The following is a 144,179-nucleotide window of genomic DNA, read 5'->3' as shown; positions in this document are numbered from 1 at the left end:
AATTATTATTTTTATAGACATGCTTAGTTATATAAGCAACCGATGGTCTAAAAATACTAATACAGGTAAAGATATATATATTTTGGTACAGTTTAGTACAGGTTAGGATATATTTATAGCTACGTCAGTGCTCTGTATAATTTCATACTAAATACATGCTAAGAATCTATATGATTATTGTATTGCACAATCAAAGAGATTCAAATCATATGGTTAAAGAGCGGACATTGTCACGATTTCATATAAGGACCTACAATCCCGTTTCATGCTCACTTTATTTATATTTCAAAACAAAACTAAAATGACTCCAAAGGCGGACGGTGTATGACAAAAATCACTATTTGACCCAAGTGGCTCCCAATTTTACTTAGAATTATATATTAAGCACAAAAGTACATCATTATTTATACCCTATTATAAGTAACTAACTATATTGAAAACAAAATTTCACAGTAGATTTCCACGAAGCGAAGGAAAATACCTTCGAATAAAGATTTTATTTGTTGTTTCTTAGAAAACTAATAAGTAATAACGAGCAAAACAGATATTTGAGATAAGATTGAAAAGTAAACAGCCATTAAAGTTTAATTGGTACACGTCGATCATAAATGAAGATACTTCGAATAGAAAATGTTCCAAAGAAATTAGTCAAGTCATTGAACTTGAAAAAATCAAAATGGTTATTTCCATTATATTGATTTTTTAATACAGTTGAATAAGTATAACCGACGAAATGAAAATACAGGCTTATGTTTCAAGATGTTCTGGTAAAACTTCTATAAAAGTTCCAAGTGAGCATAGTCCACCTGATAGTTTCGCAACTGCCTCCCATGGATATCTGGAATCAACTCCAGATAGCTTTGGAGTTCTGAGACCGGCCATTCGGGTGCTATCTTCGATTCCTTTGTTAAATCTTATGGTATTAGTATCTTTCTTCAGACCAGAACAAGGCATTTTTTAATGAGAAATTTGCTTTAAAAAAAAAATTGCATATCTACGGGTGACAGTGACCATTTACCATCAGGTGGACTGCATGCTCTTCTTTGAGAAGTCGGGTAAAAGGGGGTTTCATAGAATAAAATGTTAAAAAAAATATTTCCTGCAACCCTTTATATTCATGACTGTTAGGCAGAGATTTTCCAATAACTGGAGAAGCCTAGAGTGTACTTCAGGCCGCTGTTCCAATCCACATAAATGGAAACACAACAATGCTAATAATTATTAACGAAGACGAATCACTCGACGCTGATAAACACATAATAAATCAATTCCATTCTAATTAAATTTGAATATTTAATCATAGCGTATTTCTCGGCTGTTCGTCAATTGTTTTATCGAACGCTGTTCAATTATTCTGACGTGAAAATGGCTTACGCACAATCCATTTTGGTCTTTGTTCGTGTATCTGCAATGTTTCTTTCTTGGAATAAAACAAATTGATCATTTATGTCATATCTACACAGGTGTAAGAAGAGAGCGCTACGTGGTTTGACTATTATTACTGCAATACTAGAATGTGGTAGAACCCCTGTGGTTCGACTCCGGCGGCACCGGCGGCACCACCGCCCCGCCTACTTCTGCCTCATAACAGCAATGTTAAGCGATGCTGTGTTCTGGTTTGAAGGGTGCCGTAAGGGAGATATACTTTTCTGAGGCATTCCAGCTTGATCCTCAGGGGTAGCGGCGTAACTGGGATGGATTACAGATGTCCATGGCCGACAGTAACCACTTACCATCACTGATTGCATGCTCGTCTGCTACTCCTATATTATGATAGAAAAACTATTTCTGGATAGCAGTAGTGGAACTGTGGTCTGATTAGGCGCGTTTTCATGGGCACGACGCTGATACGGCCCCGGCAACGACATCAGTGGTCGGATAATTCTAATAAATTGTCGCTTTACGTTGTCTCACGACCTCATTACTACAACTAAGTGTCGTTGCGGGCGACAAACTGTCAGCGGCAAGGCCGGCAACGGTATATTGGTACCTACTACTTAGTACTCGGGGATAGTGACACATTAATTTGGAGGCGGTAATGAGAAGTCTGAAAATTACTTGATTAAACCCTAAAGAATCTTAGGGCTTACAGCCCAATTGCGGGATTGTGTCGTAAACATGTCTATCTCTTATGTCATAAAGCTATTTCCAAATTTTCGAATTCTGTTTCATTCATTAAAAGGTTAAGTAAGCACGTAATCATTTTAGGCGTTCGAAAAATAATTGTTCTGCAAAATCTGATCTTGTTTATACTTATATCATTAAACGTTCGTACTTTGTTTTCAAAACGTTTACACGATAATTGGGCGATCGTGGTTAATGCGTACGGTGCTTATAGAGCGAGATTGAACAAATAAGATTATCTATATTCGATTAGCTCCGAACAAATCAGGTGCGCATTGTGCCGGCTTTGTCTTCATTGTTCGCTTAACAAATCTAAGGTAATTTTCACTATCTAATGTTACTACGCTAATTAATGTCTGCCTGAATGTCGACATCATTAAAGCTCCAACTTTGTTCAAGTTTCTTGGTTTTCTAAATTAGAATTGTTCTTTTAGATTGGTACATTGTTAATAGAGCTGAACGAAATATTGAAGTTCAAAACTAATATTTTTAGGTATCCAATTAGTAAAAATTTTCATCATTCGTAAGTAATTGAGTTTTGTCGGACAACTATACTAATAATGCTAGTACATTTTTATCAAGTAAAATATACCATACTATTTCAATGTCTTTATTTTCTCGATGACAGATCGACACCCATGTAATTTTGTGTTTTTTACGTTAAAATGTCATACAGATATTACTGTACTTCATAGGCAGGTAGTGATGTGCTACACATAATGATTACTATAGGAGCTACGAGTATAACGATAAACTTAACACGATAACAGACCCGTTTCTTTTTTACAAAATATAAGAAACTAAACTACTGACGGATACTTTTGTACAAATTTATTAACTACTAGCTGTTGCCCACGACTTCGACCGCGTTTCCGTCGTTTTTCGTAAAAAAAGTAGCCTATGTCCTTCCTCACGGTTCAGTGGTTTTGATGTAACAGACAGATTAACTTTCGTATTTTCGTTGGGAAATGTAATATGTCAATCTACAATATTGTTGAAAGATATCGCAATACGGAACCGCACAATATTATTTAATAAATTTAATTTAATAATAGCTGTGCCCGCGACTCTGTCAGCGTGTAACTCCTTGTGTGTTATTAAGTTAATATATTGGTAATATTGTTAATATATTGGTACTTAAGCCTCATGTGATCACGATCACATGAGGCTTAAGTACCTATAGAAAGAAAATACCTCATATATTTCCCAACGAAAATACGAAAGTTAATCTGTTTGTTACATCAAAACCACTGAACCGTGAGGAAGGACATAGGCTATTTTTTTTACGAAACACGACGGAAACGTGGACGAAGTCGCGGCCAACAGCTAGTAAGAAATAATTGTAGTGAAGGTCCCTTGGGCGTGAACCACAGATGGTCCTACCTTCAAACAATATATGTATGGGTTCCCTTTGATACGATTATTGCTACAAACTAATCAGGTTCATTGTGCGGACGGGCTTTGTTAGTTGTTAGCCGGTTAAACAAATCTAAAGCTAGTTTCGGGCGGACCGATTGTTGATACGTTCAATCAGATTGCTAATGGAATAGGGCGAGCAAACATTCCCTCGGTTTGATTGGTTCATGTTTAACGATGTTAAGGGTCTCAGGTAGCATGTAAGTATTCAAGTTTCGTCCGACTCGAACGGAAAAAGAAAAAAATACTGTTATAATTTGATATTGGAAAATAACTATACACAATTACATTTGAGACTGTATGGTTACCGACTCGAAGAAATATAGACAAGTCTTTAGAAATAGAATAATTATAAAGCTAGTTTTCTTTTGTTGTCACGGGAGTAACTTTCAAAAGGCAAGCCGAGACAGGGACACTAGGTTATGTGGGATTTTATCCATAAAAACCCTCCGATTTACTCCAGCACTACAAGGAGAACTCTGGGAACTCCAACAAAACACAACCGGAGGCCTCCAAGCACGGTGCCTCTATTGGGTGACTATTTACGCTCACCACACCGTTACATGGTCGTTGGCTGATCGATTGTAGCTTCCACTCTTAACATCTGCTACTTCGAAAGCTCCCTTTGAATCTCCGTGTCCAACTGGCTGGGGATGTCGTCGCAACCGGAGTCTACTTGGCGCGTTGCCCCGTCGGGCTCTGCCCAGGTGAGCTTGACACTCACCACACCATCTGGTGTTCACGACGGTATGCGACCACACATACCGCCGTCCATCCCGGGGTCGCTGGCCGGGCGGTTCGAGCTCCCACTCTTGCCGTCCGCAACCCCGGAAGCCCCCTTTTAGTCGCCTCTTACGACAGGCAGGAGATACCGTAGCCCTATTCTGGTCCCGGAACTACAGGGACAATGGTTGTTATGCCTAGATGTGTGTTTAGGAAACAGTGATCTATTTTCGTACTCGGCCATTCGTTAAATTGAGAGTGCATACGCCGTAGTGTTCACGTCGGCTCGTCAATTATTTTTCCATTTTCACGTAATGCGTCGGTACAGTCGAGTGCAGAATTATTTTGATTTTTTTTCATATTTATAGAAACAGCACACAGACTAGATATGAAGCGATAAGAAGAAAAATGTTTGATTTCAAATATAACCTGAATCAAATGAATACAAGTTACTATCGTTAAGGATTTCATCGTTAGACATTATATAATATAGAGGTTCATAGAAGTTTGATTTTATTGTAATAAAACCTTGTTTTATTGATTTGGCCTAAGTAGTAAGTTTAGAGTTTGGGCGAACTTCCCAATAGCTTTTTTTAAGTTGTGGCAGCAACTATAAATATAAACATAAATAATGTTATCGTGTATTGTTGAAATTGTCCATTTTCAAAATTATATTTCGTATAAAACCCTCTTACTCAAATAATATATGGAAATAACTGTATTTTAATGTTATTACTGATAGACACTTCAATTTCTTTTACTTGTATGGAGTGTACTCAACACGTACCTGGCTGAAATCAACGTATCCATCGTACTGTAACCAATTCGCAGATAGGGATGAGACTGGCGAAATTATCGATATTAATCGATAATCGATTTTTATTGAAAGCCTTAAATATCGAAATAATAATTATATCAAAAACTACAGTACGATTATCTATAAAATATTTATATTATCGTAGAAATACCTTTTTTCGCCCCAAAATTCATAGATAATTAATGTTGATAATCTTTTTTCGTCAGCTCTATCGTATCTAAAATATTTAACATTTTCAATATATATATTATTCTTAAGATTATATCATGCCGGCCATAAATTCAATATCGATATTTGGAATCGATATATTCGAAATTTCGATTGATCAATCCTTCCCTTCGCAGATACCTGTTCGTTATAACGAAGTACACTGAACGTCAATTCGTCAATTATTTCCCATTTTCGCGTTTTGCATAGGTACAGTCGTGTAGCGCTGCGTTATTCAGACAGGCTCTTCTTGTAATTGGAGCATCAATATTCGAATAACCATTTTGCATATTTCAACACGAATGTACTTTGGTAATGGCTTATCTGATTCTACAACATTTTACCAGACGTTTTAATGTATATCCGACATTTATTTCAATTATTGCTTGTGAGTTTTGTGTTGTAAAAAATGTTTATCATAAATAAATACTGAAAGGGTTGTCCATGTTGTTTTGAAAGGTTTTAGCTGATAAAAGTTATGTAACGTTGGACGCGTTCGGATCCAATTTCTGACGGTGACCGTTACTTGCTAAATTTTACGTGATTTCTTTGGAGAGTAATAAGCCTTCGGTCCTTATTATTGTCAGTATCAGTAGGCACTATTGCGATTGGAATATCCATCACTTGTTGGCTAACAACGGCTAAATGCTAAAGTAGGTTCTAACCTCCCCCAGTAGCGAGTAGTAGTAGACCCGAGTCCAGTATTGGGAAATAAAAAAGATAAGAAGCCATTCAATGGACAAAATATTGTAACAGTTTTATTACGACTTAACTCTATCTGTAGAAATAGATATGTTGGTGAAGACCCTTGTCAAACAACAGATAGTTCACCTGTGTCTCATATAAAAGTTAATAACAAGCCAATCGTCTTGGACATAAGAGTTTTACAACTTTCTGGAAGTCTCAGAAGCACTTTGTAAGTACATCTTACCGCATCGAAAGATTTTATGAGTTACGTGACGTGGTCTGCGACTTACACTTACATTATGGATTTCATGTTCTGGAATAAAGGACTTATTCGACGAATAATTAAGTCAAATACATGAATATATATAAAATAGTTCTATTGTAGCCATTCAATAAGAAATCTGTTAAAATAGTTAAATTAATCCGAGGTCTATTAAGAAAATTCTCGGATTAAGTAGGTAGATGTGTAATATTTCTGAAACATGGTGTACGTTGATTGGAAAACATTATTTCATCATAAACTTATATTGGCTTTAAACTCTTTATTATGAAACTCAATAATTCATGGTGAATTTTAGGTTACCTTATTAGACTACTATAATTTCAGAAAATGGAGATAATTTGATTCCTTTACCTACATTACCCATATTAATGTCACATTATATAAATGGGGAGCCTTTTAAAGATAATATCTCAGGAGCTCGTAGAATTATATTACCTGACGTCCATGAAAAAGAGTTTCTCGGGTGGTTCCGGAGCCCATAACTTATGATATGAAACTCGGCAGGAAACTTGTTAAAACTTTTACGCCGAATATGCAACGTACGAACTTAAAATTCCCTTAAATTCCTTCCCTTAAATTAAATTCCCTTAAATTCCTTTAAATTCCCTTAATTTTCCGCACAGTATGAAATAACCGGGTATTAGTATTTAAGTAGTTTAAATTTAGTTTTGAACTTGAATTTGTTGCTAATATTGGGTTCTTTGAAGTTTATACTGCAAGTTCTGTTACGGGAATAGAATTTTATGAATTCTGTTTTTGGTATGACGATGATGCTTTCTGCACTCATAACTTTACCCTACGTTTCCTTGTTTGTGCCATAAACATACACAAAGACAAAAACAGAATTGTTTACACTTAGAACATAAGAAAATTTTAATCGCTTGTATTATGTCTGGCTGAACGAGGATCGAACCCGATACACCATGCCAAATCTATATGATAATCGCTTCATCACACGGGTCTCAAAATCAGCTTTAAAGAGAACGTAACCAGAAACAAGCAATTGTTTTCCAGGAGAGAGAAAAATAAAAGAAGATAATACTTGAGAGTAAGCTAAAAATATATCCATATTAAAGTAATTTGGAGGAGTGCAGTTAAGCGATAGAGCAATTACGAGCAGTTAAGGCAAATAATATTCAGTCTAATAGAATTTATACGTGTGGCTGTTTTGAATAATATGTAGAGTTTTTTTATGGTAAGTGGCTACTACTATCGCCAGATAGGATAAGGTATTCATACCTGAGGTCGGCCACAGATGCGCCGCTACCCCTGAGGACTAAGCTGGAACGACTCGGAAAAGTATGTCTCCCTTACCACACGCTTCAAAACGGAACACAGCAGCACCTAACACTGCTGTTATTAGGCTGAAATAGGTGTGGCGGTGGTGCCGCCGGAGTCGAACCACAAAGAGTTCTACCGCCTTCAAAAAAAGTATTAAAAGAAGTCGATAGAATAACTTTAACACACGATAAAAAAATTGACGATTCACTTTCACGCTGACTGCCACTCATTGTGTAAACGCACATCACTAGCCGGGGAATTTAGAAGTATAAACTTTTTCATAAAAGTCATGTATGACGAGCGCCTGATTTGCATATGAACCGACGTTATAATCCCCAAGTGTAGCATCTGTAATTGCCTTTAGGTAAAACCTGTTCTATTATAATGAAAAATATTACAAACGCACTAGTCGCTCCTACGATTTTTGAAAGTTCAACTTGATTTCTCAGGTCTGCCATCATCAGACCCTGAATTCCTTACAATGGGACCACCTTGGAAATATCTTCTTTCTAACAAAAAAATCAAAATCGGTTCATAAACGACGAAGTTATCCCTGAACAAACATAAAAAAAAACGAATTGAGTCGAATTGAGAAACCTCCTCCTTTTTTTAAAGTCGGTTAAAAAAAATTTAAGGGTGTCATTGTCAACTTGACATCACGCAAACTATTAAGAATGTACTCTTGATAATACTTTTGATAATCCCTTAAAAATAATAATTAGTAGAAAAAGTTCCTTATAGTCATTTTAGCCCCATTTTCCCCCAGTTAATAGAAAATAGTTTTAAAATTGCCCAAGAAAGAGTATTCTGAACAAATTTCATCGCAGGTGATGCAATTTTGTAAGATGAAAGCATCTATTTTCCTAATAGCGAATTTCACAGAGAAGGCATCTTCTCGTTTTCTCGTCTATTCTTTATAAGGAATGGAAAAATATAGAAAAGAGGGAGTGGAAAAATTGCATTCCCTGTATATTATGTTTTAAAAAGTAAACTGCATTTTAGGATACTGAGATATTACAATTATTTTGCGTACCTACATTGTTGTTGTTTAAAACCAGACCTGAAATAAATAATACCTATAAATTTGTTTATAGGTATTATTTATTAATTTATTCTTAAAACACCATTACATCTATCCTTACAGGCTAAACGCCCAATACGATAGAGAGGCCTTATTTTAAACACTTAACTAAATTCTTACCTACACTCCTACTTCATTGAACATAATATGTGAAACACAACTATTGCGAATTCACTGAAGTTACATAAAAATATAATTTCATAATTAGGTAAAATTTACTAAGTGGCAAAAAATGTGCTCTTTTATTAAACAATTATAAATAAATTTTGCTTTATCGACTATACACATTTTTAAATGACTATATATTTCATTGTGGCCAGAGGTGCTTTCACAACAATATAACTTAATATTTTGTTTTTATACGAAATAAGTTTTTCAGTTCTTAGCTATTAAAATTATTATGGCAGCGTGTCTTTTATAAAGTTAGTTTTTAAAATGTCATATTATTTTCATTTACCTATGAAATGTGAATTGTTACATTATAAACTAATGTTTGTGACGAAAGAAGGTACAAACGGCATAAACTTACCATTACGGGCTAGTTATAAAATTTGTATATGACTTCGAAACAGGTATGAACTAATGTGTCTTCATCCACTCGCACGATAAAATTAGCAATATATGTGTATGTGTAAATCAGAAGTAGTCAATCATTATACATTACAATGTTCGGTACATTGTTCAACTTTCAATCGAGGTTGTAAAAAATCATCAATCAAGCGAAACTCGAGATAACCTTTGATTAATTCGCTCATTAAACAGGCCTCGGTTTGTTAAACCAAAAAAAGAAATCTTTCCATGAAAGAGCAAGTCATGATTTCTTATTATAATTGTATAAGGTATAATAGCAATCATATGCAGCGTGGCAAATTTTGCAGCGCAATAGTTCTGCCATACAGGTTTCCTGGATCAGGTAGACATCTAAAGAAATAAGTAAAATATATTTGAGAGTTATATAGAGAATTCCTCGCCCTTTTCAGATTTCTCAATAGATTTCGACTTTCGAAAAAAATTACCCACAACTGTCTGGTAAAAAAGATAGTCAAAATCCATGACTTTTAATTAATTACAAACCTCGTAAAACATTTCTTAAAGTAAACATTTCAGATTCAAACATTTTAGATTCAGATGTGTATCCCTGAAATAAATAAGACTAACAATTACTGCAATTGTATAATACCTACTTCTCCCCTTCCACTATAATAGAAGATTACAATTTAAATTTCTATCTTAAATTACAGTCCGTAATCTTATCTAAGTGTATATTTTAACTTCTTTTCTTAAACTATCCCTGTAACTTTATCTTCTAGGATTTGCATATTTAGTTTTTAAGTTAAACTTATCTCTTTGTAAGTTCAACTGCGATTTCTAGAAATGTAAATTGTGCTGCTATGAATTTAATAGTAAAAAGGCTATTTTGTAAAAGTCTTTTTATGGAATTGGCTTTGATAAAGTGATAATTAATTACTAATACGCACATAACTTTGAAAAATCAGAGGTGCGTGCCTGGGATTTGAACCTCGGACCCCTCGATCAAGAGGCCGAGTTTCTTAACCACTAGGTTATAACTGCTTTGTCCCTGTAGTTCCGAGACTAGAATAGGGCTACGGTATCCCCTGCCTGTCGTAAGAGGCGACTAAAAGGGGGCTTCCGGGGTTGCGGGCGGCAGATTGGGAGGTCGAGCCGTCCGGCAAGCAACTCCGGGAAGGACGGCGGTGTGTGTGGTCGCATGCCGCCGAGGATACCGGACGGTGTGGCGAGTCCTGAAGCTCACCTGGGCGGAACCCGAAGGGGCAACGCGTTCAGAGGACTCCGATTGCGTTCCGTTGGAGATCCCGGAGTCCTCTTGGCAACGGCGAGGTCGGCCACCGGGGGGTTTTAGTGCGGTAAGAATCCCACATAACCCTGTGTCGCTCCCACGGTACGGGGTACCTTTTGAAGGTTTCCCCCTCGATAACAAAAAAAAAGGCTATCACTGCTTACTGATATTAATTGTTGTTACAATATACATTATTTGCCTACTGATTGGCAGTATAATAGGTGTTTTTTATAACGCGTTTCCAGCCACGCGTGTCTTCGACGTCACGCGTGTTCATGTGTGCGACTTAAATTACCTGGCTGCAGTCGCGAACCGTGTAAGTGCATATGAAATGATAGTATGCAAGTAACACGTATGCAGATGACACGCGCGCACGCGCGACAAGAACCCCTTTCCTGTCGCGCGCGCGCATCTCATTGTTATCTAAAAGAGACCTGATGAATGGCTGATGATGAAGAGATGCCTGGCTGTTTTACTAATTATTAGATTATATGATATATAAGTTAGTGACCAACGAGTTCGTTAAAGGTAATTCACTCGACGATCTACAATAAATCTTAAATACCATTAAATAAGAATAAAACAGGTGATACAAATAAATACGTAAAATATTATAACATAGACCTTTATGTCAGATGTTATGGTCTCCTTTCAGACAATTTTAGTAAAACGTACAAAAGCAGAAATAGAAAAAAAACTGTTACAATACTTTTAAAATATTGTACTATTCATCCAAGTACACTTACTAAGTACACTGCGTTGGTTAAATTGCCATATCGTTAGAATAGCAGAGTCGTAACCGCTTAGTTATATAACAAAACTAATTTTCCTACGTGAAAACGTAAGTCAATACCTCGTGGTAAATAGACAATAGACACACGTGTCACACAAAACGTCTTTTAGTGAAAAGAATAATGGTTTTTAACCGCTAATATTTAGAACATGTGAACTGGAAGGTTGATCTTTCCACACAAAAGGTTATGATTGATGCATAGCGTTCGGGAAATGTTGCTTTAATGTCTCAAGTCATTCCTCAGCGTCGGAACACGCATCACAAAGCACTAGACATGAACGTTTTCGGTTTCGTTCGATAGCAGTTATGTAGGCGATATTTGGTTTCATATCGTTAAAAAAAACGCTTTTTGTATCGATATCAGAAGCATAATTTGATATATTAAAGTTAGTTTTAATAATTGCGAAAGATCGACAAAAGATGTCGATTTGAATGATCCATTGCATCGCTTTATCTCTTTCACACTTATGTGAGAACGGAGACGGAGTGAATATTATAAATTATATTCGTTTTTCATTTGGTAACTTATTTTGGCTAAGTTTAGTGAAACGATACGATATCAACGAAAACGGTTTTTTGTTACGGCATGGTGTAACAGAACCACCCTTACAAAGCACGTTTGTGGCGTGAACAATACCTTAACGCCCCGGTTGGCGCTAAGCTCCACGGACGAAGGAAATCTATAAACGACTGCAAGCGCGGATAATCCTTAAAGAGAACTTTATTGACGCTTTATTATGCCTCTCGAATAAAATTTTCCTGGGAATCTGAAATAGTAGATTGATATTACTGTCAGGACATCTATTTTTATTTCTCTATTTCAAACGTATTACGTATCAAGATGTAATAAAGATACTGATTACAAAAGTATAAGTCAAATATGAGTCGGATTACGTTTTAATGGTCTAATTTATGACGTCTATGATATGGATCACGCTCATTCGCGGTTGCGAAGAGACTGCAGCGACTTCTTTTTTTATAATATAGGAGTAGCAGACGTGCATGCAGTCCACCTGGTGGTAAGTGGCTAATGGAGCCCTTGGAAATCTGTAATCAACCCCAGATAGGATTAGATATTCCTAACTGAGGTCGGCCACAGATGCCCCACTACCCCTGAGGACTAAGCTGGAATGCCTCGGAAAAGTATATCTTCGCTGCTGTTATTAGGTAGAAATAAAATTAAAGAAACTTAATTCATTACATGTTTTTAAAGTCTCATTAACTTACAAAGACGTTAAGATCATTTGTGTGAATGAAATTATAAATTGTGTGGTAAGGGAAAAATATTTCCCAGCCATTCCAGCATAATCTTCAGAGGTAGTGGTGGTGGCCGACATCAGGTAATAATCTTATCTGGGGTTGATGACAGATGTCTATGAGCGGCAGTAGCTTACCATCAGGTGCACTGCATGCTCGTCTGCTACTCTTGTATTATAAAAAGTCATTGCGAGTACATTCGAAAACCATAATTATCTTTCCTTCAGTCAGGTTAAAAACCTGTTTGAAATTGTCTATTTATATATCAAACTGACTAAAGTTAATTTGGTTACGTCATAACTTTGCAACAATTAGGCAGCAAACGTTTCGACAAACGCCAAATCCTGATTATTCAGTGAACTTTGAATACGCAAAGTTAAATAGACATTTCAGGCACAGACCCTTTTTAAGTTTCCCAGCGTTCTTTTTTCTTTGCAAGTGAAGAAGCAAATTAACATTTCTCTTGACCTGCCAGGTTTTTAAACGCAGGAAAAAGACGGGTCAGGCTATCATACATTTTCCCTAGCTGACATAGCCAGGAAAAGAATTTTCCGTTATTAAAAATTAAGAAGCTTTCATATCACGCAATTACCTCCTAACAGGGTTGTTTTTCCCAAAAGTATTTTTTGTGTCGCGTTCGTTGTCGAGGAAAATCTTTAATAAATAATATGTTTACGCCTACACTTTTAGTGGAATGGATAGAAGATGGCCTTTGGTTTGTATTAAGGTGTAAAATTTATCTTCAATCAAAGTTACCAACTTTATATTATGCAATCAAGTTACTCTTAGATCGAAAGGAAAATAATTTGTTGACTTGACAAGTTTGTCGTTAGACACTCACGGCAACAGTCGCCGGCGACGAACAGTGACAACCGACGATCGCAGATCATGGACAGTTGCTGTGCCGCAGGCGACAGTCGCCGGCGTGGGTTGGCACTCGTTTATACTAGCACATTGTCGCACGTGCGTAAACACGCTTATATTTTATGCTATTTTTACCTCCGCTCCTAAAAATTTTTTCGCTGGGTAAAGGTTCAAAAAATATTTCACCTTATATTAAATACGACATCACTGACACTTGTTCATTTACGTATAACTCCACCGCTTAAACCCAAAACATTTTGGTCAAACGAATCCAGTTTTCATTTCCATAAGCCATAACCTAAATCCTGATTGCTATATTATACAAGCTGTGCGATATAGTCGATGCAATTCAGATGAACTATTAGCGGCTTGTCACGTGCGCCATTCAATTCGAACATTTGCGCCAGCCAAATAACAAATGGGCGAATTTGCTCGTGGCCGGTAGCGGGCGTTTCGTAGCTTTGACTACAAATACCTATGACTAGTTTTGAAGCAAATTAATAGTTACATACCTAAGCGTTGGTTACATGATCAAAGTTGAAGTTTTGTATTTACTGATTTACGTAATATAGAGACATTTTTCATAGTCCTTCAAACTGCATTGAAGCAGCACGTTGGAGTACGCTCTAGGCGTTTATTGGTTGTGGGAGGCCATGCCCATCTGTGGGACATGGAAAGGTTTACAGCGCTATATTCTATGTATATAAATGAAATAAAACAGTTATAACATCCACATTATTTTTATACTTTTATTCCCAGGATAGGAGTACGTACCGTAGGTGTTATTGACACGTAAAAAGGACAGTACACAAACACCTAGACGCAGAACAAGAAATAAAATTCATCATTTGGTTATCAGGTAAGCTGAGAATAGAACCCGGAACTCTAAGCATGGCAGACCAGTATGTTGAGCGCTGTCTGCACCACGTGGTCGTAAATTAGGTTTGTATGAATCTAAAAAAAATGATCGCACACGAGCGTAAAAATACAATATATAAGATCCAAAATATACTTATCAAAATATACTTATAAACAATCTTCATTGTAATACTTAAATCTGATTTTTAACATAATACAATATTTTCCAATAAATTCCATAATTTATATTCCTCACATTCAACAATTCTTTCCTAAGTACTTCACTCCTACTCTCGAACAAGTACATTTTAAATATTAAAACTTAGTAATGCCACACAACTCAGTCGATCCCAGTAAAAGCTTTTACAAGTCACATTTATCTTGCGTTTTTCTTCCGTATTCCGAATGTAGCGACCGAAAATTTCATCCAAGTTCCACAAGTTTTCCTTGATTGATTACAACAAACTCGTGAAATATTTTATCGGTTTACTAATGTTAAGTGTAAATTGGTGGGATACAAATTTTAATGATTCAATATCCTTACCTTAATTAAAATTTAGCACTGATAGCCTAGTGGTTAAAAAACTCGGCCTCTCGATCGAGGGGTCTGAGTTTCAAATCCCAGGCACGCACCTCTGCTTTTTCTAAATGATGAAACAGGAAAAATGTATTTACATATATGTAGAAGAACTCTAAAAAGTTGAATCTCAAAAAAGTCACATTAATATGCAAGTCAGAAAATATAGACCGTAAAAGTGCATTTACCACAGGACGTACGAACCAGTGGAGACTAAATTCGTATCGTACGAACTAATATCCAATGATCTAAATCCGGAAATACCAAGCAATCATGTCTCACGATGGAATTATATGCGTAGGTGTACGACCTACACAGGATAACCTAAACTGGGTTTTTACATTAACATACTTACTTAAATTAAAAGCAATTACTGTTTATGTCAGCCTAGTAGCGAGTTGATTACAAACTTGGCCTCACAATCGGGAGGTCCGAGGTTTGATTCCCAGGCAGAATCCTCTAATTTTTAAGTAAGCGTACAAATTATTATTCACATGCTTAAACGGTGACGGAACACGGTAGGAAACCTGAACGCCTGAGAGTTTAATAATAATGTGTGAATTCTTCCAAATGCGTTTGGCCAGCGCGGTGGACTAAGTAACTATCACTTGAGAGGAAATGGACAATAATGGGTTGGCGAGATGTCTCCTGATGAAATTAAGTAGTTACGTAGTTGTACGGCCTGTAAGGGAAAACCTAGGTTACTGGGTTTTTACCATAAACATACTCATTCAAATTAAGATCAATTACTGATTAAGTCGATTTTATCCAGTCATTTTTGGTAAATGGAAATGTGTTTTTTCCTTTGGTCATTCGGAAAAAACATATTTCTCCAAGTGACTCATGAGAAGCAAAGCGCATGAGCCATAATACTTTTTTTATTCATAGATGAATCTAACGATAAGGCTGATGGGCTATGTTATAGAAAGTTGTCACCATCGCCTATGGACATTTGCAACATCAGAGGAATCTTTTTGCAACTTTATTGAAGAGCCCAGTGTTACTTGTTATTGATGTAAGTACTATAATTTTATTTTAATCTAAAAAATATTATTTCCGCACAAAGCTGTTTAGTATTTAATAACATAGCTACCATTCTCCGTGTGAATGTCATAAATGGAGATATAAAGATTAAATTTCGGAAAAATATAGGGGAAGTCAGTCTTTCTCCTGAGGCATATACCAGATACAGTAGAGAACATTAAAGTTCAATTGACGTATTCCTGAAAATTATGTAACAATACATACTATTTCAAACTAAATCCATTTTGAAATTATATGGTTTGTAACTATGTAAATTATTTATTCGTACTCGTATTAGTAATATGTAGGCTAATTGAATGTCGCTTTGTGCAAATTAGCCAAACCTCAAAGTCAGTCAAACAGATAGAACCAATATAAGGCATACATAAATGTACGTATACGTTTGTTCAAACTACGATATTAACTCCCGTTATTAATATTCAATCTATCTAAGTTTTGCCTACTGAAGATCAACTTCAGACAATTTCTTAATACTATACAATTTTATTTTTAGATCTTTAGTGGGCAAAAATGGATAGATTAATTATTAACACCGGACGTAAAGCAATCAAGCTCGAGTCTCCGATCACGTCATCCATCAACAGGCGAACGGCACAAATGCAAGCAATTCGGCCCTCTATGTCAAGAAGATAGCTATTCAATGATTACAAAGCGTTTCGAAGCCATACATTCTCACAACACCTTGTCTCCGCATGGAATTGATTGCACCTCTAAATTGTTTGACAAATTGGCAAAACATGTGAAGCATAAATTGTATACACAAATCTCCATTTAGTATATTTCACGAGCTTTTTAATACCGCATTCGTGCTAATAAAGGATCTGTAGTAAAAGAAGTGAATATTGCTGACAAACTTTATTTTTAAAAGTATACATAGATTATCAGTACCCTTAGTATGAGTTTTTACAAAATTGACTGTTTTTGTATTTTTGTACGTATTTGCCCATACGTATCCAATCAGCGCCCCTAGCGGACTGTATCCGAACTGATTGGAAATGAATGGGAAATACGCAAACAAAAACAAAAACAGTCATGTTTGTATAAACGTAAAAACTCATACTAAGGGTACAGACTATTATTTTGATACATCATTCCAACAGGGTCAGTAAAAACCATTACAGGTACAATCCAAAGTGATCCCTCTTTTTTCCTCAATATTAGTAAGTTTTCCACAGTATTTACGGAACTATCACGGCAAAGTTAAGAGACATATCGAAAATAAAATACTCTAACAGAGAAATCATAAAGTAAAGGAAACTTGCAAGCCAATCGGCGTAAATTTATTATATGTTGCCTTGTCAATCCATTATTGCTTCACTTTTGGCATGGGTCCCCTCTCGGTGTAAGAGGATCGTAGTCCATCACTCAGCCTATGTACCGATAGATAGATTTTACGTTTGAAAACTTTCCTATAACAAACTCTCAGTAGTGTAAGTTTCCTTACAATATTTTCCGTTGCCGTAAAAGAAAAGATAATTTACAGGTGGTAGAACTCTTTTGATTCGACGCCGGCGGCACCACTGCCACACCTATCTCTTCCTAATAATAGCAGTGTTAATCGCTGCTGTGTTATGGTTTGAAGGGTGTGGTAAGGGAGACATACTTTTCCGAGGCGTTCCAGCATAGTCCTGAGGGGTAGTGGCGCATCTGTGGCCGGCTTGTATGAGTCTTAGTACCCTTACTATGAGTTTTTACGTTTTTATAAAAATGTCTGTTTTTGTATTTGTTTACGCATTTCATACAACATATTTGCAATCAGTTCTGATACAGTCCGCTGGGGGCGCTGATTGGAAATGTATGGGCAAATAAGTAAACAAATGCAAAAAGAGACTTTTTTGTAAAAACGTAAAATCTCATACTAAGGGTACTTATAGAAATCTAATCTTATCTGGAGTTGATTGAAGATGTTCATGGGCGGCAGTAGCCACTTACCATCAGGTCGACTGCATAAGCGTCTGTTACTCCTATATTATAAAAAAATCTAACACGCACATAACTTTGACAAATCAGAGGAGCGTTTGAAATTCGAACGGCGAACACAGATATGGAGCGTCCGATTTTTAAACCACTAGTCTTTCTGCTTAATTGGTGAAATATTTCCATTGAAATATTTCGGTAACAGAAAGCTCCATTATTCTTTGATCCACAATTATTTCTTTGAGATTATATCGAGGCTTATGAAATTAATAGGTCAGTTAAAGCAACCGAATTACGTGCGTAACGTTGCGTGAATTTCTCCGCTAAATGGGACCGCTGTTCACAATGAACGCAAACGTAGGCTTCAAATTAATTTGTACGAACGAGGTTTTATGTGTGAGGTATTTTTGGGCGTGTTGACATGAAATTTTGTTTCGTTGTTCAAATAAAAAATGATTTCGTGGAGGTTGCGAGCGTGCTTTGTGTTGCCAACCGTTTTGAAATACACACACTACCGCTTACAACGTTACACGTACAATTTTAGAGTCAAATGAAAATGTGAAAAAGAGCTGAGTTATTTAGTACCTAAACATGAGAATTAAAGTCAAAGCTCCTACTATTTAAAAATATAGTCTATGTCACTCCCACAATTAAAATAAGTACAACCATACCACATACGAGTATATAAAAATGCGTCAAGCCGTTTGGGCTGTAGAGCATGCGCAAGAGTGAGACATATATACATTTTAAACATCGAATATGTATATTAATTAACTGGTGCTCCAGATTTTTGCGTTTGCTAGTAGGAATGTATTACAATAATAGTAATGCTCGGGCTAAATATAATTTTAAGACCAATAATTTTTGAACTGACTAAAATGGCTCAATTCTTGGACGAAATTAACAGGCGCAGCTTGCTGATGCATACTCTAATATGCTTACGTGGTTGTGCTTTATTAAGGGTCACGGAACATACAGCACATGTGAATAATTCATTGTATTTTGACATCTTCCAAATAAATTTGTGGCGACATTCCGCAACTCGCCAATAGATGGCGCTACACGTTTCTGAATTGCGCTCTCGAAGTTTTCACAATATATAGAAGCTGTTGAAGCAAGGCCGCTCCCTGAACATGATCACCTAGCCCAGCGTAGGATCTCCCTTTTCTAACTTCCATATATGTGTATAGGATATGAAAAAAGTCTGTGAATAAATCTGAGAGAGTATATATGGCATAAGCATTGCTGTACTCAGCAGTAGTGTGTAGCTGGCTTAACATTCAACTCTATATTCTGAACTCTTTTTTAACTTTACGTGAAATATTGCCATGAGGAGAATTCAAAACGAAGCGATCCTTTTATCATACGTTTGAAGCTTACCTTTTTCAAAATAGTATGCAGACTGAAAACAGTACGAATGTATGTAGAGGATATTCCTAGATAAATGTTAGACTCGTAAAAGCTGAGTCGAATACTGCATATTTTTAGTTCATTCGCTTCGTAGATCAATTTACTATTTGAAGTTTAATAAGTACTGGTATTTTATGAAAATTCGAATTCAAGTGTCTCAAGTTTTAGAGTAAGCGTTGTATGAATAAATTTTACAATACCTTAGAAATATTCTAGTGTACTTATAGCACGGTGGTAGTAATATTTTCGTAATAACGGTGTTTTTTTAAACGACATCAACAAAATCGGCACGTTGTGAAAATTATTCCATTAAATTATGATTTTACACTAATCTTATCGTGGAATTGAAAAGAATTAGATTCTATGAAATGAAACTCCCCTTAAAAAAAAAAACTAGGCGTAGGGTAAGCTACCACTACTGCTTGTCAAAGGCTCTCCCCGCCATCGCTGTTTCGCCGTAACCACGATCCATACAACTGGGTCGAAATATCGGCAATAAAGAAATTAATACCGCGTATCGAGAGCACCCGTTACATACCATAATATTCCTTTATTTCTATCCAGGACCCACCACCGACGAAGTCTATTTCTGGATACAGATTTCCCTAGAAACGGAGATATTTCTTAGACAAGCGCGTGTTAAACACACTATTATCCGTAACCTGATTTAATCGCCTTAGTCGCCACCTACCTTATACCTATTGGTGCTAATCTAGGCCGACACAACACGGCTCCTTCCTTTCATTTATTTTAATTCAATCGAACCCCAAAATTACCTCAGATTTTGCATTAAATACTCAAAATAATTGACAAATTAAGCAACATGCAATTGGAAGGAAGCTAAAATAAAACAGTAGGCCGGTCTAACCCAAACTGGTCATAAGCAGGGCTGGCACCCAATCTATAATATTTAGTTTTATACATGATGTAGTGTATCATCTTGTGGGTAGTTTGTCTCGAGCGCATACGACACGGAATGACAGCGGACTGTGGGGGGGCAGTCATGCTAGACCGTCGGTGAGGACGGGCGTGTTGGTGCGTCATCGAGCTAAATGGGGTTTAAGTGATACTACTATCCCGACGTTGAGTCGGGAAAACTACACATACATAAATGAATACTGAAACACTCAGATACAGTATAGAAATCTAAATTCATTTTTTAGATCAGTTTGATCAGGAATCGAACCTTTTGCGAATCAATCCGGTGGTGATCGCCAAGCTCCGTATATATTATAGAAAAATATTAAAGTAAAGAACTATATTTTCGGTAATATATCGTAGGGCATTCTCCGAAATCGCTTCATGAGCAAAGATTTCAAATAGGTCGTCGAATAAAAGGCCCGTCAGAAAACTTGTCGCCGCCTCAACTTATATTAAAGTGAGTCAAATCAGCTTAAAAAAGACTTCACAGAAATAAGAAACGTATGTATCGAACTATCGACTATATTTTATCCGACTGCGGGGCGTATTGGCACAGTACAAATATCTATATTCTTATACTGTGGTATTGGTTTTCGATCGGACGTATGTACTCGTACGTCTCGTTTTTGATACAGCCTGGAACCCAAACAGGGATTTTTTGAAGTGAAAACTTATTTATTCTTATTTATTATATTATTATTCAGGTTAGGTGCGGAAAGTTTTCACTTTTGCCGGCACTCCCGTTGATTTTTTTTTTATATATGAACTGTCGTATTGTAAATCGAGGGAGTTGGGTATGTTAATTACAATTCTCTTGTTAATACAAAGTAACTAAGTAAGTTTGTAAAGTACCATAATCTTGCAAAGTTTTTATATGAGTGACTATTTTTCTTCTACAAAAGGTGGTGTAATGTCTGTAAGAACCTCGAGGGCCATTTAACTCACCACTACACCAGCTCCGAGCAGGGCTGCACGTCCGAGCCGTATCTCGTACGTCACCAGACTGACTTTGACAGCTACCCTCTCTACTGGCATACGTGAGGCAATGTACATACATATCTATTTAATAGATACACTACAGGTGGCAACCCTGGCCAGAAGTGAACGTTTGGTCGCCTCACCCAGAATCTTAAGGCCGACTGGTTCTAAATCAAATTGTCCATAAACAACTAAGTGTATCAAAATTTTGGTACCAACATCTAGGACGACTGGTTAGTACTCCAAACACAATTTATACGGAAAAGTTGATTTGCCGAATTGGGACCGATTACGTACTTCGTTTGCTGGTTTGTATGAAAAATGTAATGCAGTACATATTTGGTAACATTACGACGATCGTAATAGATGTCATAGAAATATTTTTTTTTCTAAAAAGATGATATCCTAAGCGATCTACCTAAATGTTATTGGTCATATGCATGAGGATTAACGTCGGTTATTACTAATAAATCTATCCATAGTATTGCCTACCAAATTTGACAATTACTAACTTCTGTGTCTATTGTAAAATTTCGATCTTATCGTGTAAAATTTTGATCTTAAAAATTGATGTAATTAAATTTTTAAGACTTAAGATTTTTAAAAATTGATGTAATTAAAATTTTAAGACGTAAACACATTTTTGATGTATAATTGAACCCGGAATTCTCTGCTAACGAGGTTAGCATTGCGACTACTATGACACGTGCCTTGTCAATTCAGTACATATGTATTTACTGTTAATATTTCATATTACTTACAGAAATAGTTAGGCTCTCCACACTCGGTTTAGCTATCGTTCCATCTGCACCTTGGCTACAATTCCGCTTCCACAGTTTCAACACGTCGCTCGACCTTTTCGCCGTACAATGGAATCATCAAATATTGTTTTCAAGTTCCTCAGTACGGAAGTACCTACATACTCGTGCATGCATGTTTTATTGTGTCCGGTTATGAGAACAACACGTACACTTCGTTATACAAGTGCTTGATAAAAGTTTACAATTGAGATTTTTGAGATGTTATTTTTAAGAAACTAATTTTTTTAGAAATATTGCCCCTAGTTTTTCAATAAATATTCACCTTGTTTAAAACACATCGTCAATGAACATAGGTAAATAATGCTTACATCTTAAGTTATAAAAGTCCGTTTAGTTATATTATAATTTTAGAGCATCATAAATTATTTTGTTTCTTTTGAAAGTATATATTTCATTTTAATTAGATAAAATATTATGCTTATTACGCACCTACTTATACAAAGTAATTTTAAAAGGTTAATTTTAAAAAATCTTAAAAAGATACTCCAAAAAATAAACGAAAAGACAGAGAAGTCGTTCTTAGAAATTATGATTAATTCTCCAAAATTGTTGGGAATTTCAACTTGGCCCTTACTTTCATGTTTCGTTCACTCTCGGCCAGCCATGCTTAAAACAAAAGACCGTAAAACAACAAGCGACGCACCCTTAGTAGGGCGAGATTTACCTTTAGGACTCGTCCGACACTCAACTGTAAGTGGAAAGCGAATTTTATAAGAAAAATGTCACTGAGTTTTTTTTAAATCTCTCAGGTATGAAGTTTTCATCACAATGTTTCCCTTCCCCGCTAAGCAAAAAATTTATACTTAATAAGCACTTTAAAAAAATTACCGTGCGCGCCTGGAATTTATTTCTGCCTCATAACAGCAGTGAAGCGCTCCTGTGTTGACGGGTTCCAGTTTAGGGTTAGCAGCGCATCTGTGGTCGATATCAGGTAGGAATATCTAATCCTATCTGGGGCTGATTACAGATTTCCATGGGCGGCAGTGGCTACTGCCGTCCATGGAAATCTGTCGTCTGCTACTCCTATATTATAAAAAAAAACATTAGCCGCGTTTCAGCCACTAGACTATCAGTCCCTATTTAAAAAATAGCTATTATTTGATATATAACATTGTGTTCTAAAATATTGACATCACTGTTGATTGTTTAAGTCTATGTAATATACACCTACTCTATTAGTCATTCTAATATGGGTATTTTTTCGGTAATATTTCCCTATATAATATTTTTTTATATATATAAGAAATATGACCGCTATCGTTATTTTCATTAAGTGGAATGTGCTGGATATATGTATATTACATCAACATTCGATTTATTTATAATTTCTTGTTGGATCTTTCTCTGTAGATCTCTGCTCATTTATGAAAGGAAGGACCCCGTAAACTTTTTATTGCTTCCGAGTCATGGCGCCTTAATTGTTCGGTATGCCAATCTAGTGAATTTATTGTAAATTACCGCCTAATCACAATAAGGAAGTTTGAATCTGTTTCAGTGTTAAGCATTAGATTGTATCTGTAATATTAGTTATTAAAGCTTATAAAATGTTATTATTTAGTTCGTCTTGTAAAATAATACAAATAACAAAATGTTGGTAAGTAGGTAATATTTACAATCTATGTATTTGAAAAACTTTTCTATCTTTTTTGTTTATTTTACCAAAACTAACCTCTCGATACTATGTATTCTGTAATTCGTTTCTTGTTTAAATAAATAGTTTGCATATTAGTTATAAAACTTATAAATCATAAATAACGTTAAATAACTACCCTCAATTTATCACTATTAAGAAGAATTGTCTTTTAATGATATATTTTGTATTAGGAACTTTATAACTATTATACATGGCATAACAAATAATACCATACTTAAAATAAATAACAAATCCTTTAAACCCTTTAAATCAGAACGCATTCAAATTTGCAAAATGAATACGTCGTTCAAATTAGTTTTGAGCGTATTAATAATGTTACATAAAACCGTAATTAAATGAAACAAGCCTGAATATAATATTCAAAAGAGCTTATGATATCAAAACTAATTTAATTCATTTCAACCGTGTGACCTTTTACACGTAATGAAAATAGTTTTGAAATAAATAAATTGAAATTGTAAACAGTGCGGCGAATTTGTTTGTTGTTTCACGAATTTGTTTTTGTTTCTTTATTGTATTTAAATACATAAACACAAACAATTGATATTGTATCCATAGATTAGTAAAGATTACTCGTTCCTAACAAGAAAATGCAGAAAATGCAGTTTTGACAATTGAAATTGTCACTGTCATCTATTTTCGTGTTTGAAAAATATTTAAATAAAAACACTAATATCGTTATTTGTAACAAGTAATTAATTTAAAAAATCAAAAACCCGACTGCACCAAAAAGGCTAAAGTAGAATTTCCAAAAGCAGTGAAATAGGCATTTCATTATTTTTACCCAGAAAGCCAAATACAAAGTTTCATAGTAGGTGTCTGCTTCAAAAACAAAAGATGTCCCAACAATATTATCCTATTTTATCCTCGTAGTGTTCATTTACGCTATATAAAGAACCTATGTGTAAAATTCCAGCACGCTTAAGTTCAGCGGTTTCCCTTTGCGTTGATCTCTGGCACAGCAACTCTCTCATTTAGTCAGACAGTCATCTCGATGTGTATATACGAGTATATATGTACTAGCTGACCCGGCAAACGTTGTGTTGCCATATAAATAAATAAAATGTTAAGGATGAACAACCCTTATCACTTAGGTGTAAAAAAAAAGATAGTGGCCGATACTCAGACCTACCTAATATGTATATAAAATTTGGTGAAAATCGGTGAAGCCGTTTCGGAGGAGTACGGTAACTAACAGGAGAATTTTATATATAAGATATATTATATAATGTATATGTAATCTCCTCTTAATTTCCTTTATTTTGACACCCTACTCGATAGGTTTGGTTAACTTTTTTAAAACGTGTTACTATTTTGCGAAAAAATTCACCATTTACGGTCTATAAAATATATAACTTCAGTAAATCAAAGTTTCGGTCATTATTTTACCTCGTTAGAGGTAGCATTTCATTATTTTTATCCAAAAAGCCTGATACAACATGCCATAGTGTTTGCTTCAAAATTGACGATTGTTCAAATGAACTTTTAACCCTTATTTTACCCTCTACGGGGTTGATTTTTCGGAGGGGGATAAATAAGTGCGTCCTTGTTCCTATCCAAAATACAAAATTTTATAGTAGTTGCTTCAAAATTAAAGGATTTCAAAAAAAACTGTTTTCCCCTATTTTACCCTCTTAAGGGTAGAATTTCCAAAAGGCCTTTCTTAGTACTTATTCAAGCTATATAGAGAACCTGTGTGCAAAATTTCAGAACTGTAAGGTCCTTGGTTTAGGCTGTACGTTGATTTCTGAAAAATGAAAAAGTCATTTAGTTAGTCAGTCAGTCAGTCACCTTACTGTTTTATATATATACAAATATGTTTTTATAATCTCCGTTTAATTTCCTTTCATTTGATACCCTACTCGATAGGTTCGGTTAACTTTTTTTTTTAAATGCCTTACTATTTCGCGCCAAAAATCCGCCATTTTGATTTTTTTTTACTAAAACCTATCTAAGGACACTCGGGTCGTTGAGACAAATATAATGTCACTTTAACTGTTGAAATTCATCTAGCCGTTTGTTAGATCGGATCAAATAAAGAAAGACAAACATACAAGATACGCGCGAAAAACATAACCCTTCATTGGCAGTCGGGTAAAAAGGAAGTATGTAATTCGATAATTTACGAATGAAACGATATGTCTCTTTTTCTTCAATTTCGTGTTTTTGCACACCACTTAACTGCACATGTCGACATTGTTCCACGTAAAATACATGATGACAGCCATTAAATGGCTGACACATTTAGCAGCGGTTTAAGCCATTTAATGGCTTCCTTCAATTACAAGGCCGTGAGATATCTATACTTATCTATGATTTTATCGTTTATTTTCACACATGCTACATTGTATTTATACCCGGTAAAACTTATTTAAAATAAATAAATTGAAATTATAACCAGTGGGGCGGATATGTTTGTTGTTTCTTTGTTGTAGATATATAAACAAAAACAATTCAATGATATTGTTTTATTTATTCCCGGTTGTACTCTAAAAATCACACGTTATTTATACTAAACTAAATTGTTTTTGTGAGTGATTTAACAAACGAGCACGCAGTTCACGTAATGGTTAGATAATATTAAAATGGTAATTTTAATAAACATTGAATTGTATCATTTGGTTCTGTAATTAACTTAATATCTTGTAATTAACATCTGGTTCTGTAATTAACTTCCATTAAGATGAGGGTCCAACTAAAGATTGTAGTCGATCTTGCAGAGATGCATTGCTACTCTTAAAAATTAAGAAACCCTTTAAGCCACGGCGAAGCAGCAGTTGACTCTGCTGTAATAAATTACTAGGTGTTGCGATAGTTTCTCCAAAATCGATATTCATCTAGGTAGGCAGTGAACTCGGGAAACATTCATATAGGTACCGATTAATACGCGCATAACTTTTATTTCGCCACATGGAATCTAGATGTTTCATGTTTTTGACATAAACAGGTAGCAGGAAAGGTCATGCAGGTAAATCCGTATCCAAAAACTATTTCAGTCCTATATTTTTGTTATGCATCCTTTTTGAACATTAGTCGCTTTATATTTGGCGACCTTGCTTATCCTTTACATCGAATATCACTCTACCATGAATATATTGTTCTAGATTCAACGCAATGAAGCGAACTGCAAGAAACAATTTGCGATTCTCAGGGTTCCGTACCCAAAGGGTAAAAACGGAACCCTATTAGTAAGCCTTCGCTGTCTGCCCGTCTGTCACAGGGCTCTATATCTTGAACCGTCATAGATAAGCACTTGAATTTTTTACGCTTGCAAACGCTTGAAGCTGAAGGTTGAAAAAAATGAAAATTTAGAAATTTATTACAAAAAAATGGTTAAGGTTGATAATAACAGATGATAAACAATACATCTGTTATATAATTGAAGTCGCAAGCAATAGGCATGATGACAAATTTTGAAAACCCCTTCTATAACGCATGTACACGACTAACGATTCCGAAATTCGTATTATTTCAGTAATAAGTTAGGAGTGAGTAATCTTTACTAATCTATGACCCATGTGTGCACTATCAGAGCAAATTAAACATTTTTCGCAAAAAGGCAATAACAACTATCTCAATTTGGATGCTTTGCTACATATTAAGGCTTTTGAACTCTATGCCCCCATTTGCGACCCAGTCTCTCCTTTAGAGGTGAATAATTATGAGTTTCTTGCGAGCAAAATAATTATGTTAAAGTAAACATTTTCTTTTTCTAACATTTGCTCAACTAGAGAATTTACTATATTCAAGTACATAAATTCTTGAAATGTTAGTTGAAAAGTAAATTAAAGCAATACTTAAAAATAAAAAGCTCGACACAGTAATCACTGGAAGTTTGCAAAAAACATTTCTGTTTTTTTTTGTTGGATCAAATGTGATGTAGATATGCGTATTAAAAGTTTTAATGAGAGCTTTTAAAAGTGTGTAGAATGTTTGAGGATTTGGTGATATTATAAATCACCTTACGTCATGAATCTTACAATTAAGCTGAGATAATAATCCAGTTGAACAGGGTAGTTGACTGACGTTTAATCCTTCTCATTCTGAGAGAAGACTTGTGCCCAGCAATGGAATCGTAATGAGTTGATAACAACAAAGACGACATAAAAATATTATTTCTAAAAGGCATATAACTCGAAATATCATAAGTGCGTGCCTGACTTATAATCTGCGCCACTCCGACCGGTCTTGTATTTTTACATAATTTTAATAAATTAATAAAATATGTAATTCTGCTGCTCTTCTCAAGTACCAAAACCTGTGTGATTCATCATAAAAGTATCCACTGATTTATATAAGTACTCGTAATGTCATTTGCCAGAATTATTACTTATGACCTCCGCGACCTTTGCTTCAAAGCCAACCGGAGCGGAGCAACCGCAAAAGAAATTTCTTTTTGTGAGATATTTTTTGCGGTTATATGCATGAGAATAGGTAGTATTACGAGTGTATAATTTATTGTTGTGTTTTAGGAGCAGGAAACCTACTCGATACTGCTCATATATGACCGGTCCGAAGTAGATTTTCAAGGTGGTAGAACCCTTTGTGGTTCGACTCCGGCGGCACCACCGCCACACCTATTTCTACCTTATAACAGCAGTGTTAGGCGCTGCTGTGTTCCGGTTTGAAGGGTGTGGTAAGGGAGACAGACTTTTCCGAGGCGTTCCAGCTTAGTCCTCAGGGGTAGCGGCGCATCTGTGGCCGACCTCAGGTAGGAATATCTAATCCTATCTGGGGTTGATTACAGATGTCCATGGGCGGCAGTAGCCACTTACCATCAGGTGGATTGCATGCTCGTCTGCTATCCTTATATTATAAAAAAAAAAAAAAGATTTGCTGCCTCTTCTGCTACCATACAACCCTAACGTCATCCTACAAACACAGCGCTTGATACCTACTGTTGTTATAAAACAAAAATAAGAGTGGCGGTGGTGCCTCCTAACTTGAACCATGTGGGGTTCTACGGCTTTCAAAATCCTATCTACCCACTGTATTAATACGTAAATCAGATCACTTTATTCTATACTCGTCCTAATAAAAGTAATTGTTATTTTCATTTCATTTTCATCATCCTTCAATATGAGTACATCTATAGGTTAAATGTCACAAATTTGAAACTCGCAAAAGGGTTCGCCGGTTAATGAGCGACAAAGTTATAAGAAAGTAAAATAAGAATTCCTTTTTTACCCGTTGAAGTTCATCCTAAACAATTAGTAGTGACAGGCGGAACGAGCCTGTTAAGAAATTAACGAACCCGGGAACTAAATTTGTCGAAGACATCAGATCGATAGAAACGTTTCTGATCTCATCAATCTTACTTTTTTCAGCTTGACGCTAATAAAAATTCATTATGATGTCTCTGCGTTTTGGGAATACGGAATAAAAAAGTATTTTTTATGTTACTTCTAGGCCTGTTTAGCGTAAGACGGAGTTGCGAGCGGCAATGTAACACATATTTTTAGCGTGGAACGAAGTTGCGTGCACCAATGTAACACATATTTTAGTATGAAACAAAATTGTAGGCGCCGATGTAACACATAATCGTACTACTTCCTATTGTCTATTGGTCGTTGGTTTGTAAAAAGTTGTATCAATCAACATATTTTATTTATTCATCATCATCATCATTAGCAACCCATTACTGTCCCACTGTTGGGCACGGGTCATAATAAGAAGGATTAGGCCATAGTCCACCATGCTGGCCAAGTGCGTATTGGTAGACGTTTTCTTTTTTTTTCATTACTTCAATTTATTATTACATTTATTTTATTAATTACTTCAATTAAATATAATTTACGCACGTGTACAAGCTTTTATTTTACGGCTCATTTCATCTGATGACAAGTTCTAGCGGACGACTCCTTCCAGGTCTGCGGTTCTTTTCAGTGACGTAACCATACTAAACCCCGAGGATTAAGATCAATTCTCACCACAGCGTCAAACTATTCCCGGTCCAATCTTGCTCTAGTTAAATATTCTCGTTCAAGAAACTAGAATATGACGAGCAATCGTAGAGCGAGATTAACATGGTTGTATGTGCGGATACAAGGAACTATTAATACTGACACTGGGGCCTTACTTAGCGTATATGTATAATTTGATAACACATCATCATAAGAATCATATATGTATATCGGAGGGAGGGTGGTCGAGTCGAACATCCACCTTAGAATGAGGAAACCTTTTTTTCGTCGATCCATTATCCAGGTGACGCGAACTCACTCTACGCCACTACTTTGAGACTTCCTTTTAGCAAAGCTATAGTTACGTTCATGGTCATCAAAAAATATTATGGCAATATAACTGTACAAAGGTTTTCTATCATAATTACGGTATAATTAACGGCTTAGGTCTATGTCCACCAGGCCGGCTACGTACGGATGAATAGACATTGGAAAATCACCTTAAATACAAGTAATAGGTATCACCTTAAGTACGAATAAATAAAAGCCTTTCTTCTACTACTTCGTTCGCCGACTAAGCGGCGACACTCGACAACTCGATACACTAGCGATGCGCGATTGTTACTTAAAACAATCGAATTATTCGATTGTTATTGTGTTCGATTGTATTCGAATAACTATCGAAAAATCGAAATTATTCGATTGTTGGTCGATTGTTCGATAGTCCGAAGTGTTCGATTGTTCCGTTGACACGGCTCCCGTTTATTTTTTTTTGCTCGCCACGCCCGCTTGTGACACGGTTCCCGTTTTTTTTTTTGCTCGTCATGTTACTTCACGACACGTTTAGGGCAGGTCGATTTTTATTCGAACGTCGATTGTTATTCGATTGTTTTTTGTTACTACGAATAAATCAACAATCGATTGTTGATTCCGTCGATTGTCGATTTATTCGATTGTTTTTTTTAGAACAATCGCCCATCGCTACGATACACGTGGACGACATGAACCACACATGAACTATCGCTACCTACTCTATTAACTGTCTATTTCTATAATATATTTGTTAGGGAAATAATGGTCTCTGATATATAGTAAACAGTTACTAGCAAACTTTACTTTTCAACACAACAAAGCGAATACATTCATTTATAAATGTATTTCTGTTTGCCTATTTCTAGCTAGGCATATGTATTTATTGACAATAAATATTGATTTATATAGACAAATCTAAAAGATAAATAAAAAAGTAGCTGCATAAAATATTATAATATTTTACTAAAAGCAGCTGTATATTCATATCAGTAATAGTAGCTGTATAATATTTCGGTAAAAAAGAATTTCAACAATGGGGAAAATCTCAAAAAAGGCAAACCATTCGGACATCGTCCGATGGTGTTTTGTTTATGTACAAAAATAATTCCGTTAGAATAGCTTTTGATTTAATTAAAACCGCGCTAAAACTAACCGCAAAATAAACTAGATGTTTTATGTTTAATATTATGAAAAACATAAATATTCTTTAGGCCTTTTAAAATAAATTATGAAAAGTAAACGTGGTAGAGCTGAAACACTTTGAAAAACATAGTTATAAAATAGCAGTTTAATATTTATTATGGTTCCAGTTTATATGGAAAAAGTGACGATGAAATATTATCAAATATTAAATTATTTAAAATTCTGATTCATTGTATGTATTTCGAAGGTGGTAGAACCCTTTGTGGTTCGACTCCGGCGGCAACACCGCCACACCTGTTTCTACCTAATAATAGCAGTGTGAGGCGCTGCTGTGTTCCGTTTTGAAGGGTGTGGTAAGGGAGACAGACTTTTCCGAGGCGTTCCAGCTTAGTCCTCACGAGTAGCGGCGCATCCGTGGCCGACCTCAGGTAGGAATATCTAATCCTATCTGGAGTTGATTACAGATGTCCATGGGCGGCAGTAGGTGTCACTTACCATCAGGTGGAATGCATGCTCGTCTGCTACTCCTATATTATAAAAAAAAAAGTATTATGTGTTTTCATTTACATTATTAACAAAATTACCAATATTAACCAATGATAATTACAATACACAATACAAATTAAAGCAATTTATGTAAGTTATTTTGTTTGTATTTTAGTGGTAGAGAGAGGAATTATTAGGGGCGCGGTAGAGGATGGCCCAAGTTCTGTAGTTTTTCTGGAAAGTTTGCTTTTTAGTTTATATTATTAAATTTTGAAGTATTTTATGAGTCTTCCTCTATCTTTTTGTGTGTGATTTTTATCATAAATACCTACAGTTGACATTTTTACTACCAATACCATGATATATATATTAACAATACGTTCGTTAATATTAACATCTATATGTTACTCAACTCAAAATGACTCCTTTAGAACGAAGACAAAGACTATTGTTTACAGAAAATATAAATAATACTAACTTGCTTTGATTAAAGAATACACGAAGATTCTGTTGCAATTATCAAGTGCAAAGAGTTTTAGGAATTCTCTTAATTGTCTGTATGCAATCTTTTAGGTACTCAGGCATAAAAGTTCCAATGGTAACAATCAAATATCGCAATAACCAGCTGTTTATCGCATTATACCCGCCATCAATTGTAAAATAACTTCATGTGAGATTCTAGTCACATTGTCACTTTTATGCATTGTGTTAAACAATCGACAGTTTTCAACATTTCCGTTCGTTCTCATATTTGTGCAACATCGAATATCTTTCGAATAAGTAATTCACGAAGCAAAGCACGGTCTTAAGTTAAAACTATCAAGACTCGAATTCGGGTTTTCCTGCGAGGCTGTGGTGCATCTGTCTCGCTTCCACGCGCGGCTGGAGCAATCTGTTGATGTTGCCTCTCTGTCGCACTTGTGGAGGCTTGCGCGGAAAGAGAATGTGGGTAACGAACGACCTTTTGGCGTTACGGGCAAGCAGTGCGGCCCGTGCGTTCACCGGGAGTGGTACATTCGGTTTCGGCTACACTACATCGTTCGAACCATCTGACAGCCTGAAAAAATTACGTAAATATTACAACATTCACGCATCGATTATGAAACGTTTGTAAACGCTATCGTATTGCGGCACGTCCCATTCACGAATTTTGGAAATAGTGTTAAGACAAACTCAGTGACTAGTGCCGTTCGCGTTTTGTTTGAATTGTGCGATTCTTGTTTAGGACGTGATTTCATTTATTTCAATATTATATTGATACCAACCGTGGAGTTTCTTTGCCGGCCGTCCTTGTGATGTGAGCAATTTCTACAAGATTGGATTGTCACTACCGCTTTGGTAAGTTTGCGTTCTAATACTGTTAATAACACAACTTGTCTTTACTTGAATACTATTTTGTAACCAGAGATTAAAATATTGTCTAAATCTAAGTCTTAAGACTAAAAATAAAAAAATCACATGTGTTAACACAATTTTTACACGTTTTGTAACATATTTTTAAGTACAGATATTGTTGTTAAGTACATTCGTTGCTTAATTTCTAATCTTCAAGGATATGGATTACTTAATTCTTATACGAAGGAAATACGTATTTAGTTTCCTTTTTAAAGAGCCACCAAGACTAACAAAATTTTTAATTGTTTTTGTTTTAAGGAATAGCGATTTTTCTTATTTTCTAATTTAGACACAAATATTATTTTAGTTTTTGTGCAGATTCCTTTGAAGTAGTAATTCGTATAGTTTCTTATAATATGACTTAGTTTCTATGTAGATTAAATAAGTATTAACGAATCTACATTTAGCATGTTTTTCAGACAGGTAAACAACTTTTTAAGTGCTCTGCAAAGTACGCGCGTGTCTTAAAGCTCAAAATTCTGACAGACACTTCAATTTATGTACAGACTCAGACTAGGGTTGCCACCTGTACTATAATATATAGAATCATACTATATTTTAATGAATTGGACTAAATATTGCAGAAAAGTAATAAAGTATGAAAATACTATATTTTTTATTTCTAAGTCAGATGTTGCATTTTCATGGCCCAATAAAAAAATATAAAACATGTAGTCATACAGTCTTAGTATATATCATATTATGAGACAAGTTCCCGGATTGTCCAAAAATACTTAATTATTTTAGTAATATTTCTAAGAAAAATATTTTTTTCTGCCAAAAGTTGGCAACCCTACGTAAGACAGACAGGCATTTAACTTAAGACCTAAGTAACACATAAGCCTTATAGATTGATAGATATGTATGTACGTGTGGTATGAATCAAACTCTGTCACTCACTGGCATTGAAGATCTCGGCTTAAGGTAACTCCGGCGGAAATAAGGCACTTGAAAGTAATGAATTTAATTATATCCGAATACCAGGAAATGTAACAAGGGTAATGGATGTTTGACTACGAGGTTTCTACCGACTTCGTTTATACAGATGTTGAGTACCGGGTCCGTACTCTACATCTGTAGAGATACAAATGTAGAGGTGGTCGCGTTTTTTTTTAATATATCTTTGATATGACATCGAGATTCACCATATTCCTATCTTCGGTACCGAAAGTCGGTGCCGAATTACAAATCTAAAGGTTCACTCTCATACAGTTCTACGTTTTTAGTTTACAGGATAAACTTATGTACGTTATTGAACTATTTATACATTTTTCGCCCAAAAATAAAAATTAGGCAATTTTTTGGTAAGCAGATAAAACGGCTCTATCACTCAAGACTTTGTCACTTAACTTTAGTACGAACCAGCCAATTAGCTTGCCAACTATTTATTTCTATATTAGGTAATCCAACACCGATACATAATTATAATGAAACCACTTTGAAACGACTTTTCTCTAATGATATAAAACGATTCATATATGTCATCCTAAGTATACGTTTATCAATATCTAGTATTAAGACCACCATTTAAGATTTGAACTCAGTACTAACCTAAATAATATATGGTAGTGTCTAGCTTTAAGCGTTTGAAGTACTAATGTACTATATCTATACTATCTAACAGTAATGCGATATATTAGAAATCGGAGACATGCTCTATTTGAGTGTCTATTACCGAAAAGGGATCAATAGAGATCTAGCGACACTACGATTAGTAAAAGTGGTCCTATTTTTATTGGCATGGACGCAATTTCGATATAACACAATTTGGAAACTAAAGAGTCACTTAGTGCTTGGTACGTAACAATATATAAAAATGCGTAATATATCAAATAGAGTTTGTCTGACTGTTTGTTTGTAGACTGAAGGTAGACACCTTTAAAATGTCGTATCTTTAGAATCTCACGTGAAATCTTTTTTATAAATTAAACAAACAACAATTATTAAAAAAAAAGAATTGTAAGTATGTTTGATAAAAATACACACAAACAATAAACAAACAGTTATGTATGTAAAAAGTCTCATAGACAAATTATAAGAACATAAACACTCCTTAATCAAGACTTTTTCTTTTTTACAATTTTATTAATAATGTTCACGCCATTACATGCTTAACTTAATCGACGATCACCAAAATGGCGAACCATTTTCTCTAGCTCATAATTATAATCATCAGCAAAATCAGCAAAATAAGTCGATAAAATTTTATATTCTCAGTTTAGAACGATAAACTGGTCTTTATGTGATTCTTGTGTCTAATATGACTTTCGTGTTACGCGCAAACAACTTCTATCGTAACAACCTGATCTACAACATATTACTTAAGATTGGCCAAGTGCACGTCGAACTCGCACTCTGGGGATTCCGTACCACCAACATTTTCATTTATGTTTATTTTCAGTATTTGTTATCATAGCCGCCATTGAGATGCATTGAGAAAATTTAAATTGTCTAGCTATTACGGTTCAATAGATAAAACGAAAAGCATCAAAAATAGCGGTTTCTTGTATGGCGACCCCCATAAAAGAAACCGCTATTTTTGATGCTTTTTGTTTTCAATATTTTGTTATTTTAGCCACCCTTATGCATACTCTATAAAAATCAATTATGTAAATAAAAAGTATCAATTATGGTCCTGGAGATAGAGCCTTATGACAGACGGATTGGCGGACAGGCAGCGGAGTCGTAGTAATAGGGTTCCGTTTTTACTCTTACGGTACCCTAATGAACCATTCAAAGTATCTGTGTTTCTCGTCCGCGTTTTTAATGATCACAGCATCATTCTAATGTTTAGGTAATCTGCTTATCGTGGTTTTAGTTCGTGTCGTCATATTCGAAACTTAGATAATTACTCGGCTGCCGCCTAACTAGTAATTACTAAGTATTATTAAGGAATACTCCTGAAATTTTCTAACATTTTATGCAATGGGATGTAAAACGAGAATAGAAATAATGAATCTATCCAAATTTAAATAATGGTCGAATTTTAATCTTTGTAGGCAATAAATTGTATTTGTGGTTCATTTATTGGACGTAAAGTTTTATATTAAGTCACATTTAAAATAATTGTAACGGTTCATTTGTTTAGGAGCTACGATATTACAAACACTCACATATGTATATCTGATACGTATGTTAAACTTATTCGTCAGACGTTAAGAAGGCTTATGTTTATCAGTCATGTTGATACGACTCGAAAATAATAGGATATAATTATAGTTTAAAAACTAAAAACCATGTTAAAATCGCACAACGAAATAGTTAATCCTAATCCTGAATGGGATAAAATTGATAAAATCGTGTCTTGTCATTGGTTCTTGATAAGTGTTCAATTTTTTTAATTAATCGGCCCGTTCAAAGTAAGTATATAAGCATACCTACATACATACAGGTCAAGCTAATAAAAGCGAGGTAAAAACATCAACCTCCACGCTCGGGTTAAAATAGGCATAATAATATCAATATACACAAACTAAAAATTCTAATCTATATCTCCGTGACGCATTTTATAAGCTTGATAAGTGTGACTTTAACTATCAATAAAATGTACAACGAACACTGACAATTGTTATCTTCTTATACGATATTCTTTATATAAATATGTGTAGTCAGGTATAGTCGATGTAGATCCGGCTCGGCCGCGCAATTTGCATTTCATTGTAGCTTCGGAATTTTTCTGGTCGACAAAGCTACCTATAGAAATAAATAAACGTGTAGTCTGGCTATATATTTTTCTAAGTTTATATGAATAGTTATTTGCAAACTTATTTGACTGAAGATCATGTCGTGTTTGTCTGTCCAGGTTAATCCTTGAGTAGTGAATCTATTCGGATTGAATTGTGATTTTTTGGTAAAGATGAAATTTAACAGGGAGTAAGATAACGTTAATTTCATTAGAGATAGATTACAAATTTCATGGTTCGACCTAAAAGCTTGCAAATATTTCATAGTGTGAATAAATTCTTGCATTTCTCTAGAAAGCTTGTGAATTCCGGCTGAAAATATCAAGCTTGCAAATATCTAAAGATAATACGCAAAATTTAAAAAAATCCTCCACTAAATAAAGCGAAACCTCACGGACCAGCTTGTATCGAAATAAAAGATAGGTGTTTCATACTTATTCAAGCGGGAATTTTATGCTGGGAATTTACGTTAATCTTCACACGGAACGCTTTTGTTTTTGAAATTATGATTCGAGTGTTTGTTTTGTGTCTACGCAATGAAATAATTAGTTCACTCCGGTATTTTTATTCACAAAAATTTACCGACAAAGAAAACAAGTGTACAGACATTAATCTAGGTCCAGTTTAATCATAATTATACTCGTAGTGTCGTAGTTCATATATAGTGTACATAAAATGTATAGTGTATATAATAAAATACTGATAGATAGAAGAAAAATCATAAATTCGTTATTTGCATATATTCGTCTGTCGGGATTCAACCCGGAACCTTCTTTGTCACAAATGATCTCAACGATTGAATAAATATAGAAATCTAAGAATATTTGCATCAGGGAATGTAATTATGTTCGACCCTTTGTGGTTCGACTCCGGTGGCACCACCGCCACACCTATTTCTGCCTAATAACAGCAGCGTTAGGCGCTGCTGTGTTCCGTTTTAAAGGGTGTGGCAAGGGAGACAGACTTTTCCGAGTCATTCCAGCTTAGTCCTCAGGGGTAGCGGCGCATCTGTGGCCGACCTCAGGACCTCACGACCGAATATCTAATACTATCTGGGGTTGATTACAGATGTCCATGGGCGGCAGTAGCCACTTACCATCAGGCGGACTGCATGCTCGTCTGCTACTCCTATATTATAAATAAAAATATATATGAATATTCTAGTTGGTAAATTTAAAGCCACCTATTTTTTCTGAATTCTTACGTTCACTTCCTACCCTCTTAAATATTTAGAGAACAAAAGTATTTTATGTACGTATACACTTGATGGAAAGTTAACATTCAATTCGTGTAGATATATCTTGCAAAAACAAAACACTACTTTCAAATCGCTAATCCTTATTGGTGCACAGACCATGTTATACCCTTTCCCAGTAGTGAGGAGAAAACTGTGTCCAGGAATATGACAACAAAAATACTTGTAAGTATTTATAGATATTTATTGCTACACCTAAGATATGTCTACAGGTATTCATTAAACCGCAGGTGCCTTCAATGTCATGAGGTCATTCCAAATGAGCGAATTATAATTACTTGACATTGGCTGCAAGAATGTGGGTGTTTTTGGTTTTATCGGATGAGTCACGGATGGGTAACTGTTTCGAGGCCGTCGCCCAGTATCCGCCTAGACACCTCATCCTCGGGTTTGGTTACGCAATTGTGTTGATTTTGACAACGTACGCGTCTTGTAAGCATTCGAATTGTTTGCTTTCGAATTTTTGTACAATAGGCTTTGAGTTTTGGTTGAGTGCCGTCATTTTGTCTTTTTGTAGCAGATTTGTTCTGATTAGATGGTGTAAGAGGGATTATAACTTACATTAGAAACACGTCTGTCATTCAGTTTGCATTTCTGGCGTCTTTTTAATCAATGACATGTGACCAAGTGAGTTATAGAACGGATATGAGGTAAATAGATATTTCAAAGGAAAGAGGTTATTTATTCGTCGCGTATATTTTTATTACAATATTTAATATCCACCATCCATCCAATATAATACCATTATTAATTTAATTTACGAATTATATTTATATTCCCAATACTATTTAGCAAATAGTGACTAAAATAAATACTTATGTTTGCTATTAACATACATATTGACGTATCATTTTATCTTAATATACGAGTAGAACGAACTATTATTATTCATTATATTTTAATATAATAGAACCATATGATTCATGTTTTCATAAAGAAATACTAAATGTTCAAAACCATTTTAGAGATAAAATTCATTTACTTACAAAGTTGAAATTGAATTACTTAGTTCAATATTCCCATTACAGGCGTCTAAAATTGGCGATTATTTCAAATTGAAATACTTATAACGAACGGCCTTAGTTCAAATTAGTTTCAGCCCATCGTAGCCATTTACCATTCAATGTAATAATTGTGGTTATATCTCAAAATTATATCGAAGTTTACACAAATTTCTCATGCTTGGTTATAATAGTATTCGATTTCAATGTTGGTACGTACATAATCGTCGTCATCTTACGTCATTACTGTCCCACCACTGGGCTGGTTATCTCACAGAGTGAGAGAGGTTTAGCCATAGTGTACCGCGCTGGTCAAGTGCAAATTAGTAGATTTTACATATCATTAATTTTTTATTTGAACATCGCTTACGCGCGTAAATTTCTCGAGATGTTTTCCTTCACCGTTATGGTAACTAACAATAATTTTAATACGCATAAAACTTTTAGATACTTTAATAGTATACGATATATATGCACCTACATAATCACAATATTTAAACCTTTATTACCTGCAAATATCTGTTTTATCGTGATTGAAAAGCTGTGAATAAGCACAGAACAGGAAAGTTTGACACAGTTTATGACACTTCAGGTAAAAGGAAATCTACATACTACGAAGTAACTTGAATTAATTTTGTTTACTTATTTTACCTCAAAATACATTAATGCCTGTGATTATTAATATTGCTTCTTGCTAATAATCGTCAAATTTTGACTCATGGTAAGCAAAAAATTTGAATTTTTTGGACCTCTCGGCGTTCATATAAATTTTACATAAGAATTTATTTATACATTCAACATAATAAAAATAATCTGTTAATTTTTTTCTATATAAAATGTACACTTTACATTACATTTTCTTGTTTGCCATTAAATGGATTTCACTGTCATTTTCTAGAAACCTTTCTCATTGTGAAAGGAAAGTCTTGCCTAGCGGTGAAACAATGGTTAATGATGACGTAACAAAAGGATAACAACAATCAGATAATATAACCATCAGGCTTATCAAAGTTATGAAGTGTGCGGCGGAACTATGGTTAGGGTTGCCACGTACCTTACTATTTAGTATTGTACTATATTTCAGTAAATTGAACTATATGTGTAATACAGAAAAATAATAAAGTACTAATACATAGTGCTTTTTATACTGTATTATTTGTACAGGTAAGTAATTCAGATTTCCCTTAAAATCACACAAGTAGTGGTTTCTAATATTTACAAATGGGTCGGCGAAATATAAAATGGTACGAGTATTAATAAAAAATATTACTTTAATCTACAATATAGCGATTGAAATCAAAAGGTAAGAGAAGGTATCCTAAGTCCTATATTTTTACAGTGTTTTTGTTTGAAATATGATTTTCCCACACACAGGTGGCAACCCTAGCAACGGTAGAACTTCATTAGCTGTATGGTATTGCGCGCTGTTGTCCTGGTGGAACTTTATCGAACTTTACTACAACGCACTAACTACTGTTTTGGTTTAGGCTTTTTGTAGTTCGATCCTCTAGTGCGGTAGTACTTTTTGTTTTTTGTAATAAAAGTTCTGTTTCGGATTATTGTCTAGCTTTAAAATAAAATGATTTGTTATATAAATGTATACTTTACGATGTCGCCTATAATCATTTAGGTGTACGAGTATGGGATACTCCATTAAATCTTACATCATCTGAAATCAATAGAAATTACTTTATCACTACCGCCCATTGACAATAATTAATCTATCCAACGTTTTATTAACCAAAGACCAATATTAGCCAATTGCTTCTAAACTAAATGAGTAGAAATTGACAAATTTCGACCGTTAATATGTAAAAAAATTATAGATTAAGAAACAGAAAAGCTCACAATAAATATTACACATATTTATAAAGTAAATAATTACGATCAATACTTATTTAAAAGTATTTGTATTATTAAAAAAAAAAGTAAAATCCGTTTACCTTAAGCAAAAATATAAGTATTGAAATTTATCGCATTCCTCGCTTCAAAATGTACTCGTACCTAAATCAGAGTCTGGATTTTGGCGACAGCTGGTGAGAGCAGGTTGGAATTATTAGTTCCCGAACTACTTTTTCGATTCCATTGCTTTACGAGTTATAAGTTCGGGAGTTTTGGGACCTTTGTGCGTTGGGGTCTTCAAGGTCCTGTTACTGGCTTACGATTATGGTGTAAAACTGTCGTGTTCTATACAATATTTTGACAGGTACGGCTCGTGCTTGCGCGTTTTTATAGTATTAGAGTACGAGTAGCATACGAGCATGCAGTCCTGATGGTAAGTGGCTACTGCCGCCCATTAACATATAATCATTCCCAGACAGAATTAAAATCCTACCCGAGGTCAACCTCAGACGCGTCGCTACGCCTGAGGACTAAGCTGGAACGCTTTGGAAAAGTATGTCTCCCTTACCACACCCTTCAAACCACAACACAGAAGTGTTTTACACTGTTGTTAGGCAGAAATAGATGTGGCGGTGATGCCACCGGAGTCGAACCACAGTTAGTGGTTGTACGGAAGAGATAAATACATTCATTCAGGATATATAGAACGTTATAATTTTCTTTTGATACGAACCGTGTCTAACACGCACGATGTCTAGATATAAATGCACCATTACCCATTCAGTGAATGGTGACTATGACCTTCATTTTTATTCTAAGAGTGAACTAGTTGTTGCAGATTATGACGGCTTAGTAGATTGGTTTAGGTTACTTTTTAAAGCAGGTTTTGTTTAGATACTCGAAGAAGAACTTATGTAAACCTGCTCCCTATACTGTTTATGCGATTGACGTCACTGCCGTCTATGGACAATTGTGAAATAGTGACTAACGTCATATTAAATAGGTTTTAACTGAATCCGATTGCATATACTTTGCTACTTTTGAAGATTAATAGGGTCGCCTCATCTGCAATTTAATAAGCATACGCCTTTCCACAGAAATAAAGAGCTACTTCAAGTTACAAAATAAATAGGTCCAATGACCATATTATGTTATAAACATTAGCGAACATCGTAAATCTTTGGGAAGACTAGCAAGAAAGTCACGCTTCGAAATGTAACGAGTATTACATAAACAATTTAAGCATTGGAATAAGAATTGATGTACTATCTTCATCTTATTTTGTAACAGGAATAAAAGAAAAAAAACCGTTAATTTACTCATCTTCTATAGACATCGGCTTTACAATTCCGTATTTCCTGTTGACCGTTTGTCGTAATCGATTTCGATCTCAATTAAGTCTGACAATCCTCTAATTGAATTGAGGAGACACGGACGTCTGGTAATGAAAAGATGAAATCTAGTTTAAGTCAATAAATGCCGCGAGTTGGAAATGAAGTCAGTCAATACTTTTACCTTGATTTAATACATTTTACAACAGTTTTTTTGCTGAATAATAAAATGTGACGTTTATAAATTTTTTTAATGTACTTTGAAAGGTAGAGCCAGTTTGGTTCGGAGGGAATAGCTACAACTATTTCTTGCGTGAAGCAGTTATGCGTTTCAGGAAGGGTGTCAAGTGTGTGTGACTAAGTTATATGGCTACCGTCTTAATCCTTAAGAGAGAAAACGCGTCTGTGATCGACTTAAGATAGAAAATGTTCTATGTGAAGTTGACCAAAGATGTCCATGGGTGGCAGTGAGCTATTGACATCAGGTGGACTGAAAGCTCGTTTGCAACACCAACCATATTAAATATGAAGCTGGCTATCAAAAATCAGCCGACACGTAATTAGTGACACAAATTACGACAAATTAGGAAACATCGTGCAAAAACTGTATATCATATCACTCAAAATGTTGCTCAATAAATGTTGACCACGTTTATTAGTGTTGCGTGTCCTATTACACCTTATCTCAGCAGATCTTTAACCGACACTAGCTTGATCGAGATGAATTACGCTTGCTCAAGCGGTTCCGCGATTTCACCACGCGACGCCGAAAGTCACGAATAACTCTGGATCCGTCGGAACCAATTAGTCGGTAAATGGGTCTACCACAATAGAATAATATGAAGCGTCCTAATACATCATATTTCTCGTCACGTATTAGGTTACCGTTCCTTTGTTACGTGAGCCACTTTCAGTGAGTGAATAGAACCGAAGGACTCAGATGTGCGTGGAATATGATTAATTATTTCTCACTCATAAATATGGGTTAGGGTGGTAACACACGAGCGACTAGCTAATACACGGGTTACTGTACATGTTGATTGCCGCCAACGATCGCAGCTTGAAGGTAGCGTCCATCGCTGATTGTCATCGGATTTCGCCGCCTGTCGTCAGCGACTTTTGTCGGCATGAGCTGTCGTTCGTTTGTTAGCTCCCTTATGTGTATGGGCGCTTGATTGCGGACGGCTTGAGAAACCTATTTCTTAACTTCGTTTACCGTTAAGGGTTCGTGTAACGCGAGTGAATTGATAATCTACGACACCCTAAACAGGTTAGGGGGCTTGGACGGTTTGCAAATGATCAATTTATGTAACTATTCCTTGAAATTACATAAGCAATTTCTTGTAACATAATCAATAACACGCCATACATATCCTATCATATCTACCTGCCTATCTACTCACTAGTATACCATATATTTGGTCTAAAAGTAAGAGCACAGGTCATTTACTAACTTGTTGACCAAGCCAGTTGGTCTGGACCTAAATTTTATAGACTTTTGAAAAAATATGGAATATATCATGTAAGCACACACAAAACATATTATTTCCTGATATTTTTCTTTACGTTTAAAGAAAAAAAGAAAGAAAGAAATGTAAGCGATAAATACTTTCTATTTCGCTCATAACTTATACGAAAGGATATTATGCGTTAGATTCGAACCTAGACCGAAGTTTACACCAACGAGCTACTTAGGTCCTCTTTCTGTTTATAACCCAGTTGACTTCTTTCAATAAGTAGCAACGCCTTATTTATGGATACTATAGCTACTTAATCGTATTGCACAGTCGTAAAACTTTCAAAACCTTTCCCGTACGCAAGAGGGTCATAACTCAACGATTTGACTAGCGACTGTAGATAGATTTATAGCTCCGATCACAAAGGGTTCGAAAGTCATTCATATCCGAATAGTCTCGTTTTAAGTTTTTGCCTATACGAGGCCTCACGCAATGGTATTGGCCACTCTCCAAGACATCGTGCCAAGGTTCAAAGGTTCAAAGTTTTTTGTCCGGGATACAACGCTATCATTCTTAAGATAAGCAATAAGCCACTCGAAAGCAAAGCTATTTATTTGCGAAAAACATTGCAGTAGACTTTTTAATTCGCTCGCCTTGGATCCCCGCATTTCATTATGCTAAGTCGACCCACACTATCGTCTGAAAGTTCCTAATAAATCTTGCCAATTTAAATTCTATTCTATTTTCTTTGGCCGCGTCCAGACAGTTTTATGTCTGGGATACCGTGTACCGAGTTCGATTCTTTTCCATATTTAAGACTACGTAGGAACGAACTCTCGGTGTCTATTCACACGTACTACGATCATATCACAGTGACAAATATCGGGAGCAGTACGTAAGTATATTTTTTTACAATATTGGAATAGTAAACGAGTTATGGTAAGGAGCTACTGCCATTTATGGACATCTGTAATTGACTGCAGCTTAGAGTCCCTCGAGACTAAGATGGAACGCTTTAGACAAGTCTATCCCTTACCACAACACTTCAAAACGGAATACAGCGTGTAAAACTGCTGTTATGAGGCAGAAATAGTGTGGCGGTGGTGCCTTCGGAGTCAAGCCACAAATGTTTCGGCCATGTTAAAAGCTTGTGGTTATGTTGTGGTTGGGATGTAGTCAGTATTGTCCATACTGTTTATTTGAAATGCCAATTGTAGTCCGTTTGAATGAATCTATGCATTATGATGTGAAACATCTATAGCCACACGTAAAACCGATTACTGGCGTGGCGACGCATGCCGTGGCGTCGCCACGCTATACGATGGTACATATATACAGTCTATATGCAGTAGTGTGTACGGTGTGGCGACGCGTCGCCATGCGCAATCGATTACCGAAGTCACTGATTAAACGAATTAAGTAGTCACGATTTGAAATAAATTCGTAAATTTTTGTATTTAATGAAAATAAATGTTTATTCAATAAATAGTCATCGTTATCTGGAAAAAATCGTAATATTTTATTTTATCATTATGATATATTTAGTTCCTATCACGATATGTTCTTTTCTGCATATTACTTTTACAAAATAATGTCGATGTTTCACATCTGCCAGGCGTCCCGTGACGGCTCACATTTTTTATATGAACCTGTCGTCGTGGTACTTGTGAATAGACGTAGCAAGTAAATAAGACTGAAACGTAACTTTGTCTTACCACATAAAATTCAAAGGAGATTCTTATCTTCAGTATAAATCGTACTTTACAGTAATAAATCTATCAAGCGAATCGGGTGGTACAAAGTTCAGCATAGGTCGTGCAGGTTCCGGGTTGGGTTCTCGACGCAGCCAATATTTAAATGTTATATACATATACGTTCACGGTTTAGTTGATTTTGAGCATATATTTGTATATGTAATGTGTATGTATACATATGTATTTGTATATCTACGTATGACCTACAAGGTTAAGGTAATGTAAAGATTTTTTTTAATATAATCAATCATTCAAAATTCGTCTTGTTTAAATATATGTAATATGTAATGCTATTGTAGCATATCTCATGGGTCCGCCTTTATTCTTCTTATAATACGTCCCCATATACTATGAAAAATGGAAAAAGAATACCGACTGACATTAAATGATTACTACCGCCTGTAAAAACAACAAGGATCCTAGCTGACGTCGACTATATATGCGTTATTACCCTTGGGAATAATAGGATGCCTACAAACAATCCATTCAAAATTTGCATCTAAAATATTATTCTCGATACTAAAAGCACAGTAAAAGGCGCCTTTCCACTAGAGATGGGCGAGGTAGATAAGCCACGGGCTCATGTCAAATCGGCCAATAGGATTGCTTCATTTACATTTGTTTAGCTTAGGTTTGGTAAGTTTGTCCCTGTAGTTCCGGGACTAGAATAGGGCTACGGTAACCCCTGTCTGTCGTAGGAGGCGACTGAAAGGGGGCTTCCGGGGTTGCGGCCGGCAATAGTGGAAGCTCGAACCATCCAGCAAGTGACCCCGGGAAGGACGGCGGTATATGTGGTCGCATACCGTCGTAAAAACTACATGGTGTGGGAGGAGCGAAAACTGCTCCCCCAGGGTAGAGCCCATTGGGCATCGCGCTTAGAGGGCTCCGGTTGTGTTCCGTTGGAGATCCCGGAGTTCTCCAACAAGCGTTGAGGACGGCCACCGGGGGGGGCGGGTGGGGGGGGGTTTAGTGCGGTAAAAATGCCCCATAACCCGGCGTCGCTCCCACGTCGTCACTCTGCGTTTGAACGCCAGACCGAGCAGCCCCGCCTGCTCGCGCTCTAGTGTTTCCTAACCCAGAATTTTCTCTGGCCTTTCGGCCGGTTCTCGCCTACTCGATATTATCGATAGCGGTCCGTGCTTTGTTTATTGCCAATTTATTGGGAATAAACAAAACTCACGTCCCGACGCGTTTGAGCTGGTGGATACCTAACGGTGCCAACGAAACCAGCTAGCGTTGACCCGGTGCGCTTCTCAGACCTCTCGGCCTGAGAGAAACCGGCAGACCCGATCCCACTGCACTTGGGCTATCCCAAGGGTGACGGTAGCAGTTACTTTCCCTTAGGGGTAATTGCATTTCCCTCCCCCTCCCCGTTAGCTCCCTGCCTCGGCAGGGAGGCATCCCAGGTTACCATGGCCTACATGGTAACAGATAGGTTTTTCGAGGCTCTGTCCTCCCTCTTGAGCAAGGAGCTCAATCGCCCATTTGACTCAGTCAAACTCCGCTCCCTTTGCGAGCCCCTGAAATCCGTAACGGATCCCCTGTCCGTTACTGATTCACCCGCATCCCCTGATGCCACCCCGAGACACGAGATGGACTTCGATGCCATCTCGCTCAAACGCCCCGCCTCCTCCGACGAATCGTCGGAGCACACCCTCATCACCGCCCCCTCCTCCGACGACGACCAGGGTTTCACCCCTGTCAAGTCGAGGAAGACCAAGAAACGACCGGTGAAACGCGTCGCTAAGGCGACAAGTGAAACCTCTTCCGAGGCCTCTTTCGAAGCCACCCCAGCCCCAGCGGCCCCCGCTCTGGCCCCCGTGCCAAAAGCCTCCACTCTGGCCCCCGTGCCAAAAACCTCCACCGAGCCCCAGAGCTCAACCCCCGCGGCTAAGCCCGCCAAGCCAGCCACGCGCTGCGAACCGGCACTTGCCAAGTGCAAACCGCCCCCACACATTTTCTTCAGAGATAAGTCGAAATGGTCCGACTTCTCTAAAACCCTAGTGGAAAAACAGATCCACTACACCAAGGCACGTAACCTTCGCGACTCTATTCGCGTTTCATGCCCCACCACCGAGGACTTCAGGAGCCTCATTAGGCTCCTAACTCACCTTCAACTCCCGTACCACACGTACGCTTTAGAAGAGGACCGCAAAATCAAAGCGGTCCTTAGGGGTCTCCCCTACGAGCTTCCCACCGACGAAATCCAAACGGATCTAGTCAACCAAGGGTTCCCCGTGGAAGGTGTACACAAGTTGTACAACCGCAACGGGGTCAAATACCCTCTAGCCCTGGCCATTCTAGCCAAGACCCCGTCCTCCAAGGACATTTTCAAGGAGAAGGAGCTCACAATCTGTGGCCTTTCTGAGATCAAGGTGGAACCACCGAACAAGCGTGGCTACCCTGCCCAGTGCCACCGCTGCCAGCTTTACGGCCATGCAGCGGCGAACTGCACTGCCCCCCCAAGGTGCGTCAAGTGCCTAGAACCCCACGCCACACGTGAGTGCAAGAGAACTCGTGAAGACGAGTCCCCTCCTGCCTGCGTGCTATGCACCACTTCAGGGCACCCGGCTAACTACCGTGGCTGCCCTAAAGCCCCCCGTCCCGCTCAAAAGAAGGTTGCTAAAAAGCAGCCCTCGAAAGCAGGCCCACCTCCGGTCAATTCGACCAATTTCCCGCGGCTAGGGGCCTCCAAAACCCCAACCGCTCCCATGAGTTGGAGGAAAGTCGCACCCGCGACCGCCCCACCAACCCCGGCCCCTAAGGCCACTCCCACTCCCCGTCCCACCCAAGACGCATCGGTAAGGGAACATATCATGTTCCTTAAGGACTGCGTTAAGGGCGTGAACCTCGACGAGATCATACTCGTCTCGCAAAAGATGCGTAACGCCAGCCAGGCGGAGCGCATCGCAATCTACTCTGAACACTTAGCGTTGTTCAAGTCCATTCAATGAGTAACGTTCATACTCAACCCCTTCATCCCGGTCGTCAAAAACCTAAAGGCGTCTCGCTTATCTCCTTCAATGCACGAGGTCTTAAGCCTTGCATTCCCGAACTCAAAGAGTTCGTCCGCAACAGGGATATCGACCTGTTGCTTGTTCAGGAAACTTTCCTCAAGCCCTCCCTTAAAGGCGTAAGTCTCCCCTCTTACGCGCTTGTACGTAATGACAGAGCCGACGACCGTCGTGGCGGAGGCACTGCCATCTACTACAAGAGATCCTTCCATTGCACCCCTCTGGAAACACCCAAGCTCACCAATATGGAAGCCACCATATGCAAATTAGGCATGACAGGACACCCGTCCCTGATCATAGCCTCAATTTACCTCCCCGCCAATAAAGCCCCTCTCCAAAGCGACTTGGAGGCCCTCCTCTCGCTCGGAGACTCTGTCGTACTATTTGGAGATTTCAATTGCAAACATACCGTTTGGAACAGTCGTCTGACTAACACCAACGGTAAGAAACTCTTAACCATTTCCCGCGCACTGGACTTTGATATCTTCTCTCCAACAGCGCCAACCCACTACCCCGATCGGGAAGACCAAGAACCCGACGTGCTGGATTTCGCCCTCCTTAAAGGCGTCGCGCTCAATACAAGAGCGATCGAAACACTGGACGATCTGGGCTCAGACCATCGTCCAGTCTCTCTACAGTTAGGTCCCTATGATCCAACCCCCCATACCTCCTCGAAAACCTTCACTAATTGGGAAGGATACGAGAAATCTCTCACCTCGGCCATAGAGGCCCCCGATTCACCGTATACTATTCCCCCAGACTACCTTGTTAGCTCGGAGAAAATAGACAGTACGGTGAACTCACTCACCCAGCTAGTTCAGACTTCGCTTCATGACAACGCGAAGGTGGTAGAGGTCCCGAACCGAAAACTACCTCGCGAGGTCAGGAAGCTAATCCAAACTAAAAACGCAGCCCTCAGATGGGCCGCCAAGTATCCCACCCCTGTCCTTAGGAGGCGCGCTAACGCCCTCCAAAGGAAAGTCAGATCCCGGCTAGCCGAAATGAGGGACTCCAACTGGAACTCTCTCATGGAGGATATCCAACCTTCTCATAAGGCATTCTACAAAGTCGCTAGACGATTTCGTACCGAAGCCTTCTCAAGCACTCCCCCTCTCACGCGTCCCGACGGCAGCATAGCCTTCGAAGACGCTGAGAAGGCCGAATGCTTCGCAGATAGCATCGCTGCACAGTGCTCCCCCAGCACTCAACCGTGCGACCCTATCCACATTCACAAGGTGGAGGAGGAGGTCCTTAAAAAGATCTCTCTCCCTGTCACCTCTGCTCCCATTAAAATCACTACAGACGAGGTCCGGACCGTCATCCGCGGTTTGAAACCTCGTAAAGCCCCAGGTCCGGATGGTATCTCCAACCTGGCGCTCAAACACTTCCCCGAGCAGGCACTGACCCTTCTGGTCATTATCTTCAATGCCTGCCTCGATCTCAGCTTCTTTCCAACAGCCTGGAAGACAGCAACAGTTATCGGTATTCCCAAGCCTGGGAAACCGAAACATATTCCCTCCAACCACCGCCCCATTAGCCTCCTCAATGCAATGGGCAAGGTTTTCGAACGGGTGATCCTCGTTCACATAAGAGGGCACCTCTTCCCAATAGATGCTCCCCCACTCATCATTCCTCACCAATTTGGCTTTCGCCTCCAGCACTCGTGCCCCCAACAAGTCCACCGCATTGTCGAGTACATCACAAGCGGGTTTTATCCAAGACGTAACAAGACACTAGCAGTCTTCTTCGACGTCGCCAAGGCTTTTGACAAAGTCTGGCATGGAGGACTGGTTTACAAGCTATACCATTCTGGTCTTCCTGATCGCCTAGTCCGCATCGTGGCTTCCTACCTTCAGGACAGAACCTTCCGCTATAGGCACGAAGGTATCCTCTCTACCCCACGCCCCGTAACAGCCGGAGTCCCTCAAGGCTCAGTGCTCGCTCCTACATTATTCATATCGTACTCCAACGATATTCCTATCCCCAAAAATGGGGTGCAGCTCTCACTCTTCGCCGATGACACCGCCCTTTACATCCAAGGGCAAAAGGAGTCATCTGTCCTCGCCAAACTCCAACGCTCGGTCAACGAGCTAGGAGATTGGTTTAGGAAATGGCGCATCGAAGTCAATGCGGAGAAAAGCTCCGCAATGCGCTTCGACCACAAACGCAGGCGCTTAAACAACCTGCCCTCCGTCAAATTACTTGGGGCCCCCATTCCTTGGAGGCCCACAGTAAAATACCTAGGAGTTACCCTTGACCCGGGCCTCACCTTTAGACCCCACGTCTCTAAGGTCACCCATACCGCCCGCTCTTACATGAGCCGCCTCAACGCCATGATTGGCAGACACAGCAAGTTGTCAGCCAGGAATAAGCGAACGCTGTATAAGGTTTGCATTCGACCGGTGTTAACATACGCCTCTCCAGTCTTCGCTCACGCGAATCCCACCATCCTAGACAAACTCCAGGTCATACAAAATCTCTTTTGCCGTCGGGCACTTAATGCCCCCTGGTATGTCAGAAACGCTGACCTCCACCGCGACCTGGAGCTCGCTCCAATACAACAAGTCCTCAGACAATTCTCTGAAGCGTTCTTTGACCGCTCAGAAAACCATTCCAACCCCTTAATCAAGGGTGCAGCGGACTATGCTGCCCCTCTTCCTACCCGTTACAATTGCCGTCGGCCAAGAAATATCTTGACCGACGCTCCTAACAAACTCTCCACCGATGTGGAGAATCTTCTGGCCGCCCACAGGGGCGTACAACTCTCCATAGAGAATCGTCTTCCCGACGATTCTAATCTTATTCATGATACGTTGACACCTTCAGTGTCATCTATCCAGCGGTAGCTCTCTAGGGAGCGCCGCTAGCGCCTCTCGCTCCGCAAACGAGAGGTCGCTATCCGATGTCGGCTGTACGGTCCCCTTGGACGAATGCCTTAAAGGAGTTTTTAGTGGGATGGTCCTCCCTTCAGGAGGACCTTTCAGTCAGCCCCACACGACGCAGGCACCGGCCGTCGCGGCCTGTAAGTGCTTGGACGCATTTTTTGCTCCTCCCTCTCCGTAGAGGGTCAGCCCTTTTTCCACCTACATCCGGGCGCCAAAAAAAAAAAAAAAAAAAACCACGTCGTCGGGTACCTTTTGAAGGTTTCCCCATCGAGAAAGGTTTGGTAAGTTACGTGAGGCGTTTAAGCTGTGTTTTATATGGGCTAAGGCTAAGCTACTGATGCGAGCTAAGGATCGCAATCAGTGTAGCTAAGTATTTTAAAGTACATTTTACTCGCTTAGCTTAACCACGCTTTGTCTTCTGTGATAATAATTATATGGAGATGTAAGCTAAGCATTGGAGCTACGGATGCGAGCTAAGGATCGCAACCTGCGCATTAAAGTATTTTTATAGCACATCATTCTTGCTTACCTTTTTTTTTCTTAACCTTCAAGAGGTACCCGACGACGTGGGAGCGACGCCGGGTTATGTGGGATTTTTACCGCACTAAAACCCGGTGGCCGTCCTCACCGCTTGTTGGAGAACTCCGGGATCTCCGACGGAACATAACCGGAGTCCTCCAAGCGCGATGCCCCGATCAAATTACCTATGCCTATCTTCGACCTCGCAGACCATATCGTTACATTATACATCGTTAGTAGAAAGGCACCCTTAATAATTGCTTAACACTATACAAAATGCCATACGCCACACGATCGCGAAATTACTAGTGTCGCTTTATTGAAGTCGAAGTTTTTTAATTTTGAAATTCCTTACGCAACTTTATAGCACACGTCTGAAATCAGCTCCAATAGTTGACTCGATAAATATTTTTGTCAGAATACATATATCATTTATGGTTAACACAAGGTTGAAAACTGGTATATGAGCATAGTTCAGGCGTAGGAAAACGGAAGAGTTATGACCACTTAGTGCTGTTTCTATCGTGACGGAGTTCTTGTATTGCAATGGAAGTGTGTGGCCGGCTAACTTAAATGAGGCCACCATCTTAATCCTCAAGAATGGCAAAGCTTCTTTAATCGACTTCAGATACAACCTTTGTTCTAAATGGAGTTGGTTACAGATGTTCAAGGACAGCAGTATCCACATGACGTCAGATGGACTGCATGCTCGTATGCTGGTTCAATTATAAAGAAAGTACGTTTATATAAGATCGTGAGTCTGCCTTACATACTTAAACGGAACGAGAGCTCTACAGTTACAAAAACAAGTTGACGCACCCTTAAAAATAAACCAACAATTTCAATTCACAAAGCCTATTGCATAAACATCACAGTTTGAAGTGGCAATACAAACTGATTGCGACCAACTTATAAATTTCCGAGGACACGGCTAAGGGTACCTTTCTACCAGGGATGTGCGAGGTCAAAGCTATGCTAAGCGAGTAAGATTTGCTTAGAAAATACTTAGCTAAAAGAATCGCGATCCTTAGATCATATCCGTAGCTCAAATCCTTAGCTCGCATCTTTTAAGATAAAACATATCACAGCTATCAGAGCTAAATTAAGCGGGTAAAGTGTGCTTTAAATACTTAGCTACACGGTATACTAATATATACCGTATTAGTTCCAATTCGGAGTTCATATCCCTCCCTATAAAAACATATCTAAACTAACAGAGCTTAAATACGCGAATAACGTGCTTTGTAAATACTCAGCTATACGGGTTCCGATGCTTAGCTCACATCCGTAGCTTCCATATAAAAACATGACAATAATAAAGCAATCCTATTCGTGGATTTGACACCCATCCATAGCTCTGCTCTCGTACATCTGCGGTAGAAAGGTAACCTAAAACAAGTATTTTACTGAATGAAGAATTTTCGGAGGTCCTTTTGTATCATTCCATTACAAACAGCCGGCTGAAAACAAAAGACGCTAGCGAATTTCACAAGCAGTTTGTTCGTAAGTGCTCTTGCGCTTTGCAGAATCTCTTGATTCTTTTTATTTTTTATTGTGACTCAAAGGCTCTCCACTCGACTCAGAGGAACCTTGTTCGGAATAATATTTTTGTGGGGCTTATTTGAATAGTGCTCTTCTAGTACTTAGGGTTTTTGAGATACTTACTGATTATTCAGCGTGGAATTTCGAGGTCTTTGGAGTAATTCCGTGCTTTGAAAGGATTAATAAAAATAAATATAACTCATTATGTATTTATAAGCACGCTTACTGAAGTTATTTTACTGTATTAGCTTAAGTTTGCTTTATAAGTAAAATTTTGTTATTTTGTTTAGACAATAAAATTCATTAAACCTAAACTAAATATTAGGTTATATAAATATTAGTATTTCTGAGGTAGAGATTTAAAAAATCTACGAAGTTTAAAATTAAGCTTTTATTGTACCGACAATTAATAATCGCATCGCATAAGGACGAGAAATAAAATATGAAATAAGAAGGGAAAAAATCGATGACTAAGCCCTTATGTGTAGGATAATTTAATTTGTCTTAAGGAATGATCGTAAAGTGCTACACACTGCTATTGCGACACCACTGTATTAACAAACATTTCTGACCTTTATTAGCGTTGGCTACTAAGGTACACAACTACATGGTATTAAAGGTTGTGTTGACACAGACATACTTACGAGTACGCTAGACGCATTCGTAATCGACTTCAGGTCACCTTTTAGGTTTAAAGGTGATAGGGCGACATATTACAGCTGTATACGTAAATGTATTTTGGGTTGAATGTTGTATTAATGTAAGTGACGGCGAGAGGTTATATCTATGTCCTCTACTTTTAAAATATCCTTTTTCACTTTGGGGATGTGTGTGATTATAGTACGAATTTAAAATCGGCTGACAAGAAAGTGCCTGCTCTAAGTGACCTTGATTTACTTTTTTTATGTCAATTGGCAGTATTAACTTCCAATGATTAAATACATTCATAAATAATGCCCCTAGCGGATTGTATCAGAACTGTTTGGAAAAATATAGGAAAAACGCGAACAAATACAATAACAAACATTTTTGTAAAAACGTAAAAACTCATACTAAGGGTATACATACACGTAAGTCAATTACCAGTATTAACTTCTTATCTTTAAATGCGTTTAATGTCTGATCACGACTTTAATTAAATAATTAATAACTATATCTAAGGATATTTTCAAATGCCATATTTAGTACTCTACCTTATTTGAGTACACTTTCAAATCTCAATGAGTTGCAGTAAGAACTTTACGTCAGGTTGATTGCGTACCTTCAACTCCTATACAAAAACTGGAACGGTTACGAAACGCATATCTTAACCTTAACACTGTACAACTGTTACCGCCAGTTACAAAAACTGTTATCACACACGTTACAGAATCCACTTGCGTGTGGGAAAGTTACACTCGATCTTCACAGATTTCTAATTCTAATACCGATAGAACAAATACTTTCTAACTTGTTTGTTTACTTTCACCCAAATTCTGGCCAACGTTTAGTGTCGTAAAAATAATTCGCCGCTATAAATATAATCGGGAAATAATCGCTTTAAATGCTAATTCGCCTTTAGCCACCATTTCTTTCGCGGCGTGGAAATGAAAAGTGAAGATTTGCATATAAATTAATCACACTAGGTCAGTCGGTTTGTTTGGTTTTGAATTTCTACGAACTTTAAATACTCATGGGAGAAATGTTACTTTTCAAATACTGTAGAGTTTTAGGTCGCTGGTTGATCCGAAATATAATTTGGAACCCTTGTGCGCTAGAAACAATAATGTAGGTGAATAAATGTATAAATACCGTAGAACTGTGCGGTGCTCCCTTCGGCGACCGATCGACCGTGATGCACACACACTCGCGACTCTCAAATAGGTCCCCAGGACCCCGTAATAAATATAAATTATATTATACGTCCCGTGACGTAATCCGAATACCGACTGTCCGTACAATGTGTGTTATGACAGAAACGTCAACCTTTTAAATTTTGAATTTACTCCTTTTATTTATAATCAGTATTTCGACCAGTTCTAAATACTGAACAAATACTTTACAAAAAATATTTTTGTAAAGTATTTCAATGAAAAGTAATTTACTAATTGACAAGAAAATTTACTATCATTCGTAGAAAATAGTGTCTACGCATACATACTACTCTACTATCTCACTGTAGTATTGTGCCTACTATAGTAAATTTCAATGTAGTTATTTAATGAATGAGTCATGTAAAATCTTAATTCTTACATATTTTTCAGTTTAATTGCAATATTAAAGTAACTTTCTCTAACCGCACGTAAAGGCTTATTATTTATTGTATAGATTATAAAGATAAAAGCGCCATCTTATATTCATGAATATTTAAAAGCACATACAAGGCACTGCATTCCTAATTAATTTATGGGACCCCTACTTATTATTCTGGCTAGCCACATGGTTTTCAAGGAAAAATATGTGGTAACGAATAGCACTCGTGAATAGATAAACACTTGATAAAGGCCAATTAAGTACATTCTTGTGTAACTGTGAATGACCTACGGTCTTATTAAGGTCTGTATTAAAATATCTTTGAAATGTGTTATCAAATTATATTGTTACTAGCTGTCCCGGCAAACTTTGTACCGCCTCAAAACCTGTTTATCAAATATATTTCATATAAATATAGCCTATGTTACTCGTGGATAATGTAGCTTTCGAATGTAGAAAGAATTTTTAAAATTGGTCCAGTAGTTTTTGAGCCTATTCATTATAATCAAACAAACAAACAAAGTTTTCCTCTTTATAATATTAGTAAAGACATAATAAGTGAAAAATGTCACATTCATATCGTGTTATTTATGATCAATCTATCCTTTTTTTACCTACCAAAAATCGTGATTTTATAAATTTTAGAAAAAAGTCAATCAAACATATCTTGACTTAGTATGAAAATGTCTAGTATTTTTGTCAAAACATTGGATAGATTAACTATTAACAACGGGCATTAAATGGAAATAAGCTTCTCGTTCAAGCGTTTTCAGTGCACTTATGCTATGGCATAGAGCTCCTTAAAAGGGCGCAAAAAGAGCTCGCCTTCAAAGCTGGCGTATTTATTAGCAGTTCTTTTAATTAAGGAAAGAAGTCGACTTAAGAAATTGAGCGCTTGAAATTATGAGATTACGCGGTTAGTCCATTTTATAAAGTGTTAAATGACCTTGTTATGCGTCTGATTAACCAAGAGGTATAGTCCACGCCAAACGGCTAGTCCGCTCTGAAGTTGTTGCGAGCAGGTGTAGTCATACAATTTACTATGGCGACGCGATTCATTTTTATAATCTGAGCGGACTAGCACTTTTACGCGGACTATACCAGATATATTGTAATACCCCTACAGATAGATACCACAATAAAACTACAAGTAACTCAATACTTCGTAATATATTTAACACTCATAAAATGTAAACATAATATACCTATATTGAAGATATATAAATACATAACGACAACTCATTTAATTCCATGAAAACAGATTCCAAAAATTCGCATTGTTTGTACCTATGTCTCATTCTTAAAACACCCTGCAACTTAGAAGGCTTGACGGATTTTAACATATGGGCTGTCGTTGGATTCGTCTGAATTGTGAGAGTGAAATGGGCTATATGAGAGTAATAAACCAATTCTGCAAAACAACCAAAACGTAACTCTTTTAAAAAAAAATAAAGCTATTATTATTAATGAATAACTATTTTATCTATTTCTTTGTCGTATGTATGAGTGACAGCCCTACGCCCCGTGATATGGCGCAACCCACGCTTGCCAATTCAATACAGTCGACATCAGATATCACGCATCACTAGTCATTTTGCCGAGGGCTATGCGCGCTTTTTACTGTTTTTAACTATGACGAGGGCAAAAGTAAAAGTTATCTGTATCTACATCTAAAGTATACGAGTATGCTACCAAAGAACGACAGTCATTTTCGAAGCTTATGATACCTGCTTATTTGTTGTTACTTTAATATTTTTATAGTTATTATAATAACTATAAAATTACCTATAAAATTAAATATTTACCAACACAGTTTCCTAGGTTGTCGTAGCCAAATGGAAAAAATAAAGGGACTCCTTAAAAATGTAATCAACCAATAATACAAATGGTATTTGCATGACAGAACTCGTAATTCAACATATATTTATTTGACCGTTTTTTATTTCTTTGTTGAATAATTGTATCTAACAAACTGCATTACAAATCGGCAGAAAATAATCAGGTTTCATTTTTTAATGTACAAAAAATCCAAGAATATTAGCGTAGATCGCAAAATTTAAAGAGGTAAGACCTCGAACAGGAATTCGCTTAAATACCATTATACAATAACATTGTGTTGAATGCCCATTCACGCTTGGCCGTCTAGCCATGACCATAATCCGTATAACTGGATTAGAACGAACTAAGACACTCAACACAGTTACAATACATTACACTGAAGCGCGTTAATTTAGTCAAAATATAACTATACCTTGTATAACTTGTAATACAAAATTTCTTGAAATTAAATTTGTCAGTTAAATTCAGTAGCAAGTAGTATAAACAATTGCCCAATTTGGATACAAAGGAGTCAACGCCCAAATACTTTAATTTTCGAAATTAGCGATCAAACACACTCATTTGTTATTGATAACTCCACGAAATGAGAAAGTCTTGGGCCCTAGTGAAACTCGTTGACCGAGTGCGCTATTTGTCTATTAACAGTTAATTATCATGTTGCTTTAAAGCTGAAGAAAAAAAATGGTTGCCTGTTAAGTCGGTTTTACGGGCGAAGATTTTACGTGACAACGTCTTTTTCTCGGTAGAATATTTATTGATATGAATATAATTAAATTGCACAATAGGAACAAGGAATTGAATGAAAATAAGAATTGCACAAATTTTAACTATAGAAATATATTTTGTTTACTAAAACATTGTACATGTAAACTTAAACTTAACTAATTCCTATTTGAGTGATTTTGTTGAGGATAGGACGATGATAGGAGAAATATGAAATGAAAGGAAGTGTTTCTGCTGTAATGTGTCTTGCGAAAGTCAAGTCGATAGTTGTTCCTTTTAACGTAGTTGACTTAGAAACGTTTGATACGCAATCAAGATTATACGTATTTTTCATGAAATTAAGAAACGAGTTGTCAGGCTTTACGTTTTGACCTGACAACGTCTTAAATTAGGTTGCGGCTGGGAGTCACTTAATGACGAATCTAAGCACTCCATATTTTCACTACAGACACAGCTGACGATACTTTAACCACACGTGTGAACTTGTATTGTGACGCTTTCTTGTTTTTCCAACGCCAAGAACGTTCGAGAAAGACAAAGACAGAGACACAAGCATGCGCCGATTCAATGCGCCTAATTCTCTAGTGCTGCGCGCGCGGCAGACCGATCATAGTTGAGTGGGAGAGAGACGCAAGGCATTCGGCGGGCCTCTCTCTCGTTCGGTGACTCATCGTAACGTTACCGGGCGTTACACTTTTTCATAAGTGACTCCCAGCCGCAACCTAATTTAAGACGTTGTCACGTCAAAAACATCGCGAACAAATTTCAGCATAATCATCAACGTATCACTGCCTGACTGCTTGGCACGGGTCTCCTCCCAGTAAGAAGATTAGGCCATAGTCCACTTCCTTATCTTCAACTTGCTTTACTAAGCTACTAGACTTCACATACCTTTGAAAACTTTTTAAAGATTTCTCAAGTATGCGGGTTTCCTCGCGATGTTTTCTTCCATCGTTAAAGTAAGTGATAATAAATTTATACCACGCGCAAAACTTTCAAAAATTAGAAGTGTGTGCCTGCGATTTGAAACGCCGATCCGTTGATTTAAATCCCGCATTTTAACCACTAGGCTATCACCATAATATTTACAGTACTTGAAGTGTTCCAATTCTATTTTCATGAAGAACGCTTCAGTGATCGACATACAAGTAGTATTCTTATTTTATTCGCAGTTCGTTAGATATGTTCATGGACATTGAGCAAGTTTAATTTATTTAATTACAATGCGTCGTTAGTTAATTATTTCAAGTTCTTACAAAAATCAGAAACAAGATGTAATTACACAACCGCATCATTATAAGACATGTAATTTTGCAACAAATAAAAACGCAAACATCTGAGGATATCTCAATAGTATTAGTAACAATCATTTCCCAACAGTTTTTTTTCGTGACCTTACACGGTTTACATGTAGACAAATCTGAACGCAACTTGCATACCATAGAAACAATATGAAATAGAAATGACAATCGACAATTTTACTTAAACTACTAAATGTTAACGGCATAAATGTTCATGTACCTACGTCACCTGTACCCTTACCATGAGTTTTCAAAACATCGCACAATTTTACGTTACGTTTACTAAATTAAATTATTCTGTTCCGTTTGCTTCAGTAGACTGAGTAAACGTAACAATAAGTAAGTACTCGAGTCTTTTTGTCTGTTTCACATGTTCGCAAAAAAGAGAGACAAAACATAAAGCGCCATTTTGTCAATTTAGACATTTAATGTTACGTTACTGACACTATGGTTCTGATATAATATGCTAGGGGCGCTGATTGGAACTTGTATGGGCAAATACTTAAACAAATATCAAAACAGTCAAATTCATCAAAATGTAAAAACTCATGGTAAGGTAAATAATCTTAAAGGATCACTTCAGGTCAGTAATAATTTAAACAAAAATTACTGAATAAGTGTTGAGTTACTTTTTCTTCAAAAACATTAATAATTACTTAATAAGTAATAGTCCTTTATATTCCGCTGAATATCACTAACTACATATTTTATTTTTTAGGACCTGGATTCAATCATTAGTAATCTATCTAAATATATATAACTCAAAGGTGACTGACTGACGTAGTGATCTATCAACGCACAGCCCAAACCACTGGACGGATAGGGCTGAAATTTGGCACGCAGGAAGATGTTATGACGTAGGCATCCGCTAAGAAAGGATTTTGATCAATTCTACCCCCAAGTAGATAAAATAGGGGATGAAAATATTACTTTGTAATGCGAGCGAAGCCGCGGGCAAAAGCTCGTATCAAATATAAAGGTTTCGTATTTTAAAGTAATGCATATTATTAAAAAGAAAAGTTTCCGTATATCAATTTCTTTAATTAATTGGTACACACAAAACCTAGTTATTATACTTGTGCTCAAAGTATTTTACCTTATTAAAGATAACAATACGTCATCGCATTTGTTCCCTTGTACAAAAGGCATTGTATAAATTTAATACGGCATTTCTGATTCAAATTCTCTCTATTCTGCATTCCTACGTCTACAATCGAAATACAATGTTGCGAGATCATTATCATGCAATCCACGATCTAGGTACAGTTCGTTCCGACAAGATATTGACGTCATAATGAGTAGAATCTGAAATATGGTACAGATAAAAAGTACCAACGTGTAACATTCGATTAATTTTTTGTCATAATTATTAAGAGTTTGTTAGGATTTGGATAAAATGTGTTATGAAACGTGTAAAGCTAATGTAAGTGCCTATTTCTCCTTAATAAGAGCAATGTTAAGCGCTGCTGTATTCTGGTATGGAAGGTGTAGGAGGGAAATACTTTTCCGAGACGTTTCAACTTAGTCCTCACTGAACTCCTCAGGTAGCAATGCATCTGTGGCCTATCTCAGATCGGAAAATATTAATTTTCTGCGGTAGATTACAGATGTCCATGGGTGACAGTAGCCACTTACCGTCAGGTGGACTGCATACTTATTTACTTCAATATTATAAAGAGCAATGTAGCAATTCAGTTTTGTGATTCCAAAGATGTGGTTACGCAAAAATATTATACAAAGAATATTATTATATATTTCATTTCTAATTTATGAAAATTGCTAATATTAAAAAACCATTTACATATGTACTTTAAATATATTAGCAATATTGTTAATTAGTTAATTACCAGCTACACTTGTTTCAAATTACACATTGATGACGTCACTCATGTGGAACTTTCCCCGAATATAACCATCGTCAATCATCTCATTACACAGATCATCTGATTGGTTTAATCTGATGGTTGTATGGGCGAATATTGACGCCTGGATTATTGTATGAAATTAACGCGTCATTACTTTTAACATTTTGAGTTTAGAATCGGTTAACGGTTAATTTATTGGGTTATTTTATGGAATGTAACTAAATACACTCATTGTTTAGGTTTATGCCTATCATAGTTAATTTATATTATGTGTGTAATGTATTTAGGTTTATTCATATATACTTTATTGTCTATCATTCTACTTGTTCTAAGCATTACTATACCATTCTTTCAATTGCCATAAACTAACTTCCGATTGCCGTTACTAAGTTGTTGAACACAGTCGCGTGGTGGCGTTATATAGGAACTATTCTACAAAAGGTGGCCTTTTTTTTCTTAACGAGGAGGAAACCTTCAAAAGGTACCCGACGACGTGGGAGCGACGCCGGGTTATGTGGGATTTTTACCGCTCTAAAACCCGCCCGGTGGCCGTCCTCACCGCTTGTTGGAGAACTCCGGGATCTACGAAAGGCCTGTATACACAAAAATTGTATTCAAAGCTTTTTTACAAACATTTCCACAGTTCGTAGGTCACATAATTATTGTAGTTTGAAACCCTTTTGGGTGGTCCTGTAGCCGCTATCTATTTCTGTTTAAGCTAAAAAAAATGTCTGGACAGACAGACAATCCACTAGTACTTTTAAAACTCCTTCAAAAATAATAAAAACATAGACCACCAAAAATATTATAAAACGTCTTGGCCAATGGCCACGCCACATTATATTATATGTTGTGCGTCCAAAATTTTTTGCGATATCTTTGGATCATATTACAAGATCTATAAAAAGCTCACCGCGCAAATATTGTTCATGAAGCATGAAACATTTTGTATGATCAGAAATACGCACGGATGCGTCCCTACGCCCTAATATCATAAAAAGTTCCGAATGTACTGTGTATTGAATATCAAATATCTTAGGCGTATCTTATCAACCGTGAAAGGTCGTAAAATGCAAAAATATTGCTTTTAGGTAACAAATATATTTCAGAGTATGTGGCGTTATCTTACAATTGGGATCGTAGAAGACTATGAATACGACATTTTTTATGTATTTGAGCATTCGATGTGGTGCAAATATTTTTTTTAGACTTATTTAGACTAAATATTTTTTATTCTAGATTCTTTTAGACATGTTGACATCGTCATTCTAAGGTCAGAAGACTTCGTTTTGACAATGAAATACACTTTTGTTAAGAGGTCTTTCTGTCCTTTCTAACTGAGGCAGTAAGGGTCATATTTACACTAAAGTCGTCAAAGGTAGTCGTTATCAGCTACAGGTTTTCAAATCAAATCGAATGAAAATGATTGATTTTAATAATTTTGTAAAAGTGATTAATTTTATTGTAAGAGCAGGGGCAATCAATTACAGGTTTCATAGCTAAAGGAAAACATCGCGTGGAAATCGATTTAAGTTTCTTTACAAATGTTTATGGACGGCAATGATTAATATTGATTAGTATAATTCAGCATGAATAAAAACATCATCATCAACCCATTACTGTCCCACTGCTGGGCTCGGGTCTCCTCTCAGAAGGAGAAAGATTAGCCCATAGTCCACCGCGCTGGCCAAGTGCGTATTGGTAGACATACGTTTGACATTTTTTTTTATAAATCTCTCAGGTATGCAGGTTTCCTCACGATGTTTTCCTGCGCCTTTTAGCATGTGATAATTAATTTCTAATACGCACATAACTTTGAAAAATCAGAGGTGCCTGGGACTTGAACCTCGGACCCTTCGATTCCGAGGCCGAGTTTCTTAACCACTAGGCTATCATTGCTTAAATAAAAACATACGAATAGGTAAAACATGGATAAAAGCTAAACAAAAACTAACGAGATTAAACTATAGGTACTATACTATTTGAGTACAGCATACTCGAAACGTATTCAACATTTGTAAAGACGAGGAAGTGCACACAATTGCATTGTAAAAATAAAATCCTCCCCGTAACAAGGGGATTGCAAACCGGACTATGTTTGAAATGTACAAGACACGCTGTGCCTGCGACTTCGTTCGCGTGGGGTCAGCAATTGTACAGCGCCATCGATCAAGATTACGGAGAACATGAAAATTAACCACTCCGCATACACGTCATGCATTGTTAGAAAAACTACTACTGACTTTAAATTGTAAAAACTTTTGATAGAGTACATCGATTTGCATGATATTAAGACGAAATTTTAACTCCAAATACATACTATAAATTTATCATTAATCTATTGAATTCAATTTAGAAGTTTCGGATTGATGCGATTTCAAACACACAGACAAACAGCCAGACGAAAAATCTAAAAATGATTGAAATCCTCCTTACTACTTTATTGTAAATATATTCAATGTACAGACACACGAAGCTTACATTCTTATTATATTATCTAAAGATATGTACATACACTACACAGATACACTTGATATTCCGTTTCAACAATCCATTCTGAAAAGATGTAACATCTCGCGAGATAGCATGTGATTCACGGGCGCTCTTTAGTTCGCTATCTTGAGACTACATGTTAAATTTATGAAGATGATTTTTGAAATGATTGTTACAATGCAAATATATGTGTTTACATCACATACGCGAGATTTGTGGTCAAGATAAGAAGAAATATAAAAAGACTCAATAAATAAGAGAATATCATTGAATGAAAGCGTTATGTTACGTCAAAAAATAAGAGAGTGAATTAAAGCATTATGTTATGTTCGAGATATTGTTAAAAATAAACTTAGAACGTTTTTTTTAATATTTTTTACCCGAATCCAGAAGATAATATTTATTAGAGCGTATGCATGTATGTCTCATTCATTTGCACGCGTTACAGCTCAAATAGCTTGACTGATTTCAACATAGTATGTGACGTGGGATTCGACCAAATCGTTCAGTACCCTTACCATGAGTTTTCAAAACATCGCATAATTTTACGTTACGTTTACTCAATCCATTATTCTGTTCCGTTTGCTTCAGTAGACTGAGTTAACGTAATAATAAGTAAGTGTTCAAGTCTTTTTGTCTGCTTACATGTTCGCAAAAAAGAGAGATAAAACATAAAGCGTCATTTTGTCAATTTAGACATTTAAAGTTACGTTACTGACACTATAGTTCTGATACAATCCGCTAGGGACGCTGATTGGAGTTTGTATGGGCAAATACTTAAACAAATACTAAAACAGTCATATTTGTCAAAACGTAAAAACCCATGGTACATGTTACATTCCTTCCCTTTTAACTTACTTATTAAATATTTTTAACGAGGCGGTATTTCTGTTTTTGTAACAATTTGCTGTTAATTATAGAAAGATAATGTAGTGGACTACAACTCGAGGTAGCTTATTTCTATTTCTAAATAACTTACAAAATGGCTGATCGTCGCTATCTTGTTATTGTCACAAAAAACTTAATTAACTATTTAGTAATTAGTAAGTGGATATATTTTGTATACTTTTGCGTGCACCGTCGTCAAGCCATTGTCGTCCCACTGCTGGGCACGACTCTTCTCAGTATACAACGAATTTAGCCATTATCGACCTGGTTGACCAAGTCCGTATAATTTTGCGCACATACGATAGGTATTTTATCACAATAGAAGGGACCCTTAGTAGCTAACGCCAATACTGTACCGGATAACCATTTCTTTTGAAAAGATATTGGCGATTAAAGTCACCCTTTGCCTCAGGGCGGGAGCGGGTCACAAAAACATATACAGGGTGAATTTTTCAAACGGGTCTTCAGGGCCAAATCCGAAGCTATAAGGATTAGCGAAAAATGCTGAAAGGAGTTAGTGGAATAATTTAGAGGGTGTATTTTTTTTCAAAATGGTGGATTCCTGGCTAAGAAAACAGATATTTTTAAAAACTAATGATGCAGTTTTTGTTTTTATCAAAATCAGCCTCGTAACTCCTTTCAGCATTTTTCGCTAATCTTTATAGTTTCAGATTTGGCCGTGAAGGCCTATTTGAAAAATTCACCCTGTATATAATACAGTACACCTACTCTTTACTTTTCAAGTTTCTGGGCTAAGCTCCCGAAACTCGTAACTCTTGCGTAAGGGGAAATTTATTATAAAAATATGTGAGTATTATCTACTACCTACCGTTCGCAAATGGAAAAAATATTGGACACAAATAGGCTCTTAGAAAAGAATTCACTTTTGTTAAATCGTAAATACGGGGTATAAGAATATATCAATAAGTATAAAAATTGGTTATAGTTTGTAATGGACTCACATTTACATTTACTAGTTATCTTACTCGTCCGAAACGGCTTTACCGATTTTCAACAAATTTTAAATGCATATTCAGTAGGTCTAATAATCGACTACTATCTATTTTTGATACCCCGGAGTAATAAAGGTTGTTCACCCTCAACATTTTTTATTTATATGACAAAACAACGTTTACCGGGTCAGCTAGTAATCTCTACAAAATTATAATGCCTAACATCGCTCTCTACATAAGGATTCCCTGTATTGACGGTGTTAGGGACACACACAAAGACGAATAGACAAATATTCAGATCTTAATTCATTCATTTACACTTTTGGTTAGCCAAAGTTTGAACCTGGAACTTACTGCAAGTCAAACCGGTATGGAGAGCACTTCGCTACTCGGGTCGTCGGTGCCGAAAAAATAAAACTTAATAAAATCTATCCACCACCTATTTACCATTTCAATATTATAGCATAAAACTATTATAATAAAATGGAAAACAGAAGCTTTGAAATCGATGTAGATTTTAATATGTCACAATATAACATGTTAATTTAATTATATTATGCGACAGCGAAACTGGCCGCAAATAAATGATATTCATATGACCCGGATATGATCTCGTAACATTTATTGGAACATCAGTTAATTAATGAGAAGATTACTGTTTCTGCAATTATCATTGACTATAACACCACAATATGGCAAAAATCTTGTATTCAAGAACAAATACTCGTATTTGTTGTTTATTAACGTTCAAAATAATTAATAAATAATAAATTTTGTTTTAGTAACGAAGAAACATTATTGGTATAATAATTCTACTATTAATGTTACTTTTTAAAAATAAAGGTTAAAACATGTTATATAATTGGGAGTTGTTTGTTAATATGCTAATTAATTTGATAAATCGAATACTTTGTATTATTTTTCTAGCTTCGAAAATATCAGTCACATAAAAAAGCTATTACTTTTCTACGTGGTAATAAAATATATTGAAAGTAAATTGTCTAATTTTTCAAACTAAAATCTTTAAAATTAACATACGGAAAAATCTATCTTCGAACATTTTGGCCACGAGTGTCACATATTTCTTAAACACGTATACAACAAATAATGATTTTTTAAATGTATTATGAGGAATACTACATTACCATATGTTTTAACTGTCATATACAAAACTTTCTGTAATATCCTTGTCTCCTAGAACATCTCATTCAATATACGAAATGTCTTATTTTGTGCTTTTTATGTCAATCCGTCAAGGACCCGGGAATATATTGAAATTCTTCTATTTCATTGATAGTGAAGTGTTTGGAAAGGTCTATTCCAAATATATTTCGCTATTTGACGTGAATCTTGAGAAGTCATCTCTTTTATGTATCGTCTGTATTTGTGTAAGTTCATGGTATATCTTTTTACCACGCGTTATTAGCTTGGGTTGTATGCATGTATGTATCTATGTATGTAACGGAATCTTTAAACTCGATTTTACCTACTTTGAACAGTTCGATTAATTTAAAATTTTGAACAATTATCAAGAACTGATGACAATACACTATTTTAATAATTTAATCCTATTCTCCTCATCAGGATCGTCAGGAATCAGGATAAACGATTTTCCATGTGCGATTTTAGCGTGGTTTTTAGTTTTTAAACTATAATTATATAATATTGTGTAAGAACATAATATGGTGACCATCTTAGTCCTCAGGTGTGGCAACGAAACTGTGATTGATTTCAGATTGAACCCCTGTACTAAGTGGCAACATACATTTTTAAAAGCTTTATAGAGAACTCTCAGCTGGGATCATAGATAATATGTAATGCTATTTTCAACTTTTTAAATACAAAATATATTCATCTTATATGTACGTTTCATTTCTAAACGAAAATATAGATGGTTTGTCATAATCCCCTTTTTAGCAGGTACTTATAAAACGTACCCTATATTTATTTTATAACTAACAAAATGAACTGAAACGCAAATTAACACAATGTTTACGTTCACGTTTCATGAATCTGTTTGATGTCTCTACGTAGGGTGTAATTCTGTTAGCTTTAAACCCTACTTTACGTAAAAATAAACAACGCTTTGAAGTGGCAAGAAAAATATTATCTTAAAATGAAAATGGGATGTTGATGAAATTTTACTTTAAATTCTTATGTCAAACATTTATTAGTCACGTGTCCATAGCAATAGTGTAGTTAATATTGGCTTCAATTGAGTCTATCATTATAACTAAAGTAAATAAATTAAATAGTTTCTATAGTCATGACTTTCCTGTAGAAATCCGTATGTTATGTCATTCACAATAGAATTACAATTTAATCGAGGATCGATGGTCGCTCGTACCTGCTTTTGTAGCCTCTTGTTCTCCTGTTTCGGCTATTAGTTGAAGCCGTTTTTTAAATTAGCTTCTCACTACACATGACTAGTCATGTGTAGTGAGAAGCTTTTATAATTATTAAATTATATTGTTCTTGATAATTGTTCAAAATTTTAAGTTAATTGGATCATTCAAAGTGGGTAAAAATGGAGTTCAAAGATTCCGTTACATACATACATACATACAACCCAAGCTAATAAAGGCGTAGTAAAAATGAATTAAATGTAGCGTCGACAAAAAACTTTGATAGAAAATTGGTACAGATTACTGGAAATATATAACTAGAATAACAAATAATAAATAATAACCGTCATGTCATTTTAATTTTGAACTTCCTTGTTTAAAACACTACACTAACCACATAGAATTCACTAAGCGTTTATACGCGTAGTAACAAAGTAAATCTTGACGAGGCGTTGCATTTCATTTCGCCCGCATGTCGTAAACTTGAGAAATATTGCATAGTCTAGATTACGTTTCTGTGCGGCTGAGCCGTAAACAAAGCACTACTTCAGAATAAGTTTCGTTGGCAGTTGTGATTACAAAGGAATAAGCAGGCAATTCATTAGCGGAATTTGGAGAAATAGTACTCTTAAAATGTAAGTATGGTTTGCGAACAGCGTAGGAGTTTGCTCTATGCTTCTCCAAGTTGTGAGCAGAGAGCCTTGTTCAGCAGTAGAACTAAATTCTATAGCTAAAAATAGTAGTAAATAGCACATATCCATATTTTGACTTTAAGAAAACAAATCTTTAAGAAAACAATGTCTTATATTTTATTTCGCCCGCATGTCATAGACTTGAGAAACTCCGCATTCTAGGTTACGTTTCGGTACGGGTGAGCTGTAAACAAAGCATACTACTTCAGTGTAATAGTTTTGTTGGCAGACAGATATGATTTACAAAGGAATCGTCATTATAGATGCTGTAAATCACGAGTGCGCGTCGACTTTATTTGTAGTAAATCGTGTATATGTACGATACGGTAGTGTGTGTCCGGTAATGCTATACGGAGCGGTGCTCACGCACACGTCATCGCTTATACAGTTGTGTGAGCAACAATATATGTGTATGCAACACACGTAAAGCTGACGCGCAAAGCTGATCTCGTGAAATGTAACACCCGTAGCCCGTAGCAGGCAATTTCTTATATTGTTTGGTATCTTTAGAAGTTTGGGAATTGTTTCAAGTTTCATAAAACTATACCTACATGAAATGAGAAATATGAAAAAGGCACAATTATATTATGTTAGTTGTATTTAATATTAATATTTTACTATTATTTAATTGTAATAAAGACCGTTATTCATAAAAAGCTTCTATACAGTGTATATTACATCGTATTGTTTAAATTAAATTTAAAGCCCATCTCACATGCGTTGCTATCCCTGAGGTAAAATGGTCGCCTAAACACTTTATTATTTAACACAATTAAAATTGCTATATTGTTACATACAAAACACAGACCCCATATTTGTGTAGTTTGTACCATACAATATGAGCACTTTATCATTATCGTACATATAGGCGCTATTCCCATTTATCATGTTAATGCCCCACTAAAATTGGGAATCGACCTCAAATATCAATAACGTTGAATGAAACGGGTTTAAACGCGCAAATTGGCAATAAAGCAACAGAGCGAGACATTTTCGAAAACGTTTGAACTCGGCACCCCGCCGGAATTTCCTCTCTATTGTGAGGGTTCTTCCATTAACGCGTACGAAGTCCCATGACAAATCGAGAATCAAAGAACCCGACCGATAGCCATCCGTTCTCGCTTAATGACAGAATGGAATGACTTCGCAGTTTTTGTAACGATGACACTGTGGTATATTAAAGGGTAAATTTACTGCGCGCCGCGGTGACGCTGGAAAATGGACTATCGATGTATCGATTTACTTTAAATCATTCGCGATACTATCGGTGACGTAATCGATAGTATCAATGAGATGGGGCACCTTGATAGTTTATATCGAAAACTATTCTCGTGGTTTCTCTACATCACCGGTGTTTTGGGTTTTTTACAAGTAATGAGAATATTTCTCTTAGAAAACATGAGCTTGTACTTATGAAAGGTGGATAGACGTAGATATGTGTATCTAAAATAATAATAATAAATAAACTGTAACCTTATTTACATGATGACTATTTACAATAGTATTAAAGGATCGCAGTTATTTTTAAATCAACTAAAATATATAACGCTCGTAGATATGCATTATGTAGATGAAAGTTTGTTCGTTTTTACTTTTATTAAAGCAGCTACTTGCCTAATTTTAAATGATGTAAACGATGTATAAAAAACATTATAATTATTATATATACATATGAGCAAAGTAATGTATATAAACAATTAATGGTCATAAGAGAAAATTGTGTTAGCATGACACACTACTTGAGTCAATACAGAGGAATGCGACAAGTATAAAAGTAATATATGAATGCATGGGTAATTTTTCCGGATAGCATTTGTCAGTTACCTTTTAATATAGAGTAAATAATAAGGATATTGATATGGACATCAAGACTTAAGTAAGTAGAGAATTAAAATAAAACAAATTACTACTTAAAAGCCTATATGTCACTCCCACAACTTAAACGAATCCAACGACAGCTCACATGTTAAAATCTGTCAAGTTGTTTGGAGACAGATGGTGCCAAAGATATTCGAATATTATCCTAAGTAGCCGGGTAAATAGATGCCAAACTATTCCGTGGTAAATAATATAATTTTCTAGGTAAGTAGGCAAAATAAAAATATTTTATGTACAATTTTATGTACCTCTGACATAAATGTTTTTACTATAAGTACATAAACAAGAGTATACACAAAAGTTTTATCTTTAGCACAGATATCCAAACAGATTTAAAAGTTATAAAGTATGTGCTTTTTTGTCTATGGTCGACGAGTTTACCGATAATTGAGTATCCATGTGTACTAAGTGCCTTACGCTGAGTGACCATAGACAAAAGGTCTGCGGTCTAACCTCACCCGCGGTAACCTTTGCGTGAATGTACGTAGTACGTCTATATAGTCTGTGGCACACATGCTATCGTCAATTTATGTACGGCCAGTGTTAGTTCAGGAGGAATTGGCGCATGAGTACCGAAAACTATTCCACCTCAATTTTTTTATGCGATCCTCTTTAAATTGTCCTACTGGTGAAATAAATGCATGTTGCCATGGGGCAACCCCGTGCCATATAGTTTAAACTGAAATTGTTTAAACAATTGCAAGGAATTGTTATTTTTCAACCGGACAATTTTTTTTTATATTCTTTATTGAAATACGAATAAAAAAAGTCCTATGACTTTTCACGATAAAGTTAATATTTTTAGAGATATGAATTTTTAAAGGTTCGAAAAATCTCAAATTTGGGTACTTTTGACCCATGAAAAATATATTAAAAAAAAAAAATATATAAATAATATTTTTTTTTTTAATTCTTTATACAATAGTTAATAATATTCTTAATAGAGACTTTTAAAAATTTTATTGTTTATACCTGTTTTATAATTGTTAATTTCACGCGCTCACAAGTATGCGCCGCTTACCTTTAAGTATCGCCGTCTCTCTCTATGATAATAACTATGATAATAACAAAAAAATAATATAAACTGATAAAAAAGTAATTTTATTTACATGTTCCGATTCATGCTTAAATAACTTTCGTAAAATTGATTTCAGAAAAAAAATTATGAGAAACAAATTGTAGACAATTTAATTATTAATAACATTGCTCTCTTTAACAATCTTGATAAAGTTAATAGTTTTTAAGATAAATGATAAATAATGATTCAGGACATAGAGAGGCCGATGCAGCGCATGAGTCAGAGAGAGACGGCGATACTTAAAGGTAAGCGGCGCATACTTGTGAGCGCGTGAAATTAACAATTATAAAACAGGTATAAACAATAAAATTTTTAAAAGTCTCTATTAAGAATATTATTAACTATTGTATAAAGAATTAAAAAAAAAATATTATTTATATATTTTTTTTTTTTAATATATTTTTCATGGGTCAAAAGTACCCAAATTTGAGATTTTTCGAACCTTTAAAAATTCATATCTCTAAAAATATTAACTTTATCGTGAAAAGTCATAGGACTTTTTTTATTCGTATTTCAATAAAGAATATAAAAAAAAATTGTCCGGTTGAAAAATAACAATTCCTTGCAATTGTTTAAACAATTTCAGTTTAAACAATATGGCACGGGGTTGCCCCATGGCAACATGCATTTATATCACCAGTAGGACAATTTAAAGAGGATCGCATAAAAAAATTGAGGTGGAATAGTTTTCGGTACTCATGCGCCAATTCCTCCTGGACTATGTTAATAAATGTTCGTAGATATTGTTTATAGAAGCATAAAGATTTTCTTATTTACTGTCGTGTATGTATGGTTCAATAAATTATATCTGACAATCTGATCGACTTTTATATCTTTTGCCGAACCTGTATCTTTGCCAGTATGTATAATATATGACATATTGTGTAACTATTGACAAGGATAATATGGAGATACTATTTTAGTATTTTCATTTAATATCCACAACAACAAAAAATATTGATTTTGGTTTAGTTTTCTTATTGAATATGTCTGACATCGACAACAATTTCTTCTTTTTTTTATAATATAGGAGTAGCAGACGAGCAAGCAGTCCACCTGATGGTAAGTGGCTACTGCCGCCCATGGACATCTGTAATCAATCCCAGATAGGATTAGATATTCCTTCCTGAGATCGGCCACAGATGCGCCGCTACCCCTGAGGACTAAGCTGGAACGCCTCGGAAAGGTCTGTCTCCTTACCACACCCTTCAAACCGGAACACAGCAGCGCCTAACGCTGCTGTTATTAGGCACAAATAGGTGTGGCGGTGGTGCAGCCGGAGTCGAACCACAAGGGGTTCTACCACCTTCAATACTGCACTATGGTTCTCTTTTAAAATTATTTAACGAATAGTCGTTTTCAGATGACATAATATTATTTGTAAACGTAAAATAATTAAAATATTAGCTATAAATACCAAAAACAATTTCGTTACGCATTTTCAAATAAACATTACGCCACGCCTAGGTGACTAGTAGGGGAGCGATTAGCTCAAGCGACAAACGGGTTTAGGATCACGACCAAGTATGGTATGTGAGCGGCGAGGCGTGGTAGCGAGGTCGTCTAGTGCGAAATGGAAAGTATGGTCACTGAGTGGCCAATAGGCGAGGTTGTCACGGTAATCGTGATCACAATGATCTGAGTAATCTCAGCAGCTTCCTTGCCATGTGGTAGAGCACCTTACTCGCGGATCAAAACGAAAACGTGATATGCGATTTGTTAAAGCAAAAAACAACACTGATAGTAGGTAGGTAGTACTGCTACAGATAATAAATGCGTATCAATTTCACAGGTAAATTTAAATCGTTAAACAAGTTTTTGGTTGTTTTTTAGTGTAGACTTATCTCTAGCTTTAAATATACCTTATGCGTACCTAAATGTTTGATTGACTACTTGATCCTGAGAAAACCCGTGTACTTCTGTAGGTGGTAGATACTGTACTCGTGCACTTCAGTACACGGGTTTTCCAAGGATAAATTATTTAGATACTAAAAAACTAGCATCGGTCCTATCAAAATCCAATCTGTATTTTCAGCCCGTATAGTTTTTCGGTCTACCACGTAGAGGGTTCAGTGTTCGATCTCCAGACAGGCATATTTAAATGATTAATTTAAATATTTCTGTTTGATTTTGTACTCGCCTGTATGTCACTTGAAATACTAAATGTGAGACAAGCGACATAAAGAGTACCTACTTGTTTTTATTTTATTAAATAAATATTGCGAGTACCTACATAGAAATCACGGTATTCGTAAAACAAAAATAGTGAGGAAATCATAAAATCTGCAAATATTCAAACGTTTTTTTGTAAGATCGATCGATCGATCAAATATCCCTATAACTACTATCGAGCGCGACAATTTATTATGCTTACAAACGTTAATAACGTTGATACCAGTTACATTTAACACATCGTAATTCATAAACATTACGTGATCTGTGAGCTTGCGACTAATGTAAAATAAAGATAAAATTACTGCAAACAATTTTTCGCCCACATTCTCACTTAACAAAGCGTATTTAGTCGAGTGCAGTGTAAACACGCATTAAACGAGTTAATGGTGGATTCAAGAAATACTGTTTACTTGACTCTGCACTAGATCAGAGTTTCTCAAACTTGAAGGTACCCCTTGTGTGGTACACATCATATAATATTTGAAAGTAACGCCGAACCCCTTTTCATTTTAAAGTGCTTTACTTAGCTTTAGATAGAACATAGAAGCTATTGACGGATATGACTAATCTATTAATTTAATTCAGGGCTTTTTTCTTGTCGCAAATTCAGCCGATTCCGAGAATTAGGTAAGATGCCGCCGTTACACTTTGTCACGTAGTTCTTAGGGACCGTTTATATCTAAAGACATAGAGTATTCCCCCGTACCACTGGTATTGAAGTATTTATATATACAGTAACACGGACACCCAGACAGTGGTCGTGCCTGTCAAAATATTGTATAGAAAATATGATTTCGTCTGTCATGACCCATACGTGACACGTTAAATGTCTCTAAATATACACAGGACCTTGCCATTATTTGGTGTACTCCAGTACCCTTAGTATGAGTTTTTACGTCTTGACAAAAATGACTGTTTTGGTTTTTCTTTACGTATATCCCATTAATTTCCAATCAGTTCTGATACAATACACTCCCAATCCAAATGTATGGGAAAATACGTAAACAAATACCAAACAGTCATTTTTGTAAAATTTCATACTAAGGGTAGAGGGGGTACATGTATGCCACTTTAAGAATCTGTTGTAGATGAACGAGATAGAGCTTGGTTGCAGACTTATTACTTGTAGCCTGATCTCGTTAACTGTGAACAAAGAAAAATGTTTCAATCTACGGTAACTCGTGTAATAAGTGTTTGTGCTGTTTCAATTACCTTAGTACAAGAGAGAACAGAAATGCAACGCAAATAGCAATGAACTTAAATGTTTAAGTGTAAAACTTTAGAATAATGTAAGAGGATTATTTTGTACATTAATATAAAAGAAGCAATTATAGAAGTAAATAATTAGCATTGTGTAACAAAAGTGGCCATTTTTTGGTGCAATTAGGGACATTAAGATAACCCTGGATATGGTATCACAAAATTTATTTAGTTTTTCACGTTGTTGTTTATACCTAATAATAATATCGAGGAACTTTTAAATTAGTATGTAGAATTGAATGTGTAATTCAGATTCAAATACAAATACGTGATTTAGTTAAAAAGTGAGCATGATATTTAAAAAATCTATTTGAAGTATACGTGATGTTACAAATACAACTACAAATAATGAGGTTACAAATAAAACTTAAGTGATAGAAAACGGTTATATCGGAATGCTACTTAAGTATTTTCACCTCATAAGGAAAGTTGCTCACCGTTAAATTCCACTTTTGTGAAAATTGCATATGACTCATCGATATCCGGTTGATATACTAGAAGGTTATTTATCACATAGCACACGTAGATAGTGTACCCATTACCATTGCAATGTACCTATTCGTCAGCTTTTAGAAATTTAGTGAACTATTGAGTCTATAGTTCTCTGGTTAACCCCGGTACGGGCTGGGTACGGGTCTTCCTCTCAGAGTAAGAAGCATAAGCCGCGTAAAACTGCTAGTCCGCTCTGAATATAGAAATGAATCGCGTCGGCATAGCAAATTGTATGACTACACCTGCTCGCAATAACTTCAGAGCGGACTAGCAGTTTGGCGCGGATTATACTAATTTTCTGTCTTCATGCGAAGTCTACCATTACTTCAAATTGAAAATTCTAAGTCTAAGCGTTTTAACCGTGTAAATTTCCTCACATTGTTTTCCTTCCCAGTTAAAACAAATGATCATTAATTTCTAATACGCTCTTAACTTAGCATAGTAAAAAGGTGTGTGCTTTGCATTGGAACCTATGACATTCAGACTGAGAGATCAACTTTTAAACTACTAGGCTATCACTGTTTTTTTAAAGAAAAGAAGAAGTATTTTTATTCTTCCTACTCAAATATTTCAATTGGAGCTTTTTATATAAAAATTAAAACTTTACATTAAAAATTGCATTTAATTGCATTTCATTTATTTGCACAATAACCAAATGACAAACTTGCTTGTGGTAAATTAGTGTGTTAGCAATTATCATTGTTTGTATTGTTAGTTGACGAAATACGCTAATTGATTGATTAATTGATTTGCCATTTCATTGTGTAAAATTAGGTAGACTCATAATTATTTCAACCACATTAGCAAATCTTTAGATACTTGACTTATATTACTACTTACTCGAGAAATTCAAGAAAAATGTCTCGATAGCATTATGTAATATTAAGTAATTTTTGTCTTTTTTTTTGTATATTATTATCCATTATCTCTTAGTCACATGTTAATATAGTTTATAGCTTGTATTATACCGAATTTGTAAAAAAGTAAGTAACTTTTATTGTAAGATATGTTTTTTTTGTAAGGACGTTAGCGCGTCTGATTTTGATTTCACTTAATTGTAATGTTGTGCAAACCTATAATTTAAGTGCATATTTTAAAACTTTTTCTTATTGTCTTATTAATATTAGATTATTTTTATGTACTTAGTTGGTATGCCTTCTTAAATAAATAAATAAATAAATATACTTACGCGTATTAATATTTTAGCTTACGGCTAGGGTTTAGGGGTCATAGAGAAGAATTTTGATGTTACTTTACACATTTGATAAATGGTTAAATTTATCAATTTGCTTTAGGTTTAGTACATTGTCACATAAAATGAAAAACTTATCTATGTGTGTAGTGCATGTGTGCGTGTGTGTGCACTTGTATGTGTGAATATGAGTGTGATTTTTATTAATGCGTTCTTGACATAGTATTATTTTTGTATTTGTGATTCAGAAACAAAATCTTTCTTAAATTACATTGATATTAGTCAGTAGTAGTTAGTAGTATGTCTTCAGTTAGTCGATGAGAGTTTTATTAAGTAAAACAGATATGTACCAATAGTACAAGTAAGTCAGCGGCGACTAGCGTGATGGGTCACGCTCTAAAAACCTTGTCGTACGCGTAGAAGGCCTTTACTTTGCAATTACTTAGGAACGATTAATTTACCGTAGATTTATATCGATATTACATTACATGCGAGCCTAAGAACCTGTCTAGTTGAACTGATTTATGTGCGGCTCGAGTACAGAGTTACAGAGTCGTAGGAAAATGGCGAATATGGCTGTGATAACAATATAGTCGAGCGATATATTGATTGTAAGAAACTTTATGTATGGATTTTAACATTTGTGCTGAATTCGAAAAGCATTAACTTGTATAGAATCTACTATAGACAATTGTTAAGTATCTAATATTGTTAACTGTTTCATAACTTGTACCAAATGACCTCATCACATTTTCCTACCCATCTATGGAAAGAAAATTAAATAAAAAATTACGTTTTTATCAATTCACAGGACTTAAAGGCCTTTTTCGGTTCGTGTAAATACGTACTACTTGCACCTAAACGTGATTTATGTAATAAATAGATATTTTTAAGTAGAGGTAAAATATACAAGGTTTATATGACCAGACAAAGTAACGTTAATCTCAGGCGGTTATTAAAAGTTTACAGAAATCATTATATACTACAATATATAGCAATTTAAATAACATTTCAAATATGCAACGCGTGCGTAAGATTAATAAAACCATAATCTAGTATGCAAAGATATCAAAATCTTAATCTTTACATAATGGCTTCCGTGCATGTATATTCAAATGAGAATAATAAAGCTTGAATATTTAACAAACTGCAATTAAAGTATTACATGCATACATTTTCTGAAGGCGGTAGAGCTCTTTGTGGTTCGATTCTGGCGGCGCCACCGCCACACCTATTTCTGCCTCATAACAGCAGTGTTAAACGCTGCTGTGTTCTAGTTTGAAGGGTTTGGTGAGGGAGATATAATTTTCCGAGGCGTTCCAGATTAGTCCTCAGGGGTAGCGGCGCATCTGTGGCCGGCCTCATGTAGATTACAGATGTCCATGGGCGGCAGTAGGCACTTACCATCAGGTAGACTGCATGCTCGTCTGCTACTCCTATATAACTCTTATATAAAAAAATAATTGAAAACATAATCTATTTATTACAGCTTCTATTGTGTCTAATATCACGAATCGAGACGTCTGTTATTTATAATATTACATATGAATAATATTAAATCACGTCACGGATTTCGTATAACCTGTTATATTAAATTGTAGAGGATCCGCGACGGAACAAATATTAATTATATGTCACGATTTATATTTGGTTAAATTTATTTCCCAATCTTGAAATAATATGTGCGTATTATTAACTCGTTTTTGTGTTATGTCATATCTGTAAATATTATACTTACGTATACTGATGTTTTACTACTTAGTACTTAGTAGGTATATGTGACAAATAACATGGATTATCATGTAACCGTAGATCAGTTTCGAGTATTAAAGGTAACTTCTTGACTGAAAAGAAAAAGCACAGAAACGAAATGTAAGTCATTTTTTAAAGCGGAAGTAAATGTTTTTCAAGAGTATTTATGTATATGTATGTCTTATTCTTTGGCATGTACTGCAGCCTAAACCCCTGGACAGATTTTAATATTATATAAGGCGTGTTTGGATTTATCTATAGTGGAGGTAACATAATCTATATTTTAAGCATGGGGTTTTTCATTTTTGTAATGCCCTAATCACATTTGAGTACACATTACATTTCAGTTACATCTGATTTGTATCTTCAGACGGATTCTAAAATATGAATATGTATGTATATTTTACTATTTAGTTATTTAATCATGAATGTTCCTACGTCCCGATTCAAAAATTAGGTCCCAAATACGATTGTAAAGTTCCAACTGAATTTGGCATAGATGAGGTTGTTTCGCTAATTGAAACAGGTCGGAAACGTTAATCTGATTAGCTTCCGCTGTCACGTCAGTATTAACATAATTTGCGGTACGACAATTCCAATATGTCGCTATTTTGAAGGATATACCTATACCTTTCACCGGAATATATTACATACGTTTCCTTCCTAAATACTAAGGAAGTATATTAAAATCATATATAGTTGCCGTAACTTGAATTAGACAAATATGACCTTTTTTATCTATATCAGAAAGTTTGTGAGGTGCTCGTGACTGCGAAACAGATGGTTAAAACAAATTTGAAAGGTGGTAGGACCAGTACCCAAAGTTCAACTGGCGAGGTACCTACTACGACCTATTTCTACCGTCCAACTGTGCTTGCGTTTTTGTAAATGGATATGGATGCCGGCTGACCTACATAAAAGGCGACTATCTTAATTCCCAGGAGTAACTACACGTCTGTGATCAGCTTCAGATAAGACCCCTGTTCTATATGGAGTTGTTCGTTATAGATACTTAAGTTATAGATAGACATAGGTGTCGGTGACCAATCATCGTCGGGTGGACTACATACTCGTTTCCTACTTTAATTTTTAAAAATCAAAAATTAAACAACAATGCCTACAAAAATGCATCTACACACATAAATAAAATTGGAGTGTCTGTTTTTAATACTGAAATAACCGCTTTTTACTACATGCATACGGCATATGCATATACCTACATACGGTACATACACCAAAATAACATTTTTTACAATTTTTGTCTGTCTATCTGTCTGTTTGTTCTGGCTAATCTCTGAAATGGCTGGGCCGATTTTGGCGGGACTTTTATTGATACGTAGCTGATGTAATACGGAGTAACTTAGGCTACTTATATTTTAGAACTACTTAGCTGTGCTGTTTCACCCGCGTTAGAATTACTTTTTAACGCCGGTAAAACCGCGGGGTACAGCTAGTTTAAAATAAAATTACTAAAGAAATAATGTATTTCATGCTAGACATTTTCTGTTGCTTTGTAGTTTAATTCCCAGTTCACCGGAGCTACGCCTTCAAGGTTAATAGGATCGAATGGATACCTAATTAAGGAAGTCGATTGGCACCCCACCTGTTTACCGACCTCCGTAATTACGTACACAATTGAAACTTGTGTCGGTAACTCCATTACACCCTTTTGTACGGAGCAACATCTTTCAGAACCAAATATTTACTATGTAAAGATTATTATTACTGAAAGGTTGGTTAATACTGGTTTTAAAGGGGGAGGTGCTACTGCCACTCCTATTTTTGTAGGAAGCAGTTTTTGCGTATCAGTGGAAGGGGGTAGATGCCTGTCGATTTATACGTAAGGCGACCAAAAAACTACTGTGGAATGCAGCATGCACTTCCTATTTAAATCTTGCAAAAAATATAGCAACAATTTTATTGTTTAATTTGAGGTTGTAACAGAAGCAGATATGCTTTATTCCAATTCGCACTCGCTATTTCGATCTTACATAAATACATCAACAATTTTTATGAGTACTTTGAGGTTGTAGTAAAAACAAACATTCTTTATTCCAACTTGATTCTAAAGTGCGGAAACATATCTTTCTTTTTTTATAATAGGAGGAGCAGACGAGCATGCAGTCCACCTGATGGTAAGTGGCTACTGCCGCCCATGGACATCTGTAATCAACCCCAGATAGGATTAGATATTCCTATCTGAGATCGGCCGCAGATGCCGCTACCCCTGAGGACTAAGCTAGAACGCCTCGGAAAAGTCTGTCTCCCTTACCACACCGTTCAAAACGGAACAGCAGCGCCTAACACTGCTGTTATATTCAGAAATTCAGCAACTAACTTCACGTAAGACTCGTTTACTTGAGCGTAATTAAAGCTGAAGTGACATCTATTAACATCAGAATTATTTGATACTTTGTTTGCATTTTAAAAGGTCTTTACCATGACTCCTTGAACAATATAATAATGACTAATCGTGCCGTTAATTTAAATATCTGCCCACAATTGTAGACTACTTCTAACTATTGCATATTAAGTTATAAGTTCGAGTGGGGAAGGTGATCAAGTGGTATTTAAACGAATTCTTCCGTGGATGTTTTCCCGGTGTGAATCAAACCGGTCCTTTAATCACTTGTTTCACTGTAGACAGAGCGATAAAAATGCAAAAACCAACTTGAATTTTAAATGTTTATTTCATCTTATGTGAAGTATAAGTTGTCTGACAATTCGTAATAAGTGTACCTTTTTAACATCTAGTGTGAAACTTTTATAGCAGTGGTAGCTTAGTGGTTGAAATTAGAGTTTCAATCTGGGAGTCCGAGGTTTGAACCTCAAGCACGCACCCCTGATTTTTCAAATTTATGCGTGTATTAGTAATGTTTCTACTTGCCTTAATGACTAAGGAATACATTGTGAGAAAACTACATACCTGAGAAAAAAAATCAGAAAATTATGTGAAATCTACCAGCTACTTGACCAGCGCGGTGGACTACAGCTTAATCCATGGCATGAGAGAAGACCTATACCCAAACCCTTAGCGAAAAAAATCTAAGTCCCCAACAGAGAGGCAGTATTGGGCTAATGACATGTTCTTTCAAAAGTGCTCTTAACAATCTCATGTCTATTTGTAAAGGTTAAATGTTGACAACTGACTAGCCTTACTGACGTGGCACTGGCACGACATTCATACGCATAGTGATCTTTCCATCTCTTAATCACGTCATTAATCATTCACAGACAGAATTGTACGAATGCCAGCTATTCGCTATTCCATTTTTTTTTTTTTTTTTTATAATATAAGGGTAGCAGACGAGCATGCAGTCCACCTGATGGTAAGTGGCTACTGCCGCCCATGGACATCTGTAATCAACCCCAGATAGGATTAGATATTCCTACCTGAGGTCGGCCACAGATGCGCCGCTACCCCTGAGGACTAAGCTGGAACGCCTCGGAAAAGTCTGTCTCCCTTACCACACTCTTCAAACCGGAACACAGCAGCGCCTAACACTGCTGTTATTAGGTAGAAATAGGTGTGGCGGTGGTTCCGCCGGAGTCGAACCACAAAGGGTTCTACCACCTTCAAATTGTAGTCAAAACACTACCTTTATTCCGTAGGTGTTCATACAACTTCAACTGACAATCACGCCTTAATCACATCCGTCTACGTTTAAAGTATCATTATCGAAAACAACAAAATGAAATAACAAACGCAAATAATTATAAAATTATACCAATTAAGTATATATTTTTAAAACACGTTTATATATTATAGCGCTTCTTCTAACAAAAACGTTTTGTTCTAACGTTTTATTTATTATACGTCCATATAATTTTATGATGACAAATGCAAATGCATTGCTCGTATAAAAGACATCAACGCGTCCTCTAAGCATCCATAGGCTGTAACGGCCTCACTGCTTAAATAACGATACGTTGTACAAAAAACCTACTTATATGTGAAATCGATGCTTAAATAACAGGTTATCCTGACAGCACTTTTTGGCATTGCTACAATTATGCATGCGTTTCCGAAGTATTCAACCTGTGCGATCCGAAGGCAGTCGAAAAGATCCGAGGAAGGCCGAACGGAGTGAAAGTGCGACCGAGGGGGGAGGGGGGCAAGGTTGCGAACCGGCTGCACCGACCTCAGACATGCCAAACAAACAGTATTGAGTAATAAGTAATAAGCGTTTCGTTAGTTAGCAATGGTGATGTATGGTACACTTCTTTATTACTCAAGTTTCTCACTACACTCGGTGATTATCTTCTTTGTGTTTGTTTGAAATGTGACTAGAAAAAGGCGTGTCTTTAAGAGATTACGAAACTAAAACTCAAAGCACAAATAATGGTTCAAATATGTTACTATTAAAATAAAATACGGTAAGTAACGTAAGTGTAAAAAATAATTATGTAAATATTTTAAAAACAGAAAAGTAACAGATTACAATCAGCACTAGAGTTTGACTGACATAATTTATGTAAAGTTTTTTTAGATACATTTATATACGTATATGTATCTACTTATATTTGTATCTACGGTAACTATGTACAAAACCCAAACGTTTTATTTGGCAATTCAAATGCTTCAAACATTGTTAAATAAAAGAATTAAAACATTTAAACGTGTTTAATGTACCATTTGGAATGTACAAATCGACATAACAAATGCTGCATTATTGCTTCAAGATAATTTGAACTTAATTTATATGTCTGTTGAATGCAATATAGCATGAAAACAGAATTGCGGTTAGCTGCGATTTTAATCAAGATAATCGAATGAAATAATCCATTCAGTCAACGGCTGCATAACCCGTTTGTTAATAAAACTATTATAAATTTTAACATCTGTATAATATCTGTAATCATGTAATAATCGTATCTTCTTAATGTAAATGTAATAAGTGTAAAATTAAATATTTATAAGTTAAAGAAGTAACATAATTTTGAAACTAGAAAGTTCTTACGAAATATTCAAAAACATGTCTAGTTTATATATATCTCCATTATTTTATTAGAATTTTTAATAATGTGTTTTTTTATTTAAATTGCAAAGTTGATGTTGAACTAAGTTATTCTTAGTTCAAAATATACTATATACTCGTATGTGGGATAGAAAACTTTATATAAAACCATAAAATGTTTTATATCATGCCCTAAGAACAATTACTAATAGTATGACATAAAATGGTTACTTTTTCACAACATAAGCGTCTTTTTCACCAAAATATAATTCGAAACCTTTACATACTCTGTGCTATATGTTACGCGATACTACAAACGTCCTTACAAGTACAGAAGTATCGTTACGTATAAATACGATCGGAGTTACTTAGCCCGATAGCTGATTACGCTCCAATTACGCCGCCTGTCCAGTGGAACGGAGATAGCTGTTTCATATTCCACGACCATTAGCTCGTTTAATATACGTTGCGATACTTCGGTGAATGGGAATGCGTAACACTTTATTAGATTTCCGCATAAAAAATTAGGTATGCATTTTATAAGCAATGAAGAATTTAAGGAATTGGATCCGGATAATTCAAATTATTAATGAAGAAAGTAGTATTTCTTTAATATTGCGTTGTTAGGGTTCCGTACCCAAAGGGTAAAAACGGAACCCTATTACTAAGACTTCGCTGTCTGTCCGTCTGTCCGTCTGTCACAGGGCTCTACCGCTTAAGGGTTCGTACACAAAACTGCGATGCGACGTCGCATCGCAAAAATCTGCGAGCTCCCTCGACGCATCGCAAGAACTTGCGAATTGATTCGCATCGCACAGTGGTTGTTGTTGTTGGTCACCCTGAGAGACGCTACGCCGCACGATATCGCATCGCAGCAATTCGCATCGCAATTTTCTGCGTTGCGAATTCGCATCGCGTCGCATCGCAGTTTTGTGTTCGAGCCCTTAACCGTAATAGATAGACACATGAAATTTTGACAGAGGAGGCATAACGGTGGCAGATATAACAACAAATACTAAAAATAAAATAAAGTTGAATATTAAAGGGGGTCTGCATATAACAAACCGGCATTTTTTCGGCATTTTTCGATCTAACTGTTAAACTGTACTAGGAAGACGGTTGAAATTTTTACAATACGTTTACTACTATAACTGGTATTATAATAAATACAAATAAGAACCATAAAACATATTTTAATATACTTATTTTTAATACTTTGATTACGTATAATCGTCGTCCCATCGTCACCCCAACGCCATCTATTTGTGTGTTATATAACTAAGTATTGTTGAAAATCATAAAATTAATTAAAATAATGAACATTTGGTAGTACGGAAGCCTCCATGTGCGAGTTCGACTCGTACTTGGCGAATTATTTTTATTTTCGTTACTGTTTATGGACTTCTTCTATCACAGTAAATATATTTGTGTTGTATATGAGTACCATGTTACATACAGTTACCTACTATATATTATGTATTTTATACTACCGGATCAGTCGAAAATGGTTGATTGATTATGTTTTGATACATAGAAGTCAAGATTTATTAGAATTAGTTCCGCAAAGTGCTCAATTAAGACTGCTTAAAAACGAAATATGACGTCATTATAATTGTAATTATATTGGTACAACAGAATAGTTATATATAAATGCTCACAATGTGCTTGAACCATAATAATGTCGTAAAAAGTGGAGTAAGGAAGTGTTATTACTGAAGTTCTTCAGAATGATATAAACAAATTGTGTTAATGTGCTTACATCATCAGTTATTATTTGAATTAAATTAAGGAACAAGACCACAACAAAGCTGCGCATTATTCCACAAATGTCTTCCTTATTCGTTCAGCTAATTTCGCCTTATTTAATAAAATTATTCATGAAAAGATTTCTGCAGTGAAGACAACGCTGATTCATTCATTTTTTAAACTGATTTTAAAATGAGACGCAAAGGCAGCGGCTCTTCGCTTCATTGTGTAATTGTGATTTCCAAACTTTCATTCTTGAATGAAAAACTGGATTTTTTATTTGACTTTTTCGTTATTGGGAATATCTATCTGCGTGACACGATAAGTTAAGTATAAGTTGTGAGCGCATCCCGTTTTCCATCAAGGTATTTATAATAATAATGTAGCTTCTAATGAATATAAAAATGTGTCGGACTAAATATGTAGTTATCGATATTTTTATTATTTAAAAAACTCAGCATTCTTTGCTGACCTTATAAAAAATATCTCATATAAGTGGTTTTTACTGTGACTTGATACACAAAAAACCTTAAAATAATAGCCCTGAGGAATGTTAAACGCGTAATCAAAAATAAATATGAAATAAAGTGCCGTTATTTGAAAATTGAATTACAGCTTTATAGCTAATGAAAAACACTAAATCGAAGGCGAAGGTTTACGGAACAGTAAAGAGGTCAATCGACACTAAAAAATAATGTCTTTTCGTCATATCACGATTGATTGAAGAATCGTGCGGGTTTATGACTACATATACACACAATGTGTCATATCGACCTTCACATAGCTGTTACAACGAATAACTTGTAGTGTTGGGAAATCCATTATCAATCTATCGATATTGTCGCCCGTTTAAATTTTAATCTGTTTATTGCTCACGACATATAGTTACACATGCATTTTCGTAAACTGCACCAAATTACATTTATTGTCCGTACTATAGACAGCATTGTTATTATCTATATTCGTTGTTATTTTTCCGTGGTTTATACCTTATAGGTAGTAAATTTCTTTTAATTAAATATCACTTTAAGACAAAATAATTTTAAAAAGAACTATCATAACAAACTTTATCAATACTATCGATAGTATCTTTATTATTGAAACAAAATATGCTATCGATAACATCGATATTATTAACATCGACAGATTAAATCATTTAGGTCACGGTAAGCTATCGATAGATTATCGATTTTCTGCCAACACTACCATAAATTCAATAATGGTCATTCTAATTGCGTCCTTTGCGGTTCAAACCTTTGAGTATGAACGACATTGCCAAATAAAACACACTATTGCGTCTTCCTTTGTGAATGAACAGTGAACTCGTTATAAGTAACTTTATGTTAGAAATATTGAGAATGTTTTGTTAACCAATACTTGTTTGGTTCTTTCAGCCTTCTTAGTAAGGAGTTACGAATAGTTCTATTACTGTACGTTTTGCATAATCATCGAGATTACTAGCTAATATGCTTTTACATATTTCATTTATTTTCGTTAAACGTAAAATTATTTAAATCAAATTGTCAAATGAAAGTCAAATTGTAAATGAAAAAAGTAAAAATAAAAAATAAGTAAATAGTCATAGTTGTGATAACGTATGCACTTAATTTCTTCAACTACTCGTCTGTAGTTCAAGATGAAGATACATTTTAACTAATGTATCATCTAGTAAGCTTAAAAGTGATGACCTAGGCTTTTACTAAATTACTACATAATGTCTACTTTTGACAACTACTAACCAACCTAAAGCCTTGATACGATAGATTATTGTAAACATTAAGTAGTTAAATAAACTAGAAATACGTTAAACAAAAGTTAAAAATAACACTACAACTAGATAAGTTATATTTAATACTGAATTAGAATACTCGTTGTAGTAGTAATCACAAGAAAGGAATGCGACAATCACGTGGGGTAGGCTTGCTATTTCAAGGATATTATCTAGTTTGTTGATCTATAAACATGATCCGGTAGTGTAATATAATGAAATGTCTTTGACAGCTTACGAATTATTAATTACGTTCAAGGCATAGCACTGAGTAAATAAGGTTCTTGACTTGTACAAATACATTTACATGTAATTGCTTGATAATAACGAATATTGACAAATGTTTGTCTAGTTTTATTTGTTGTATTGTTATTGTAATTATATTACTTCTAATGCATTGTAATGTTAACTTTTTCTATATTTATGTAGTCATAGGATTCATTAAAGTACTGTATATGATGACATTATTATTAGAAATTATTTAACACATCTTAAAGGTGTATGAAAGTATTGTGAACAAAACTACAAGCCTGATAGTCAGTGGCGTTATTGCACTGGCCCCCGACCTGACGGGATCCCCGTCCCGGGAAACTGTTAGCTCAAAAGTGACAAAAAATGATGACGAGGACCAAGCAATCACTAAATTACGTATTCGTAAGAGGAAATTTCTTAGGGCCCAATGCAAAGAATTTGCCACGGGTCTCATACGGTATAGTTACGCCATTGCTGATAATTCTCTAAAAATAACTTCTTAAAGGAAAGTGAAGTCTACCAATCCGCACTTGGCCAGCTTGGTGGAATAGAGGCTAAATCCTTTGAGACGCAACCTGTGCCTATAAAAACATATGTTCCACTGGTTACCGTAACATATCGTCGACATTATGTCAGGCGTACAAACAAAGTTTAATAGAGTGAAGTTGATCCAGTTTTCATTGCGTCAAAATAATAAAAAGTTGCAATATTTAAACAAGCGTTACGCAAACCGATTGGCAGTTGGAAACAAGACCAACAGGTAAAAACAAGCTCCATTGTATCTGTAATGACGTGGTTAAACAAGGCCATCTAATTATTTTAACAAAAATGTGGTTTACTTTATTATTAAATGGTTAACGACGCCCCAATTATATTTAACTTTAAAATCTAAACCTATCTAAAGCGACTACATAAGTCGCTTTAGATAGGTGCGTTTTACGATACAGGTAGCTTAATGAGATAAACTATATTGATATAGCTTAAGTTTGTTACAATTCTACTACTTTACAGTACTTTATAAAGAACTCGTTGAATTTTAATTGAAAAGTTGTGCTAAAAACAATGCATTTGAACGTATTCTTCTGATAAGAGTCAAAGTATTGCGTACTTTATTCTGCATTGAAAATATTTCGACACAAAGACCTTCATATATTTTTGCAATATAAAATTATAAACTACGGTACATAGATACTATTGCAAATCAAGAATTTCTAATTAAAGTAAAACTATAGCCTACAATCATTCTACTGAATTAACGATTTTTAAGGTCACCGGGTAATAATATCTAGTGATAGCCTAATGGTTAAGAATCTCGACCTCTCGAACGAAGGGTACGAGGTTCAAATCCCTCATACCTCTGATTTGTATGTGCGTATTAGAAATTAATTATCACTTGTTTTTGACGGTGAAGGGAAACATCGTGAGGAAACCTTGCAAACCTGAGAGATTTATATAAAAAAATCAAAGGTATGTGAAGTATACCAATACGCACTTGGCCAGCGCGGTGGACTATGGCCTAATCCTTCTCATTCTGAGAGGAGACCCGTGCCCAGCAATAGGACAGTAATGGGTCGATGATGACGTATTTTAAGTGGACAGAAAATAGTACCCCAGCAATGCCATATTCAGCCTTGAGAGCTCACTGACCTTTAAAAATTAAGAAATGTTAAATTTCTTCGCATTCGTAACAAAAAGACAATGCTAGGCAATTAGCGTACAACTTTTAAATAAGCAAAATTGAATATTAATAGGCGTGACACGAAAAGCTATGGGCTCCACACATGACAATGCGGCGACCGTGAGAATATTTCATAACCACAGTTAGAGATGGCGATTCTTTCCGAAAAATATCGATTCTGTAATCGATTCGAATAAAGAAGAAGTGTGAAAAACAATTTACAAAAAAATCATCGATCCAAAATTGTCCAAAAATCGATCTTCGATCTTTTTAGGGCCAACACTAGCGAAAAAAATCACTCAGGACCAAATAATCACTGAAATACGTTACCATCAGAAAAAAATGTTCATAACACGTATTTTCGATCAAGTTGGAAAAAATCTAATTTAGATTTTCTAGGATGACTTATCGATTCACTAATTCGATCAATTACAGGAGATCGAATAAGATAATCGATATTTTGGTTCAAAAATCGATTCTCTCGATTAATCGATCTCAGTTTGCCATCCTTATCCACAATGGGGGCAATTTAAATCTGCCGTAGACACGGACTTGCGTTATTTGCATGTAAGAGTATGCTTGTGTAATGTTAATTTCGCAGCAATTAACGTTTAAATACCGTGAGCATCTGCCACCGCAATCTTTGGCGAATCGATAATCGTACATGATAATGAGCGTGTGGGTTGCTTAATATGTAACTAATTGAAATTTATGCAAGGATGGATAACTTTTTTTATAATATGGTAGTAGCAAACACAGCAGCGGCTGACCGCTGCTTTATATGGCAGAAATAGATGAGGCAGTGGGGCCTCCGGAGGCGAACAAAGAGGGTTCTACCACTTTGAAAAAATGTAGCTGACACGGCAAATGTTGTGTTGCCATATAAATAAAAAAATGTTAAGAGCGAACAACCTTTATCACTTAGGGGTATGAAAAATAGATAGTAGCCGATTCTCAAACCTACTGAATATGCATATACAATTTGTTGAAAATCGGTAAAGCCGTTTCGGAGGAGTACGGTAACTAACATTGTTACACGAGAATTTTATATTAAATATTAATTAGGTAAATAAATGCCAAATTTACAACATTCCGAAGTCTCCGTAATGTGTGCGTGATAGTTAACTTTTTAGTAAGTATCTCGAATATTTTTACATGAAGTTATGTTAAATTTAAGTATCAGCTTTGCACATTAAATGTTAACGTAAAATTTTAACTATTTCTGCTATCCGGAAATTGCTCCGAGGATTAACACATTTTTGGGTCAACACTAACGTTATTTTATAATGCTAGATTTAATCCACATTTCCGTAACTGTCCCGTAGAATTCCAACGTTACATCACATAAAGTTTCAGGAAATGTTTTTTTTTTTATAATATAGGAGTAGCAGACGTGCACGCAGTCCACCTGATGGTAGGTGGCTACTGCCGCCCATGGACATCTGTAATCAACCCCAGACAGGATTAGATTCCTATCTGAGGTCGGCCACAGCTGCGTCGCTACCCCTGAGAACTAAGCTGGATTGCCTCGGAAAAATATGTCTCCCTTGCCACTTCAAACCAGAACACAGCAGCTTTTAACACTGCTATTATGAGGCAGAAACAGGTGTCAGTGATGCCGCTGGAGTCGAACCACAAATGGCTCTACCACTTTCAAATACGTATTTACCATAACTGACCATATTACGACTTACTTAATTTACGTTTGGACGGATGTTGGTAGTTTATAAACTGCTAAAATATATCTGACACATTGACATTACGACCTTCTGACCGACAGAGATACAATGGCGCAACTCGTGTAATTTTTCGGCCATTAAACTTGTTTGAACAGCTCTTAAGCGAAATACGTTAGATCATTTTAATGTAAATGTTATGTTGCCTTAAGTGCACACGTTATTACAATGAACAATCGGATTACTCATTAGAAGCTAAATCCGACTACGAATATCTGTCTCATAGCCTCATATTCCATGGTAATTTTATCTCTCTAGTCTCATATTTTCCATGGTATTTTTGGGGTACATAAAACACCCTTATATATGTATGCAAAGTTGTGTAAAAATTTCAAGTGAATCCATAGACTATTTTTTGAGTTTTGCGAATACAAACGTACGTAAACCTATTTTGTTTTCTTAAATGGCATTCTCCGACGTCAACCCATTACTTGTCCTACTGCCAGAGTGAGAAGGATTAGGGCAATAGCCCACCGCAGTGCTCAAGTGCGGATTGGTGGACTTCACAGACCTTTGAGGTTTTTTTAAAGATCTCTTAAATATGCAGGTTTTCTCAATTGCATTATTAAGCAAATGATAATTAATTTCACACATTCGAAAAATCGGAGCGGGCTTGAGATATGGACTTGGATACCCTGGATTGAGAGGCAGAGTTTCATCATGTTATCATACCTCTGACATCGAAAAATAACATCGCAACCCATATTAACGTAATATGAGCAATCTACATACACAGTTACTTCATACGAGTATGTCCAGATACTCCAACGGTGATTGGAGCCCCCGGTAATTAGGTTGATATTAACAAACTTTGTGATAACACACTCACCTACATGCTCCCCCGAGCGTGGCATATATGTACCCGGATAACGAAATTATAAGCAAACCTTCAGTAGATTAACATAGCAAAATAGTTTAGAACAGTGTTTTTCAACCTTCTTCATGCTACATTTGTAGTATTATGAAAATATTTTCCACCCCCCGTCTTCTGGTGTATCTCTTTTATTTTATTATATTACCTTTATGATATTAGTAGGATGTGACATATATGAAATCTGTGCAATATTTTATGTATTTTTGTAATTAGGTATCGGTGAGATACCCAATGGGGTTAAATTTCGTAGCAAAAATAATTTTTGAACTTTACATTGTATTTTGCTGAGGTTTTTCGGCTCTTCGCAACCTTTTTATACAGACTTTAATATACCCCAGGGGGTCGAGATTTGATCCCCTTTGAAAAACACTGACTACACTTTGAAACACACCGGTTTAGAAGTTAGCTAACTACGTGAGTGACAGTGCACTGGCATATGACGGTGAAATACTAATTAGTTCTCGACTAATCGATCACGTATTGGGGTAACGATTGTGCATATGTGTGATGGTTGTGATGTCTATTGTCTATGTGCGGATGAATTGCGATATTTTTGATTAGTATGAATGAGCGGTCCTCTGCGTTGATTAGATTATGGAGGGACTTTCGAAATTCGTAGGTTGATTGCTTTGTTAACTTAATTGATGGAGTCAATGTATTTTGTGACTACAGTGATATATAGGTACTCTGGATCCTGATAGTAGTATATGTCCTGTATGTTCAATGGCAGAATCACACTAATAAATAATAACTGTTTTATCATTTATTATTTATTAGTGTGATTCTGCCATTGAGGGTTTTCGCGTACTCCTAAGGCTGATTTACGTACAGAGTCACCATTCAGTCCTCGTGTGCGGCAACGCAATTATGATCAGCTTAAGGTAGAACCCCAATTTTATGTGGTTACATATACCCATGAGCAACAATATTCACTTACCGTCAGGTGGATTGCATGCTCGTTTGTTGCTTCAATATTCTAAAAAATATTCCTACGGACAGAGTTCTTGTGTTATATCTCTTAAATGTAAAACTTTGACAACCACATAAGTAGGTATATTATCCACATCCATTATTATAAAAAGATTTATATGTGTGTTTAATCATTACTCATACGAAGTACTACTTAGTCGAAGGTGGTAGAACCCTTTGTGGTTCGACTCCGGCAGCACCACCACCACACCTATTTCTACCCTATAACAGCAGTGTTAGGCGCTGCTGTGTTCCGGTTTGAAGGGCGTGGTAAGGGAGACAGACTTTTCCGAGGCGTACCAGCTTAGTCCTCAGGGGTAGCGGCGCATCTATGGCCGACCTCAGGTAAGAATATCTAATCCTATCTGGGGTTGATTACAGATGTCCATGGGCGGCAGTAGCCACTTATCATCAGGTGGACTGCATGCTCGTCTGCTACTCCTATATTATAAAAAAAAATACATACACAGAGTTGAGATGATCAGCACATAAGTCGGTATATCTCTAACATTTTATTGAAAGTGTTGAAAGAGCCGGGGGCACGGGAAATGTATTTGTCTTATCCGTCACACACACTTGTTCCGTTCACAAGGGTCGGTCTCATCTCCGCATGCAAACTCGGACGTTAAGCCAGATGACGCAAGCCTTAGGATGTAGGATGAAAGTACTTTGAACTTTAATAAGATGAACATTTTATAAAGTACCCGCCAGCTGTTTATTAAATGTGAAAAGCGTATGATGCTATGTCTTTGATGATATTTGTCTAGAACTTTTATTAAGATAACTAAACATAATCCTTACTAATATTATAAATGCGAATGTAATTCTGTCTGTCTGTCTGTATGTATGTCTCTTCTTCACGCTTAAACTACTGAAACGATTTTAAAGCAATTCTGTACAAAGATAGTCTGAGACCCGAGAAAGGACATAGGATACATTTTATCCCGGAAATCCCACGGGAACTAGGGATGGCGATCTATGATCGATTAATCGGAAAATCGATCTTTTGAACCAAAAATATCGATTATTTCAATCGATATTAGTAAGGATTGAATCGTTAACTATGCATTTGATCAAGTTTTGCGATCGAGCAAAGTTGTTGTCCATGAGCCCACGAAGGTTCCAGAGCTGGTTCGACCAATTTTCGCCAGATGGCGCCACTGTCGTTCTAATGAAGGTACGAATTTTCAATTTTATGTATGTTAGTATGTCATATTATTTTCATTTAAACGCGAGCGAAGCCGCGGGCAAAAACTAGTTTTATATAAATATCCTTGCTAGATCCACTACACTTGTAGCTAAGGACTTTTCTTTTGTTGTCTTCTAAAAAATGTTACACTTACTTGTTTTTATATTAGCATAATAAATAGACGACGCAGTTACATACTAAGTTATGACGTCATTTTACAATTGACGGCATCTTGCTTCTCTCGCTTATCGAAAGAGATCCATCCCCTGCTATAAACCAAAATAAAGTTTTTCTAGACTCCTCTGAAGATATGTAATAAACAGCAGAAACTGGCAGTAAAGACTAATACGTTGATAAAAAAAGTTGTTGTTGCTTACGTAATATAATATTTGTACCAATAGGTACATAACATTGGTCAAAAGATTTACTTGTTTATTAATACATACGCTTTGGTTAGATATACGCGATATATCGTCGACATGTAAAGGGAGGAAGAGAGGAAAATGATGATAATAACACGGAAATGTCCGCACGAACCGTATTTATGACTTGCTTTGATTTTATCTATATACCTCGTAATGCAATTTTGTGTGCTTATTGGCTTATTGTGTTTCTATTAGGAAGACAAAAAGGATATTTGCCGCTTTTCGATATCATAGTATACTTATATTGCATGTGTGCCGCTACTTATAATTTTGTCGTCGTCGCAAATCGTTTTTGGCGATTTTATCGATACTGCATCACGTTTTGGTGACTTGCTGCGTTCGGTCACAGTACTGGAAACGCTGTTTTTGCGACTGCATTAATGTCACCCCCTTCCACACCCTTCTACTGAATACATGAAATGCTTTATGTTCTAACTGTAGTATGTGGTACATATGAAATCTCATCTTCAGATCGTAATATAAAAGAAACCTAGTTATGTAGAGCTACATACATTTATTTACAGTATTTATGTACAATGTAGGCACTTATACTGAACTTTTGTAAGTGTAGGCAAGTAGCATTGTTACAGCCCTCGATATTCAGCTCGAAACACATCAATGCTGTTCGTATAATTGCTTGGCTACAAAAATTTTGGCCTCTAGCAGATTCTTGCACAATAGCAATTTCGCTTTGTATTCACTTGCAGAACATTGACAAAATCTCGGAATTGCATGCAGCGAATATGGTTTTACTATTTACTTTTTATTAATAAATATGTCTTGCCTACCAGACATCGAGAGACAATTTCTGTCTACTAATAATTGACAAATTCCAATGTTCGGTGGGCTAAACATTGATAGATTGATATAACGGACGAAAGACAATATAAACTCGAAAATTAATTAGTGCTTAAAACTATACAAATAATAATTTCAAAATAACTATCTGTTCCCCAAATTCAATCTGATTTACGCAATAAATAAACCAACGTATTTTGCCCTGGGCGTCAATCTGAAAAAATACTAATTAGATTTCAATGGCAAATATATAAAACACCTGTTTAAAAATTACTCAGCATGCACAAGTGAAAAAAAATATAGATAAAAAAATAATCATGCATGGACATACATAAACCATTAACGGAAGGGAAAAAACTGCTTATAAACGAACAACAGTCTTGCAAGTAGGGCGTCACACGGGATACAAGTTAAAGTTAAATAATCGCGTGTCGTAACAAATTCGCATTACAACGCATCGATTCCGTGCATGAATAGGCGGTCAGCGAGTACGCGAGAAACGGCTCGCCGGCTCGGAACGGCCGCTTTCACGAGTCGAATGCGGGGCGTCGTGACGCAGTGCGCGTCACTGGCCGTTTCACTGCGTTCTATGTGTGTATGGTGTTGTGACAGTGAGATGTTGAAGGGACGACTATTTATAAAAAAAACTAGCTGACCCGGCAAACGTTGTGTTGCCATATAAATAAAAAAATATTAAGGGTGAACAACCCTTATCACTTAGGGGTATGAAAAATAGATAGTAGCCGATTCTCAGACCTACTGAATATGTATATAAAATTTGGTGAAAATCGGTAAAGCCGTTCCGGAGGAGTATGGTAACTAATATTGTGACAAGAGAATTTTATATATAAGATGAATCATAGCTATAAGATTTTAGACAACGAAAAGGAGTTATTTTTAAAAATATACTTACCATAAAACGTTAATCAGGTGTAAAATATGATTTAAAAACAAAAGCTTCAGTTCAAATAGACTAATGTGGGTGATACATTATAGATTTTATGTTTTGCTATTAATGAGTATACGTCTAATACATTATTTCGAGAGTAGAGAAAAAAACAGTAAAGGTGAAAATTCAATGTTCAAAATTATGAATATAACCTAAATGAGATAGGAAGAACGGCAGAAATAACAAAGATAATAAAATAAGGCAAAATAAAGTGGCTTAATGGCATGCCAAAGTGACATATAGAGTGCCTTAATTTGCCTTATAAAGGAATTTAGGGATGGGGCACATCGAAAGACAGGAAAAGCAAATTCAATAAATGTATCATTTATTGTCATTTCTCGATATTTTCTCATGTACTCCTTTTCTAAAATTAGATAGATTATAAATGTAGTATGCACTGATTAAGTTACCATAGATTTGAAAACATGGCAAACTCTTTCCAAATGAGACTACAACTATGCAAATTACTAGAATACTAGATACAATATAATCTATAAAATAACTTATAAGCTATAAGCCATGCTTGGAGGCACTGGAAGCAGACAGAAGTCGAAAATATTATGACATTTTTGAAATATTATGTGTATCAAACGATGTCTATCAAAAAAAAAGTAGAAGCCAACCTATGTAAATGTTCAGTTTGTACTCTATAACTGTACCACTGTAACGTTTAATTCACTCAAAGTTACTACGTGAACGCCCTGAGTACATTCTTATAGTGGTATAAGAAGCGCTCTTAACTCAGGCACAGGCATATCGCAAACGATAAATCAGTCTGGACGGCACTCGTCCTTGGATCTGTGGCCGAAAATGAAAAAATCCATGGCATTTCCGATCTTCCGGGACCTTAACATTAGGTCGTTAAATCTTATCGGGCACTTTGCCTGCTTCAAAAGGTTTTGTGATATGAATTGGACACTATTCAGTTTGTGGAAAACATAAAGTACGGCTCTTAGATGTTGGAAAGGAAACTTCGAAAATTTTCCATGACATTTCTAGCTTCAGTAGCCTTAAACATTGGGTCGTTAAATCTTATCGGACTCTTTTGTGTGCTTCAAAAGCTTTTGTGATATGAATTGACTATTTAGTTTTGGACAACATGTTGTATGAGATAACAACATGAGTGTAGTTCGTTCTTGGATGGACGAAAAGAAGTACACCAGACGGGCCTTAGGGACCTAAAACATTGGGCCGTTAAATCTAATCGGACGCTTTTGGGTGATTTCAAAGGTTTTGTCACACGCATTGGCCACTAAGCCTTATCTAGCAATAGTTATTGCAGCATCGTGGTTCAGTATGACCCCAAAGAGACCATAACCTTGGGAGATACATAAAGGATTCTATAAGAAATTTCTATATATTTTGGTGATAAGCTCAAATCGCAAATATTTTTGATAAAAGGGTATGAGTAATAAGAACCTATGTCTCCTAAAATCATTGACAATTATCATGTAACTAAAATTGAATGTATATATTCAAATCTACATTCCTATGCGGCATAATTATTAGTTATGATTTCTCCGCGCTTTCACATTGATCACATCAAGAAAACACCACGGGAATAAAATTTGAATTTTCACCGACATCAAAGTAATCATCTTAATATTTTTTGCGGTGCTGGCAACATAAATAAAACGTTTCGCTAACAGAAATGGCAAGGCATAAACCGGGACCTAAACTAAGATGGATCCGCGGAACCAATCGACCATCTTTATTTCCGTGATTCCATTTCTACAGATTGCCTGGCAAACAATTTGTGCACACAATACTCTCAGTTGTTTATTATTATTAAGATACCGCGTAGCTGGAATTGTATTGATTGAAATGGAATATCGTGTAAGTAGATAGAGCGGATTGATCTTCACTTTTCTCTGTATTTTCTGCATTTTAGTTTCAATGCACTATTTCGAGAACTCAGTTGGAGGATTATTATCGGATTTACGAAACTGGACATGACAAATAAGGTTACTTGAGTGATAGAGATTATTTGATGGTTTCAATTTTAATTTTATTTTTGACTGTACCAAGGGACAGAACGTGTGCTGTGTACCCTTTATACCCAAGTATGAAATGCCCTGAAGCTGTTTGGCAAGCCAAATGGCTTGACGGGTTTTAATATAATATTAAGTGTCGTTGAATTCGTCAAAACTGTAGGAGTAACCTCAGCTATATTTTCAATTCGGGTTTTCCCTTTGTAATCATTCGTCTAGTTAAGGCACTACACTATTTTTTGCCGATTTCTTCAACTTCAATTTTCTTTCATCAATTAAAACTCAAATTGAATTTCTCTTAAATTTTAAAGCTTAAAAATTTATTTCGAGTAAAAATTTCCATCTTACCTAGCTGTTCGTATTTTTATAAGGTTGCAGCGGATTTATCAATAGACCTCAAAACGGGAGCGTTAACCTCAAAAGGCAATTTCGTTTGCCCCTTTTCCCCTCAAATCAATTTCATCTAACGTTGCCACTTTCAATACGCATTTCACGTTTCTCGGGCAAAGGATTCGAACTAATACGAATTCTTGGTGTTTGAAGACGAATTCGATTTGCGGAATAGAAATAATTAAATTACATTAGAAGTAAAACATAACGTTTGAGGCAAATCCAATTATGGGTATAGAGACGTACTACATATGTAGTACAGCATTATTTATACCCATTATATCACAGACCTGCATTTGTTTTGTACCCAACAGGTCTGTGCATTATATATTATATTAGTGACATCACTATTGTCATAAATAAAGTCAATAGATTATGGGAGTATTTTTATAGGTATTTACTAATCAATCGAAACTGTTATCCATAAAAATATTGTAATAGTGTTATTTACAATATAATTATTTAATGAATAATAAAGAATATAGTATTTTAATGCAAAGTGTAAGAATGCCAGCGATTGAGTAAATAAAGACATAATAATGACAGGTAATAAACTCTTAAACACAATTATCCAAACATTAATTGAGAAGATAGGTATAAGATTTGTCCTCTTATTATATATACAAGCTTTGGCAGTGGCGTATTTTGTTTATACTTTTCATAATAACTGAACTTCTTCTACAGTTTCAAGTATAAATAATATTATAAGCGCACATATCATAAATAAATTACATGCAAATCATAATCTATATGGAACACAAAACAAACTTCGAACAAGACATAATACTTGCTCAATTCAACATGTTTCAACAAAGAAACAACAATATTCTTTGGGATCGCACTTTTACCAAGTTTTGAAGGCTGTCTCGAAGTTTGTATTGAACATGTCAGAACTTAACGGTCGCTAACCTAAATATTAATCGGGAGACCAGAAATATCAGTATTAAAGAGGGATGGCGATCTGAGATAAGATCGATTCTTCGATTAATCGATCTTTTGGGCCAAAAAAATTATCGATTATTTTAATCGATTTCTAACTATGGAGTGAATCGATCTTTCATCCTAGAAGATCGAAAGTCGATCTTTTCGAAGTATTACGATCATTTTTTGCTGACGGATATGCATTTCAGTTCTTGTATGGTCCTGATGACCTTTTTTCGCTATCTCCGCCCTTTCGTAGCTGAAAAGATTGAAGATCGATTTTTGAAGAATCGATTCTTTGTATCTCGATTTTTTTAAACGATTTATTACACTTCGATTCGAATCGATCTTTTTCGGAAAGAATCGCCATCCCTAATATTAACGAAGTTACTCCCGAAGTTGGGACGCCACCTGCCACTCCGGCAGTACTCGATTTTAATGCAGCCAATTCTGGACTTATTGATTATCCCGGCTCAAAGTTTTAGTTCGACGAGCAATAAAACAATGTTTTATTAATATATTTCAATAAAATGATATAGAATTAAGCTTGCGCGCAATTTCGGTTCATGACATTTCTTAAAATATGTAGCGATCGTTTTCATTGACTCTTAACGGACTCGTAGGTACTCTATATTCAATAATTTACACGTTACAGTTATAGAGTCAATGTGTGTTGATCTTATGTGTTGGTTATATTAGAGTTTTCCATAACTTTACTAGTGCCATTAATATGAGCTAAAATTATAACAAATTTATTTTTTCGTGATAGCTTTTCACTTCGATTCATTGATTTGTGACGCTTTCATAAACAATAAAGTAACGAAAACAAAGACGGAGAACAGATTTCTATTTTATTATTCAAATACTTGCTTAACAGGAAATCGAACCCGTAACAGTCTGGGTAACAGACCGGTACGTTAAATATTGTGTCTCACGATTTAACAATTGCTGGATGTATTATAAAAACAAGAAACCCGAATGCTCTAATTACTATATACATATATCTCTCCTACAAATGAGAGGAATCCAACGAAACCTTGTAAGATTCTCGTAGAATCCATCAATTTGGACTATGGAGCCAAATAATACGACATACATGCCTATAAATACACAGGTGCATGCTCAAACAACATTACCTTACGTCGTAAAAAATGAATGGAAAGATAACAATGTTTCGCTCAAAATCTATCACCAGCATGCATTTTTAATAAAAATCTACACACGCGTTTAAAAATTACATGCCATACCTTTTTCCGATACACGCTATTGACGTAAATAAAAGTTGCAATATTTGAACATTTTCCGAAGCTATTCCCAAAGTTTCGGTCCCACCTGACACCTCTTTCCCATTCAATTTGGATACACCCAATTTCGGATCTATTGATTACGGATCGGAAACTCAAGTTCGGCTTAGCGGTAGATTATCCTGAACAAAATTTATTCCAATAAAGACGAAGGGGCTGTAACGGCAATACGCTTCTTACTTCAAAATTTACTTTGTTATGTAGGGATTAAATTGCTTTATAAAGCCAAATCTATTAATAATTACCTGTAGCATATTGCCAATAGTTTGGGATTCGATGTTTTTATTTTTTGGTTAAAGGCTGGACTTCTGGTGCTATTGAATTTGAAAGGCTCTCGTAATCAACGCCACGCCTATTTTTAGGTGAAACACTTGCTTTTCGGTATCCACCGATAGATGTGGATTCGGATTGATTTACATAATATGAGATGACCGTCTTAGACTTTCGAATTGGCAATACATCTATAATCCGCTTACTATAAGTAAAACCTTATTTTATAGGGACATGTTACAAATGTCATGCGGCAGCATGTACATACCATCAGGTGGACTGCATGATCTTTTCCTACTTCTATCTTATATAACATGTTAGGTATTTCAAAATATCCTCAGTAGTACCAATGTATTACTAACCAAATGTAAATCTAATATACTTTTAATCGTGTATAGTTATCCACTAACTACAGTGATAATTTCAAATTGAAAATTAATGACTCATTTTCTAAATCTTTATCTGTTATTTGAACCATAAATAAATAATATACTACTCACCAAATTAACACTGTAAACAATAATATCCATTACCGAAAATAAACGTTACTGAAAACAGTTTTAACAGAATGTTATTTCAGTTGCAAATGAACGAACGTTTTTTGTACAAGTCGATTGTGCAATCAAAATTGTGTTGCGGTTCATTGTGCATCTACGAAGTTGTTAATTCACTTCACCGTTGTGTAATTTACCAATTGTATCCGAAATTTAATTTTGAGAACAGTGATAACCCGGTTTTAAATTTTTGTCTCCCGAGCTCCATTTGGAATACGAGGCACGCTATTCTGATTTTAAAATACGTTTTTTAAATTACGAGTCTGGTACCAGTCGGAGTTGTCGGTATGCAGGTTTAATATGCTCAGGTTATCGGGTTTGAACCCCGGTTAGGCAAAATTGTAAATAATGGATTTATTTCTGCTCTGGGTTTAGACGTTTGTGTTCATTTTCGTGTGAGTCCATTACAACTACCATGCAGAGAATCTTAGTGTGTGTTGTGTAGGTCACCTTAAAATAGCATTAGTGGAAATTATTAAAACTTCTTTTCAAGTCTATCAATCAGCCCTTTGTTAAATAAACGTATTAAAATTTCATAGTCATTCAGCTAAAAGATATAACATGTTCAGTTGAAAGACAGTACTCGTACATTCATGATAATGCGAATACATTTTATTAACAACCGATTTTATTTTGTTTCAGATGTGACGACGACCGGCATGTTATCCCTCAATAGTGCCAATCAATAACCGTGCCAAGTCAAGTGCCAAATATGGCATTATCGGTTTCCAAAAAGACTTTCAGTTAATAAATATTTTTGTATTGGGACTCACATCAATGTTACGGTGAGAATAAATAAAACAAAATGGGACGGCGCCGCTGGAGGTTCATCACGATCGCCGCGTTTCTGCTCTTCATTATAAAGGACACCCAATGCCAAGGTAAGAGTAAAAGCCTCTATAAGCCGGGAGCTTGTTAATAATAGATATAAGTTATATATTCCATGTAATGATACATGGATAAAAGCAGTGCTAGCCTAATAATGGCTATGAAACACGGCCGAGGTTAAAATCCCAGGCACGCACCTCTGATTTTTCAAAGTTATGTGCGTATTACAAATTAATTACTCGTATCACTTACTTAAACGTTGAAGGAAAACATCGTAAGGAAACCTGCATCTCTGAGAAGTCTTAAAAAAAGTTTTCGAATGTACCCGAAGTCCACCAAATCGTATTTGGCCAGCGCGGTGGACTATGGCTTAATCCTTCTCATTCTGAGAGGAGACCCGTACCCAGCAGTGGGACAGTAATGACTTGATGATGATGATAAACATTTAGTATAAATTAAATCACGTCAGCTGCATAGGAGATTCGGTAAATAAAAATATGTCTTTGCTCACAAGCTGTTAGTACAGAAATACTTTTTTAACAAATCTTACTACTCAAACCTTATCCATATATAGCTCCATCCAATATATCAATAAAATATTTTTTCATAAAGTCACCTGGCTCGCCGTTAGGCTCACAGACACTAGCACTGTTGAACTAATTACCATGATTCTTAAGTTTGAATTTGTCGATGTCAACATGATCATATTATAACAACTTCCTCAACTCGTAACCTAAAGTCCACGCGAACGAAGTTACTATCGGAAACTAGTACTATATTGTGAATGTGAAAGTTTCTGTGTTTGTTACTCAATCACGCAAAAAAAGCTGATCAGATTTGTGTGAAATTTGATTCACTAGTAATTTATGACCTGGATAAAGACATAGTCCTATCAATTTTTTTTAATCTTATATCCGTAGCCAAAGTTACTGATTTATTATTATCATGACTGTATATTTTAGTTGGAAATGTCTGACCTTGATTTATAAATATTTATGCGTATTTATCATCGCGTTTGTGTCTATAACGTGAAACGTAAAGATCGAATGAATAATTGTGTATAGAAATATAAATATATTTCTAAGTATTGTAGGATTAAAATCAAAAGATACGAATTATTTTATAAAAGTAAAAAACTGTTCATGGAGAATATTGGCCCAAAATTAACTCAAATATTTTCCTAACGGGGTTTGGATCAAAATCCTTATTACATTTTTGTGATTCATATAAAAACCTACCAAACCGTATGACGCCCTTTCTTTTATTTCTAAAATTGCATAATTCATGGTTCCTCGTTTGAATGCGCAAATAGGGACGAGGGTCGTAAGGGAGGTAAAATATTTGACTTTAACCCAAAGTTTGGTAAAATCTCCAAAAAAGGCACCGAGGGATCTAGATACAATATTTCCGTAGTCATTTTATTATAAAGGAGTTTAATAACAAACTTTGAAATACATTAAACTGGACTAAATTTTGGAAATAACTTTTTGTTATTCATGTAGTTTTTTTTATATATTATAGGATAAAAGAGATACAGTCCATCTAATTAAAATGCAACCTTAGAAAGGATAAGAATCCTATGTGAGATTGGCCATCGGTGTGTTGCTAATCCTAAGTACTAAGTTGGAATGCCTCGTCTATTCCTTCACTATATTCTTCAAACCAGAACACATCAGCACCATCAGTGTTGTTGAGAAAAACATGTTTGGCGATTGTACTTTAAGTGTTTAAGCACGAAGGGTTCTACCACCTTGATCAACAAAAATAAATACAGTAAATTAGATCAGGATAATGAATGTAAGGCATTTTCTGTATGTAGATAATATAAGAATGTATTAATTACCTGGATTAAAATTAGAAGCAGCTTTAGATGAAACAAAGCAAACAACTAATATGAAATCACGATCACCATTATAAATCTGTATTAAAAATTTTATGTTATTTATATTGCTTAGAGTTATTAAGCTTTTAGACACAATCGTATTAATTTTGTTTTAGACTGTTTAAAAATCAGTTTTAATCAGACTATTTTTGTTCAACCATCCACAAACTTTAAGCAATATCGCGTGCGTAAACCGAAGTAAGGAACATTTATTTTTAGGTGAAGTATAAAGAGATTGAAACGAAACAAGAGACATAAAGTACTATGTGGGTGTGAACGCCCACGACTGTACTTCTCGGAGTCCATTTACATACCAGTTACATAGATTGGCACTAAGGAGGGATATTTATTATTTTGCTAAAACATTCTGATTCGTAACCTTTTATGTATGATTACTGCGTTAGATTACGTCATAAAAAGGTACTGATGGCAAATATTGTTTATAAGGATAATATGGTTATTTTATATGTAATGTAAAAGTTAGGTATTATCGCCCTTTTCGGCTACTTCCCTCCAATAATTCGTTAAAAATTATCTACAACTCGGATAATGTTTTTTTAATTTAATATTTTTTTAGTTTTCTATGTTAATACTATGACTGAACAAATTTTTGACATTATTTGGAGTATCATTTTGCTAAAATACCAAAATATAATTATGATAGGGAAACAAATTTTCATCCGTAAATTCAGTGGGAAAACCGCTGATGGCAACACTAATTTAAGGTGAGGGCAATTTATAAAACGAGGAACGTAGTGTAGTGCGGCACGGTACCGCCTGACCGCCGGTCGGCCGCCGCGTAATTCATTATTCAACAGCCACAACCGCCACGTGCGAGCGCCGCCTGAAATTAGGCCCCCTGCAAACTGCATTCCGTGTGATGTAACTGTCGTTCACTTAAACTTGCACAATATTTCTTAGGATAATCTATGTAATGGTATAAATCTTATATATAAAATTCTCGTGTCAGATGTCAGATTTTCACCAAATTTTATATGCATATTCAGTAGGTGTGAGAATCGGCTACTATCTATTTTTCATCCTCCTAAGTTATAAGGGTTAACCTTAACATTTTTTTATTTATATGGCAACACAACTTTTGCCGGGTCAGCTTGTATTATTATAAATTTTATTGAATTATATCTTCGGTAAATTTTGCAAGATATTTGCCGCAATATTAAACTATTTCAAAAGTTAACCATGAAGTGTGTTTGCACTTGAATATGTTTCAGTTTATAAAATCCGCTTTATCCGAATAAAGAAGTTTGGACGGATTCTTGTGAAGGAATTCATGGAGATGTCTTTTCTTTCCAAAAATAAAGATGTAGGGTATCGTTAAATATGTCCGATCATGTGGTATAATATACTATATTGAATAAATTAAAACACTTTCTGTACCATAAGAATTATCTGTTTTACTCTTATATCCATTCACTAAATCTAATACCGTATAAACATACACACGTATAAACATAATACCGAACAATATAATATATTTTAAAATAACACTTAATATAAATTTATTCTTTGTAAAGTGTTCTAAGAAATTTATGTACAGTCACGAGCATAAATATATGACTATGGGCAGATCAGCAAAAATATGTGACCCAATAACGAGTTCAATAATATATGCCTGCACGAACGCAGCAAAAATATCTGGGGGGCTAGCCATGTTACAAACTTTGCATTCTATTCGTTTTCTATTCTATTCGTTGGCAAGTTTCATTCTACATATACGATAAGTCTATGGTTAGCGATCACATTTAATATCAATGTGCCGTCAAATACAATATCGTCTGGTTTCTACACCAGCCAAAATACCTACATGGTAATGATTAATTATTTAATAGTAATATTAAAATATAACATCATAATATACATAAAAAATATACCATATTTTATAGTACATGTATTTTGTTAATTAAAACTATTTGCAAAAACTAAACTTAATAATGTCTATGAACGGTAACTATGGTGATTGGTGATTGTTTACAAAGAGCATACAAATTATTGTTTATAGCGATATTACTAATGACAGTAACAGCGATTGCATGTAATTTGTGATGTGACCAAAAGAAAATATCTGGACGTCCAACTTCGTAAAATTTACTGGCTCATGGCACGAATGTCTCTCAGCACCAAACTTGACTACTACAAAGTCATACTAAAACCGGTATGGTCATATGGATCTAAGCTTTGGAGAACCGCATCCAACTCAAACTTGGACATCACACAACGCTTCCAATCGAAAATGCTTCGCATGATAACTGATGCCGCAGAGACAACAGGGAAAGAGGAAGTGACAAATAAACTAAAATCATATACTCGTCATATAAGGACACCCCAATGGGCTTGCTAGTGAGCGTATGAAATCCACCCGCACTTTTAAGCTCATCAAAAGGAGAGCTACTCAGGATCTTCTCCCATCGTAGGAGCGGCTTCCGAGGAGGCAAAAATTATAAATGGGTATGTCACTGGGTGTATACCATACATGCCATCTCAACAAATAAACCTCATAACTACCAGCTTTATGCCTAGACAGGGAGATTGCAGAGAAACAGGAGATAATAATGAAAAAAAGGATACGGATATTAATATTATATTTTTCTTTTAAGATTTAAATAAATTGTTTAGTTACAAGTAAATTTATTATGAGAAGGATTAATAATGATTTAATAAAACAGTTAAACTGAGACAATATTTTTTATTTAAGCACTGGAATAACTCTAAGTTCTATCCTATCTACTTATCTATTGTATTATATGTTCATATTAATTTAAAATAGAAAAACGTCTGTGCAATTCATTTCTATAATATTTTAGGATACACTAGTTATAGAGAGCCATATTCAAATTTCAACAAATTTAAAGTAGGTATACATTTTCAAATGATCAAAAGTAATTAAAGTCTATAATGCAGTGATAGCGCGTAGTGAAGTGACAAACAGCTGATACAGAATTCGCCATTTTATTAGCGTTTACGTTTTCTACAGGGTCGGCGCGATCGCTCACTATGACATTTATCTTAGAATACGCTTCGCTAACAAATTTGACAAAAAAATCAAAAGGTTGTCAATAGGTTGTCAAAGGTTGTCATTTGTATGGAAAAAAGCAATGACATGGGCGTCGTAGAATCGCTAGCGTTCTATTCTATCGTGTAACTTGGCTACGACTTTTCTACTTCGCTATTTTGATCACGTGATCATTGATAATTTCATACATTTTAGCGTTTCTATAGCGTTTCTACAGCGCAAGCGACTGTAGAATGTCAACTTGGCTAGCCCCCCTGACATTTATAGGCAGCAAAAATATGTGATGCTAACGTGGATCAAATAATTGTGACATGTGTTACATTTGACGTCAACTAAGATGCAATTATATCAGACATCTATGTATAATATATAAAGAGCGAAAAGATACTCACGTTCAAAACGTATTAATCAAGGTTTTGGCTAAACTACTGAAGCTAGAATCATGAAAATTGGAATAAAGCTTAATTTTATAATGTAAATGCGCACTAAGAACGGATTTTTTGATATTCCACCGTTAAGGGGGTTAAATAGGGTTTGAAAGTTAGTATGAAAGTCCGTCAATTTTTAAGCAAACTCGATGAAAATTCATATTTAGCTTTTAGATTTAAAATAATAAAAATCTAATGTAAGATTTTTTCCAAAATCAACCCTTAAGGTGGTTAAATAGGGGTAGACAGCTTATTCTAAAATTTGCCATTTTGAAAGCCAGCACTATGAAAGTTAGCCATTGTCTTACTAGTTAGATAAAGTAGAACTTTAGTTCTACCGTTTATGGAAAATCAATCCCTATGTGGGTTAAATAAGGGTTGTAATTTTGTATGAAAGTTCCCCAGCTTTGATGTCATCTCTCTGAAAATCGGTATTTGGCTTTTCGGTACAAAATAATTAAACACCTATTTCATTGTCATTCGAAAATCATCCCTTAAGGTCGTTTTAAGATGGAACTTTATTTTAAAAACCGTTAATTTGGAAAACAAGGACTGTACAAAATAGCATCTAGCTTTCTGGTTCCAAATAATATAGCATTTTTAACACCGTTTATGGAAAACCTACCCATAAGAAGGTAAAATAGGGTTGGAAACTTTGTTTAAAGGACGCAGCTTTTGAAGCAAAGTCTATGAAAATTGGTATTTGGCTTTCTGATTAAAAATATTAGGACACCTATTTTACGGTTTTTGGGAGATTAAGGTCATTTAATAGGAGATGGAACTTTATTTTAAAATCCGTTCATTTGGAAGCAAGGACTGTAAAAATTAGCAATTGGCTTTCTGGTTGGGAATGATAGAACTTTTTTAACACTATTTATGGAAAATCTACCCTTAAGTGGGTAATATAGGGGTTGAAAGTTTGTTTAGAAGTAAGCTGATTAGGAAGCAAAGGCTATAAAAATTGGTATTTTGCTTTCTGGTTGTAAATAATATATCACTTATTTTTCCGTTTTTGGAAAATCAACTCTTAAGGTCGTTAAATAGGGGTTGAAACTTTATTTTTTAATCCGTTAATTTGGAAGCAACCACTATGAAAAATTATCATTAGACACAATGAAGTATCTGAGTCACTGCTTTTTCTTAGATCAACCCTCAAGATGGCTATAAAAGGGTGTATGCAGTATGACTTTCTGTTGACACACCCGTTTCAGCATTTTAGGTAGGTACTCAATAATCAACCCCTATAAGTAAAAAAAGTTTAAAAACCGTCATTGCAGTTGTACTTCTTTCGGCGTGTCTGGAAAAAGAACAGAGTTCAGAGAGGTTTAGCGTAGGGCGAAATTCCACGGGCCGTCGTAACATATATTTTCAATATGGGAATGTATTGGGCGTGCTGAAGTGCAAAATAGCGGTGTTTTAGTAACGTACAGACCCGCGGGCCACAAGGAAGAGTCGCGAGCCACACGCCACCCGTAGGTCACGGGTTGCCGACCGCTGGTGTTGAACATTAGGTTTCAAAAATTTGGTGATAAAATATTTATTGATAGGAATATTTTTGAAACTCCACTGAGGAGGTAAAAGAAGTGGTTCGAAGTAAGAAACGTGAAATTTTAGATAGCGTCTATTCACCCGTAAGCACAACTACGACAACGAGGACGGGTGCAAACTTCATATATCATAATGCGTAATTTTATTTACATGGGCCACATTGGTATACTGATTACATCGCAACCACTTTGGATACACTGTTTGCCGATAACTTGTCCTTGCCGTGGGGTATGGTTGGGGTTATACGTGGATTAGTGATGGTGATGTGGTAGACACAAACCTTGGATTATTTTTTTGGGCTAGAACAGGGATACAGTATCTCCTGCCTGTTGTAAGAGTCTAAAGGGTGATTCTGGGGTTGCGGGCGGCAGGAATGGGACTCTAACCGCCCAGCCAACGACCCTGGAAGGAACCACTGTATGTGAGGCCGCATACCTTAAGCTAAACACCAAAAATTGTGAGAGGGGGTTTTAGTGCGTTAACAGTTTGCCATACGTTTTCCACCAAATAGTTACTATACTGTTCCCATTTATACGTTTGTGTTTTGTTTTTCACATACCTACCAAAGGATCGTTATGATTTTTGCATAGTGGTTACTGGGTGGTACTTTATGGGTCAGAGAATAACATGGATGATACCTATGGAGTAGTATAAATAATAATTATTGTATCCTACATGAAACTTATATTTTAAAGAAGTTTCATTACAGTCCACTAATTAGAGTTTTAGTTTATATTTCTGAAGATAGCTTGACCAATTTAGACACACAGTGACGAAATACGAAAAAAAGCTTTTGTTAATTAAATATTATTGCTACTTTATCGTTAAAGTTGTTAAAGGTAGAAATTTACAATTACAGCTACTTATTGTCTAGCTTTGATACTGTTTATAAACGGTTAAGACCTTGAAGGTCAACATTTTCATCCTATGTGTGTGCTTACTGACGTTAATACATATATGAAAACAAAAAATGGCGAACTCCTATGGTTTAGGTTGGAAGCATGCCAGCATCATCAGAGTGAAAGAGTTGAAGGTCATTTTTTGACATTACATTACATTACATTTATCTGCTTAGGAACTGTAAAATATGTGTGAAAGCACTTAATGGCTTATCCATGTGATTTAGGCTGGTGGTACCTCTGCATCATCAGATCTAATCTATCAGATCTTTTCCATCATATGTCTATCTACTCAAGGATCTTATCACATATTCGTAAGCTCCAAATGCCTTACTTCTGTGGTTGAGGCAGGAGGCACCTCTGCATTATCAGGGTTGGAGAGTTGAAGGTCGAATATTCCATTATAAATCTCTGTCTATCAACCTTATTAAATATTCGTAAGCTGCAAATGCCTATCTTGTATCGTTAAAGCAGGAGGCACCTCTGCATTATCAGGGTTGAGGAGTTGAAGGTCGAATATTCCATCATACATCTCTGTCTATCAACCTTATTAAATATTCGTAAGTTCCAAATACGTATCTTGTATCGTTGAGGCAGGAGGCACCTCTGCATTATCAGGGTTGAGGAGTTGAAGGTCGATTTTCCGTCATATATCTCTGCTTATGAACCTTATTAAATATTCGTAAGCCCCAAATGCCTAACTTGTATGGTTGAGGCAAGAGGCACCTCTGCATTATCAGGGTTGAAGAGTTGAAGGTCGAAGATTTTCCATCATATCATGTGAATCTAGATATTCAATATTCATTTTAAGTTTCATGAGGATTAGATGGCCAGGAGGTAAGATATCATAAAATATGTAAAAAACAGGAGTAGTGATGATGAGTTCCACCCCATAACTCAAAGTTCTAATCATCAGACCATACCCATGTCAAGATAAATAAGTACCGCAATGAAATACCCTTTCATATGAAAAAAAAGAAAACTGAAAATAGTTAAGAAATACTCCAGTTTATTCCAGTTTAAAAGAAATCAGGGTTTTCCAATTTTCCGGGAAAACCGGCGGAAATTTTCAAATTTCCTCGAAATGGGACCCCCTGTGAAACTAACCGCACACAATGGCGGTTGAATCATGTCGATCGGTCGCGGCATCACAAAAAAATCGCTGGACATACATAAAAAATATATAAATATATATATACGCGACGAATAGATAACCTCTCTTCCTTTGGGAAATCGGTTAAAAAGTGAATAGATTAATATTGTCACATATTTTTGCTGCCTATAATTGTCAGATATTTTTGCTGCGTTCTTGCAGGCAGATATTAATGAACTCTTTCTTGGGTCAGATATTTTTGCTAATCTGCCCATAGTCATATATTTATGCTCGTGACTGTACATAAAATATTTTATGTCCCTTGAACGAAAAGTAAATTAACCGAATATATTTACTGCTTTCAGAGACACTATTAAATTACTAGCTAGGTGTTTTATTTTTCGCTTTACTTGCTAATAAATTGTGAGGGGTAATTTGAATTTTAAGAGATTTCTTTATAGCGCTGTTTTATTCAAGTGATACCTTTTTTTTTGATAAATTTAAGAATAAAACAACTCGATACACAAACACATACAAATAAAGTTTATCAAAAACAACATGATATTAGATGGCAACGTAATCTTAAAAGTATAGATCCATTCAATGTTAGCATGTAATTATATAAACTTCGCATACAATTGTATATGAATAAAATAAAAATGACTTCGTAATTAACTTAAAGTGTTTTATAAAGTCATTGACAGTTCATTGAATTACCTAATACCTACTAAATAACGACAATGACTTTATCTAAAACCATTTTCTATAAACTATTCAAATTACATGCAAATAAGTTTATATTTTTCGCTTCGCTCAATAGTTGGAGCGGCGAGACAATTTAATTTTCTGCGAGAATTCTTGGACGCGCCGTTTTATTTACGAGTAAGTGTTTAGAGCGGCCCGTTAGACAGTGCAGGGGGCCTACCACCATGTTTTAAAACCATCATAGTTCAGGAAAGTTTTATTTCAATATTGCATCAACATTATTTTATTTCGTACCACGACATCCTTAAAACAGTAGTGTTTTGTTCCTGTCGAGTGATATAAAAGTATGAGTAACGTATCTATTTCTTATCCAAGACGAAACGAGACATCGAAACTAGTGTCATCTCTTTCGCACCACGGTCTTGATGGTGTTCCGTCATACGCATTTGAACAAACTTAAACCCTTATTCATTTTTCGCTTATCCATTGTATAAAACAAACTGAAATTGTCATATTTTGCTTAAAAAGCCAAATCTCCTACAAAAAAAGAATATATAATTTTGATCGACATCATACAAAACTGCTTATTGTAATATTATAAAAATCTTACTTTAACAAGGTCGTCGTACGAAATGTATGATTAAAATAATATTGTTTTAAGAGATGGTAGTAGGCCCCCAGTTCATAGAAAACGGATGCAGGGAAATCTCCGTAATCTTTTCGCTACATTGCATTTTGTGAAACTCGTTCCTTATGTACGCTTGGAGAATCACAATGCTATTTCGTTAAGTAACTAAACTTGTTTGACTGGCTTACGGCTCGCTGTTCTGAATAAAGAAATGACTGTGATATACTTGCAGGTACAGCCTATTCAATGTATCTATTGGAGACCGTGGAGCAGCGGTCACCATACCGGTTTTACAATGACTCGCAGAAAGTTCTGGATTCGATCCCCGCCCAAGCAGTCATTATAATAATGAGTTTAGATTTCTATTGTACGTATTTATGCAAACGTCTTAGTGAGTGTAACTGGTACCCATGGAGACTCCTAGTCTCTGGTAATAAGTGTTGTAAAAAATATTTATTTTATTAAATTGTAGTCTGGCTTTTAGAGGGATAAAACGCTAACTATACCTATATTCATACAATTTTTTACACCGAAAGTATATAAAATTTACTACTAAAACCTAAATCGCTAAGAAGTGCAAAAGAACGACAGAACCCAGTGAAAAAATAAAATCAAGTAATTGTTTTTAGTGAAAGTAAATTCTTTAAATACAAGTACTCGTAGTAGTAAAATGAAAATAACAAACCGAGAACTGTGGTCACATGTAGCGTTCAAACATTCAGAGGGGTGTACGTGAGGACCCAGTCTAATTGGGGATGAGAGGATCGCCCCGGGTTACAGACGAGCATTAAATAACGTTCAGGGAATTTCTACCTTAAAATATTTACGTTAAACTCAATATTATGGTATAAAATCTTTTGTTTGAAAAATATTGCGGGAGTTTGGTATGAGGGTAATTAATGTCTAAATTACATACGAAGTGACATAAATATTTGATACATGTTATTTAAAGGCTATACATACCTTATTCATAACAATAACCATATTCATAATATATTTATTTAATAATCTGTTGTGCACAAAAAATCATACCATACGGAAGTCATAGAAATAAGCTACAAAGGATTGCTTATTCCACAAAGTAATTTCTTGTATATTGTTTATTCTTACACTATTAAAGGTATAAATGTTATTATATGCAGAACAGTTGTTATATTATTTTCACGTCACGCGAAAAAATAGAACTTCATTCAACATACAGTACAAGTAAATTCCCGTAACTCGTCAAGAGATGTCGCTACACGTATCTGAATCACGCTATCAAAGTTTTCTCAACATCTTGTACATATAAGGCTTTGAACTAAGACTGTCAGAGCACCGCTCCCGGCCATGATCACGTAGCTCGGAGATCTCCAATTGCCGAAGGATAAATATTTTTACATTCAATATTTATTTAAAGGATCACCTTTATTTAGAAGGATATTCTATAAAGGAAGGATATTCTTTATAAAAGTAAATAGCAGTCAAACTTTGACTTTGAAGTAAATTAGGCAGCACGGCAGGTACAAATTAACTTGTAATTAAATTCCACGAAAACTGCCCCACTTACACTTGTTTGTTTAAGACGATATTATAATTATTGGACTTATTTAAGACTTACAAGAAACAGCTATCAAAGAAAATGTTATGAATCTTGGAGCCTCGACTAACGCAATGGGATTGAACTTTGTAAAGAGATTTCCTTCAAAACTTTGAGCATTCCTGCTACACAGGTACGTAGGCATCACTTAAATAAACCTTAAATTGCTTTCTGACGGCCCTGGAATTTTAATAACAGAAGCCCAAAAGATGTAGGTAGACATGGAAGATTTAATCTACGAAGGTAAATATAATTGAAGTTTGTTATTTCAGAATGTTCATGGACGGTTTTTGTACGTCTCATTTTTCTCTTTTATTCTCATCTCTTTTATTCTCATACGCATAGATAGGTAGGATATCTCACCGCCTTATTAGTGAAGGACGCCATTAAATAGCTTAAACGGCTGACAATTCTGTCAGCCATTTAATGAATGGCTGTCATGGTGTAATTTACGCGGAACAACGCCGACATGCGCAGTTAAGTGTTGCAAAAACACGAAATCGAAGAAAAATTGCGGAGAAATATCGTTTCCTTCGTAAATGATCCATAAACTATTTTTTTTTATATTTTTCAAACACGAAAATACATGACAGACAATTTCAATTGTCAAAACTGGTTACATTTTCTTGTTAGGAATGAGTAATCTTTACTAATTTATGCTCATACGATAGTAATTCGCATTAACTCAATGCTAAGTACTCACTATCGTGGTCGTCTTCAACCCATTAATATCCCACTGCTGAGCACGGGTCTGCACCCAGAATGAAAACGATTACGCCAAATTTGCTATTTTTTACAATTTCCACACGATGATTTGATGAGGATTTTCCTTTACCATTAAATCAAATGAAAATTAATTTCTAATACGCACATAACATTTAAATATGCTTTTGAAGCTGGGACCTCTCGATCGAGAGGCCGAATTTCATCCACTAGGCTATAAGATATAAAATGATAATGATATATTAAGATATAAAATGGCTGGGAGATACATAAAAACTGAATGACACGATTAAGTCAATCCCAGTCGTGGAATTAAAACACCACACCTTTTAGCAGACATTTTTAAGGGTGGAATCACGGCATTATAAATTCATGAACACATTTCCCCTTGATGGGTTAAACAAAAGAGGGTTGTTTTTCTCGGGTAAAAAATTCCGTCCAAATGTTTATCGCGAAAGCCAAAGTACCTTTGCAGGTGTATTACGTAGGGTTGAGGTCTTGCCGCATACCTACATAAGAAACTAATGATTCTTCTATTAAGCAAACAAAATATATTTAAATACCCAAATATAATCGTCTTTACGTAAAAATATCCTGAACTTCTCATTTTTCAGGTAATTTTCTTCTTCGTGTTTTGGTAATCATTATTCACCAATCAATAATAAAAGATTTTTGTTTATATCTTAAACTGTTTTCACCCTGAAATAAATAATTTTTGTCTGTCCGTATCACATGATTAAATTGTGCTATTTTCAAGAACTTCACTATTATATTTAAGAGCATCCCTATTGTGATTTAAGGCAAGAAAACTTTCTTTTCTTTCATAAACATTTGTTGATTAATTAAAAAAATACATACCCGACGTATAAATAACCTCTCTTCGGGGAAGAAAAAATAAACTTATCATACACCGCTAACTGTAACTAATTACAAGGTAAGCAAAAAGCTTTCCCGAGTTAAAAATGTTCAAGTTTCAAACACGCCCTTAAAGCTCCCTTGAGGCTTTACAACGGTCCTTTAAGCCCATCGCACACATCACGCGCAGGCCCTACACGCCCTTAATTGCCTTCGATTTACGGCGAGCTCCTACCGTGTTATTAATTACTCTTAATTATTTTGCAAAAACCCGGGCTTTTCATGTGTATACATGTGTATAATATAATATGGAAAGGGCCGGTAACACGTGCAAATTAAGGTCATAAATTACTTTTTTTAATGTACAAATAATAATGTAAGTACAATGTTTGATGTTCGAATTCAAATCTCATTTATTCCGAAAAGATTCCTTTAGATTTTTTTAAATGAACCTTTCGGGCCCAATAGTTTCTGTATCGAGATCTGATTTTTGAGGCACTAGATCCAATGTCTGTCCACGCCCACTTATACATTAAAATAATTAAAATTGGAGTGTCTGTAGGTGTTGACAAAATAACAGCATTTTTCTAATTTTATATAAAAATATTTTGACGGAAGTATCACTGACTCAGAAGTATCAGGAGTATCAGTTAGCTCATGTTATAAAGAGTAACTTAGGCTTTTATTTTAGAAAAAGAATTAGGATACCGCGCAGAAAAATCTCCAGAGAAATTACACTTTTAAACGCGGATGGAACCGCGGGGCACGAGTCGTTAAGTATAAAACTCCTCCCGTCCCCATATATGCTGCTTGAACAATTGTCTTCATGTTTCCATGCGATGATGTATGCATGTAATGCGCGTATTAAAATTTCACTCTCGTACTTTTCTGCCTGACGTTGCAAAAATGTGTCACTTCAAAAATAATTTCTACTTTTGTCTCCGTTTCGTTTGTGTAAAGCTCTTTTAAATATTTTAGAGATGCGTTTCATATTAATGATGTTGAAAAAACATCTGACAAGCGAGCCTCTGTAATTAACTGCACAAAAGGCTAAATCTCCTAAGCCGCTTTGAGATGCCTTTGAGAACTCATTATCTTCGAAACTACGCATTCCGATACCCCCGAGACATGACCTCCAAGTTTTTCACTAAAAGAAACGTAAATGGCTCAAAACAGTAGCTGTCTTTATATCTACGTATAAACGTATCTATATTTATAAGTAATCTCATACAACATAGGCGATTTTTTCTAGATTTCTAGATACTCTATTATTAACGAGTATGTTCCAAAAAGGAAACAAACACGAAGTTGTATGAAAAGAAATGTAGTGATTAGTAGCCTACAGATATTAAAACAAGTATGGTTTACAGTAATAACAGTACCCTTAGTATGAGTTTTTACGTTTTTACAAAAATAATTGTTTTTGTATTTATTTACGTATTTGTCCATACATTTCCAATCAGCGCCCCCAGCGGACTGTATCAGAACTGATTGGAAATTTATGGGAAATACGTAAACAATAACACAAAAACAGTCATTTTTATAAAAACGTAAAACTCATACTAAGGGTACTGATATATTATGAAATTTTACTAGTAACGCCTATTATTGAGAGTTTCCAATATAAAGTAATTATCAAATGTCAATCTTTGATTGGCAAAAGATTGGATAGATTGATTATTAATAACGGGCATAAATGAGAAATGTAGACAAGATTTCCGAATATTCAATATCATATATCAGTCAATACGCTACATTAGCTTTAGAATTCAGAATAACCACACTTTCCCTCATCTTTCATATGTTAATTTCCCATGACTATAGCTGAATCAGCCCACGAAATTTAGATCAAGGGACGAGCTCAGTTTATAATGGGCTCGATAGTCCCTTAATAAGACTCACAAAGGAATAAATAAGGGCTGGCGTACCCCCACTAGCTGTCACTTTCAATCAACTTAACATAGAATATGAAATTTATTTTTGCATTATTTCAATAAAGTACCGTACAGTACCTATACTTCCAAAATTTTGTCTTAAAAATGAAAACTGTTTTCTTCAGACTCCTCAAAATTTATATTTGTAATTTTTAAATTAGTATCTTTATTCCTATATGCTCTATTATCCTATATCGTATTAACCTATGTATAAATCTTATTTATAAAATTCTCGTGTCACAATGCTAGTTACCGTACTCCTCCGAAACGGCTTTACGGATTTTCACCAAATTTTATATAAATATTCAGTAGGTCTGAGAATCGGCTATTATCTATTTTTCATACCCCTAAGTGATAAGAGTTGTTCACCCTTAACATTTTTTTATTTATATGGCAACACAACGTTTGCCGGGTCAGCTGGTAATAAATAAATATTGAACGCATTCTACACTCATAGTTCCACACTAGGATTCCCTGTGTCCTGAGTGCCATGAAAAGTGAACACACAAAGATTTAATTATAATATAATTTAATATTTTTAGACTTCTGATGGGCTGGGGCTGGAACCCGGGACCCTCCCTGCCACGCAAACCGACGAATACATTGTCCATATACTTTAAGATTACACTAACCTCATCCCCTCAATTTTCCTTACACCTCATTTGCTATTTACCGTTTATATTTTTTGTTCGTATAACCTTTGTTTTGTTCAAATATGATAACGGCACGTTGTGTATTCACACATCCCGTGATCCCGCGTCTCTGGCTCCGAATGTGTAGTCAACCGACAATACAGATAACACATTGGCACGGCACCTCCCGGGGGAAATCTAACTGTCTTTGTAGCCTCAGCCTATGTACAAAACTATAGGCCGGGATACGAATATTCGCAGTTTCGAATTTCGAAGCAAAAGTAGGTCACAAAGGAAACATGACAGAAACTCGATCCTGGACAGTATTTTTCAAATTTAAGAAGCTTGCAGTCCACCTGGTGGTTAGTAGTCTCTACCACATAGCCAACCAACCAACCAACGAACCAACTTTATACAGGACAAGGTTTTTATCTGAAACATATATATATAGATAAATTGCCACTCCTTAGGAGTAAGATGATTGCCACGGAAGTCAACCAGCATCCACACCCATGCAAACACCCTGCAAGAATTGTATCAAGTTAGGTTAGAATAGGTTAAAAAGCGTAATATAAACTAAGTGAATATTTGACTGACAAAACGATGTGGTCTTAAGTAGTTCCAGCTCCACATGTACCATTAAGTTAAGTTTAACATAGTAATTTTTTGTTTTTTAAAAGATGTGTGTTATGGTGTTTCTTTCGCCGCTTCTTCTCCATAACGAAACACCTTGTGAAGTGGTGGTAGTTGTATTGACATACGTTGTGCTCTGTAAATAACTTATTTTGAATAAAAAAATGTATGATTTGATTTGTAGGTTGTAGGTTGTAACTGATCGGTTAAACCATACTGGTTCCGCCGCTTTTGATGTCTGCTTAACTGTAGACCGAAACCGTATACACGATAAAACGATATCCTGACTACTGTTATACGCAATCATAATTCAGAAAAAATGAGAACAAATAATGAGACAAATATAGAACAAACAATAAAAGCCTCGAGCCTCGCGCAAGAGCACGAGTCTCTATATTTTATATTACCTAGGTACGTATTCGCAAAGTCTACTTAAGTAAAGAAGCAAAAACTGTGATTTAAATTACGGCATAAATATAACAATATAAATGATGTCCGTGCAAATCTTGTCCATATTTAGATTGCCCCTGTATAATATTTTTAAAGAAGCATTTAAATAGCCAGCTCACTTGTTAATGCTCACTCATTGTTGAGCTCACTAATTTTAACTCACTCGATTGGTAGCTCACACACAAGGTCAAGTGTCGGTCACAAAGACTTTGCTGCATCTTAGGCGAACCGCCCATGAGCTACTATCGTTTGAGCAACTAGTACCTTCAACGATTAGATTTAGTTAGTTAGCTTTAAAGATTAGTTGTGATTAACGCGACTGTCAAACTACTATTAATTGTGTATGAATCCATTTGGATGAGAACACAACCTAGAGATTTTTCGAAATAAATCAATCATGTATCGCTCGTCGAATTTATCGCTCAAGCAGCGGCTTGCCAAATAAACTAAACTGTTGCACATTTATGCTAAAGCGAATAGCCGAATAGGCTAAGAACCAATTCGGGCTGCCTAATATGTCTTCCACCTCCCCTAATATTCGATATTTTTCACGAACAAAAAAGTTCCTCAATATGACCTTTAGGAAACAATAGTGCGATGCAAATTATACAAACGTGAGATCTGTTTTTATGGCCAAAACGCATTTGAAACTTTAGAATAAAAATGAGGTCATTCATAAGAATAGATCTGTCTTATTTTCTACAATACATTACGACTTGACTTGGTCATCAGTAAGCTTTTGTTATAGATTACTGAAGGTGATAAAACCTTTCGCTTTTTGAGTCCCGGTGGTACGGTGGTACCACTACCACACCTGTTTCATAACAACAGTGTGAAGCGTTACTGTGGTCTAAAGGGTTTGTCAACGGAGATCCACTCACACGAAGCATTCTAACGTAGACTCCAAGGTTAACAACAAATCTATGACAGACATTGGTTAGGTCCTCCCGGTAGATTGCCTGAGCTTGCTAACAGAAGTCCCTTTTACAATCAGATAGACTGCATGCTCGTTTGTTATTTTTACATTACAACTTTTTGTAACTCAATTAATATTTTTCTTTACTCTTTCTTTAAATAGTAAATAAAAATATTAATCAACAGTTACAATACAATTACCCGGTCTTTCTACTCAAACTATTGAAAGTTAACACGAAGTGAGTTCACAGCTGCATTGGGCCGGACATTCTAATGAAGTTCGCGCTGTTGTTGAGCCCCGTAGACCTGTCCAGCTTACTAGAACAGTTTAGTAGAATTTGAACCTCGTTAAAACTTTATTAATTAAGCGATTGAACGAACTTATGCGCAATTACACTATTGATCTAAGACACAAGGTGCAAGATTTCGGAAAGTATACTACTATTTGCCTAAGTATTTTATAAGTATGTTTTTGATGTGAAACATCTATAGCCGCACGTAAAACCGATTTCTGGCGTGGCGACGCATGCCGATGGTATATATATATACAGTCTATATGCAGTAGTGTGTACGGTGTGGCGACGCGTCGCCATGCGCAATCGAATTCAATAAATAGTCATCGTTATCTGGAAAAAAATCGTAATATTTTATTTTATCATTATGACTTATCTTTACCAAAAATGTTATCTTTACCAGTTGCAATGGAGATAAAATGTTCCTCGGAAATATAAAATATATGGTTAAAATGCAGGTACTTACTATTAAACTAAATCATATATTTTACTCTATGTATGTAAAATTTAGCTAGAACCTTTAAAAACCTTTTGATCTAAATATAGCTATATCTTTAGATCAAAAGGTTTTTAAATGTTATAATAAATTTAGGACTAATAATAATCACTAATTGATAACTGAATAATATTAATAACCGAATACAACCGACTATGCAATATAGATAAGGAATTCGACATTTACTTTGATACATTATCCTCTTTAAAAAATAAAATTTTAGCACATAAGTAGCACTTATCATCATCATCAGCAACCCATTACTGTCCCACTGCTTATATCAGTAGCATTTATACGAGTATCATAGTTAAATGGCACAGATCGTAACTAGTGGGCAACAGTTGCAGTTGTTTCAGTATTACCATGCTCAGTCAGCATTATAATGGTTGCGTATGGTTCGATTTGTTCCATACAAATTAAAAATACAAACTAATATATAAACGTTGTTCATGCCTATAATTGGCACTCATACGACCCTTATTATTATTAATACTACTATAGTGTACTTCTAAGTACTATATAATGTATTGTGTGTTGCTGTTGGCATGTAAATAAATAAATAAGTAAATAACTGAGTTGCCGGTATTAAGTATCACACAAAATACATATAATTTAACATTTCAACATAACACATAACATTAGCATGTGAACCCATTTCAATTTCAACAAAATTATTATGTAGCTCTATGAGTTCTCATAATCATAAAATATTAAACCTAATTTCGCTACACTGTAGTGCGTTCGTTTGCAGTAGGACTACCATGAGTTTACAAAAGTATTACTCGCTAGCGACTGCGTAAAATAAATGTATGAAAAAATATACAGCGCCTCTGGTGGTTACTCGTAGAACTAAAATCCGTAGTGACGTAACTCGATACGTAAAAAACCTATCGAAATCAAATCGCTTGCGAATGTCATTATGATCTATTGCCATACAAATTCGGTCCCATGAGTCATTAATTTGACAGACGTTGTCAAGAAATACCGTAACGATAGTAGTTATGTTATTCACTAGCAAAATGACAATAGTTTTCTATTTACCATTTCTATAGTGGCGTTTCTATGCCAACTCATGGTAATGCTACAGAACGGAGTCATTAAATTATGATGAACACACATTATTACCACGACTGACTGTGGAGCAAACATGGGACATAACCTGAATATCAACATATCTAAAATTAGAAGAATACTTTATATAAATGTTGTATAACATATTTGGTGTAAAAAATTGTCAATTAAAAGTTTTAGGCTTACACACTTATAAAGACAAAATTAAATGTGAAAACTCTTGGGCAGAACTCAATTTTGAATTAAATAAATATTCATGAAATACATACAATATAGATAGTTTCGATACGGCCATGGAAAGAAAATAGACGTTTCTTTAATTTATACTGTTTTTTAAAATGGTAGGCAACTGAAATTCGTTCTCCTTGATCGTCATTTAAAAACATGTATTATATTATAACAACCACCCCAATAGCGTCATATCGTGACAAAATGTAAAAAGCTGATGTCACAGGTATTTCAAATTAATATCTTGATATTCTACAAGATGGCTTTAGTTGACCTGACTTTTTTAAAGTTATTTAAATTATCTTATATATAAAAATCTCGTGTCACAGTGTTAGTTACCGTTATATGCATATTCAGTAGGTCTGAGAATCGGCTACTATCTATTTTTCATACATAAGGGTTGTTCACCCTTAACATTTTTTTATTTATATGGAATTTTATTTACACAACGTTTGCCGGGTCAGCTTGTTTATATTGTAAAAATCTAATGTCACTGCTATTTCATATTAGTATCTTGATGTTCTACAAGATGGCTTTAGTCGACCTGACTTTTTCAAAGTTATTTGATTTATTTGTTTAAATATATTAGACTTTAATGATGCCTATATTTTTGAAAATTTTGGAAATAAAACATCATCTACCTATAGATCAAGCCGTTCTCGACAAACAAGTTTCGTCAAATTATAGAGACTTATATACCTACTACCTATATATAACCATTTCTATCACACTCCATACAATGTCCTCTTCGGTCTTACTCTTATACTTTTATTAATTCTAAGAATTTCGATCTTCTACGAGGTAAATGATTCAAAACAAAGATAAAAGCAAATGAGCTGTCAGAGCAGATTGAGACTAGTTGCCCGTCCTCTATTCTCGTCACGCAGAACAAAATATACTGTACTTAATGACATGAACATTTGTATAGTTTTGTAGCTATCAATAAATATTGATCTTTAGCCATATATCTATCGCATTTGTGAATTCCGGCTGACTTTTCTTTTTTTTATAATATAGGAGTAGCAGACGAGCATACAGTCCACCTTATGGTAAGTGGCTACTGCCGGCCATGGACGTCTGTAATAAACCCTAGATAGCATTAAATATTCCTACCTGAGGTCGGCCACAGATGCGCTACCCCTGAGGACTAAGCTGGAACGCCTCGGAAAAGTCTGTCTCCCTTACTACACCCTTCAAACCGGAACCCAGCAGCGCCTAACACTGCTGTTATTCGGTAGAAATAGGTGTGGCGGTGCTGCCGCCGGAGTCGAGCCACAAAGGATTATACTACCTTCAAACCTACACTGACATGACCGTCTTAGTCCTCAGACCTTTAGATAGAACTCCTGTTCTATGTGGAGTTGGGTACTTACCATTCGGTGGACTATATGTATGCACGTTTCCTACTTTAATTTTATAGAGACATGGGCTCTTCAAAAAAGGTGCAAAAGGAGCTCTCCTCTAAAGCTGGCGATGCATTGGTGATTCCTCCGATGTTGCAAATGTCAAGGCGACGATGACTGCTTTCCATCAGGAAGCCTGTCCGCCTCATCGCTTAGGAATAAATATAAAAAAACATACATATTCTCAAAGCTATTTGGTGGGTCAAATTTGCATTATGAAAACAAATTCTTATCGAGTCAATCGAAATGTTAACATACGTAATATATTCAAAGGTAAAGGTAAACCCAGATGTAGCGGGTAATACGTTATATAGAACGATGTCGAGCAAAGCCATGAATAATTACCAAGCGCCAGGTGAAATCCCATTGCTATAGCCGCAATTGCATAATTTATGTAAGGCGTTTGTCATTTGGGTTGGGTTTACACTTGAACAGCATTCTGGATATCGCTTGTAAACAACATACGTTTGTGATTGTGCTATTCTGATTGTGTATGTGTGTGTGTTCAAGTTATACTTATTTTAGGATGATTGGGAAAAATGATGAAAGCGATTTTTTGCAAACATACAAATAAAATCGACACTATAAAGATGGCTAGTAGATATTGAAAGTCTAGCAGAAAAAAATATTTTTATTAAATATGATGATACAATTCGTTACTATATATGACATATAAGGCCCTACCAATCCTCTCAAAACAGCACAACACCATTAACACTGTTGTCATAAAATAGAAACGGTAATCGCCTCCGTAGTTAAACCAAATGTCTAGTATCAAAAGTTCCAACATATTTGAACTTAGTGATTTACATCTGATCTAAATTTTAAGTATACATAAATAATAATATTCTTATTATTATCAGAATATAATATTAAAAATAAGGAGCATTTTATTCTTCTGGAAAAAGTTCAGCATTTCCTTTTTAACCTAAGACCAAGACTTAATTAAAAAAGGTGTTTAATCAAGCCATTTTCAACTTTTCCTCAATACGTGGTCTTTTTTATTTTGATCCGTTTATATGGATTCACTTTTATTAACTTTAATGGGGAGAAAAATCATGATTTTCCGGTCGTCAAAAGTTTTACACTGAAACTAAAATAATAAGCGTACTTTCTCAACACTAATGACAAGTAAACAATGTCACTTTTTACTAACAAGCAGAGCAGAAATTTGAGTTAACAACCCGAGTTGCAATTTCTAAAACAATTTCATCGCTATGATGACAACCGTACAGAAAATTGTTTCTTGCTCGTTGGGAATCGAGTAATTTGTTTTTAATTTGCCGCAAGTGCAGATGGTGTGCCATGTTTTTGCTTTCTTCGTCGTAATTGAAAGGAAATACGTGCAGTATTAGAGTTACAGAGATTTTTGGTACGATGGAAAAAAAAAGAGATGTATTTTAAGATCGGCTGCGAGATTCTTACGTAGTGAAATTCAGGGATATTTTTCCATCTCTTTTATATGTTTTATACCTCAAACAAATGTTTCAGCATAGATTAGTATGTTTAAGGTACAAATCAATCAAATCACGTCTTTTTCGAAGATTATGTAAATAATATTAGAAATAAATAAACACTTGGTTTAATTGTGAAAAAGGGAAATATACCTGGTGTACCAGTTATCAGAACAGTTATTTTTTATAACAGTACAAACCTCTTATCGATTACATTGAAGATTATTCGTAAATAGTATGGTTTTATATTTTAGTCTTAGCATAGAGCCCGTGATTGTAAGTCGCCTACATTGCTCAGCGGTAGAGAACCCTTAACTCGTATCCGTCCTCATAAAACACCTCTAGCGAACATTTAACGCTAAGCTAATCGAAGCTTTTTGAAGGTAGTAGAACCCTTTGTGGTTCGACTCCGGCGGCACCACCGCCACACCTATTTCTGCCTAATAACAGCAGTGTCAGGCGCTGCTGTGTTCCGTTTTGAAGGGGTTGGTAAGGAAGACATACTTTTCCGAGACGTTCCAGCTTGGTCCTCAGGGGTAGCGGCGCATCTGTGGCCGACCTCAGGTAGGAAATTCTAATCGTATCTGGGGTTGATTACAGATGTCCATGAGCGGCAGTAGCAACTTACCATCAGCTGGACTACATGCTCGTCTGCTACTCCTATATTATAAAAAAAGCAATGATAACCAAACACTCTATTAGTTCACACATCCATAGCTTCCTTGCAATGGAAAAACAGCAAAAAATAAAGCGGAACGTCGCAAATAAACTGCACAAACTGAAACACGATACGAGTAGCTAGCGCGCTGCGGCGTGGTGTGAACTGAACCGAGAATCCTTTGTTTTAGCAAAACTTCGCCCTTTTTCTCATGCTGTTCCACAACTTGAAGCGTTTAATCGTGCACGTGCATATGCAAGATAAAACGCAAGTCGTGTGCGGTAAAATGTATCTGAGGTAATATTAAACGAATATATCGTTGGTAATCATATGTATACAGTCTATTGTTTTGTTTTTTGGGCATGGAGCATGGTGGTCTTTGGACAAAACCTTTCTCAATCTCACAGATTGCTTTGGTTTCCAAATATTTTTCACAAGGGAAAATATTATACGTACGTTATTTTTACACGCTTTTTATTAGCTTCACCTGTATGTTTGTAACCGACTTCTTTGGGCGCGATTTTGACCCACTTTAAACGGCCAGATTTCGTTCAAACTTTGTAGATTTATTTCACAATTATACTATTTACTGTTCCTTAATTGATTCCTAGATTCATTTAGATTTTCTACTTTTTAGTTAATTTTATCATAAAAGCGTGTTTTTTAGTTTTTTGAACTATATTTTTTTATCGTTCACCGACTATGTTTTGCCGTCACAGGAATATATAAAGTAAATGAACTGCTTATTTTAATTATTTTATTTTATCAAAATGCTCGCTAAATACAGATTTATTAGCAAATTGTGCGTACGTATTATCTGAAACCACCGTAAGTTATATAAAGCTTCGTTCTTTCAAACGCAAACACAAGTTTGAATTAAACTTTCGCTTGATCTTCGACAACTTTGCTCCACTTTGAAAGAAAATAAATTAATTACAAAAAGTTGGTGTGTACTTAAATATTGGTGGTTAGTGTGCGTTACAAGTTATTCTTGTGTTAAATATGTTATAATATACAAAACATATACACACACACACACAGACACACACACATAAAATACTATTACACTATATAATACTCACGACTGCCGGACACAACTTTATTATGTAAATAGTTTAAGTTCTCATTTTAAGTGACCATGTGTATTATGAGAAAATAAGGATTCTTTAAACCTAACTATATGAAGTTATTCAACATATAGCAAATTCTCTGTAAGCGTCAGGCAGTTTCTAGTTTTAAAGATCATTATGGAATAAATCATCAATCTGTTTCTAGAATCAGTATACAAGGAACAATTTGTAGTTTAATGTTATTTTTTGCCTTTAAACAGCTTAGTTATGGACTACTGTGTCGTAGTTTAAAATGAGATATACTTATATGAGACCTTCAATGTGCGGGTGAGGCCTCTTCCCATCATGTAAACCGCATGCCTCTTGGCTATTTACAAATTGTAAAAAAATATTTGATATCTATAAAATTGTAAATTATTGTCTGAAATAAGCTAAATAAATAATTAACAAACGCTTTCTACACTCACAGCCACACACTAGGATTCCCCGTACCGTGGGTGCCATGGACACACATTGACAAATACACAAACACCCAGACCCAGAAACAGAAAGCTAAATTCATCATTTAGAAATCTGTCTGGCCGGGGATCGAACCCGGGACTCTTTGCGCGTCAGACCGGTATGGTGACCGCTCCGCCACGCGGGTCGCATATTTCACATAGTAACACTCATAAGAAACCTACGTTTCGTATATAATAGGAAGTTACATAATATTATTAATTAGAAATAAGATGGCACAAACTACTTATATTTCGAGCATAATTAATTCTGCGAGTGTACACAAAAATACACACTCCCCAGAGTCTTGGCTCGTAATTACTATTTATCAATTAATTAGGCCCCAGTCACATCAGAATAAACTGTAGCTTACATACGGAATACGAAGCTACCGTATTAATATTCATTATATGTAAATCGCTTTATTATATAAGCACCCAAGTGTAATAAAACGATGGTGTGTATAGTAACAATTGGCCAAGCGCGAGTCGAACTCGCACTCCGCGGGTTCCGCACCACGAAATTGTCGCTTATGTTTAGAATTTGTTATACCAGCCATTAAAGTAAAGGCATTGAAAAAAATGAAACTATCTACCCATTACGGTTCAATAGATAGCGGTATCTTGTATAGCGACGGTCGCTAAGCGACCCCTATTTATTTTTAAGTTATTTTCATGTTTAGCATTTGTTGTTATAGCTGCTACAGTTGTTATAGCAGGCTACATAATCTATAAATAAATTAAGTGTCTATCTATTACGGCTTAAGAGAGAGAGAGCTCTGTGACAGACGAACAAACAACGGAGGCTTAATAATAAGGTTTTATCCCTTGCTTATGATAATAAGGATCTGTTTTTACCCCTTGCTTACGGAACCCGGTACATTTTGCCGTAGGTACCCCATAGTCCAATTTACAGGGGCAGTTGTTTGCGCGACCCGCTCGTTTCAATCGCTTTACTGTGGGTATGCACACACTATTTTGTTTACCTTACTTTGTACGAGGTAGTATAGAAAATAGTTCTTCGGGTTTTAACTTGGTCGACAACGTATTAAGTTGGGTGAAGGACAAAATAAAGTTTGGAAAATCCAAAAGTGCACGACTCATAATGCTCATTTAATTATGAAATATATATAAAAAAAAACTTAAGTCCTTCAAAATTAATTGCCGAAAAAACAGTTGTAGTAGGAAGAAGGTACTGCACAAGCGCCCCTGGTGGAATAAATGTACATAATATCTATAGATATACAGTCTTGTAGTTTTCGTTTTTATTAATTGCAATTAAACGACACTGAATTAATTAATCATTCGCATTCAGTGACCTACAATCGTCGATTAGAATTAAAAATTTTTTTTTAACTCAAATGATGGATTTTTTCACAAGTTACAGTGTTTTCAGGTTTCACACATAACGGACAGGAAATTTTTTTGACCTATTTTGGTGTTTTTTTCCAATTCTATTGCAGTAAATCAATTTTTAAAAAGTATGGAATTAATCTCCATTAAATTATCTCGACAATAGTATGCAAAATATCTTGATTCCGTGAACTATCAAGGCTATAATAATAAAAATAGCCGCCAAAATGAAGCGAAAAAAATTTTTCGATCGTAAAGCACTCTCTGATGCTTCGCATCATGAGTCGTGCAATATACGAATTTAAATTGAAAAGGAAAATCCGTACAGTAGCAATACTTCAAATTTGGATATTCTTGAGGTAATATTTATATAATAGTAATTTATTTAACATAATTAAGTATCGTCAGCTGCCTAAACTGGGTAAAAAACCTGTAATATAGGCAACTGAACTCTCCCTAAAGTTTGTCTGTAAAATTGAGAATTACAAAAAAGTTATATTCAGTACATTTCTTTTTTTGGTACCTAACTTTTTATAATAATTTAGGAGCCTATTGACACCTGTAATATATCCTAGATAAGGTTAGATATTCCTACCTGGGGTCGGCCACAGATGTGCCGCTACCCCGGAGGACTAAGCTGGAATGCCTCGGAAAAGTATGTATCCCTTCAAACCAGAACACAGCAGCGCTTAACACTGCTATTACTAGTATAACGCAGAAATAAACTCCCGTAAAAACTTTTCATGTTTAAGTAGAATTTGACAATACATTGGTTTCCCTTAACATTGAATTCTTCAAACGTGCCTAAAATAATTCCCTCTTTATTCAATAAAGGAGTATCCTAATATTAATTATAGAATAAAGAAACAAATGAGCATAAGTTATTCATTTTTATATAATACTAGCTGACCCGGCAAACTTTATGTTGCCATATAAATAAAAAAGTGTTAAGGGTGAACAACCCGTATCACTTAGGGGTATGAAAAATAGATAGTAGCCGATTCTCAGACCAACTGAATATGCATATAAAATTTGGTAAAAATCGGTAAAACCGTTTCGAAGGAGTACGGTAACTAACATTGTGACACGAGAATTTTATATCTAAGACTATTGGTAAAGCTAAGGCTACACTAGTTGAAAAGTTGGGAGCGAAATTATCTGTTGAGCTGTAAGAAAATACATAATTAAGAATATTGCCACTTAGTATGTAAAGAGGATGGCTCATCGGGGGCCTCGTACATAGTTAAGTGTTCCAATATAATATCGATTTTCTATCATGCTCAGTGTTGCTTACTACTACTTTTTAGGGCTGTCACAAATATGTTGTAGTTTGTTTTATATTTTATTTGATTTGTTATATAAGTATTCGTAGTATCAATAATTTGAACTATATATATTAATTATTATAAAAAATTACAGTTCATTTATCATCGAGTTCTTTATAAGTTTGGAGTAAGAAACGCGTATGCAGCCTGTACTGTCACTGCCGCCCATGGACGTTTGTAACCTACACGATATAGAACAGATTCATAGATAAGTATAGATATATCACCGCTTTGTAATTGTAGGAAGCCATTAATGGCTTAAACGGCTGACAATTCTGTCAGCCATTTAATGGCTGTCATGGTCTAATTTACGCGGAACAATGCCGACATGCGGAGTTCAGTGGTGCAAAAACACGAAATCGAAGAATAAGTGCGGAGAAATATCGTTTCATTCGTAAATTATCTAAAAACTATATTTTTTTAATATTTTTCAAACACGAAAATAGACGACGGTGACAATTTCAATTGTCAAAACTGGTTACATTTTCTTGTTAGGAGTGAGTTATCTTTACTAATCTATGACAGATTCTACCTAAAGCCTGTCTCATAGATAAGAATATAGAGTTAGGATTTGTCTCATAGATAAGGTACCACTCTTTAGGGCTAAGATTACCCAATACATACATTCCCGGCATTTTCACCCTTCAACTGAAATGTAAGACTGCTTCTCGGTGATAACTGTGATATCTGTAACTCTATCATAACGGTGTCTAACTGTAACGGTGATATCTCTCCGGTCAGGCCTTATTCGACCACATATCAAATTTCGCTTCGTAGACCTAAAATTTTGGCAGCCCTGTTCCCACTTGAGCCCTGATGAGAACCGAGGTCGTTCTTAATTAGGGATATGATCCGCAGGAAAGTAATTTTCTTCAGATTATCTTTCCGAACGATGTAAGCGACCGAGGCCATATTGCGAGAACTAGGGTCGAAAGGTTAGTTTATGTTGATAACTTTCTTGATTAAGAGCTACATGAAATATTAGGGTTGGTTTCGGAGCTATCAACGTCTATTTGGTACTCTGTATGTGTATCATAATATACTCTGAGTACACACTTATAAGTAGTGATAGCTTTTGTTTGAAACTTGATCCCTCAATGAGAGGTCCGAGGCACGAATCTTACGCACCTCTGAATATTCATATTTAAAATTAATTGTCACTTGCTTCAACGTTAAAGGAAGACATCTTTAGTTTCCAAAAGAAACCTTAGGGTTGTTAATTTTTTTTTTAAGTAAGTTATCAATTAATCTGGTCTAATCTGGAGTAGGTATTTTAATGGTTGATACTTTTGAGGAAGCGTAAATAATGTTATTTTAGAATGATCCTGTTTAACATAAAAGCAATTAATAAACAGGTAAAAATATAACTGAATTATTTATTAATGAATATCTTAAATTTATTCAGACTATGTTTCTAAGATGATGTTAATAAATTTATTAATTTTCTTATACCAAATTGGAATATTAGAGATTGGATAAGAATATAGAGTTATAAAGAGAATGTCTACATTTAAATATTTAAAATCACATTAAAAGGACATATAAAAGATTTATCGCAATACTATATAATTACATAACTCCACAATTAATGTAACCGATTTAAAATATTGAGGTTATTGATATGCTATAAATTCGTAATATTATAATGTGATTACTTAATAACGCATTGTATTGCATAATAAAGGCGATGAAGAAATGAGAATAAAAGGCATAAAATTATTAAGTTTCGATTAAACTAAATCAGTTTATAGCATAATTTTGACCACCCGCCTAGTGGAGCGATCACCATGCCTGTCTGACGCGCAGAGAATCCCGGGTTTTAATCCCCGGCCAGACAGATGATGTACTTAGACTTCTGTTTCGGAGTCTGGGTGTTTGTGTATTTGTCTCTGTATGTATTCATAGAGTTCACCCACAATACAGGGAATCCTAGTGTGGGTGTGAGTGTAGAAAGCTTTAAGCGATAAAAAAGAAACAAAAATGATGATATAGAAAAAATGATTTTAAATTTTGAGATATTTTAATGTCTCTTATAGATAATTTACTCTACAAACCTTAAATTGTAGCGTTCAGTGCTTTTGTGTTCTGATACGATTGAAGAGTGTGCTAAGGTATTCTACCCCACAATGCGTTTGTTGTATTATTATGTATTGTATGTATTCTAAATCCATTAAAAGATAATATTAACTTTTATTTAAGGTACAAAAAAAAATAAAAAATACGCTTGAAATATGTACGTATATTGCAAGTTGTAAGTAAATAATACTGTCGAGTATGCGCCATAACTGTATTTACTTATAACTCGCAATGGTATTCAGATCCTGCATTATGTAGATTCACACGACAGTTATAAAAGCAATAAATCCAATATTTAAATCGCATTCTCCATAAAACGTCTCTCATCCTGCATTCAGAGAGACTTTATCTGCATTCTTCACGCTACATATCTCAACGATTACGAATCATTATGACTAAACATTTTTAATACGCATGTGAGATGTCGAGTGTCGATAACATGTAATGCACATTTGTGATACAAGGAAAATAACACTGTTACCAACTGAATAGTACTTTGCATTGCATATAAAATCTAAACAATTACAGATGTTACAATTTAGGGACATGGTGATAGTAATCTTTAAGATGTACCTATTGTGATAATGATGTGACCTATAGTCTAATAGAATTGTATCTTTCTTTTCAGATGAAAACGACTTTTATTACACACCCGTAGAAAGAAGTTTCGCTCAAGTTCAACCACCTTTATTTCCAAATAACCGTCCGTCGACATTCTTCGAACACGGCGACAGTTACCGAGTAGCGCCTACTGGACAACAACCTCTGTATAACGATGGTCATGTGAGGTTCCCTAGTCCAAACTACAACCAAAACCCATCACCTTTCCAGTTGCCAACAGGCAGGAGTCAGTCTGGAACACAGTATTATGTTAATCAACCAGAATTTACACCCTCACAGAGGCAAAGATTCAGGCCAGCGCTACCATTTAATTTCCAACTTGTGCATCCAGCTTCAACGAAAAGGCCAGATGTTTCACAGATACATTCGGTTGCCTACCAGAATGATCCATCAAAACCCGAAACATTTTTGGGTCAGATAACATTAAATAATCCAGATATTGACTATTTACAAAACAGTAGATTTAAAAACATACCATTTGATGGAAATAGCCTAAAAAGTAATGGTCAGACTGGTCACATAGCACATGGTGATGAATATGACAGCGACAATCAAGACTTATTCGATCATCATAAAGTCACCACATACAATCCTACCAAGCTTGCTAGCAAGCAAAGACTGAATATCAAACCAAATAGTTCACGATTTTCTAACTATAATTCACAATCTTCAGACGGTAAGAAGAATGTACCAATTGCGAATACATACTCAGATAGCACCAACTTAAAACCAACCGAAAATACTCTTAACAATTATCAAGGACCCTCTACAGAATACAAGTCTGTATTAGACATAGAACCATTACTTGAAGATGACATCAGTGATATCAGCTCGTTTAGGGAATTAATGAAAAATACTCAAGGGTCTTTCGATGTTGAAGTTATTAAATCAAATAATACAAATAATACAGAATCAGACGATAGTAAGCCTGATGCAAGTTCAATGAATGTTGACAACATGTCAAAAATATCACCCGAAGAGTCATTGTCTGTTGAAACATCTAGTGAAAAACAAACATCAACTTCCTCATCTTCAACAACAACAACAACAACGACAATTGATGCTCATGATCTAGATGATGATGAACCTGAAGATGACATTGAAAGTGAAGAAGAATACTATTATGACGAAGTTGATGGTGTTGAAGTGAAACATACAACACAGGCGCCAGTAACTCATTCTTCTGAACAAGTTACTGATATTTATGATGAATATGATGCATCTGAAGAACCCGAAAAAACTACAGAAGAAATTAATACAAATGTAACAGCATTTGATGTATTAGTTATGAAACCTGAAAAAACAATGGTTAAAGATGATAATTTTAAACAATTCGTTGACACAACTTTGATAGATCAGCCTGATAATGTTAAGGATACTACAGCGCCCAGCCTCAAATTTACATTCTCTAAGGAAGATGTATCATCAATAGAAACACCATCTATCCTAGGACAAGAAGTGGTTTCCGTTGTGACAACTAAGAGTGTCGTCAATGGAACTATTTCAATACCGGATGTAACTTACCCCCCAAGTACGCCAAAATCTACTGGAACGAGCACATCTATGTTAAGTAGTGAGAGCAATGACACATCGCCTGTAACTACTGAAAATTGGATAGTAGTAGCATCAGTTCAAACAAGCCGAAGTGTTTCGGGAGCCAGATTTTTACCATTCCCAACTGTGGAGCAAGAAGAAAAGAAACAAGTTTTAACTGATGAAAAGGAGGATGAAGATGATGAAGACTTTGTGACAAAAAATCCAAAAGATATATCCGGTCAAAGTAGTAGTTCTTCTTCAACTGAAAATATTAATGACAAGTTAGATAGTATACAATCAGAACTATCAAGTGCTGTTCTATCTGGAAATTTGGATAATGATAATAAAAATATTGAACTTATAACTGAGTCAACCACGGAACCCACAACAACTACTACTACCACAAGTACAACACCGACTCCCCCTAACGTATTTACATTGAAGAGTACTCAGGTTTCTGTGATCACTGAAAGATCTTCACCCGAGCCGTTACCTGTTCTGATAAAGAAATTTACTCCACGAGTAACAACTTCAACAACACCTAAACCCAAAAAGAAACCATCATTAGTGACTGTCATGGATGACTTATCTGGTCTGCTGCCGCCAGGTTACAAACCAAGATTATCATTTAAAGACAAACGCACTAGTACAACAACTACAACGACGACTACCACAACGACTACAACTGCCTCTCCAACATCATCCACTGTTAGAAATATCATAATTAATGCTACTCAAGGACGGTCATCTGGAATTAGCTCCAAAAATAAACTTATTATACTTGATGACAAATCGTTACTTCCTAAAGAATATAAACCCAAAAACAGATCACAAGAAGACAACAAAAAGATTCAAAAAGATGACCTTAGTAAATTTTTACCACCGGGATACAAGCCTCCTGCCACTGAAACTTCTAATAATAAAGAAACGACCAAAGTAGACATTCTGGATAAGGTAGAAAAACTTGATATATCGGAATTTTTACCCAAAGGTTTTAAAACAAACAGTTCTTCTGCTGCTTCTGCAACTACAGTAAAACCTAAGGTCATGAATGTTCCTGTAAAACCTGCGCCAATAGACATATCAGCCTTTTTACCACCCGGGTTTAAACCAAATAGCACCGGAAATAAAGAAGAAGTTCCTTTGATCAAAGTTGCTGATATTTCAAGCCTTCTTCCACCTGGATTTAAATTAAACAAATCTGAGGAAGCTGAAGAGCCCGCTCCCTCGACTAAAGCACCCGGTGGCATAAAGTTAGTTTTCCCATCTAGACCAGGAGGTAAATCTACTAGGAAGACTACCACGTCTAGAACAAGTATTGGTCCACCTCCCGTCACACCAAAGATTCAAAAGGGTTGGCCTACGAGGTAAATATAACAAAATAAACTATATTATATTTTATTTAAATTTGCAAGGGTTAATTCTTAAACATATTTCAGAGCTTCAACTGAATTCACTGGCTGGCCTTCTCCATCTACGACACCATTTTCCATTGAGCGTCTGCTGGAACTTCAACGGAATGCTACATCTACTACACCACTATCAGAACTTACCATCGAATCAACTACTCGACGTGTAACGACTACAACGACAACGACTTCAGCGCCACCTCCACCGACCACTCCTGGAGTATGCCGACGAGAGTGTGATATTGCTGCTACCATTAAAATAGTCTCAGGTATATAATCAAACATTATTTAACCAAACATAAAGGTTACATTTTTATCTACATATTTTGGAAAAAAGCCGTGTGATAGTAATTTTGTGTTATAGAAAAAATCCAATGTAAGTATATTATTTATTTTTACAGGAGTAACATGGGTGCCCGAATTGCTCGATCAACATACGATAGAATGGCAAAGATTGGCCAAGGAAGTTAAAGAAGAGGTAACAATAAGCAAATAATAGTTGATTTTATTGTCTATAGTAAAGCTTTTTTGGGGTATATCGAGACCATAAAACTTATTTTTTCAGAGAACTATTAAGTACTAATAATAATTATGATTTTTCAGCTCAATTCCGTCTACTCAAAATCTGATTTACTCAACAAATGGTACAAAGGAATCCGCATAGACGGATTTAGTCAAGGCTCTGTACTGGTGGACTATTTTATCGAACTAAACGAAGTCGAAGAGAAAGTCGATACTCTGAAACTTAAGAAATTGTTCCATAAGTCTCTTCACGCAGCTAAACCAGGCTCAGTTCTAGAAGAACAGAAGGTAGATGACCAATTTGATCCCGATGTGATGCTGGGTGACCAACCTGATGAAGATAGAATGAGAAAGAGCAATGAAAAGATGACAAAGACGATTGATAAATCAGCTGGGAAATTGGAAATAGGAAAGTTTGTTATGGATCCGGCGTATACAGAATTTATTGGTAACTATTCTCATTCCCTTAATTAGTAACTTTTTGGCATTGCTCTTCTTCAATTAACTTTTAATATATTTCTTTTTCAGTGTTGCCAAAACGCGAAGAACCAACTATCGAAGAACCTGAGGAGGAATCGTTGCTCCCACAATGGGGTATCGCTGTTATCGTCATAGCTCTTGCTTCACTTCTGTTTGTCGTCATCTTTGGGGTCACTGTGGTATGTACCGTACTCATATAAAGGTAATACGAGACGATGTACTCATATGAAGTTTCATTATGTTAATAACTGAATTTACATTTTAGCTAGTCAATCGACAGAAGAGTACCAAAACTAAACAACCAATTCCGTTAAGTGAAGACATGCTTCGTGAATTGGACAAGAGTCACATGGGCGGCTTCGATGACATGCATCAAATGAAGGAGCGAGATCTTCCGTATCTTCCTTCAGGAAAGGTAATTGGATATATCAAGACATTACTAGATCGCTGATACAACATTATATGCAGATTTTACGAGTACTAATATAAAAAAACACTATAGCGCTCAGATATTAACGCACACACTCTTAACTTGGGAAAAGTACGGAAGAATTCTCAGCTTCAACAAATGAAGATAATACACTATTTTTGGACACTTCTGCCTCATTCTTAAATTGTGTTATTCCTTTTTTTATATCCCCATATTAAAAGTTATTTTTTTCTACCCAGCGCATGTCAACGGCTTTCATCGAGCAACTAGCGTACCCAAATCCTGGTGACTCTTGGAGATCTGAATGGACTCCGCAGCTCCAGAAATACATGCAGCATTACACGCCAGACTCTGGGCGTGGCTCGCAGATATACGGAGCCACAGGAAATGGTTATGGGTAAGTTTTGTTAGAACGGAGTATCGTAATACGATTGGTCGTTGAAGACATATTTTCAAGGCAATTTTATTTTTGTGACAGGCTCTCGTTGTTGTTTTTGAAGCTACTTAAAAACTTCCAATACTTTTAAGTCTTACTTATCTTTAACTCTAAACTTAAACTTGAAACATAATGCTGATTCTGCAGTCTTCCTTTGGTACAATGATGACTTGAGTTAATAATGCTAAATTGCTGTGTATAAGTGACATAAATGTTACAAAATGAGATGATTTCGTAAGACAGTTAAATTTATCACGAAAATACGAATCTACCTTAGTTGATTCTTCTTCATAAGAATCACAGTATTAACTCAATACAATGTATGTATTTTCTACGATATGTAGGCACAGCAATATAGCTGTGTGAGAGACCAAGGATTGTATCTCGAGAGTGAACTAGAACGTATTTTCTCCCAATCGAGAATTTAATTTCCGCTCGGAATGTTGTACTTAACAAGACGTTTTTCTGAAATGTTTTTCTTTCCTTTTCATTAGCTACGGCGGAGGATCGCAATTATACGGGCAGACAGGCGGCGGATCTCAAGTGTATGGGTACACTGGGGAGTACCCACGGTCTCACTTCTCGCGGCGTCGCTCCGACTACGACAGCAACTTCTAGAAATTCCTCGAATTAACCTGACTAGACTCTTGACAATATCAAATTTTAAATCTCAAGTTAGAAACTCTAGAATATTCAATAGGTATCATCCTCATCGTAGATTCAAGTCATACCAACACCTAACATCGGTAACCGGTTGTGAAATAGGTTTCAACTTACTGCTGTAAAGCAGAAGAGTAGATTTCTTATTTAAAAGTAAATTATTCAATAGAAATTTAGCAACTTAGTCCGGCCTATTTAGGACGACATACAGTGCCAACTAAATTATTTATTTTGCTCTTGATATTTGTATAGAGAACCGAATATGCGACAAGGCTTTTGTGGTTAGCTCCTTCGATACTTCTTTACGGCTGTTTTAAAGTCAACGTATCGAAGCATGGTAATTGAACGATTTTAATTAAGTCTTATAAGGAGTTAAGTGAAAATTCGTCTGCCAAAAGTGTTATAACTATGTATGACTGATTGTGAGATGTAAATAAATAGAGTAAGACTCACCGTTGTTATAAGTCGAAATTATAGGGTGAGGCTAAAGTATTTCTGTAGATATCTCTCTGCATACCTATATTTGCTCAGAACCCGTAGTGACTAGTGACGTCAGAGGGCAGTGTGTGAACGTACAGCCCCAGCAGACATGCTACTTTAGAATCGGATTGACAATAGCTACGTTACGGTAAACGCCACAGTAGCTAAACGCCACAAACGCGATGCAGCATTAATGCAGCCGCTGAAACGCGCGTTCGCATTACCGCATCGCTGAAACGCGATGCAGCATCGATGTAATCGCCAAACCGCGAATCGCCGATGCTGAAACTAGCACGTCTGCTAGTGCCGAAAACGCGTTATTGTGCCAAATGTCCAGTCGTTAAATGTGTGTAAATATAGTGAACGTTGTAACTTTTCTTTTGATATTGAAATGGTATTATTGTTCGGTCGCAGGTGGCTTACTGCCAATATCAGGCCACCTCGATCGCTGTGGGCGATGCCCGTTTCGTGTGTAATCCTTTACGTTGCACGATGTGAACAAACATGTCAGTATCCTTGTACCTTGAAGCCTTTGTTCGATTATTTACGATTCGCAGAATGACTTAAACTTTTCTAAGCAGTCAATTCCGATTACCGTTAAAATGAATAAAAGATAAGATAAATTCGGAATTTTAAAACATTCTAAGTAAAGGACTTTGATCGATTGGATTTTTAAATGTTAACAGTGTTTTAAAGTTTTTGAATATTTTCCTGTTTGTCTGTGTCCATACGTAAACTTAGGTATTGAAACCCTGTAACCTATTCTGATATACCTACCAACTAGTTTTAATATAACTGCATGAAAGTTCTTGTATATAAACAATTTTGTACATGTAGATCCCTAAATTAATTATTATAACTTTAGTTAGTGATAAATTATAGAATAAGATTCTGAATATAGACATATAATGTACTTAACAAACAACCACTTTTATTTCTACCTCCCAAAAATCTTAGTAATATAAGTTATAAATACCTATGATCAATTCATCAATCACAAATTAAATTATCTAAAGCTAAGTATGATGACGTGTGATGAGAAAAACGACAGATAGATGACTAAGAACTGTGTTTATTCATACTTGTACATAAAACATACAGAAATGCTTTCCTAGCTAATGCTTTCTTTGAGGGCTGCGGGGCTACCGCTCAAGTCAAGCGCTGCTTAGCTAATGAAAGATCCTATGAATGGTCCCTGGGATGGACTGCGGGGCTATCGCATCCCTTGACCTCCTAGCTGGCTTTCCTTGAGGGCTGCGTGGCTACCGCTCAAGTTAAGCTGAAAACTCCGAGTGGACTGCGGGGCTATCGCACTCGTTGCCATCTAACTAGCGAATGAATCTCGTCGTGAGTGTCTTCTTCCAGGGGCCATTTGTTGGCCCTGAAGGTATCCTTCCTAAGGCTTCGCCTTCTAAGGAAGCGTGCTACCGCTGCCTGTAAATACAGGCAGGTCCTTGGGGTGGTAGCCAGAGGGGTTTTTTTTTTTTTTTTTTTTTTTTTTTTTTTTTTTTTTTTTTTTTTTTTTTTTTTTTTTTTTTTAATAATAGATATGTAGATCATTTATATATATGTATAGTTAATTTTTTTTTTTTTTTTTTTTTTTTTTTTCCCCCTCTGGCATACCTGTGGTTATGGTTCTTTGTGTTGAGCCGTGGTTCTATGGGCAATGCCCATAGTGGTGTCAAGTCCGGTGAAGTGTAGTCAGTCCAGTGGGGGCGGCACTCTTGAGTGCCGCGGTCTTCTTTTGCTTCCTATGAAGCCCCGACGTCCGCCGGCGGATCCCGCGCCAGGAGATCGCGCGGGAACGCCCTGCGGTCCGGTGGACGAGCGTGGAGCGGCGCCAGATCCCGCAGATGCGGGAATCGCGCCGCGTCGACACGCTCGAACATCTTCGTGGCGAGGCGGCCAATGAAGTCGTCCAGGCTCTCGACTCGTAAGTCCCTCTGGATGACTGTGTTCCTGACGTACCACGGCGCGCCGGCTACCTGCCGCAGCGCCCGTGATTGAATAATCCGCAGGCGTTTGCGCTGCGGTTCGCTCACGAGCGCGTACCAGGCCGGCGCCGCGTACGTCAGGCGGGGTCTTATGTACTGTTTGTAGATGCACAGTTTTATACCCAGAGGGAGGCTCGAGGAGAGCACTGGCCGAAGGGAGAAGCTGGCCGCTCTCGCGTTGGCGATGACGGCGTCCACATGGGGCTTCATAGTCAGCTTCCAATCCAGGGTCACGCCCAGGTACTTCGCCCGGGCGGACCACTGGATGTCCAGTCCGTTGAGCTTCAGAGTGGGGTCGTTTGGCGAAAAGCCACCAATCCTGACCGCTTGGGTCTTCCCCACATTCACCGACAGTCTCCACTTGGAGAGCCAATCAGGGAGGGCATCTAGGGCACGTTGCATCTTCGACGCGGCGTGTCTGGAGTTCAGTGATGTCGTCACATACGCCGCGTCGTCCGCGTAGAGGGCGAGTAGAGCCCCCCCTTCCGCCGGAATGTCGTCGGTGTATGTGGAGTAGCAGGCAGGTGAGAGGCAGCTTCCCTGCGGGACTCCAGCTGCCACGGGGTGCTCGTTGGATGGCGTCCCGTTGACCACCACTCTGAAGCTCCTATTGTCCAAGAAGCTGGAGATCACCTTGACGATACGCCTGGGCGCCGACGACTGCGAGATCTTGTAGAGCAGGCCGTCGTGCCAAACACGGTCGAACGCCTTTTCCATGTCAAGGAATACTGCACACGCTCTCTCCTTCTTATTCAGGGCAGCGGTGATGTGGTGCAGTACCCTTGACAACTGAAGAGTCGTTGAGTGTTCCGGCCGAAATCCGAATTGTTCTGGTCGGGGTGTTAGATGGGGTGTCATGTGCTGCAGCAGGAGCTTCTCGAACACCTTCGACACACATGATAGTAGCGTTATGGGCCTATAGCTCTCAGGCTTCAGGGTATTCTTCCCCGGCTTGGGCAACATAATAATGTGCCCAATTTTCCATATGTGCGGGAATGTCCCCGTGCGCAGGATGCCGTTAAAAAGGCGCGTGACGGCCACCACCGTCTTCCTTGGAAGTTGGCGGAGCACCGTGTTGGTGATGCCATCTGCGCCGGGAGCCTTTCTGGCTTGAGTCCTTTCGATCGCACGCTGGACCATGCTCGGGGAGAAGACGACGGGATCGAATGAATCTCGGCAAGCGGCGCACGCTATTTATATCATTTGATGTCGCCGCTGTGTGCGTTCGGTGCGTAGACTCGTCCCACCATCTTCTTATCGCAATTGTCAATGTGTGCGTGTGCGTTCGTAAGACGGATAGTACGACGTTCTGTTACATAAGTAATTTAAATAATGAAAATTGATAGTCTCATAGTATTTAAGCCAGTTATTATAGTCTATCCAACTAGACAAGATAATACAAGAAAATAAACAGTTATAGAACTTCATATTCTTAACATTGTGTTCTATAACAACAAAAGTTCTTTCATAGTTAATCGTTATAGTTAAGAGTCAATATTGTTTTTTTTTATAATATAGGAGTAGCAGACGAGCATGCAGTCCACCTGATGGTAAGTGGCTAGTGCCGCCCATGGACAACTAATCAACCCCAGATAGGATTAGATATTCCTACCTGAGGTCGGCCACAGATGCGCCGCTACCCCTGAGGACGAAGCTGGAACACCTCGGAAAAGTCTGTCTCCCTTACCACACCCTTCAAAACGGAACACAGCAGCGCCTAACACTGCTGTTATTAGGCAGAAAGGGTTCTACCACCTTGACGATTCGAATATCAATTTGATAATAAATGACGATCATGTTATTGACATATACAAGTAATAATATTCCGTGCATAAATAAAGACCACAACACAAGCGCTATTTTGTAAAATCCTGCAGAACGTACAAAGCTTATCCCGTCCTAGCTTGAAACGTCATGCGGTATCTCACAGGACACTGCCAAATGGTGTAGGATAACAAGTTGACACTTCAGCCTAAAGGGGAACTATTTGCAGTGAACAGCACTATACAGCACAACATACACCACTGCCGCAATTTATACATTTGCCTTCTGGAAATCATCATATCCTGCTTCTCGAAATTTTCAAATATTATTTTTTGGTAAACAAAAATTCAATAAAAATATTATTCATTATGTATGATAATATACCTAAGGATCATCCCACGACAAGTGGTCGCTGTACTACATAAAAATATATTTTTTCAAGAAGTACTTTTGCCGTTATCATTGTATACCACTTGTGAACAATAAAGAACACAAAGCTGTAAAAAGCTCTCCGTAAGTATTAGATGAATACCAGTTCTCTACGAATAAAGCAATCCTCTAATTGACCAAAGCAGGAAATACAGAGCGCTCTCTAGCAGAAACAAAGAAACAAATCGCTTTGTCCAATTAAAGCACAGTTTTTACGTAGTATTTTGCTTGTTACCTTAAAACGGTAATACACGAAAGCTTTACCGCTACTATGTAACTTGAACCCCTACTACTAACACTGAAGTAAGGGTTATTTAAAGATATCTGTAAAGATTTCTTTTATGAGATTAAAAGATCGTTCCTTGCTGTCCATGCTGTCTGCGTGTACTTTCTGTACACGCAGACAGCATGTTCGTTCCTTTTCGTACTTTCTGTACACGCTGACAGCATGTTCGTTCCTTTACGGTACATGTACCAAATTCATATAGAACAGGGTTGTTCCTGAATGACCCTTACCATGAGTTCAAAACATAGCACAATTTTACGTTACGTTTACTCAATCCATTATTCCGATTGCTTAGTCGACTGAGTAAACGTAACAATAAGTAAGTGCTCAAGTCTTTTTGTCTACCTCACAAAAAAGAGACAAAACATAAAGCGCCATTTTGTCAATTTAGACATTTAATGTTACGTTACTGACAGTATAGTTCTGATACAATCCGCTAGGGGCGCTGATTGGAAATTGTATGGGCAAATACGTAAACAAATACCAAAACAGTCTTATTTGTCAAAACGTAAAAACTTATGGTAAGGGTACTGATCTCATGCATTGTCAGTTGTAGAGGAGTACGACGGACGCCTTAAACGCAACTCAATCATCATCGACACTCTTCAACGGAAACAAAACGTTTTTTTAACTAGAATAAAAAATGATATCGCACTTATTTTAAAACGGCTTTTCTCGGCTTAGTAAATAGACAGTAAATACCAACTTCTGGTGGCAAAACACTCATCTATATCGCTCTACAGGCTGGGAACTACTTTACGGATTAATATACTTTGTAAGTAGGTAGGTACCCATTAAATTGTTTATTACATCGACTATTACCTTCATAAGTATTGCTAAGATATGTTTGTTTTTTTTTTTTAACGTTCAGTCAACGAAAAGACAATCATGTTTTTGCTAATACTGAAAACTAAGACGATACGACTAGAAAAAAAAAAAAAAAAAAAACGCATTTATTTTACCCAATTGTCGCCAACAGACGTCCATAAACGTCGACGTAAATTCTATCTCTATCAATCGTGGAAAGCCCCTTTACATACTAATACCACAGTATTATTATACTGTGCTAATACATAATAATGTTCCGTTTATAACAACTCACAATAGTTTCGGAAACACATCGATCAACCAATTATCGACGATACACATAACACACACACCTACATACCCTATTTTGTTCGCTACCGAACTCAAGAAGCAGCTGATTGGGTCGGTCGTATTCTCGAGAAATCTGTAGGTAAGGGTCAATCAAACTGATGACGAGCAAGGCATTAGAATTGCAAATACCTACCCCTTATTCCCATGAGCGTTTGCAATTAATAACCCTTGAATTGCGAATATTATGAACACTGACGATAAACGGAGCAGAACAAATAACATATTAGATAAACATGTTTATGTGTTATGGGTTGTGGAAAGTAGAAATTTTAGGCCGTAAGTTCTAGCAGTAAAGAAGCATAA

General features: G+C 35.9%; 1 protein-coding gene across 1 annotated transcript; it reads left to right on the top strand.

The window, feature by feature from the left end:
• Positions 1-32,351: 32,351 nt before the first annotated feature.
• LOC140747528 (uncharacterized) lies at positions 32,352-139,170 on the top strand. Its single transcript, XM_073080035.1, has 10 exons — positions 32,352-32,714; positions 101,627-101,865; positions 132,300-135,195; positions 135,268-135,506; positions 135,639-135,715; positions 135,841-136,207; positions 136,288-136,418; positions 136,505-136,654; positions 136,909-137,066; positions 137,600-139,170. Exons 2-10 carry the CDS (start codon positions 101,790-101,792, stop codon positions 137,721-137,723), a joined length of 4,218 nt encoding a protein of 1,405 aa, XP_072936136.1. The 5' UTR covers positions 32,352-32,714; positions 101,627-101,789; the 3' UTR covers positions 137,724-139,170.
• The last annotated feature ends 5,009 nt before the right edge of the window (positions 139,171-144,179 follow it).

The sequence above is a fragment of the Epargyreus clarus genome, unplaced genomic scaffold, assembly GCF_041222505.1.
Source record: "Epargyreus clarus isolate Ecla_fem2 unplaced genomic scaffold, WU_Ecla_fem_2.2 ptg000014l, whole genome shotgun sequence".
Classification (NCBI taxonomy): domain Eukaryota; kingdom Metazoa; phylum Arthropoda; class Insecta; order Lepidoptera; family Hesperiidae; genus Epargyreus; species Epargyreus clarus.
The sequence above is the reverse complement of the archived record's forward strand: the minus strand, read 5'-3'. Positions and strand labels throughout refer to the sequence as shown.

Excerpts from the sequence above, each read along its gene's own strand:
- LOC140747528 (XM_073080035.1), top strand. The coding sequence starts at position 101,790 with ATGGGACGGCGCCGCTGGAGGTTCATCACGATCGCCGCGTTTCTGCTC. Across the intron at positions 136,655-136,908 it reads CGTATCTTCCTTCAGGAAAG|CGCATGTCAACGGCTTTCAT; the intron begins GTAATTGGATAT and ends TTTTCTACCCAG. Across the intron at positions 137,067-137,599 it reads GCCACAGGAAATGGTTATGG|CTACGGCGGAGGATCGCAAT; the intron begins GTAAGTTTTGTT and ends CCTTTTCATTAG.